This window comes from Pipra filicauda, unplaced genomic scaffold (genome assembly GCF_003945595.2).
Source record: "Pipra filicauda isolate LSUMZ 115617 unplaced genomic scaffold, ASM394559v2 scaffold181_size1560634_pilon, whole genome shotgun sequence".
NCBI classification, from domain to species: Eukaryota; Metazoa; Chordata; class Aves; order Passeriformes; family Pipridae; genus Pipra; species Pipra filicauda.
The window spans coordinates 1,409,530-1,552,206 of NW_024104289.1; the positions used below are offsets into that span (position 1 = coordinate 1,409,530).

Genomic DNA, 142,677 nt, shown 5'->3' on the forward strand with positions numbered 1-142,677 from the left:
GTACCCCTTTCCCATAAGTGATTATCTCTTGCTGGCTGCAGGGTGAGGGTTAAACCAAGATTATGCCACTGATGGAAGAGAGATGCCATGTCTTATTTTAAGATCGTGTCACAGAATAACTGGCAACTCCAAGCCCTCAGATCTCAGGTGCTGCGGTGAGACCTGGAGAAGCGGAAAGCCCCAAACCCAAATGATTCAGCCATGAAAATCTGCAGTACTCAGAGCCTCTAAAACTTCAGGTTCCTGCCTCTGATGGAGAAATCTAATGGTCACACTGCTGAAGGAGTAAGGGCCTAATCTGACCAGTAGAATAAAAACACATATAACCATTAAATATGAAAGAATATGCTGCTTTGGGGCATCTGTAACTGTGATCCTGAAGGGTGGTGGTTCTGGACCATGTCATTTACACTGCGCTGCATTAGTTCCTTAGTTACATGGTTAAATATTTTACTGGACGTTTTAGTGATATTTGTGGAGGTAGCCAGAAAACCCTGAAGTAAATTAAAGGAGAGTTAAGAAATGTCATGGGAATAGCTACGAGGAACTCTTATGGGCAGTCCTAGCTGACACTGTTCATTACTTACTTATACCTTTAATCCAAAAGTTGTATAACCATGTAATGTATTTGTGCATAAACCAGACTAATATACATACATGGGAATGAATGCACTGGGCAGTGAAAAGTGCAACGTGTGAGCTGAATGCTGCATTATTATATAGTTCTTCATAGGATGAAAATCCCCATGTTCCATGAAAATAAAAGAAGGCATCTTGCATGTGATGAATGAGAATTACACCAAAGAGAAACTAATTTAAAAAAAATAAAATATTTAAATGACTTCTTGTTTATAATCTCTTAAGAATGTGGTTTATTATATTAGAGAAATAAACAGCCCCTACCAGGAATGTCTGTTATGTTTGCATGGGGAGTGTGTAACAGCAGACAAATGCTGTTAATAATGAATAATTAATAGTAACTGTAGTAAGTAGATTTTCTAAAAATCTCTTTTCCCTTGAAGGATTACATTTGGAAGCTTCTCTGAACTCCACAGCTTCACACAAGCCAATATACTCAGCTGTCTTGCCAAGGCAACATCAGCAAGTTGCTAATTTGTTAGAGAGAACTTCTTCCTTCCAACAGTTATTTGATAATTTGAAAACCTGTTAATCTTTCCCCACAGTTCAGCACACAGGTCGATTCTAGTGGAGAGAAAACAAGGCAGTAAAAAACCAGTGTGGAAATTATTGGGATGTTTGCATGGCAACGAATAATTTGATTTACAGTTTTGTTTTCAGACTTTTCTTAGTGCTCTCTTAGTTTTGCCTCTGAAAGGATTTATTTCCAAAGAAACTAAAGAGCTCTTCACATGCCATCCTGGAATTTATATCAGAGAATTTACGTAACATATTTTGATTTTAAATAAAGCTTTCAAAAATGCTACTTGAGGATATGAGTATGCTGAGTTAATTTTTGCTTTTAAACACATTTAATGGGAGAATCATTACTCCAAAGAGATTTTTACAAGTAGCACTGTGGTTTCACTAGATGTTTTCAAACAGATTTCAATTGGCAGTATCACACTGGGTTATAGTGCTTCCAAGGGAAACATGCTCCAACTTTTGCCACCAGATAATGGAAACATGATAATGGAGAAATGGCCCCTGCCCACAGCTTTTTCTACAAAGGTGTCTGTTTGCCTCAAGTGCATTATATCTCCATTTGTGATAAAATATCTAAAAAAGCTTGTGTAAAATGTATGTGTTAGGTTTCCTTCAGCTTCTCATGACACATTAGCAAAGTGGTCTGTGAATGTATCGGCATCTTTTCACAACAAAGCATGGCAGCCCATTGCTTTAGGAAGCAAAAAGGACACAATTAATTAAATAAAACAATTTATTGTTTAAGAGGTTGGAACTTGACCACATTCAAAATTGTATCAGAATTTTAAGAAAACGTAATTCTACGTGATCACTTTTTGCATAGGTTTTACATATAATGGGATGCCAAATTCTTTGGGCCATATTCTTCCCTGTGAGGGTGGGGAGGCCCTGGCACAGGTTGCCCAGAGAAGCTGTGGCTGCCCCATCCCTGGAAGTGTTCATGGAGCTTGGAGCAACCTGGGCTAGTGAAAGGTGTCCCTGCCTATGGCAGGGGGTGGAATAAGATGAGATTTAAGGTCCCTCCCAACCCAAACCATTCAGTGATTCTATGACTCAGTGATCCTTCTACTCTGCTGCTTCTGTCACAGAAACAGTTAACAGAAAAAGAAATGAAGATGAGATGAGAAACATAATTAAGGTTTCTCACAGAGATGATTTTCCTCTGTCCATAGTTAAAGAAACGTGCACACAGTCAGCGTTTGCTTTCAAAGCTCCTTTGCAAGAGGAGGAAGTTCATAGTTCTAGTGCATAATATCTGGGTAATGAAAGCTGGCTTAGTTTAACGCTTAGAGGAACAAACCAACCTCAAAACATGACACTTGAGTGTTCCCCTGAAGGGGAGGGGTGTTATGGCAGAAAGCTAAAGACAGGGGGAAAGGAGAGGGAGTGCAGTGCTGTGTGAGTGGAGAAATGGGGCACAGGGTGTGAGGCTAAATCAGGAAGGAGTGGGAGGGCACAGGCAGAATAAGGAGCATTCAGGGATACAAGTGGGAGCCTCAAAGAGGGTGTGATATAGTGAGATGGTGAGGAAAAAAGGTGAGGATGCTGTGGAAGAGAATAAGGCTGATGTTTCCTTTACCTTGTCCATGCCACAGCCCAAGGAAACTGCTCCCAAATGGGACCCACTTCAGACTTTTACATGAAATCAAAAGAAATTTGTTTCCAGTTTTACTTCTACACCCTTCTTAGTAACAAAACAACTGTGATACAGTTGGCAACACCCTCCTCTGTTAGAGAAAAACACATTAAAAAGTTCACCCTAGCCCTTGGTGAGTTTATACCATCACGTGCACAGCAGCTATAACAGGGGGAGATCTCATATGTCTACAGCAGATGGATTATGTTTGTTAACTCTGTTTGGATTTGTCTATTTTGAATAGGATTAATTGCTTTAGAAATCAGACTGTGTTTTCTAAACCTGCTTACCAAACACTTTGACCATGGTTAACCTAACAGTAGGGCCAACATTCTTGCTCTCCTCCCTCAAAATGAAGGAATTAGGCTGGTAGGTTTTTCTCATCCCATAATAAGTTTTCTTTTCTATGTGTTTAAACAGCAGTATCAACTTCTACAGCTCTCGATGAGCAAGAAAGGTGCTTCTTACACCTGTAATGGCCCTGGGACAAATGTAAGAGAAAAGAGGTGCTAATTATTGGCCTCTCTTAAATATACCTCACACAACCCCAGGCAACTCTTTAAGGTAGTAGGTACTGGGATCTCACTGAACTAGTTGGCATTACTTGAAATAAATACTTAAAATAAATCAGGATTGCATCATCATCAAAGATACGCAGATAAACAAAGTTTTTTGTACTTCATACTGGCTGAGTCTGACAGCAAGGAATCCAGTTAGCTTTTCGCTGAAGACAATGAAATTAAATCAAGAATTGTTTTAGTCTTCTGGCTGTGAAATTTGGGTAACAATACGTGCTTCTGCTGCAAACATCTGCTTTTTTTTTTAGTTTATTTTATTTGTATGACAAAGGTCAACACAGAGAATTAATCCAGAAAAGAAGAAAAACTTTTCACAGCAGTAGACGGGGAAGTCACAGAAGTACTTCCCCTCATAAATTGTTCAAGACTGAGCTTCTTTGTTTAGTTGTGTCACACAGCTTTTATTTACAACAGTTCAGAGGGAAAAAAACCCTCCAAAAATCAATAAAAGAGATAAACCACTGTATAACTATTATTATGCTACCAGACTAAATGTAATCCCAGTTTTAAGCCCTAGAACTTTTCCAAAATTCGTTGCATTTCTTTGGGCCAAATACTGTGTCTTATGTTATTTTAATTGCACTAAAAATAGGCATAAGTTCAGCTCGTGGTCTTCCTAAATTTTGTAGCAATTGGTGAATAAGAATCACATTGAATGCTGTTACAGAGGCTGATGTCTCATCTGTGCCTTTGAAAATATGCGTGTGAAACTCCTTCTGGAGATTTACATGGAGTTGACATGGATCAGGATTTAACCATGTATATTAGTCAAGTGCAAGCAACCTTTCCAAACCTGCATGAGCTAAATATCTATTTAACTTCACCTAATTTTTCAAGATACAGTAATAATTTGAAAATCATACCTCCTTGTACTAGATCTGATGCAAAGATGTGCCAGAAACGGGTAAAGGAAAAGGTTATCCCAGGATAAAAAAAAAATAACATGAAGGATTAAAGACATACAAAACAATTAGTGGTTGGCTAATTAAGTAGAATATTTTAGTGGGCATGATTAAAAGATTGGCTAATACCAATTTTATAAATTCAGATGAATTTTAATACAAAATCTTGAGATACTGTACAAAATTCCTTTGTAAGCCTATCAAAGCATGCATATTTATAAGATGATTTGAATCTCTGGTTGATAAAAGCTGGCAGAATTAATATGGATTTAGGAAGAACTGACTGTAGGAATAAGCCATCATTGCACTGAAAATAGCGCTGTCACAACTAAAGCGTGCTAACTGGAGTGAAGGACAGGAAGGATTTCCTTGTTTCTGATGAAATTCCTTTCCCTCATTCACTGCTCCTACACTACAACTTGGAGAGCAAAGTTTATGCCTTTGGAATGCAGCATACTGCCCCAGGCCTTACGGGGTTGGATTTTTTTCCCAGTTTTTCCCCTCTGGGGACAGAATGCTTCTGGGGAACCTCTCGTTTCCTTGACAAAGTGCACGATTCAGTTGCCAGTTCCAGCCTAACATATGTACTTTATAAGATCAGTACATTCTTTTGCTCTCTATAAAAGACAATAAAGTCAATAAAAAGTCTAAGGAAAATGCCAAATTCCCAGGAAGCAAAAACTCCTCCCTCCGTGCGTGCATGTGTGTGTGCGTGTGAGTTTTAATAGCTTTGAATAAAGTGACATTTTTATTGCTTCAAGGCATACATGTATTGCAATAGGTTTTATTATTTTGGAAGATGGAAGTGTGAAGAAAGAAGCTCTAAAAAAAGGACAAAAAAGGTAAAAGTGATGTTACATTGAATAGAAAATATTCGCGTTTCATTTGTTTAAAAATAAGCTGTTAAATTGCATCATGTGGTTTCTTCACATGTCAGCCCGGACAAAGGAAGCAAAGATGCCATCTTCCTGGGAAAGTAGGTTCTCAGGTGTGTCATATTCCAAGATGTTCCCTCTCTTCATGACGATGACCAGGTCTGCAGTGAGGATGGTGTGAACCCGATGCTGCCCGAAAGGAAAGCAAACACAAGTTTTCATTTAGATAATTCCCACTGCAGGTCATTAATGGGCCTAATGCCAGGCACAGCAAGCTGGGGAAAGGCTATCCTTGTTTATCCTTTGTATTTGGAGTAGGTCCTTGTACTTTATCTTTAATCTGATGTCCAGATTACAGCCAGATTTCTTTACAGCCTGGGCCACCAAGCCTGAAAATACTAAGCATGCACTTTACCTTTGAGTGCTAATTGCCATTATAGACAGCACAGCTGTTGGAATAAATCCTATGGTATCCCTGAAATACATCTTCCCCTAAGGAAATATGGATGAGAAACATCCTGGATATGCCTGCACTGCCAGGTGGCTTAGCATCCTGCTCTGCTCCTTGGTCTCTGTACCCCACCAGTCTACTCTCCCTCTGGGCTATCCCCTTCTATAAATGAATTATCTGAGATTTAATTTGAGTGTGCTCCAGGCAATAGTTTAACCCCATGGGCAACAGGAATGAAACAGTTTGAGTTTAATTTCGTGTGAATACACCCACTCAGGTATAGATGGGATGAATTCTTAAAAGTGGGATGTTTCTCTTTACAGGCTGAAAGTCAGGGATCACATTATGGGTTGGGCTCCTTTGATGTGACAGTTTCAATGTCTGAGCTTTGTTACCCATGTTTAGCATAAACAGTCATGGAATTAAACAAACCCAGGAACCACACAATAAACACCTTCTTGCACTGTCGTCTCAGGGGCTGTGCAGCAGAAAGGCAGCAGAGTGAAAGGAAGCGAAAGAGGTAAAAATAACTACCAAAGAGCCAGAAGTCTCGTGGACAGTGTGGACTGAGAGAGTCTACTTGTGAGTCTTCACCAAAGTGGTGAACAGGCCGTCCTCTTTGAGGAGTAAGTTTGAGGCAGTGTCACATTCAACTAGAAAGCCCTCAGAAAGGACTAGGACAAGATTGGCATCCAAGATGTGAGATACGCGATGCTGGAAAACAGAAAAGAAAAACAGCTGGGTGAAGGAAGGATCAGCCGTGAGCGAAGAGAGGAAGGAAATGAAGCCAGTTCTGTCAGGAAAGCTAAATATTAATGTGTGCTGTTTTGCTTGATACACCAAATTTGGAAAGGCAAAGCAAAAGGAAAGTGAGAGCACCTGAAGGGAGACAGATGGAGAGAGACTATTTCCAAGGGCATGGAGTGACAGGACAAGGGGGAATGGCTTCAAAATGAAAGAGAGGAGGTTTAGGTTGGATATTAGGAGGAAATTCTTCCCTGTGAAGGTGATGAGGGACTGGACTGTTCTAGTCCAGGTTGCCCAGAGAAGCTGTGGCTGCCCCATCCCTGGAAGTGTCCAAGGCCAGGTTGGATGGGGCTCTGAGCAACCTGGGCTAGTGGAAGGTGTCCCTGCTCAGGGCAGGGGGTTGGAACAAGATGATCTTTAAAGTTCCTTCTAACCCAGGCCATTCTATTATTCTATAATCCCAGTCAGAAGGACAGTACTGAAAATTGGAATGATGTGTAAATGTAGAACACCCAAACCATTGGCATCTTGAGCATTTACACATCCAAGAACCTCACAGCACATTGTAAATGAGCTGGGTTAAGTGGTTTGCCCGACACAAACTAGTCACTGACAGACTTGAAACCAGAGTCCAGGAGGCCTGACTCTAATCTCTGACCACAGGACCAGATTCCAGACAAAGTAAATGAAACAGCTGTTGAAACATGCACTTATCCCGTGGAGAAAACATCTGTTTGTTGACTAAGCCTGCTGTCACAAGGTGGAAATATTCCTCATGGTTTCCACCATGTGTGTGCATGTATATGTCTGCACAGTCATGTGCATACCTGCACAGATTTATGGAATTTTTGGGCACGTGAAAAGGCAGGAAAACAGGAAAAAATACTATAAAGCCTTAGTTGAAGAGATCTTAAAGCTTGGGCGATTCCCATTGATTCAGGTTTTTTTAAACCCTTATCATAAACACAGGTTTTTATCCTGAAAGAAAGAAAAGATAACCCAACTTGAGAAACCACATCATGATTGTAGGCACTAAGCATACATAGACTTCAGAGGCAAAATTCAAACCTAGATTTTGACACAACTTTCAATAACAGTTTAACCCATGCATCTGGTTTCAATTTTTTTAGTGAGATTGACTTCACATTTTCTTGGAGACACTGAAGATAGTGAAGTTCTCTATAAAGTGTTTCTTGAGATCTAAATGTTTTAGTTTGATAGCAAGACAGCATTTGCTGAAAGATTTCATGTTGATCCAGTCTTGACTTGTTCTGGTATCTGGGAATACCCTGATCTTGTGGTTTCCTTCTATGTTGTGATGTTTTTAGTTTTATACAGTGATGTTTAATGGGTGGAAGGCAAGATGAACTGCCTGAGGAATGAGGAAAGAGCATTTTCTGGCACCAGTACTCACCGCTATCGTTACAACCGTGCGGTCTGCGAACGCAGTCATCACAACCTTCTGCAAGATGTTCTCCTGTCAAAGGAAAAGCTCATTTCAGTTACTTCATCCTTTTTGCATTTTAATTCATGTGTCTTCAAGTGCCTAAGAGAGACCATCATATTCCATACCATCTCTGATCTGCTCACCAGACCAGAGGTGGTAATGAAACGTGAAATCAGGGATTTTCTAAAACATTTCATTTTATCAATTTCCCCCCCTCACCACGGGCATCAATCCCCAAGCCACATCAACAGCAGTGGCTGAAATCAAGCACAAGAGAGAAGCAAAACCAGTCAGCTTTTTATGCTGATGAGATCTCATGGCTGACACTTGGGTGCCTCTTCTCCAAGCAGATCCAGGGTGCTAATTGCTTTACTCACTGTGGCCATGTCAATGGATGCTGTGGCTTCATCCATGATCAGAATGCTGCTCTTGCGGACAAAGGCTCGGGCCAGACAGAAGAGCTGCCTTTGCCCCACACTGAAGTTCTCTCCTCCTTCTGTGACCATGGCATCTGGAATAAAACCAGTTACTTTGAATGTCACAACCACTGAAATACTGTCTGTGGAAGCTCCGCTTGTGCACTATTTCCAGGGCCAAAATATAAAAGCTAATAATCATAATCTTGACTGAACAGTGGAATGGAGTGATACCAAGAAAAGTGAGCACAGCTTCTTGGGAAAGGAGCAATATATCATTAAATGAACAGTTGGCTCAAATTGTTGGCCCAAATTTGTTAGGAAATTTGGTAGGGTGCAGGGTAGTAGTATGAAATATGCTTAATATGGAAATAAATATGTGAGTTTCCTTCATGAATTGGATCTGAAATGGTAAGAAAAATACTCTGTCAGTGTTCTAGACAAGAACTGCAGCTCTGCTGGCAGAGCCAGATTCTGCTAAAGGAGCGGAGGTAAAATTGCTCTTTTTAGTCCTTACTGACTAATTATCCCACTATGATCATACAATTATAGAATCATAGAATTTTCTGAGTTGGAGAAGGTCCACAAGGATCATCAAAGTCCAGCTCCTGGCCCTGCACAGGTCAGCCCCAAGAATCACACCATCATGCTGAGGTGCTGCAGGATTTTCCCACAGTGTGTGGAAAAACAGATTCCTCTTCAGCTTTTTAGTAAGAATATTCTCTCTAGCATGGAGAGAGAATCTTCATTACATGCCTGTCAACTCCTACATGATGGTTCAGAGTGTCAGATCACATGTATTTGTTTATATGTGCATGTACGACTGTATTATTGTCCTGTGTTCCCAGAGACTTTTCAGACATACCAAGGCCTCCTGGCAATGACTTGACCATGTTCTTCAGCTGAGCAATCTCCAATGCTTCCCAGAGTCTGTCATCAGTGCACTTGCATTCCGGATCCAAGTTAAAGCTGCAAAGAAAACCGTAACAGGAGTCTCGTTACTGAGATTACATTCAACTCTTCTGCAAATTAACACCTTGGCATGGTATGTGCCACTTGACTTCCCCTGGGCAGACTGTGTGGATATGGTTGGACTGAACTAGGCAGGTTACTTCCCTATTCCTTATATTCCTGTTCCAAACAGGCCATGCAATGCTGCCTGTCCCCCCCGATGACAGACACCTACCGGATGGAGCCACTGAACAGGATTGGATCCTGGAGAATGATGGAGAGTCGGGAGCGGAGAGTGTGAAGGGGCAATTTGCTGATGTCTATTCCATCAATCATTATCCTCCCTGTTTGAAACAACATGCAGAAGACATGAGGGAAAACAGCTCTGCCTCTGTGACCTCTCAGCACTGCCATCCACCTGGGAAATGTGGATTTATGTAACAACACAAGCCAGAGGTATCCCAGCTTATTAGTGACGCTATCACCTTGCTCCCTGCCTTTTTTTTTTTTTTGTCCCCCACCCTCCTTAAACGAAAGACACGGTTTTCCTGCTTTGTGATTAATGATAGCACCAGAAAGATGATTTATTATGGGGCAACCTGAGCTTTACAGCCAAACAGAGCAAGAGCAAGAGCAACTTCTGTAGTTAGCCACATCCTGGGCCTTTCTTTGTTCCCCTGGAATTCAGCAGTTGCAGTAGATATTTACTTTGAGGTTGTGCACAATTGATTGTGCACAATATATGTATTTATTTATCTGCAACCCATACATCAGGAGACAAAGCTATCCTTCAAACTTTAGAAGGAATAGGGTGGTATCAACATTTTATCAAGAGGCTGATCAGAAAAACAAAAAGGATGTCCTGCTCCACTCATGCTCATTCCTACAGCTCTATTCCATTTGAGTATTTGATGCAAATTAGCCATGTACTGCTCTGTTGCCATAAGATTACTGGAAGCAGTCACATTAATCACTCCTTCACCCAGCAGTTCATTCCCTAACAAGAAGTTGCGGGAACAGCTGGGATAATGGGTAAAGAAAGAGGATTTTTTCCTTTTCTAGTCACTACTTCAGGTCAATGAACACATGGATCTCATCAGAAAATCTGATTTATGATGTTCTGGGTGTGGCAAAGGGTGATATTCAGTTGAGGGAGATGGGAAAAATGTACAAGAGAAACTGTTGGGCTGTTCTGTAAATGGATGATGGTGAGAAGGGCAGAAGGAATCTCCTTCTTCCCTTGAATCCTCAAAAAAAATCTAGGAGTGACTGACCCCACTGACTTCCCCTGGGCATGGAAACTTCCTCCATCCTCCAGGGATGGGCCAGGTAAAATTGCATGAGAACATGGTAAGGGGTATTTTCATCAGGCACTTCCGCAGTTTCCATGTGGAAAACCTGGCAGATACATGGATATTCAGAGCTGTGCACGTGTGTCTCTTCTGTCGTTCCCAATTGTCATGATACTGCATTTTGTAGGTTGATCTGTGCGTCCCTGTTCTAAGGAAATGCATATTTGGTAGAAGCCAAGGTGCTCAAGGAAAAGAAAAGAGGAGATGAGAAGGGAAAAAGTAAATTCGAGAGAAGTTGGGAAACTGGGAAAGTAATGATCTGTCAAGCAAGACAGTAGAGACATGAGAAGTAGTTGAAACAGAGGGCAAGAGAAGGGAAACACTAAAGCACAAAGAAAGAAGCAAGAGTAGTGAAATAAAATGGAACACATACAGATTTGAAGAGATAACAAAGACATAAGGAACAACATGAATGAAATCTTGGCTCTAGCAAAGTTACTTGAAATCTTGTTATGTAACTTTTATTAGAGTCAGGAACCCCACCCAGAAGTGGAGCAGCACAGAGGCCAAATATTGGTCTAGCTGAGAGAGGGACGCGCACAGAGGATAAACAGAGCTTGATTAGAAAAGACTTAGACATTCCCATTGGGAAAAATCAGGGATGCAGAAGAAGCAGAAAAATAAAATATACAGCAAGGATATTTAAGTAGAAGGAAACTTCACGTTGGCCATAAACATAGCTATTATTTGTTTGCAATGCTTGTATAACCAGGAACCCTGGCCATGAATCAGAAGCCTATTACCACAGATACATATAGGCAGAGAACCACAACAAAAGCAAGTATTATCTGCATCAGATTCACTTATCCCCTCACATCCTACTGGGGTTTCCTAGAAAACATTCCATGCACAATGGCTAAATTAGAAACAAGGAAACCTTTGAAACAAAAGGATGACTTTCCAGTGGGTTTCTATAATCCTACAACAGCACACATGTATCTATATTGTAAATGCCAGAGTGGGTATTGCTGCATACCAGTTCATGCCAATTAGCTGGGAGAGTGAAAACAGCCAAATATTTTCAAACTTTTAGTCAGTTTGTGCTACAGTTGTGGCAAACCACAATAAAATAAAAAATAAATATTTAGAGAATGACTTGTTGAGTTCTAGTTTCTACTCTGCTAATATTTTGACAGCTATAATAAGTTAATGAAGTTTTTCTTTAGGGAGAAATTTAAACACTCCAAAGAGTTACATATTTTTTCATCATGTCCCAAAAATGACACATTGTTTTGTCAGAGCATCCACAGAAAAGTTTTTAAAAACTTAGAGGTATGGTCTGTGTGCAACATTTGCTGCAAGAACCAAGCGTTGCTCACTGTAGGACACTTTGTATTTTGAAGGATCAGGTATAACAAACCCCATTCTAATCAAGTATCCAAGAGCCAGGATGGAAACCATCAAAAAGCCTCCTCGCTCATTCTGAAGAAATAAGGGGGGAGCAGGTTAGGAGTGACAACATCCCCCAGTGAAAACTAACCATCAAATATGTCCACCATCCTGAAGAATGCCAGAGACAGGGAGGACTTGCCACTGCCGGTCCGACCGCAGATCCCAACCTGCAAAAGACAGCAAGATGTCAGACAGCCAGGCAGAAAGGGACCTGGGGGTACTAATTGACAGGAAGCTCAACATGAGCCAACAGTGTGCCCAGGTGGCCAAGAAGGCCAATGGGATCTTGTCCTGTATCAAAAATAGCGTGGCCAGCAGGAGCAGGGAAGTGATCCTTCCCCTGTACTCTGCGTTGGTGAGGCCACACCTTGAGTATTGTGTTCAGTTCTGGGCCCCTCAGTTCAGAAAGGATATTGAGGTGCTGGAGCGGGTCCAGAGAAGAACAACGAGGCTGGTGAAGGGACTGGAGCATAAGTCCTATGGGGAGAGGCTGAGGGAGCTGGGGTTGTTTAGCCTGGAGAAGAGGAGGCTCAGAGGTGACCTCATCACCGTCTATAACTACCTGAAGGGAAGTTCTAGCCAGGTGGGGGTTGGTCTCTTCTCTCAGGCACTCAGCAATAGGACAAGGGGGCACGGGCTTAAGCTCCGCCAGGGGAAATTTAAGTTGGATATCAGGAGAAAATTCTTTACAGAGAGAGTAATCAGGCATTGGAATGGGCTGCCCAGAGAGGTGGTGGATTCACCATCCCTGGAGATTTTTAAACGCAGATTGGACGTGGCACTGAGTGCCATGATCTAGTAAATGGACTGGATTTGGACCAAGGGTTGGACTCGATGATCTCGGAGGTCTTTTCCAACCCAATCGATTCTATGATTCTATGATTCTATGTCACTTCCTTACAGAGGGAAGCTGTAAATCAGACCTGCAGTTATTTGGGGAAAGCTGGACTGGGTTGTGCTGCTGGTGACTAGAAAGGTCCTTCCCAACGGGCAGAGGCAGACACCAGTATGGCAAGACACACTTCCTTTTTCTGCCTCTCTACATCATAAGGACTTGTCCCAGGAACATTTACAAAACTTCTGTATTTTGATCTGGACTCCGATGACACTTTGCTGAAATATGAGATATTCTTGCATTTTCACTCAGTTCCAGTCTGGTGTTCCAGGTCTAATCTCATCTGCCACCCAGGCTCCCCCTATGAGACGGAGATGGACTTGGAAAGAAATGGGACTCTGATAAGGAAAGCTGATCCCAACCAAGAACCAGCTCTTATCAGTGTAAGTTTTTGACCCATGCCCAGGGACCTCAGGGAGGATTGTCAATGTATATATCTGCCACTGCAAGCTGTTGTTATTCTTGCTTTTCTGCTACCTTAGAAAAGCAAACACAGTAAGGAGGGATCTGCTCCAGGATGAGGAAGATGAGCAGTTGCTTTATACCTTTTGTCCTGGTTTGATGTACGCCTTAACGTGCTTGAGAACAGGCTTCAGGTTGTTTTCATACCGAACACACAAATTTTCAATCTTGATTTCCCCCTCCTGGGGCCAGTCTTTGGGGACTTGAGAGGCATCTGAAATAGTTACAGAAAAACAAACTGAAATGAGTGCTGCCAGGGGTCACCCTTTAGGACAGTCCCCTTTCCCCCTCTCTCCTGCCAGGGCACCTCCAGAAATGGAGCCCCAGTTCCCTGCCAAGGGGGGAGCTGGGCTGGGAACTGCCAGGCAGGCACATTAGCACTTGGCTTCCAGCTCTCAACACATAAGGAGAGAGGGCAGATGCTGAAGTGTGTCTTGGCAGTGAAACGGGGAGAAGGCAAAGGAGCAGAGAATGCCGAGTGCAGAGCAGGGTGAGCGCGTTCCGCGGTCAGTAACCGGCACAGGAAGGGCAGCGTGAGGGGGATGTTGTTACTGCTGTACAACACGAGCTGTTGACATTATCATAGCTCATATTTCATCCTGAGTTGCAAATAGGCAGCAGGTTTTGTCCCCACACTGAGGAGCTTGGCTTTCCAGGGAAGCTTGTCAGCCTGCCAACCTTCTCGGTCTCGCCCTTCAACCGCTTCTAAAATACCCCTCAGAGGCAATTTGAGGTGTGTGCAGCACAAACTCTGAGGTGCAGCTCAGGCCTCAGCTGACAAAGTCTGACAGTGTGACCCTGTCCTGTAGTCCCCATTTGCTGCAAAGGTCAGAGATTGTGAAGCGTGTGACTGATGGTGCATTATCCCTATGTTTGTTTCTTAAACAGCTACATGGATGTTTTATTCATCCCATATGAACAAAATGAAAATACTACATGAAATACCATTTTCCCATATGAAAATATCTATAACTGGTATTTCCTGATTGTACCACAGGGCCATTTTCTGTCTCCCCAGCATTAGATAGGGATTTCTTTTCATGTTGACTGGCATGGGCAACATATCTCATAGCTGCTTTTGGCTCTCCTTGTCACTCACATCAGTGGCAGTTCCTCCACATCAGTGAGAATAGATTTTGGCCAAAGTGGTGTGTACATTTTGCATGACCAAGTCTACCATTCTTTCCCATTACCGCACAAAAACCCCAAAAGATTAGAGTGCAATACCCAAGCAGCCTTCATAGTTCTCTGACTCCATGTTCAGGAAGCTGTGTACTTTCTTTACTGCGCCCATCTGCACCTCCAGATCAGCCAGATTCCTCACTACCCAGTTCAGGTAGTTGGTTATCTGCATCACAAAATGAAAACAAGGTCAGAGTTCAGCCTTCTGTCTGTTCATCTAGCTGTTTGCAAATAAAGGTTGGATACATCTGGGAAAGCCCTTGGCCTCACTCAGGAACATTCCACCACTTCAAAACCCAGTGCAGCAGCATCACATCCATAACAAGGCAGTCATACTCCATCACAAACAGCCCTGACATAGTAGCTTAATGCTTGGTATTCCCATCCTTGTTTGTTGAAGGAGAAATACAGAAAAGAATCAAAATTGGAACCTCTGTTAGGAAGTACAACATTTTCTAATCTTTCAAAGACTGCAACTAAGGATGAAGGAAGTTTGTCATTTGCAAATATATTGAAAAGATTTGATGATAATTTCATTTTTGTTTCTGCCTGCATATGTTTAGATAACCCACTTCTCTCAGGGAAAAATATAAGAAATTTTTAGCACAGAAATATAAGAGGAAAAAATGTGTTATCAGTTCAGTAGTAGTTCCTTCCTGTGTTTTATTCTCATTTGTAATTAAAAGGATTTGATCAATAGTAAAGGTATTACTTCCAGTAGATAATAGTTGACAATTAGTTGTCTAACAAAACCCAGTAGATTAAACAAACTGATTTCTAGTCAGGACTGACTATTTAAGGCTGAAAATTGTAAAGCTTTTTCCTAAACATTCCAAAGTCTGTATTTAGGCGCATAAATAAGGAAGAAAAATTGATCTTATTAGTAACAGTTGATTGCCAAGAACCTTTAAAAATTGAGTTATTTTATAGACCTGCTAAAGGTTTAGAAACTTAACACAGTGAAAACATCCTATGCACAAACATAATTCAGAGAAAGGTTTTGTAATTTTTTTTTGTGACAGATCATTGAATCTGACAAATAAGGACTTTATTATGAATAAATCCCCCAGCCCCATTTCTTTCCCACTAACCTAATAGTGATGCAATAGGCAAACAGAAAATAACATTTACTGAGATTCAGCAAAACCTGTTGTTAATTTAGAGGACTTAGTAAGTAAGTAAGACTTAGTGATCATTAAGATAGAGTTCTGGAGGGGGTATTCTTTGTTGTTCAGAAACTCCTCATTTGGTGCCCAGCTGTTGAGCCAGGCAGTTATAGAAATGGGTAAGTTTGCAGATAAGCAAAACACTGCAGAACTGACAGACCTGATAACAGAGCCTGGCATGCAGAAAGCTCTACCCACCACTTCAACCACCACCTCACAGCTGCACAGGGGGGTTGCCAGTGTTTACAGAAGAGGAAAGAACAAGCCATGGATGTCTGTTGTAAACACAGCCTTGGTACAGTTTGCTCTCATCCAGGTCCAAACATCAGTCCTCTCTTACCTCCAAAGGGAAATAATACAAAACTCTGTGCCAGGGGACACAGGTAATGATCAAACCGTCTTCAAAATGTCACCAGTGTTCTTGTGGGGAAGCAGAGGGACAGGTGAACACTTGGTGACTACAGCACTCCTTCCTCTGCTACACCAGACTTCAACACGTGCCTGTTTCACACCAAGGATCTGTTTGCAAACACAGGCTAAAACCAAGGAAGCCAAGGATGATGCAGACATCCCGGCACTCCCAGATCTCTGCTAATGAAGCAGGATTACCAGGCATGTTTTCTGAGGGAAGCTGAAGCCCTGGGACTGATTCTCAGTTGCTGGCAGGTCCTTACACTGCTGCAATGACAACACGAAGGGGATCTAAGACCATCCCAAGGCAGCTGCTGAGAACTCTGTTGTAACCACGGGCTTGACAGCATTTAGGTGCAAAGCCAGATCTCTGTGTTAGACCCATATCCCTCCATCATATCAGTGTTTTAAAGCAGCCAGATTTTTGCCATGGTTTCAAAAGTTGTTCCTGCCACTGTCATCATCCTGCTTTTGCCCTCACTCCTGTGGTTAATTCAGTAATATTTCTACTCTCTGTGGTGACTGTAATCCACTCTGTGCTCATGGTGCTCTCTCAGCCTCTCTCGTAGCCAGAGACACTAAAACACTGCTCCCTCTCCTCAGCTAAAATAGCTCACTGCTCATGACAGTGGCAAAATGAGTCAGCTACTGGACCACCAAAATCTCATCATTCCCAACTCCATCTCCTCTGCTTTCCTACTGCTGCCTGGCATGATGAACCATGCCTACAAAGGTCCCAGTCCCCAAATCCATTCAGAATTGCATGGACAACATCAGGCATCTGAGTAGTTTCCCTCCAAAGGCAAAACTGGTGTTTCTGTTTCTTCAGCAATTATTTGATTTGGTCTCTGGTTAAAGATTACTTGGATTATGACAATCTGTGGAATAGTATTTCCTGGCAGGTTTTGCCATGTAGAGGCAGAACCAACACTGTGTTATACAAACTAGAGTGCACGGCAGGTCCTCTTACGCATTTTTAATTTTCCTGCTCTGCTTGGGAGCACGCAGGGCCTGGGAATGGCTGTGTTTTTTTAATTGGCTCATAAAGCCTGAAGCAAGTCCAAGTTGCCCTGAACTCTCTCGACTTTGGCTCGAATCCATTATTTGCAGGATTAGGGGTTTTTTCAAGATTAAGACAGCTGGAAGATAACCATGTATATATAAAAACATTATAAAATTAATACTTGGTTGGTTTGAAAGTTCTTAAGCTTTGCCTTGGTACATACTGTCAGGGCATACAGGAGACCCAGCCCCACAAATCCTGAGTTGGGCCCTTCAGTGATGGAGGTGACAGCTGCAGTCAGGACAATACAGGCACCAAGGTAATCCTGGAATGAGAGAGACAGGGAGAGAAAGATTCTAGGCAACATTAAAAGGCAGCAGCAAGAACATTTCTTTAGTTGAGGGGCAGTTTAACTTTAATGAGAATTATTTATATAATGACACCTACTACTTAATTATTGGTTTGTTCTTCCTGGAGAAGGTCACAGGTTGTGGGGCTCAACCTGAAACACTCTAAATCAACTTGCTGAGCACAAGTGAAACAGGTCAGTAATTTCAGCAAATCCATTTGGTATCTCACTATGGGAGCCCCAGATAGAGCAGGTATCAAAAAAATCAAATAAGCACATAAAAAATCCTAAGAATGATATAACAGCGATACCCCTAATTCCTACCACTAAAACAAATCAATTCCACTTTCTGCACTCTCTTTCAGGTCTTCTTAAAACATGGGTTTGCCTCCTCAGAAAAGAGAAGTATCAGTGACTTCACAAAATCCAGGAAGGTTTTTGGTAGAATTTATACAGGTCATGCATATGTTTTATTGGCAGAAGCTTTGCAGGAGCTGGAACCTATTTTCTTGATGTGCACCTCAGTTTTGAAGTGAATGCCACATGTGATCTCATGGAATCAAGGTGCCTGATTAATGAGACCCTTGGTATTCCCTCTCTCCCACTGCTGCCTGCACTATATTTAGTTTGGATTACATTTTCCATCCATTTTTCTCCTCCTGTCTGATAATGCCTGTAATCTTTCCTTCTGAGATTGCAAATGAGGGTTGCCTGGTTCTTCTGTCCGTAAATTGTGCTGAAGAGCAGATGACAGACTCAAACTTTAGCGGGGGATGGATTTAAACTGAGAGAGAGGAGGTTTAGACTGGATATTAGGAAGAAATCCTTCCCTGTGAGGGTGGGGAGGCCCTGGCACAGGTTGCCCAGAGAAGCTGTGGCTGCCCCTGGATCCCTGGAAGTGTCCAAGGCCAGGTTGGACGGGGCTTGGAGCAACCTGGGCTAGTGGAAGGTGTCCCTGCCCATGGCAGGAGGGTTGGAAGTAGATGATTTTTAAGGTCCTCTTTAGCCCAAACCATGTGATTCTGAGATTTTATGATTGACATATGCAGGGAATTGGAACCACAGTGGTCTTGAGACTCCATCAGCAGCTGGGATAGGACTTGACAGCTGCTATAAAATCCTACAAGCTTTTGGGTGATCTTAGTACCAATGTGCTACTAAGGAGAGCTAAATGAACTATTCCCTGGCAAGGCCACATTATTCCTAATGCTATGATGAAGCGAGGTATATTTTTGGATCAGGTTCATTCCACATGTAAGCAAGCCTAAAACTGTGAGACGTTAACAGGCATCGCCACAGCTCATTCCAGGATTGGCTGTTGCTCTGTTATTTATCTGCCTTAGATTTGGAAGCAAGTTCAGCTTGATCTTGTATGCTCTAAAAAGCTGAGAGTTTCATGCACAAGGGAAAGCTTTGCCATCATAGGAAATGGAGAGTAACTTTGTTGCTCTGACAGCATACCAGGAAAATAAGGTGAGTATCCAGCCTTTGATGTGGGGATTAATAATGCCTGTTGCTATTTGTGTCTAGCAGAACCAGGTCACTGCTCTGTTTATTTACTGCTCTTTGGGTTTGAGATGAATAAGGAAATCACAGTTGCTTTGCTTGCCTCTTCTTGCCTTGCAGATCAGGAAAGTCTCTCACGTGCTGTTCCTGGAGAGCCCCCACAAAAACCAGGAGCCTATTTCACTGTCAGTGGCTGCTCTGTGCCCTACTGTCATTTTTTTTCCAGTTGGAGTCTAGTTCTGCCATCTTTCATGATATCAAACAGTAAAACCATAAAGAGTATGGCCTGACAGCTGCAGTAAGGGCACTGCAAGGAGGGGTTTAACTTACAGCTGTGGGGTCAAACCTGCTGCTGGAGAGATACTTCAGGACCTAAAAGGTGAGTGGTGCCTAAAACAGCCCTGGCAGAATGATGGCACAGTTCACAAAACTACCAAAAATCCATGTCCTTCTTTGAAAGTAGTTCCTGCTGGAGCAGGTCTGCAGATGCTGCACAGTAGCAGAGAAAGCCTTGTTTCAAGTTATGTAAATGTTTGTCCTTGCATTCTCTTCAGACACCACACAGCACAGCAGCAAAAGATGAGGGAGAACTTGCATTTTCCTACTCCTGGCCAAGAAAGCTGAAAAAACCCTGTGGGTTTAACATAACAATGCCGATCTATTTTAAGGAGCTGTGTGTGTAACCTCAGCGCGAGATTAATTCCCGTTATTATCTTCTCCGCGTCAGGAGAAGCCTCTGTTTGCTTCCAAGGTTTCAAAACCACGGCTGGGACGAAACCGAACGTACCGTCCTGACCTCCAGCCATCTGTTGGCAGCCGACAGAAATAAGTAGGCAATGTTGTTGGTGTCTGTCAGTTCCAGCATGCGCTGTTTGAACCTGGCTTCGTGCCTGCCGAGAGCAAAGTTGGTACATTTACAACGCGTCACACGCTCACACACAGAAGGGTGAAGCATTAACTCTCCTCTAAGGGTGAAGCATTAACTCTCCTCTGACTTCCCTCCCTCCCTTCCCCCCCCCAGTCAAAACGTTTTGCCCTTCTGATTTTGGGTTAAAAACTCTTCCCTGCTGCCACAACTCTCCACAACCAGAGCTACCCGTGTGATGGGGAGGGTTTGTTTTGGAGTAGATTTTGGATCAGAGCCTGTCCCCTGAAAGAGACTCCAGCGCTGGGATGCTGGGCTTTTGCTTATCAAAGTTGATCCATTTTTTATAACTGTGGCCACCCTTCAGTCCTCTAACAAGTGAGTGCTGCTGTGGCCCCTTGCTTCTTCCTCACAAGCCACCACCAAGACCTGTCATCTGAAAAGCTGACTTCAGATGTCTCTGTAGAAATTTTACTGCATAGCAGACAAGAATGGACATTTCATGTATTGCACATATTCTTTTCAGTATTTCTATAGTATAGAAAGACACTGGCATGGGAATATCATGTTCCTTCTTGCCACAGGAGCCTTGGAATCATTTCCCAGTCACCTCTTCCATCTACTTTTGGTCACAGATGAGCTTCTCTTTGTCCCCCAGTGATAATGACTTTACCATGTCTCTCCTGGGTAAAACTTGCTGTCCATTTTAGCCAGATCCTAATCACCTGTTATTCTCACACATTCTAATTTATTAATATAATGAATTTAAATTCATTGTATTAATCACAGCTGATTTTAAATTTTGTAGCATGTTATTGGTGACTCTTAGGTCAGGTATAAAACAAAGTTTGTGTGTCTGCTATTTTATTGCAACTGTACCAGTTGGTCTGACCAAAAAAAGGTGTCTGAAAAGGTGCCTGGCCAGCTGCAGGGCTCTTCAACAGGAGTGACACCTCTAAGTAACAAGAATGACACCTCTCAGCTAATGTAGATCAATCCACAGATCAATACCTTTCAGCCACATGGCTCAGCTGTTTTCTCAGCCAGTCACAGGGTGCCTAAACAACTGGGAAACTACAATGAGGGAGAGCCAGAGATTATCTCTGAATTGCAAAAATGAGGGGTGTTATCTCCACTGTCATCTGTTTCCCTCTCCCATTTGTAATGCCCATCACATTTAAAACCAAGTATGCCAGAGCCCCCAAGAGCTGAGGTACATTTTGGGAGGGGAGGGGGAAATCTCTGTTGGTGTAAGTGTATTAAATTCATGGTGCCTTGCACAGTCAGATGGAAACCATCTTCTTGTTTCATATTCTGCTCTCTGCTCCTTACCCTTACTTGAATAAACCAGCTGAACTTCAGTCAGCAGCTCATTGTTTTATCTTCCATTTTAGTCTCAAGGCCCTGCTGTGAAGCACCTGTAATGCCTGTTCTACCAGAAATTTCCTTCTTTTTTCCTCTGCTGTTTCCCACTTCCCTCTACACATCTTGCAAACATGGCAAGCAACCTCCCCAAAACAACTGGTAACAGGAGTGACGTGGGGAGGAGCAAAGATGCACTGACAGTCCTGCTCATCTGCCTTCCTGGCAGCAAAACTCCTGTTTTCCTAATGGAAAATCTGACATGCTCAATCCGTATGCTTTTGTCCACGTTCAGCTCATCTTCTGGGCTGCTTTAGTCTTTTATCCTGTCAGATGACAAACAACAAAGGTCACTGAGATTGCTCTCTGATCCAACTGTACTACTTTGTGGTAAGTTATGTGAGGAGCTGCTCTATTTTATCCTGGAACATACTGAACTCAAACTGCAGAGAATGACTAACAGTAAATACGAGCTTGCTGACAAAAAGTGCTGGAGACTTCAAGTTTGGTTGATACTGGAGCACAGACAGGGAGATGAAATGGCTTTGATTAGCACCAGAGTTCCTGGAGAACTCAAGTGATGGTTGTGATGCCCAGTCCTTCCCTCAGGTTGCCTTTTGCTCTCTACCATCCAAGCCCACAATGTCTGTTTTATAAGGTAGAGTTCAACTCCCAAGAGGTGCTAAGCTTCTTCATCTTTCTCAGGAGACAACACGGTAAAAGGCCACTCTGAACCTCTCAAGAAGCACTCAGCTACATCAGCATCAGGCCTTAATGATGATTTACTCTTTCAGTATGTCATTCTGGTTGATCAAGCTTGTTAAGACATTTCCTGTTGACCACTGGCTCACATCTCTTCAATACAGCAATACTTTTGCTTGCCCTTCCACATTCCTTAATGCAACACTCTGTACTAACAGCCCAGGTCCTAAAGCTTAGCCTGAAGTGGTGAAACAGTCTTAAGCTGATCAGAGAGGTGTGTAAATGGCATTGCAGTGAGGTCTGCTCTGCTTTGAGGTTCTACATGGCACAGGATGAGTGCAAGCTGTGCTTACTGGGGAGCAACATCAAGCTGGGACTTGCTCATTCATGTCAGATATAATGTAGTGAATATACAAGGAGAATTTGGCCTGTATTTCATGTAGTAAGTAGAGAAAAAATACATGCATGGGAAGCTGAAAAAATTACCTGAATCTTCTGGAATTTATTTTTCAATTTTGATTGGCAAGGGTAGGTTTCACAATATTAAGATCAAGCTCTGTTCTGCTGTAGTCTCCCAAGCTGCACACTTTCAGTTGGAGAGCACTATAAAGATGTTTCCTTGCTCAGGGGGTGGGTTAAATACAGCACTGATTCAGGGACACAGGTTGTAGGATGTAGCGGGGGGTCTGAAGGAGCAATGCCTGTGCCTGCTTGGCAAAAGGGAGCTTCCTGCTGCCCAGGTAAGGCATGGCTAAAACAGACTCCTTAAAAGTCTAAATATTATATCTGAAATACATAATCATCTTTAATTCAGTGGAAAACCAATACAGAAATAATTAGTGTGTTACTGAAAATATGCAAAAGATTTTAAAGACACGGAAAAGCTACAGGAAAACAAAATTTCTTTGTTTGGTTGTTTTTTTTGGGGGGGGTTTTGAGATAGTTTAAGAAAGCTCATCAAATCCAAGAGCTTGCCCTCAGATATGCTCCAAGGAGGCTGCACAGGCCAGACCAAAAGCCAAGCCTCACTCTAAAAATTTGTTTTACTGACCCAAATGCTCTGATGGTGGTAAGGCCTTCAGCTGTCTCCGAGAAGTGACACAGTAAAGGGAGCTGGGTGCTGTCATCGAGTTCCTGGAGGTCCCTGGGAGCACAAAAAACAACAGACACCCATTACAATGTAAACATCTCTGTCTGTAGAAATTTCACTTCATAGCAGGCAAGGATGGACCTTTCATGTCTTGCACATAATCTTTTCAGGAACACACAAAATTGTCTTTCTATAGTATAGAAAGACACTGGCATGGGAATATCATGTTCCTCTCTTGCCACAGGAGCCTTGGAATCATTTCCCAGTCACCTCTTCTATCTACTTTTGGTCACAGATGAGCTTCTCTTTGTCCCCCAGTGATAATGAATTTATTCACGCTAGCCAGATCCTAATCACCTAATGTGTTATTCTCACACATTCTAATTTATTAATATAATGAACTTAAATTCAGAACGGCTGATTTTAAATTTTGTAGTATGTTATTGGTGACTCTTAGGTCAGGTATAAAACAGGGTTTGTGTGTCTGTAAGCTTATTTATTTTATTGCAACTGTACCAGCCAGTCTAACAAAAAGAAAAGGTGCCTTTCCATATAAATCTTGCTCTGTTTTCCATATCTGTAAGTATCACAACATGCTGAATGTAAAATATAACAGATGATGATAGCAGACCTTCTATTTGCAGTTTTAAATTACCACACTGGTTGAAACAGAGACAGCACTGACAGAGAAATAATATTAATGATGAATTTCCTCAATTACTCAGCAATGGTACTTCCAAGACCTGCTTGGAGCAATGATATTTAAGTCCAAAGAGTTCCAGTCTCCTGAAACAGGAATGTTTTCCAAACCATGGAGAAAAATCCATCTTTCTGTAACACTCTGCCATTGGCACAGCAGCCAGTTGTATAAACAGAAGAGAGGCCAGATCATTAGAGATTTAAAGTCTTTATCAAAATCCTGCTATGTTTGCACACTGCATTAGATAGGCCAGGAGAAATAAGTGCTCCGTGATGCTGAATGTTGCAGTACACAGAGCTAATTTCACTGCTTATGTTTTGATGATAAATATCTTTCAAATTTATGATGGAAAATACACAGAAGTTTTTGAAAGATGTAATGGAAAATACAACAAAGTGCTGCAAGAAATACTGTAAATATTTGCATTTCTAAAAATTAGTGAAGCTTATATTCCTGCAGAGTACTGCGTGCAAGTAAGTTATAAATACTGGCTGAAGCTGTTCCTTCCTCCTACATTTCCCAAGACTGATTTTTATAGAAATAAATTGGATTTTTTTTGGTTTCTCTTTTGCATTGAAAGAACACAAGCCAACCTCGAATGCCTCACAAGTGATTTAAAAGAGTTTAATTTAAACAGATTAATTAAAAAAAAAACAACACTCCTCATACAGATTTTCCCAGAAAAGCAAGGGAATAAAATGGATGAAGTAGTTATGGACTTGCAGAGCCCATGGGTGCTTGTGTAGGTGTGTGCTGACTTAGAGGGGTGATCAATCTCTCTCTAGCTTGCATGGTTATTGCTGCATCAGGTTTGGTGGGGTAAGAGCAAGGTTTCTGGAAAAACCTCCGAGAAATTAAGCAGATTCTTTCAGATTTAAACATTTTCCTGGTTTATGAATTCTGATTATGTCATTTTCTTAAGAATAAATCTTGGAAATTCTGAGGAAAGACCATGAAAAGTAGGGTAAAGTGAAGCAAAATTATTAATATGTTGCTCAGTGCCCACCCTGCTCCATGGATTTAAGGGGAATAACTGACACAACTCTTTCTGGATAAGAAGCTACTAGTTTATCTATTTCTTATTTGCTGCAAAACAGCAGCTAATGCTGTAGCATGTGCCTACTGCAAAGATAAGGCCAGATAATAATAACCTGCTAATAATGACAGATTCTTTTGGCCTCTCTGCAAGTCAGCAGGTGCCTTGGTGAGTAATTTTAAGTATCAGAGAGTGGTGTAAATCCAGCAAAAAAAAAAAAAAAGGAAGAAGAATGGATCCAATTTAAGAAAAAACCTTCAAAAGGCTTGCTTAAGATGTTTTACAGAATGAATTTAGCATGAGTCTAAGAAATCCTGATGCTCTTTTTGCTGAAAAATTGTACTTTTTATACCCAGGTAAACCGTCAAAATGGTTTGAATATGGATATGAAATGCTGTAGAGTGGAAATGACTTTCTGTAGAGGATTTTTCCCCCAATATAAAGAAAAAGCAGCGACTGATGTTAATCCAGGGAGTTATTTTCCATTCTCTACTAACCCTCAGAAGGTCAAAGAGGAGCTTTGACCAGAGGCAAGCTGGCTCAGTTGATTAACAGACTTCATGCTCATCTGACTCAGTGTACACAACAGTGTACAAAAGTGATGCAACTGGTGTGACTTCCCTAAATATTCCATTTGTAGTCAGGTCACCTGGAAAAATCCTCCTGTGTATGTCCCAAACTCAAGCCTCAGGATCAGAAGCAGGATGCCATGGCCATTTTCCCCTTATTCCTGTAACCTCACATTCCATCACAATTCTTAGCACAATTTTTTTTTTTAGAAGAAGAAATTTTCAGGACAGGTTTTGTTGTTTGGCTTTTGTTTGGTTTTTTGGGTTTTTTTAATACGTACTTGGAAGCAACTCTGAAGTATTTCTGGATGAAATAAAATGCTATCCCGAGAGGCACGAGGGCGACAAGGAACCATGGGGTGGCATAGGAGATCATCCCAATGGCTGACAGGCAGAGCAAGGTGGACCTGGTAAGAGACTCCAGCGTAGGAGGGATGTGCTACAGTGAAATAAAAGACTTACATAAGGCAAAAAATCACTATAATAGCCCTTTTCCCATAGAGGACCACCGGGAAAGTGGAATGATACCACTGTGCAGTCATCAATATTCTCTTTACATCAGGAGACTTCATGTTTCTGTGAGTCTAATACCCAAATGTTAAAAGTAAATGAGCCAGTGGGTTTGTTTGGTTTTTTTTTTCTAAAAGTCAGACCTTCAAATCTCCTGGGGAAACAGGAGCCATTTCCACCTTGTCTAGATAGCAGGTAAGGAAGAAAAAATTGTTCTTCGTATCCCAAGTATTTAGAAAAATACAGTGAACTTTTTTAGAACCTCTTAATTTTTCTTCCACGTTCCCATCACCCTCACATTGAGGTTCACTGCTCATTCAAAAATTTTAATGCACAGCCATAGTGAAACATCCTTTCCTTCCCCTGAATGCTCTAAATCCACATGTGCTACAGCCAGGGTGGAACATTTATTTGTCATATCTACTCCTATACAGTTAAAGTTACTATATTCTACTCTCTTTCCTGTTTTGAGCTCAAAATATGATGTTTTGCTAATCCAGATCTTCCAGCAGAAGCAACTAATCTGCATATGAAGAAATTGAGAGTCTCCATCTCTCACTACATTTGATTTTATAGTTACTTGCCCATATTACTTTCTATTTTTATCACTCCCAGTGCCTGTTTTGCCATGCTTTTCTCTACTGAACATTTTAATACATTTAATAATACATACCTTTAATACATTTAATGCTCTTATTCAGTATCTAAGTGAAAATTTGCAAAGCCAAGGTGTAATAAAACAGAATATATTGATGCATCTACCTGGTCAATGATATTTGTGTCAGCAGAGAAACGATTCAGAATCAGCCCCAATGGAGTCATATCAAAGAACCTGTTGAACAAATTAAAACCAAAAAGTTACCTGTAAAGGAATTCTATTTTTGGGTAAAAAGTCCAGTCAGACAGAACACAGAGAGCTGTCTCCAGCCTTTCTCTAAAACCAAGCAGTAAATACAAGTAACACAACAGATATAAAATCTGCATCCTGACTGTCCAAATGCTTCTTTTGGCATTTCCCCCGCAGAAAAAAGCTTTATCTCCTCTTCCAAAAACCTGCTGTCTTATGTCCTGGACTTTCATTCTTGCTCCCTCAAGACTTAAGATCCCTTCCAAAGATCTCAGCCTGTCCCTGGCTCCCAATAAAGGTCACCAACACCAGAAGTTTCATGGAAGCACTGGGATAACTTGATTGTTATTCATGCATCCTTTTGGCCATCCTGCTGCCTCTGTTGTCATCCACAAAACCTGTCCCCGGCCATCAGAAGAAGCCTTGGTGTCGTTTGTCACCCTGTCACTGCTCAGAGCTGGAGTTTGGCTGTCCTGGAGCTTGAACACTTGACACTCCAGCCTTGAAGGGCTGCCAGTTATCCAACAGATCTCAGCCAGACAAAAAAGGGGGAAGAATTTCACATGTTCTGCAATGGAATTTTCCCCCCCTTAATTCACCACTGGTTATTTTCACTTTTTGAGGCCTTGGAGGAAACAGGGTGGCCACGAGAGCTTTTCGGAGGAGTGCCCTCCCAGGTACAAAGAGGGCAGGTTTTGATCACGGAGCTTTTTGGGGGGGATATAATTTCTGCTGTACCTGATGGGTCCAAGGATGATCTTGTTGAGGAGGTTGTGGTGTAGGTTCTTGGCTGCTGTGAGACCCATCCACTCCACAGTCAGTGATGTGATGAGGCAAAGGACAATCCCAGCTCCGGAGAGGATGCTGAAGACAGCTACATGGTAAGTCTGATAAAATGACAAACATATCAATCCTAGAAATAAACACCCATTTCTGCTTTCTGCTAGGAGGTTCCCAAGGTACCAATCAGCTACTACGTCACATCACTTATATTACATAATTGTAATTATAATCCTATATAATACCTGGGAAATAAAAAACTATGACTGAACTGCAATTCAGTAAGTTCACATAAGCAGAAGTTATGGTAGTTCTAAGAGCCCTCACCCCCCCACTGATGAACACCCTCCAAGGCCATGAAATGAAAGTTCTTAAAACTGTGAAGGTGGACTAAATGGATAAATAGAAAGGATCACACATTTTTGGCCAAGAAATTCAGTCAACCAAAGTAGAACCTCTCAAGAATTAAGGCATTTGAGAGATATTGGAATTGAGAGATAATGGATATTCCACTTTATTAAGTTCAAGCATCATAAAATTCCCAGAGTAGATCCTAGACTCATCTGCCAGGGTTGTAATGCATTCAAGCCTTCTGAAAGTTTACTAAGTGGATTCCAGTGCAATATTGTATATTAGTCAAATTTACAGCTATAAGCAGATGGTACTTAAGTAGCACAATTGAAGATTTTTTTTTAATTTTTTTTTTCTGGCAGGACATTACTCTACAGCCAGTACTTAGGAAAATGGGGTCATTGACTTAGGAGTTAAAAAATCCAGAAGGAAAAGTTTAGTATGAGGTCCCCTCCTTTGAAAGGTCAATTATTTTTCTACCCTCAAGCCTGTTTCAGTTTTGCATGTTCAAAAAGGTGGATAAAATTTGAATGGCCTTGTTTTAACACGAAGAATTTGTCCATCCTGTATAATAACCAAGGTTACTCCATCTATCATCTTTCCAATGTAACTAGATGAACAGCAAATGATTACTTTAGAATATTTTTTCTTTCTTTCTTTCTTTTTATCCTCCAAGATATGGCTAACCTTATCATCATCAGCATTCCTGGCTTCATTTGTGTTGTCCATGGATGTCCACGTAGCAAGCCAGTAATCTATGGCCACTATAACTGAGTGTTTCAGCAGCTTGGAGAAAATCATCAGAAAGAGCAAGAAAAATCCTCCAGAGGTGAGATATCTCCAACAGGTTTTCCACGGCATCTTTGTCCTCAGCCTCATGACAGTTGACATATTATCATCTTCATCTTCTTCCTCTTCTTCCTCTGTGACTCAGACATTAAATCAAGTTTAGCTGGGACTCAGTACTAGGAATTTTGCCTTGTTTTACTAGATTTGGGTGACTCTTTTCTTGTCTTGAATTTTAATTTTAAAGAAAACATTCGGTTTGTCATTTTAAAACAGCAGACACTTCAGACATATTCTCATAAGACTTTCCCAGTGCTCTTTAAGCAATTCTATCGTTTGTCAGTCTTTGACTTGTTGCAGCTTTGTTAATTTTAGTTAAACTGACTATTTATAGCAGAGACCAGGCCTTTCCCAACCTGTTCAGCTGCTTTTATTTTACAGTCAGCAGAGCAATTTAGGTCACATGGAAGATTCTAGAAAGCCCTCCAAACCTTTCCATCCAGAGGCTCCAACATCTGTTGCACAAAAAAGTTCAATTTTCCCTTCAATCAAGAGCACTAAAGCTTTGTCTGTGATAAACTGATAATTGATCACATTACACTGAAACACAATTAGTGGGAGATACATGTTTCATAGGTGTATAAACAAGACATTTAATTTTTTCTGCAGATAATAAGAATATATATCTCACAGTCTTGCAGGCTGCACTTGAGGAAGGGAAATGTTGCCCTGCTCTTGGCAACTACCCCGATTTGTTCTCTTTACAATTATTTCTGTTGTTTTACTTCTCTCTCATCCCTCAATAACTCCAGGCAGTGTGAGTTATCAAAGAAATTAACTTGTTCTGTGACACCCTTATCCCTGCATAAATACATGGAGAATTCCTCAAATAAATCATATCATAAACAGCTCAAAGTATTGGACTTCCCAGTTATTACCAAGTGTCACCATCATCTTCATATTTCATAGCTAAGAATTGTCAGCTATTGAAGTGGAAAGGCAATGAAACATAGGAACAGATTAAATAAAGTGAAATGATAAGACATACCCTCATCTTCATCTTCCAGCTGGGATTTGGATTCTCTGGGGTACATGGCCCTTCGGAGGGTTTTCCTTTCAAGAGTAGTTTGGTCAGCTTCCATATCCTGAAATGAGGAAGTGTATTTATTCATTTAGAGCTCAGCTGTTCTGCCACTGTGGCAGCACCAACAGTAACCTCAAAGAGAACTTTATTGGGGTCACTTCACTCACAGAACCGAAAAGCACAGTGTTTTAGGATTTAACTTTCAGAAAATCCTGCTTTGTCCACCTACTCCCCTCTCTCTTTCTTCCAGTCTTTCATTCCCTCTCTTCTGGAATGATAAAAACTTCAGAAAGAGCCTCTAGAGAATCCTAAATGTTCATGGCAATAACAGAATAAGAGATACCATGGCCCACCAAAGGATGAGCTGTGCACCACATTCCAAAAGATGGTTTGGGGAATATGTCCTTACAAACCACCCATGATGGATGTACCACACACTTCTTGGAAAACCTACTCCAGTCCTTAAAACTCCTTACAGGTCATGCAGTTCTGCCCTAATGCCCAGCTGAAAACTTCTTCTGGCATAGTTTGGGGTGGGTTCTTTTTAATTTAAATGGAGAATATTTCTTTTCAGAAAAGCCATCCTTGTCTAAATGTCTATTTACCTTTTCCAATTCTTGATCCTGGCGATTCATCAGAGTTTTCCAGTGTTCATAGAGCTCAATATCCTTGTTCTGGATATCCTTTAGTGTCCCTTCTCTAAGCACCATTCCATCCTTCATTGCTATGATCTAGGGGAGAAAGCACCTGATAGATTTACTCAACAACATAAATATCATAATCACTGACCTGGATCCTACAAGACATATCTCAGTATTGGTGGCATTGCCATTATGCAAATTTCTGTGCTCACTTTATTGAACATTTTATGAAAAACTTCTTAATTTTGTTGGCACAGCCCATAAACTGAAACGTTGAAACATCTTTAGCTGCACTTGTAAAAAGCATGGACAAGACATAATATATAATAGTCATATTTGCAATCAAAATCAAAATTAACTTTGATTCAATTTCAATTACAAAAGCTACATAAATAATGTGAAAATAAAATAGTTCTTCCACTACAAAATCTGTATTTGTTAAAGTGGCAGGTGGCCCCATGGCATGTGGAATTAAGGAGGGAATCTATTACAGAGAAAAGTAGTAATCCCATCAAGTGTTACAGCGTTAACTTCATGTGCACGTTCATCAGATTTGCACCCTGGTACTGCTTCTCTTACCCAGTCAGCATGTGGCAGATATTGCAATTTATGTGTCACGAGGACAAGAGTCCTCTTGTCTTCCTGCAGAAACTTCAAAATCCCTTCCTGCATTAAATGATCACTTAAGTGAATGTCCAGTGCAGAGAACGGGTCATCCTGCAATCAAATCAAATTAGAAAATATTACAACAGGGTACAAAAGTTAGGCTTATTTCTAAAATATTATTTTAAAATTAGAAAGTGTCCAGGATTGCTAATGTTTCATCTCTCTCTAATGACTAAGACCCAGCCAGAGGCCTGCACTACAAAACAGGGAACTGGAATCCATTGATCTTCAGTTCATAACAATAAACTCTGTTAATTTTTAATTAATTTAATTAATAACTTTGATGGGAAACTGGAACGGGAAAGTTAAAACAGAATTAACAACTCTTCTAATTTTCTCTAAACCAAACTGATCTTCACTTGGAGTTAGAGAACCTATTCTACTCTTCCAGTGTTAATCTGAGTAGGAAATTCCACCTCCATCAGTCTCCCAGTATGTTTGGATGCTGCCTCTGGTGGTTGCTTATTTCCTACCTGCTTAATTTGGATTTGGAGTCGAATGCAAGTCCCCGTAGCTCTCTTAAATCTAGCATAAATATATGGAATGACAATTTTGTTACTAACTTTCCCTGCTCCATGTGGAAAAGAAGACTCTTACCAAGAAGACAATGTTGGTGTTCTGATAGAGCGCTCGAGCAACACAGATTCTCTGTCGTTGGCCTCCACTTAAATTAATCCCCTAATGAGTATAATGGATGAAAAATAGGCATCTTTGAATAAACATTATGACAGGCCTCCGGAAATGTGATTTTTTACAATTATACAGAGCTCCAGTAAATATCAAAAACTTCATTAAAATGCTAATTCTGTTGATAAACAAGCATAATCTTCATGTAATACCAGAAGACAAATTATTATTCAGCAGCTACTCACGGGTAAGTGTAAATTAGGAAGAGCTGCTCTGAGCACAGTAGGCTTTTCAGATTGAAAAACGTAACAAATACAAGCATCAAATTGTGCATGTAAAATACAGGGGATTTGCTCCAAAAATACCATTTGAGAAACAGCTGAAGAAGGAAAAAAGTTTTCAACTCTTTTTGCTGTGAGCCTTGGTAAATTACAATTATTTACCAGTCTGGCAGCCCAACAGAGATCAGATTTGTCTGAGTGACACCAGAGAGTGTCTTCTTAATACAAAGGTCAAGCAGAGATTAAAGCATTTGTGTTATTTACCCTTTCTCCAATTTCTGTCTGATCACCAAATGGCAGTAAGTCGATGTCAGGCTGCAGAGAACACGCATCTGTAACAGCCTTGTACCTGTAAAAACAACACAGTCATTGCAATTATTTAACCAGCCACTTACTCTGCTAAAAAAAAAAATAAATTCACTGCTAAGTTATTAAGGCTCTGTGATGGATGGATAATTGCAGAAATCAGAAGGGCAAAATGATTACTCAGCAGCTAATCCTGGAGCATAGTAAACTAAGCATTGTAAAACATGTCATGTTTATTAGATATCTTTATTGACAACACTGCTTTTTAAAGATTTAATTACATAAAATATTGAGTATGTTTCTCCCTATCATGGAGCTGTTTTGTTGGACTCTGGAGGATTTAAGCCATTTTCCACTGAGTTATTATTCTCCCCCCCTTTTGGGCGCCTCTTCATTTTCTTCACAGTGATATTCCAGGACAAAGGATCCTTGCAATGATTCTGATCTCGCCAGAAACAGGAAACCACTTGCAAAGCCTTGAAATTTGCTGTGAGATTTGCTGTGGGGTATCACAGGTGACCTGCTAATCAGCAGCTGGGATCAGGCTATTTAAGTGGTATCATTGAGCCTTGCCTCTTTGAATCGAGTGAATTTAGGCTGATGGATGCAGTGGCCGAAGAATCCGGTCCCTGAAATTTTAGGTGCCTCTCTGGATTTTGAGGCATTTGGTCGTGGTCAAGTTTTATCAAGTCAGAATGGACTCATCCATCTTAACAAAGCATGGACTGAGAGGAACGGGGTGTATTTTTAATAACTTAAAAGAGAGAGGATGTTGCCTTTGAAAACATCAGCAATTTGTTTTCCTTTAAGTCCAGTCACTTTTTCCACGTTTCTTAACTGACCTTTTAGAAGGATACAAGCAGCTGGATAGGCACAATAGAAGCTGTGCACCTCAGCTGTCACACCCCCTTCTCCAGTGTTTCTAAAGGAAGAATTAAGGCTATTTCCTTGCAGGAGCCCATCTTCATATGTGCACTGTTTTTGTAAAAAAGTGCCCCAGTAACCGGATCACAGCAGGATAAGCACATAAACTCAGTGGAAACGTGCCTAGAATCCCTATTTCCAGAGTCTTCTGGCAACCTCAGGCTCCATTAAACAAAAAAGACTCCAAAGATGGGATTCATCTCACCTTGGAAATCAGAGGCATGGCTTTCTCTGTATCCCATGGGAAGCCTGCGTGATTTCTCACACACATCTTCTTGAAAGGCTCACTTAAACCAGAAACCTTCCTCTGAGATGGATAAAATCAGGTTTACTAAGCCCACCCCAGGGTTAACGGGCATCGATAGATATTTCTCCAAATCTACAAACTTACTCCAGAATATGCCAAAAAAAACCCAAAACAAACCCTCTCTAAAAGGAGCTGCCAGGTGTTTTTGCAAGGAGGTTGATATTTACCTCTGTTTGTTAAAAGGGCTCCCAAAGATGATGTTTTCCTCCACGGTTGCATTCAGCAGCCACGGCTTCTGAGCTGCATAAGCCACAGAGTATCTGTTTCTACTGCAGGCAGACACAGAGCATTAGCAAAAAGCAAAGCAGTGTCTGAGAATCAGGGTTTTTAACATTAATTTCATGAATGTGCATTCAGAGAAATACAGGGGACACACATAAGCAAAGCAACTGTTACAAAAATGAAGGGAAGAATTTTAAATTAGATGCTTTTGTTAGAACAGCACCGACTCTCTCCCCTCATGGCAAAATCTACACTCTAGGTTGTATTCTATTCTCCTATAAATGGCTGATACCTACCTCAATCTAGTAACTGCAATTTCAATCCAAAGGCAAATTAATAAATAATAAACATGGTTATATTCTCATAAGAATAGTTATTTGGTATTTTTTTCTCAAATATCAAAACAGATATGTGAAAAGACACTGTTCAAGTGGCAACAGTACACTTGACTTGCTGCTTTCTGAAGTTTTAGATTATTTTAGGTGACCACACACATAAAACAGTTTTTTCTCAGTGAATGATTTTTTTACTTTTGGTCTATTAGATCCTCAGTGGACTGACATGATACTGGAAAAGAGAGCAGTTTAATACAGATTAAGAAGGAATCACTGCACTCTCCCAAGTATTTTTTTAGACATCCTTTCAACATGTCTAAATACCTAATGACATGTTCTTTTCTTCTGGTTGTTTTGCCAATGTACAGCAGCAAAAGAGGTCGTGTAATGTCAGATATTTCTCTGAGATGCCCGAGGTGTGTGAGGCAGGAGTGGTGAACTGGTTCACCCCTCATGGATCTGAACACTTATCACAGAAACATGGAATCACAGAGTGGCCTGGGTTGGAAGGGACCTTAAAGATCATCTCGTTCCAACCCCCTGCCATGGGCAGGGACACCTTCCACTAGCCCAGGTTGCTCAGAGCCCCATCCAACCTGGCCTTGGACACTTCAGGGATGGGGCAGCCACAGCTTCTCTGGGCAACCTGTGCCAGGGCCTCTCCACCCTCCCAGGGAAGGATTTCTCCCTAATATCCAATCTAAACCTCCTCTCTGTCGGTGTGAAGCCATTCCCCCTTGTCCTGTCACTCCAGGCCCTTGGAAATAGTCTCTCTCCATCTTTCCTGTAGGCTCCCTTTATGTTCTGGAAGGCCACAACTGGATTCCTTCTCAGTCCCTTTGATGCTATTGCTTCCAAGAAAGCATTTGGTTAACTTTGTGTGTAAACATCTAGGATTTGCTGTCGACAGAGAGGGTTCAGGGGCATGAGAAATAGCTGGTTAGAAGTCATCAGTAGTATCCCAAAACTCTGAGGCGTTTAAGCAGTTCAGGATGCACTAGTACAAAATGTGTCCTCAGGATCATCGGGCAGCAAATCCTGGTGTGTCTCCCAACCACAGCTCCGTGTGCCACTACTTCTCTGTCAGTTATGACATGTTTTCAGTCTGGCTTGTCCTTCTTTTAAACCTGCAGGCCCCTTCCCTGGAGCCAGGGGTGGAGGTACTGCTTGACTTCAGCTCCCTCTGTGACCTGCTCTGTGACACAGCCTGGGTTAGGCACAGCACAAACCCCAGAACACACAAAACACACAGTAGGATCCACATGATGATGTCTCAAATCCATCTAGAGGCCCTGTCTTGCACAAGATGGAGCACACTAAACTCCCAGTGCTGTCAAATGGGACCTGGGATCACTGAACATCTTTTAGACAAGACTGAGGTGCAATCGCTGGAGAAGATTGGGATCCACTGGATTTAACACAGTCTGTCAGTTAATCCCACAGTAAACAATTATCATCAACATGGTAAGAAAACAGAGATGGCTGAAGAGTACAAAGATGAAGGTTTGGGGAAATTCTGAAGGAATTAATGCGTGTATTAAGATACACTAAAAAAAAGAAATAATACCTTCTGGATGCTTCAAAAGAAGGTTCAGTTTCATTTACACTGTAAGTTATGGTAAATGACATTTAGTAAGCAGGAAATATAAAGAATAACAATTTGTGCTAGTTTTACACACAGGAAAACTGGAGTTAAGTACATATTTTAAGAAATCAACATAAGTTGGGGTTTGTTTGTTCTTGAAGGGAAAATAAACAAGGTCTTAGTAAAAACATAAAACTTTTCTAATTACAACAGTTTCATATCTATAACACACAGTGGCTAAACAGGCAAATCATGTTGTTAGAAAATCTGTTAAAAATTGAAAGCGTATTGTAAAACCTATTAAAAATTAAAATATTTGATATTGCCTGGGCATGTAAAAGGCTGACAAGCAATAGCTTATCCACACAGTTCTGTCAATGACCTGCAAGAGCTGGTAACTAATGTCAAATTTCCCCTGGAGCAAAGATAAGCTTTGCAGACACACCTTTGAATCAGAAGAGATCTTGAACCCATTTATAGCACTAAGGCTGCATAAAGCACAGCACTACAAGGCTTTCCTTGGCAATCTCCACTTCTTAAGGGTCATATCCTTAAGAAACTCATTCTGAAGAGCATTCAGTGGCAGTAATGACATGAATGATTTTGCAGCTCCCTCTGTTTGTTAATTGAGTCAAAAACTGTGTTAAGGGGCTGAAATGGCAGCAAAAGCAGTTCTGGACCAGTGATGATGCTCAGATGTCCAGGCATGGTGATGCATCACTGCAAAGTGCAAAACCCAGAAGAGTAAGTTTATGCCAGGTAAATAGAAACAGGCATTGGAAGGGGCTAGAAAACTGATGCTCATGTGTTATTTTCCTGACTTAAAAAAAAAAAAAACAAAACCATGAACAAAATTATCCTCCACTCTCAGGCCTGTGAATCCTCCAGATGAAATATTTCACTGCTGAGGCAGAAATGACTGCTTGACTGCTGGGATACCAGTAAATGCAGCTGCACTCGTAAGGAGAATATCCAAGTCTAGAAAATTCTCATAGCAGAGTCCTTGTAATGCCAGACTCACGTATTAACATCTTCCCAAAATTCCAGACCTGAGACACAGCAGAACATCAGCTCTCTGAGGACTTTGACAATTCAGGCCTTGCAAAGGGCACAATCTGTGTTCCCTTTGGGCATCAATTGTCAGAGGAGATACTTCATTAGAGGTAAGTCCTGCTGATTTATCTCAGAAGTGTCAAGGAGACATAAATTCAGGCTCAAAAGAGACATCACTTCACTAGAACTGGTCTCTTACTCAGTAGAAGTTTCCAGTCTTCTCTACAATGGAATAAAGTTACAAGAAAGCAAAAGATGGAGTTTAAGGAGAGATTGAAAAAGGGTTGGAAATTAGGTCAAGCCAAACAAAAAAGAAAAAAAGAACAAACTAAATTTGCTCTATTCAAAACCCCCAAACTTTTATCAGCAGGGCATAGCAGTGGTAGAGAAAGAGATACTGCTTTCATGTACACATTTGGAAGTGCCCTCTGAACTACAGTTTAACAAAAACTGGGCACAGGTCTTGCAGGACCCCTTGCAATTCCCTACCAGATTTAATATGCTTGCCATTGGAGTCATATAGATTGTCTGAATGAGCAAGGACTAATTTTCAGATCTTATTTACCTAAACACTTCTTTGCTTAGAAATGCCATTCCATGCTTAGCTTGACAAATACACTTTAATTCTCCCAAATTATGAGTGAGATTTCTGTGAGAACCCATGTTCATCAATAATCCCATGAATAAACACATAGAAGACCTTTGCTGAGCTGGGGCCTTCACAAACAAGGGGATTAAGTATTTGGTCTTATACTTTTTTACCCTGCTGAAGCTGAGAGAGTGATGGGATTGCAGGGCATGGGAGTGCACTGGAATTGAAGCTCCTGAGGTTTCTAAAGAGTATTTTATTTGCCTGAGGGGATCAGCAATTTTTGCTCTAGTTTCTTTATTGAAATATGGCTGTTTATGCTAATTTTTCAGTTGTATTATAAAATATACATGTTGGCCAAAATGGGCCGTGAGAAGTTCAAGTCTGGAATTGTAGGAAAGACCAGACTGATTGGTCGTTTTGTAAGATTTTGAACACATAAGATGAAATAAAATAGAAATTAATTTAAATCAAGGTTTTAAGGAAAAGTAAAAAGGACACCTCGCTGAAGTTTGGATACTTTTACAGTAACTTTGAATGATTTAAAATAGATCGATGCATCTCTAACCAGGCTGTGATCCCCTCAGCCTACAAAGTAAAAAGGGAGGAGAATAAAGAGACACAAAATCTCTGGGATACCACTGTAACAACAGAATGAACTGTTTCCTCTGCTAATAAAGGCAAGAAGTTTGAGGCCAGATGAGGACTGAGCATCTACACAAATTTTACTCAGGAGTTTAGAGGAATTTAGTCCTGTCCCTGCAACCAGCCACAGCAGCACTAGGTGGTTATGCTGATTTTGGCCAAATGTTCATTTATCTGATCATTTATCCCTGCAGAGCCCATAGTGTGGTTTCTGTGAGCTGCTGTTAGTGTGGTTGCAAACTGAAGGGAGTATTTCCTTTTCCTAACTTTTCTTGTATCCTTAATACTTGAGGACAGAACAGGCCATTTGTGAGGATCCCTTTAATAGTTCTTGTGTTTCCTGAGCTTTTCACTTAATACACAACAACCTGTTTGCACAGAAACCAGTCCAATTTACAGAAAATGTACAGTGAGGGAAGGATTTCCACTTAGCCACTCTTTGCTTGGCAGCCTGACAATGTGGTTCTGGCTGTTTGGTTCGGTGTGGATGAGGGGAATGCATGTCTCTGCATAATCCCCACAACTGTCCTCATATAGACTTAATAATTAACAATTCAGATCTGAAACGAGCTTGGTTCAATCACTGCATCCAGACAGCCTCAGATATATTACAATCCTCAGACAAGGGGCTGGTTTTTTGTGTGTCTAAGGTTTGTAACGTATCTGAGACATGTCTCACGTAAGTGGGAAGAAGGGAGATCTGGCCCATAAGACTTGCCCTGGCCAAGATCTTTTACAGAAAGATGCACTAACGTGCTTTATTTCCCTAAGGTGCCAAACCAGTGACAACCCTGGCAGCAGGACATACAGCTCTTACTGCAGTCAACACCCACAGCAACAGGGTATTCAAATCCCAGTGATGCATTGCAGGATTGCCCCAATACAACTGGGGCTGAGATCTTATCCATTATTACTATTACTGTGTTGTTGTGCCTGAATTTGTGGGGGACTTCACTGCATTTCACCCCTGGATCAGTAGCTGCGTTAGTCATGCACGTAGAATCACATGGAAAGGGATTTGAGTAAATAGGACCTTTAGTATGGTTTTGCAAAATAGAGGATCCACTTGGTTAAATACCTGAAGTATCCTTCTGTATTCGTCTGTCTGCCAGGCAGTCTGAAATTACCAGCAAAACATAACCATGTTTGCATCAGCTACATCAGGGTACCAGTTAGAGTGTGCAATGAAAAAAAAAAGCCTGAGATGCTTCCAAGAACCTGAGTTGTTTGGTGATGTACAGACAATCAACTGACAGCATGATCCAACCCCTTGAACAACGTGAAATTTTCATTTGTTTTTCATCATTCATGATTATGAAACATTTCACAAACTGTCTCTAGTGTGTTTCTAGGATTTCTCACTTCTCTAATCTCCCTTAGATTTCATATCTTTTTCTAGGAAAAACCCGAGTCTTTCTCAACTGTATCTTTGAAAACAACTGTGAGAATCATTTCAAGGTACACTCTACTTACCCCTTGTATTTTTTCAAACTACTCAGAAAAACAATGCCTGGTTGGGGTGTAAAAACCTTTATTATGTGTCTCAAAGAAATTAACTGTGGTAAGTCACATATTCTTCCTTCAAAGCTTAAACTCAAAGTTAGTCTTGCCTTGGCTCCAACTGTACCTGCTACTCCAGTGAGATCATATGTTTAGAATAGCACAAAGTGAAATATAGCTGGAGAGCAAAAAATGCCATGGATACTAGCACAGGAAAAGCAAAAAACATCCAGCTTGCAACATTGCTGTAAGAAAAATACGACAAGGGAGGTTACTAGTCAAGGGATGGGGCAACAAAATATTGGCCTCTGTGATGAAATTCCCTCTTCCTCAGCAAAAAGCTAATTGAGAGGAGTTTGGCTTGGCAGTTTTAAGGAAGCAGAGCTGATCTTTAAAATCAAAGAACAAGTTTTGGGGTTACTGTAAAGAGTAACAGTGACTTCCACAGGTGAGGCTTGATCATGTACCGGGGAAGGAGAAGAGCAGTAACACATGTTATTGTATCACCTTTTTTTTCTGCCAGCAGCAGCATCTCTGAGTGAGAAATACATGCCTATTTGATAATCTGAATTTCTAGTCAGGTCATTTGCTAGGCTAATATATTAGATATTAATTGCCAGACTAGCCCTTTTCCCTTCCTAAGGCTGCTCTGCCTGCTCTGAACCGTGACAAAACAGCAGTGAAAACCCTTCATAAGTTTGCAGGTGATGCATTCCAGAGAGGATCTGGGTGATGAGAATCACTCAACATGCAGTTCTGAGGCACGAAGTTTACATTTCTCACAGCAAACCTCAACCTCCTGCTGCTTAAATACAGCAATTAAAAGCTATATAAACATACTTGCTCCAGTGAACTTTTCCCTCCAGCGTCTGCATCTCTCCCAATATAGCAAGGAGAAGGGAGGACTTGCCACAGCCAACTTGACCCACAATCATTGTCATCTGACCTGTGATAATAATAAAAACACCAAAAAACACATCTTGAAAAGAGGAAAATAAATATATCCACTCAATAAGGTGCAATCAGATCTAGGTCTAGAGCACGTTTGAACTAGTTGGTTAAATATGTTAGCACTTCCAGGGATGGGGCAGCCACAGCTTCTCTGGGCAACCTGTGCCAGGGCCTCACCACCCTCACAGGGAGGAATTTTTCCTTAAAATCCAATCTAAACCTACTGTCAGGTTGAAGCTATTCCCTGTTGTCCTGTCACTCCAAGCCCCTATAAATAGTCTTCTTCCACCTTTCTTGTAGGCTCCCTTCAGGTATTGGAAATTTTCCATGTCTCTCTTCAGCTCGGAATTTAACTGTCTTATTCCTTCCAAAGGAGATAAACTCTGGCTCACTCAGCTTGTGAACCCCTGGCCTTAGACTTTAAATTCCTTGTAGCAAAGGCATTCTAGTGGTGTTGGATGTGGCACTGGGCCAGCACAAAGGAGTGTTCATCCACGTGTAGGGCACTTAATGCTACATGGAAACAAACAATACAGACTTTGGGATTACTTAACAACCATGTGACATCAACCTAAAGCAATGGTCTATTTTAAAACTAAGGACTTGATAGGACGTAAAAATAAAATATAAGGCTACTTAATAGCATCAACTACCAACTGTGTTAGGTATTTCACAGCATTAACAACGAAAACAATAAAAAACTATTGTTATTATTATTACCAGCGTCATTACTATTATAATTAATAATAATAATAGAAAATAATAGTTGTTACTTTTCACACTTGCTATGTAAGTTTTCTGAAACAAACCAGTATTTTGTAAACCTGTGGAACCCCTAACCAATGCAAGGAATTACAGGAACTCAGCTTGACAAGGAGAAGTTCATTGAAAGAGGAAATAACTGAGGTTTTCTTGACAGAAAAAACTGCATTTTCTGAGATGAAAATAGTTGTGAACTGGGAGACTGTTATTTTAATGAATGGCAGGAAAAGTGCAAGACATGAGTGCTGTGTCCCTGGGCACCAACTGGTGGAAATAAGATACTGAATTAGATTCACCCTGGGTTTGAACAGGTCTGGAGTTCTCCCTTTTTCTTTTTTTTTAATTTCTCTATTAGAAATAATAATGAATTATTTGAAACCATCATTTTCCTATTTATTCTTACTCTTGACTTTGTGCTCTTATTGAAACTATCTAAACGTATGCAAAACCCACATAATTTATCTAATGATATTGCTATGTGACAAAAACAGGTCAAGGATTTTTATACATTTTTAACTTTCATTTTTTTCTTATAAAAATCTAAAAGTATACTTTTATGCTTTTCACAACATGAAGAAATGGAATTAGTAATAGCAATTTGACACTACATGTTTCATGTTTAAGTTGTGCTTTTATCCTACCTGTTGGGATTCTAATGTTTATGTTGGACAATGTAGCTAAGCCACTTCCCCATGAAAAGTATCCATTGGTCACCTACAAAATAATTACCACATGTCACTTATATATAAACACATGAGGGGAAAAAAATAGAATGCCTGGTTTGGATTTAAAGTATGTCACTTAAATAAGTTGCACACACACACACACAAAAAAAAAAAGTTAGGTTTTTAAAGATTGCCAAACCCAGAAAAGCTTCTGAATAAGAATAGATATATACACAAATATATATACTGTATGTAATGTAATAAAAGGATAATCTTGAGTTGAACTCTACCAAATACTTTCACTCTGTCAAATATAAGACTAAAGAAACATTCTTTGTACAGAGCACACTGAGGGGGGGACACATGGTAAACATAACTTAAAATAATAAATGACAGGCCATAGTATAGATCAAATAATCATAGAATGACTTGGGTTGGAAGGGACATTAAAGATCATCTTGTTCCAATCCCCTGCCAAGGGGAGGGACACCTTCCACTAGCCCAGGTTGCTCCAAGCCCCATCCAACCTGGCCTTGGACACTTCCAGGATCCAGGGGCAGCCACAGCTTCTCTGGGCAACCTGTGCCAGGGCCTCACCACCCTTACAGGGAACAATTTCTCCCTAATATCCAATCTGAACCTCCTATCTGTCAGTGTGAAGCCATTCCCCCTTGTCCTGTCACTCCAGGCCCTTGGAAATAGTCTCTCTCCATCTTCCTTTTGGACTCCCTTCAGGTCCTGGAAGGCCGCAATTAGGTCGCTCCAAAGCCTTCTCTTCTCCAGGTTGAACAATCCCAACTCTCTCAGCCTTTCCTCATATTTCCATCCCTTTCATCACCTTGGTAGCCTCCAACAGTTCGATGTCAACTCAAAACTTCTGATCTTATTTCTAAGAGTGAATGAGAACTGCCTGAAAGGACAGGTTAATCAACCTGTATTAATTCCTGCCCATCAGATATTCTAAGTTCTTTTCCTTTATATTCGTGATGGGAATCACTATAAAGACCTGGTCTGAAGCCAACTCTTCTCACTGCACTTTTGGCTAAAGTGCTGACTCATCTAAGGGCTTGCTCTTACAGTAGAAAATTTGGAATAGCAGCAGCAATTGGACACTATCGGGTGCTGTTTCAGGAGTTGCTCCTTGTAAAGAACAAGAGGATGTTTTCAAACCACCTTGATCGCGACGTCGTCGATCTCCACGGGCCGCGTCTGCTTCCTTGCTGGCTGCTCATAGCCTTCGAGCTGGTACCTCAGGGGCTGCCTCCTGTTGATGGCCTTGGTGTGCTGCACAGGGAAATGAACACACAGGAGAAAAGCTGGAATCCTCAGGAGAAGACAGCATTTGGTTCCCTATAAATCCATTCGCTTTCTTACCACCGTACCAGCTCAAAACAAGACGCCAATGTGTGATAATAAAGACACGCTGCTGACATACACACAGTGTAATGCTTTAAACACTTATAACTGAAGCACAGAAAATACCTGATTTTTTGTGTTTCCCACGCAAAACCATCCCAAATTTCACCTGTCACCCTCCTCTGCCCTACCTGAGGCAGCTCCAAGCAAAGCTGTGTCACTGTGTAATGATGTGCTGAGTTACCAGTTCTGCTTCTTGGAAGCAGAATAGCTGCAGGAGTGGGAAGCATGTCAGTTTAGCTTGTGCAGAGCACCTTCCTGAGGAATAATAGTGATTTTGGAGCCAGCTCATTCAGAGCTACCTGTGGTTATTTGTAAGCACCTCTGTATTGAGCTGAATCAATATAACCTTAGTGATTCCTTACAGCTGGACTATATTTGGTTATTGATTAACTTTTACAGACACTGCCTTTGTTTTTCCCTTTCCCCACCATCTATCTAGACTTTGTCTCTTTAAGGCTAGACAAAAGGTGGACAGAAGAAATAAAACAAATGCTGAAACAATTTTATGTTTGTTTAATTTATTATAATGGTTAACCCAGAAAAACAAGAAATGTTGTTCAAGTTGGCAAAATAATTTAATTCAGCTCAAAATCAAACTTATTTTGTGCTAATCCTTTCTTTCTGTTGCTGTCTTCAAGATTCAGTCACATTTCAACTTGTATATTTAGTTTGAAAGAGCTGAAATATCTGGCTTTTTAAAAAATGTCAAAATGAAAAAAAAAAAACAAACCTCCAACCTTTTCCCAAATCATCTCCATTGTGTTTTTTTCTGTCCTCAAATTTTACTCGAATTCACTGTATGTTTAGCACTCCAGAAACAGCATTTTGAAATTAATTCCTATTTCACAAAGTTTGGTGCAGTTTGTCCCACCTCCAACTCTGAATTTCCCAGAGCAGGGGTTGTTCCTACCTAAGGATGCCCAAGATACAACAGGATGTACTGGGAATACACAGCACAAAGCCCATAACCACAGGGAATCCACCTGGGGCTTCTATAAAAGCTGAGGAGGATTCATCTGAACCATGTGTAAATGTCTTGGTGTGTTGTGGGGTTTTCATTACTACTGGCCCTTCAGCAATGCTTGAATGTGTTTGTGGGCCCTTTATGTCATAGAAACACAGAGATTAAGACATAAAAGAGGCAAAATTGGTCAATACTAGTCAGGCTAGAAGCCAAAACTCCCGAGGTCTATCAGCTCGGCCACTGGTCTTGCATGGGGCTGTAGGGCTTTGAAATTCAGCATCATAAACCAGAACTTACAAGTCCTGTGTGCTTCTTACAGGATTCATAGGGTACAGAGCTGTCCCCCCCTCTCCAGCTGTCATCTCCAATCTCATCACTCAGGAGAAACTCATTCAGCTTCTGGACACTTGAAAGAAAACAGGACAGTGAGTTGCACAAACCCAAGTTTCCATTAGTGTATTCCCATTTTCGTGCAGCAGCATTTATCAGAAATGTTCCAAAAGAAGCTCATGGGATACTTTCAGTTTCCTCTCAGACTATCTGCCACCCTGATGGCAAATGAAAATTTATGCGTGTGGAAGAAGGACAGATGAAAATAATCAAACATTGTACTGGTGGCCAGGAACAAAGAGCAGGGCTGGTCATGTGGGTGCCATGGGAGCTCCATGGGAATGGTTTCCATCTCTTCTGGGCCTTTCTCATGCCTACACACAGTCAGGGTGCATAAATGAGTCATCCACCCACCTACACCCCACGGAAATGCCAGTGCAGTAGGTGCATCCTGACACAGCTTCTGCAGGGATGAACAAAGTCACTCACTGATCACGGTGAAGCTCTGTGACTTTGCAAAAACTAAAATCAAGGTGTGTTGGGTCAGAGACCGAGGAAGAAGGAGGACATATGCCTTCAGATCAGTGATTTGAACATTAATCTGAAAATGGGAAAGCAGTCCTGTCTCAAGGCCCACCTGCACATTTCATGTTAAATTATCAATGTGTGTTTGAGCCACAGAGATGCTGGTTAGCAAGAAAGCACTGCTAGTGTCATTATTTCCTCCTGACAGTATTCCTGTTTCTTCCTCCTCTTTTGAAAGGAAGATTCATGTGTCTAACCCCCGTGTCAGAATTCCAGTCTTACTTACATAAGGGCACCAAGCAAGAATTTATTTTCTTGTGGAAGATAAGAGACCTTGCTCTGATCCTGCGCCCAAGAAAGAAAACATCAACCCTTACTTCAAATTTGAATGAAGTACCCTCAAAAGTTTTCAAGGCACTAGAACTGCTCTTGAACATGAAATTCTGACCAAAGTATAAGCACTTAATCATAAAACAAATGAGCACATACTCCTCTGATTGAGGATAGTGCCATGGAGTGGTCAAGCACACATTTTTCATTCTTCGCTTGGGGGACATGATGTTCATGGGAGAAAGATGTTAGGAAACGAGTTTGCCAAAGGATACAGTTTGTTTTGGCAAATATGGTCTCTAAACAGTGTCCTGAGGAGTGGCCAGCAGTGTTAAGGAAAATGTACACACCATTTTGATATTAGGGCTCTGCTAAACATAGTACAGAGATGTAGAGGCTTGGATGATTTATAGAGGAGCCTTGAGATTTTCCACTACTCAGAAATCCTTTTCAACCTAGGGAAAATGTCTCATGTGGCCCTGCTGCTGCTCTGATAAAAATAAACTCTGTTTAATTATTTTTGTTTTTTGAAGTCAGTGTGGTGCTGGCAAAGGACAGCTGTGGAGCCTGAAGTCCCTTTGACTGCTATTTGTCATTATTGCTGCCCACCAAAAAGAGTCAGTGACAGCAGCAATGCAACACCTTGCCAATGTGCCTCAGCCTTGGCACGAGGGAATGATGTTTCTGGGTGGGAAGGTTAGTTCTGTCCTCACATCCTGCTAGTGCTTGGCATCTGACACATTGCTGCCAGTCAGGTGTCAGTTTGTGCCCCCTGGGACATCTTGGCTGTGTGTAGGTCTGCATAACTGCCCTGTGACCAAGACTCTGTCCATACAGGCCACTGGCACAGCAACCAAAACCCTGAAATTTGACTTCCTACCAACCAGCTCCCTCGAGATTAAGTGCTTTATAGCCCAGCATGAAGGAAGCTGTTCTTTTGGGCTATTTTACAGAAATAAATGCCTGGAACATATCAGGCAGGACATTGCCAAATTCTCACTGAAAGCCCAGTGCACCCTTTGTGGAGGTAGAGTTGCTCTTTCTTGCCTCAGCAGGGCCAGTCTGGCTAAAGAGCTTCACACCAGTCTCTCTCATCTCCCTCTGTACAGATAAGAGCCCAGAAAGTACTAGATGAGAGTGATGGTGAGTGGCCACACTGTGAGCAGAGGAGCATTTCCCAAGGAAGAACAGTGCAGCTCTAAATCTGAATTGCCAAAGGTAGTGAAATAATAAAAAGAATGGATCATTTACAATCATAGAATCATAGAATGGTTTGGGTTGGAAGGGACCTTAAAGATCATCCAGTCCCACCTCCTGCCATGGGCAGGGACACCTTCCACTAGCCCAGGTTGCTCCAAGCCCCATCCAACCTGGCCTTCAACACTTCCAGGGATCCAGGGGCAGCCACAGCTTCTCTGGGCAACCTGTGCCAGGGTCTCACCACCCTCACAGGGAACAATTTCTTCCCAATATCCAATCTAAACCTACACTCTGTCAGTTTGAAGCCATTCTCCCTTGTCCTGTCACTCCAGGCCCTTGGAAATAGTCTCTCTCCATCTTCCTTTTGGGCTCCCTTCAGGTCCTGGAAGGCCACAATTATGTTGCCCCAAAGTCTTCTCTTCTCCAGGCTGAACAATCCCAACTCTCGCAGCCTTTCCCCATATCAGAAGTGCCCCATCTGATCCCCTTGGTGGTCTCCTCTGGACTTGCTCCAACAGCTCAGTGCCTTTCCTTTGCTGTTTCTTCGCATCATCCAGTAAAATGAACTGTTTACTCTGATTTCTCTCACATCTTTGAACACCTGAGTCCTGCATCTTAACTCTCTTCCAACGCGAGCAGGCAGAGACAACCCTTTCCTCCAGCACCTTCCCTGATGTATTACCCAACTGGGTGTTCATGAGTTGGTGAGAACAGAAGGACCACTTACCTTACAATAGCTTTGACTGCAAAACGAACCACGGTGGAGAGCAGGAACAGGGGTGTGACCAGGATGTGGAACAGAGACAGGGATGCGAAGGCCTGGGCGGGCTGCAGGGGCTTGTCGTTGGTGTAGGCATAGGTCACAAAGGTCTGTCACACCAGGGAAAGAGCAGGTCAGGACAAGGGCTCTCCAAAAAGAGGGGCAAGGACAGCAAGCAAAATATTTTTCTCAATTAAGGCTAATAACTATATACCTCAGTTTACTGGGGATCACAGTAAACTGAAGAGAAAGGTGTCTTCTCCTAAAGTGAAATAGATTTTAAACCCTTGCCCATGGTTACAAGAGGTTTACATATTTAAGAATGAAAAAAAATTTCATTGTTCCATCTAGCATTGTAAGTGACTTCAGGCTTCAGAAGAAATACATAACTCGGAAAAATCAGTAAGAATCCAACAAATCTTATGGGTCCAGAACTCTGGGTATGTTTCTGGTACCCACTCTCACTGTACTCTAGGTAATGCCCTCAAAATGTGCTCTGTGAAAAACCCACACTTATTGGCATGTCGCAGTTCCTCTAGTGCTTGAGGCTGAGCTTTAAACCTGGCCAGAGCACAAGCAAAACTTATTTGTCCTTAAACTGCAGAGTACTCTTTCCTGCAAACTAAAATGGTGGCTTATAATGCACTTAATGCTCAAGAGACAAGCAAAGCCATTAAAAATCCCTTCAGAAAAAGAGCTTTTCAAAATGGGTCACCTTTCAAGTTGCAATGATTTTTTTTTCTTTCTTTCTGATGGTAAAAAATTATATTTCTTTTTGGTTTTAACAATCCACACTCTGGGAATGGACACTTCCAGTGTCATCCTCTCCTACAGTTAGCAGGGCACATTAACTCACCTGCTGGTTTTACGAGGAATAGGTACTACAATAACAATGGTGTCCATTCTTTTTTTCTACCCCCCTCTCCTTTTCTCCACCTTTTATAAGGAAAAGTAAAAAACAAACCATATCTTACTGCGAGAACAGCTGCTATTGGTATGGCTGCATTCATAAAAACTGGGAAGGAAAAACAAAATAGGCATTAGATTATACGAAATAAGAAAAAAAAAAACAATTTTACAGTAAGGGTATGACACCAGAAAAATCCATTTTCCTGGATTTCCAATTCAAGTAATTAAAACTCCCAAAGGAAAGTACTCTGCAGGAAGAAACTTCCTTCCATGGTAGTCAGAGATCTTAAACACACTAACAAATAAGCCAGGGAATTCTCTCATCTGTATATTTCAGTAAACTCAGAGAAAAAATATTATGTGCACAAATATTATGCAACACAACTAAAACATTACCCTCTCAGCTCTTTTCCATTACACAAAACACAATTTCTTTCAGACACTAATTTGTCTTTGCTGCAATCAGATCTGCAAATATACAATGTCATAATGAAGGTAGCAGAAAATTTACTACAAAAATAAATCAACAAGATATACTCTACCTTTTCAAGCTTCTGTCATATATATATATCATGCCTTTTTATTTTAATCACATCACACACAAAAACGTGTCACAGACACAGCTGGGTTTTGCTTTAGTTGAAGTCAGGAGGAATGCTGACATCCTGAAGATCCTGAAGAACAGGATCCATTTCCAAGCACCACAAATAAAGTTACTTACTAGAGAGAGACGTGTGAAGTGCAAAGGTTTTGAGACTGGTGAGTTCCTTCATCCTCGTTTCTTCCACGCTCGTACAGAATATGTGCTCCCAGGCATACAGCTTTAATAACTTAATGCCTTTTAGTATCTCGTTGGTTTTCTTTAATCTCTCAGTAGAATAGTCCTTCATTTCAAAAGAAAACCAGGATAAGAAATAGATCTGTAGTCTTAATGAGAATGCTCTTTCCCCTTCATTTCTCTTGGAAAATTCATCAAAAATGCTTAATTTTGTTTGTTCGTGATTTTCTACAGGTGCCATACTGAGAAAAACAATACAAAATTCCATGTTCTTTGGAGATATTAAAATGGTTACAGCCATGAGGGGAAATTAAGTGAGCCTGTTCTGAAAAGAAAAATAACCCAAAGGATCCCAACCCTTCAAACAGTGGGTGAGACTCAGGGAGGGAGATTACTGTGCCAACAGTGTCCTTAACAATAGATAGAAGAATATATGTGGGTACTTGCTACACAAGATTCATTCTGGGATCCAAACAGACCAGTCATGAAAACAGGTGAATTATTTATTGATATATTTAGCTAATTATCCCTCACCAGAAAACAGTAATCATAAGGTTGGTAAAATCATAAATTTTGGTAAAATCATAATCCAAAAGCTGTTACGAATCAGAGTAAGTCAGAAAACAGCAGTAAGAAAGATTCAGACTATTCCTGAAATTATGCAAAGATAAATCCTCTGTACAATTTGTACAGGTTGTACAAACTGGCACAACTTAACAGGATTGAAGCCTGCTGGAGATCAGATCCATGTATGTATAATTTGCTCACTGAATATTGAGACAAAAAGGATCTCTAAATATTTGGCATCTTAAACATCAAAGGCTGACTTAAAAAGTTCAAGGATCACGACTATAAAGTTAAAAATTAGACAAAGTACCAGAAAACATTTCCAACTGGTGAATTAAATCAGACAGCAAAACAAACTAGCAACACTGAAGAATGCAAAATAGATATTAATGCAGCAGTGCCAGCTGATTTGTAGAGAATACCAAAGCTTGGGGTGAGAGCAGAAAGTCTGTTGTACACATTCTTTAATATTTCCTGCCATAATTTATCAGTCATTTGTACTCTTTGCTAGCATCCCATGAAATACAATGTCTGAATGTGGGAATAATACCCTTCTATGGAGTTGAATTCAGACAAAATTGTGCTAGTTGTGTTAAAAATACTCTTTGCAGGGAAGGCAGGTCAAGGCCCACACACTTTATTTGAGAGTCTCTTCTGATAAATGTGAGGAAGGGAGAGACACTGAGCCACGGAGAAACAGAGGAACCATGGGACTAAGGGATGTTCACTAACCACAGGTTCTCATTCCTGGACCACAAATGTCACTGAAACAATTTACTTACAAGGGTGCTCTTCTGAGCCTCAGCCAACTTTGTAGCTATGAAATACTGTATTGGAGCTAAGAGCACGATGACTGCAGCACCAACCAAGGCACTCACTCCCAGCAAGTTGTAGAGTAGGATCACACCCATTATTATCTGTCAAGAAAAAAAAACAACATAGGAGGGGAAAAAGTAGATTTCAATATGCCAGAACAGTACCAAGAAGACAAATATTTGTTCTTCTAATAAACATTTAAATGGTTCGTAGGAATGGGCTGAGCACACCCTTCAGAAGGTCACGTTTGGAAAGTGTGGGAAATAAACCCAGAAGCCTTTATTTTTGACATTAACTAAATAGTTTGTGTTACTGCCTGGTAGTTCTAATCCAGGCTGGGTTTCCACAGAGCTGAAGGAGCACTAAAATGATGGTGCTTGCCCCAAGGCATTTCAGAGAGTTACTGGCCTCGAGTCTTATTTACAGTAGAGCTCCTTGCATCACTCTGGGAGCACTCAAAGATCCTAGGACTGTCTTGGATCACAGCTGCATTCTGTCACAGTGGTCCTCCACCTAAGACAGGCACTGAAGTGTGAAGCAGATGTGCTGGAAGTGACACAACCTGAGCTTGTGCATCATTACCATCTGTAGGAAAACACCAACACACTGCCTTAGTCCTGCAAAGAGTGTGGGAACACTTCCCAAAAAGGCTTACCTGGGAATGGCTGTGATGCAACTACTGGGATTCTGGCTCCTGAGTTAATACAAGCTCTACTACTTAAGTATTTTTACTAACTGCTCTGCTTTGTGGTACAGAGATATCCTCAGTGACAAGAGGGCATACAGAACTAGTTGCCTATCTCATATTTTTATCTCTTAAATGAGTCCATTCTGTCTTTCAATCTCCCTTCTTGTTATACAATCAGAAGTAAGAATCAGTACAGTTTAACATTTTCAAAGCAGTATTCAGCTTTTCAGGCTTCTGTACAGCAAAATATCATACCCAGATGCCATTTTCTTAGGGAAAGGTTACAAGCAGTAATTTGCACTTGGTGTAAACTGAAGTCCTTACTTGGGCCCTGATTCTGCAATGAATGTTTGCCCGGGGTATCAGGCCATAATTGGTGGATGAACAATATATTTTCTAGGATTCACCCTGATCTTCATCAGGGTATGGCTAAATCTGATCACACTAGATGGATATAAGTTCAGTATTTGCTATAAGCAGGACAGTCCTATCACCTTTTCTAGAGTGGAAAAGTGCCCATAGTTAAGACAGGTTAGTTTCTTCCAACTCTTTTTTTTTTTTCCTAAAAAATAGTCAATTGAGATATTAAAAGATTATAAAATACTTATAATAACAGTTGGTTCTATCTCTTTTTAAAATTTTTTAATGTCAGTGGGATCACCAACAGGTAAGGAGCGTGCCAAACTCACCCCAAGCTAAAATTACGAAATGCTACAGGAGTCCAAGCTTCATGGAAAACCAACATGTCTTAGTTTATTAAGGCATTTGGTATTTTTTAAGATTTCTTTCAGGCTAACAATTTTAACCTTTTCTTCCCACAGATCTGCCTGTATTTCTTTCCAAGCCTTGCTGAGGACCAGATGTGTGCAGTAACTAAGCTTGTTTAGAGGGGAGCTCCTCTGAGCACTGTCAGTGCTGCTGTCAGTCACAGAGCAGGATTCAATTACTTTTTGCTCCTGCCACAAAACCCACTTAAAACTGGACTCTGCGAAGAGAAATAATCAGTCCTGTCAGATGCCTGTGCTGCTGCCATGTGGCAGAAGTAAAAGCAATGGCTTGTGTCAGCAGTGGAAGAAATATGAACAGGGAAAGGACTGCAGGTCAATCTTTTTAAAGTCACAGATAACATCCATGACATGGAAATCCTGCTCAAAAAAAAAAAACCTCCCTCTCTCAAAAAAACCCTCTCTCTCTTCACTGGCCCTTAGAGAGACATCCTCCCAGCACTTGGAGTAGATGATGGGCCACATTCCTGCTTGTTAGTCTTCCTGGGAAATGAGCATGAAGACTAGGTTCCCCTCTGGATTTTGTAGTAGTCTCACAGACTCTTCCCAACCAGGTTGGAGGACCCCTGAAATCAGGTCCTTTCTTTGATGCTCTACCTGAACAGGCATTGCCCACAGATTGGGGCACAGGAACAAGAACCACATCAGTTGGTTTGTTTCTATGGCAACCAAGTTGTTGATTTGTCCCAGCGTCATCTCTCCCATGGACAAGTTGGATGTAGAAAGCCTCAGGATCTTATTATATATCATTGCCTGTAGGAAAGGAATAAAATGGAAGATATGAAAATGGTGTCATTATAAAACAACAGTGGCAGCAGGACGTTTCAAACTGCAGCACCAGCCTTTGCCTAAGGCAGCCCTTCTCCCAGTCTCTCACCTGGGACAGAGAGAGAGGGAGACAGAGGGAGAGAGAGAGAGAACTGACTTTTAAAAGCTCCAATTCCTCTCAAAAGATTTGTTGCTTAATGCAGACCTAAAATAGAACAAAATGACAACAAAACATTCAAAATTTAGGAGACTGGCCAAAGATATTTTTTTAATAAACATTTGGTGAGCCTGCTTTTCTGTGACACTGTCTCTCAAAGAGATACTTGTTTCTGATAAGATAGTTAAACTGTGAAGTTTTGATTAGGGTGGGTATGGATTCCTTTGGCTTTCTCCCCTTTACCTGGCCATTTCTTTCCATAAAATTTGTAGGAGTTTAACAGGGTTTTAAATTAATCAGGGTTTATATCTACAAGACTTTTAAAGTCAAATGTTGTTAGCCCCGTTCACAGTTACAACCAAGTATCAAATGCTGCAGCTCCAAGGAAGTTTTTTTAAAAATTTTTTCCTCTTTGACTTTGTCTTGAGCAATGTAGATCCTGTAAAAATAATCAGAGATGTCTACAGGCCACGGTGAATTACATCAGCTGCATATCACAGAATATTCTGAGTTAGAACGGACCCACAAGGATCATGAAGTCCAACTCTAAAGTGAATGACCTGTACAGGATAGATCCCACAGCCTTGGTGTTATGTGCACCAACTGAGCTAATATGCTCCTAAAAGTCTCCATTTTGGCAAGTGGGAGTCACAAAACCACGAGAAAACAACCGGGTACTCTTTCTTCTCCAAGTCTGTACCACCTTATCCTGGGAGAAGGCAGAAAACATTTGAAACAGCTCCATCGGTCCCAGTGGGCACAAAAGAAGCAGCTTCCAGGCTGGGCTGATATTCCCATGGTCAGTTACATCTGGCAAAACACCAGTTCCTGCTCCTGCTGCCTGTGGAGTCTGGTCTGGGAGAGCCCTGCTACAACCCACCCACGTGCTGAGCCGGAGCTGCTGGCTCCAGTCCATAAACACAACTGTCACAGGGGGTTAATGGATGCTGGGTTTACAGACACAGCTCTGCAGATGAATCACTCCCACCCCATCGCACAGGGCTCTGTGCAAAAGGGCATAAATATCCAGCCTCACCACTCAGGGCACATGGACAAGGTTCCCATAAAACGAAGATGCTTTGCAGATGACTGTTCACGGCCAGCAGAGGCTAACTCGTAAGGGAATGAGCAAAGCAGGGCCAAAATGACACTGCTTACATCTTTCCCCATCTGCAAAGATGTGTTCTTACACGCACACAGTGAGTGTTGAACTTCTACAGGTTAGTTTTTTAGCAGAAGGAATTGCTGCCAACAGTTTGGCTGCGTCGGTGATGTTGCTTTGCCCAGCTTTCTGTATAAAAACACAGCCTGTATCATCTCTCAAACCATCACTAACTCAGCCTTCAGATAAAGAACGAGACAAATGAAATAGAAGCACAGAGCTGGAGCTGTTGTTAGGGAATTTTTTGGCAGAACATCTTTGCTCACCAGCAAGGCACCTCGCAGGTTGATGCCAGTTTCTGTGGTCACATAGTAGGATGCCTGCAGGAATGTCCTCTGCAAGATAAGGGCCAGGAAGAGCAGGACTGCCAAAACATAGACATTCCTGAGGAATTCTTCTGAGGAAAGATAGGAGTTGGATGGATCCTTCACCTGAAAGAAAGGAAAAAATTATTCAAGTGCCCTAGGAGGGACTGTGTTTTCTTGAGAAACTGGGAACAAGGAAATTCAGTCATTGCACTAAAATAAAAAATATTGATGGTATTATGGGAAAGTTATAGAAATCAGATTTCTCACTGTCCTAGATGTCAAAATTAAATACTCCTCTCATGTTCCAAAGACTTAGGATCTCAACTTTTAGCAGTTCTAAAATGATCTGGTTTTAGCAGGAAAGTGACAGTAAGTTCACCACGTCTGCCTTGTCTTTAGTTTCTCCATCAAATTCTGGTGATTTGGAGCATAGGAATGCTACTCAGTACAAAATAAAGCTCATTCCACTTGTGCCACAAAGGAAATATTTTTTATTATATGGGATTAGTTATCTTGCATATTATAGAAACAGTTCCTTCCAGAATTAAAGTCTAGGATACCTGTGAATTCTGAATAAAACAATGCCAGTAATCCCCACAAAATGAGGTTCAGATGCCTCAAGAGGGGAGAGAGAAAATGTTGTTTAAATCACTTTATTTGTTTTCATTTTCTAGTTTTTGTGTTCACTGTTCTGCTCTGTTTAAGGCAGAAAAGGAAACAACTGTACCAAAATACTGCAAGAGGGACTGTCCCTTTGGTATTTCCGATCCAGCTGGAAGCAGGATGTACTGGAATTCTTAGGGAGATTTAAAAAAAAAATAAAATAAAAAAGAAGGAGGAGGAAAAAGCCTGTTTTACTGAAATACCCAGCCTGGTTTTGAGATGAAAATTTTGGGCAATATAGGAAAGCAAACCCCTTGCCCAAGACTCTTTGAAACAAGGGTTGTTTAAGTGCCTGATTGGTCAGATAAATATATTTGAAAACTCTTCACATTCTGCTGCATCAAACCTCCCCATGTTTTCATAGTGGAGTTATCAATAATAAAATAATATTTGTAAATATATTTTTTTTTCAATGTATGTAGAGTTCTCAGGAATTAAAGCAGAATAAGCATAAAACTAAACTTGTTCACACTAATTCAAACTAGAGAGAAATTAAAGCAGAAATGGGTAATAGGAAGAAAGACCACGAGAAAGTTTATCAAAATCCATAAATTAAAGGCAAATGTGTTCTGAAATGTAGCCAAGAGAAATAGTGACTGTCACCAAGCCAGACCTTTGGAGTGATTTCAAGATTTCCAATGATTCCAATCTTCCCTTTAGTCAATGCTGATTAAAACTTTAAGAAACCCACAACTGAAACCACTGCACTGAAGAGCAGAAAAGATAAATGAAGCAGACAAGATATAGATCCCTAACTCTGAGATCCAGAAGTTATTTTCAAGCTTAAATACCTTGTTTGTTCAACACAAAACAAAAAACATTTTTGAAGGCAAAACATGCACTTTGCCTTCTGACTTTGTGGTTCAAGTCCAGCATGTGCAGGTTCAAGGATGATAAAGAGCTTTATTTGATAAGCTGTACAATTAAACTCTCCTTCAGAGCAATGAAAGTCTAAAGCCAGACTGAGCCCATCAGTCAAGAAAATTAATGTCAGGAGGGAGCAGCCAAGAAAAAGATATTTGGATAGTGATGATGGTCAAATACTTTATCTGGAGGGGAAAATGTTGTTTCATTACATACCTATCTGCTCATTCAAATACAAATTACTGGCTTCATAAAGTGTATGGAGAAATTTCTGTTATCAGGAGACACATGTAGGAAAATTTCTTCCTCATGTCTTCTCTGCTGTCAGTCAGTAAAATAACTTTACCTGTATTTTTCTCTAATTAAATAAATTCTTTTTCTTATGATAGAAAATGTTCTGGATCAGAGGCTTGTTCAGTGCTTAGAAGTGATCTCTGAAAGTTCAGTCTCAGCGAAACTTGAAATGAGCTGTATTCCAGTGTCTTTAGTGAATTTTTACTGTCAAGAAAGTCATTGAATAAAGTGAATGCTTTTCAATTTCTCACATGTGCCAACTCATTTCATCACTGCAACCAGTGGTATAATCAGTCACAAACAGGGAAGCTGACTCCTCTCAGCTTCCCAGTGAAAAACAGATTTCAGAGAGCTCAAACCTGTCAGTGAACTACAAACTGAGAAATGGAGAGAAATTAAGGAAAATTCTCAGGTTGATCCTTGCTGGATGGATCACTGAGGCACCACCAGTGGCTGTCCTGCCTGGAACAAAGAGGGACAGTTGAAGAGGAGCAGAAAAATTGTTCCTTCTCCCCAGAACTGCTGGGATGACTCCATCAAGAGGCAGACAGCTCGGAAACCTGAGGGAACGGCCTGAAGTTGTGTCAGGGAGGCTTAGGCTGGATATTAGAGAAAGGTTCTTCCCCCAGAGGGTGGTTGGGCACTGACCAGGCTCCCCAGGGCAGTGGGCACAGCCCCAAGGCTGCCAGAGCTCCAGGAGGGTTTGGATGATCCTCTGGGGCACAGGGGGTGACTCTGGGGATGGTCCTGTGCAGGGCTGAGGGTTGGATTTGATGATCTTTGTGAGTCCCATTCCACTCAGCATATTCTGTGATTCTGTGAAACTGGGGAAGCCTCCACTACCTATGTTCCATTCCACTACTCTGGTTTGGAACTTGACTGTCTCTCACAAAAAAAAAAAAAAAAAAAAAAAAAGAAAAAACCTCAATTTGCTCAGAAGAAAACATGAAACAACACAGTGCCGATCATAAAAGCAGGGTGTATCAAACACCCGACGTGAATCCAGAACTAAACTACCCAAGCCTTTCAATCCGTGCTGTCAGGTTACCTTTTCTGTTGTGTTTGTGTTGTTGGTTGTGTTCTGGAAGCCCTGGACAATGCCAGAAATGCACAATGGCCCAGCAAAGCCCAGCAAATCGGCCAAGTACCGGAAGGTGCTGCTGAGCAGGATTGGTCGTCCAAAAGCACTGTACATGGCCAGCCATATGGAGGGGCTCCTGTTGGGCTGCTCTTCCACTTTTTTCTGGAAAACAAAGAAATAGGTATCAACACATTAAGAAGAAGCCTCCTTGGCTTTATATGGCAACATCCTGGATGCCCAAGTGGTTCCTGAAAGGTGAGGTAGCAAACATGTTGGAGATACCAACGGATTTCAGACATTCTTCACAGCAAATTCAAGCTCTGCCTCCCCTTTGTGACTGTGGTTTCTCATCTCTACATCCGACTCCTTTTCTGAACCTGTGGGCACGGGAATGCAAGCACAGATTAATAGTCCTGGCAGGCAGCCACTGCTCCTTGTCTCATGTGCACTCAGGGAAAAGTTTGACCTTCCAGTCCCTTGCCCATGCAGGTAATCCTCATTTCACAGTGGCTGTGGGACCACCTGCTCCAGTAAAGGCTTCTGGTGTGACAAAGGGATTGAAGGAAAAATACATGGACAGACGCCCGCAAGAATATAGTTTAATTAAATTTATCTGGATTTTTTTTCTCGTCCCTTGGATGCCCTCCAGGAAGACACACTTCAGCTGATCACTCATTACCATGCTCGACAAGATGAGAGTAACAGACCCAGGTGGGAGGCAAGACTGAATCAACTAAGGGTACCTTCTAGCCTTCAGTTCTGTGAATTTACACGGTATCCCAACTCCTGCCCTAAAACACCAGCCAGCAGATCTCTCTTTGCCTACTCAGAGGAGTTCTGATGCTTCTGAACTCCTTTCAATCTAACGTAGAAAGAATTCTACTGAACAGACCCGTGCTCTGCCGAGTGCTTTCCTTTCAATTCAGGCAGCAGCTTTTGACACTCTAAAAAGGCATCTGTCATTTTTCAAGTAGCACAGATGCCTGCAAGTTGTAAGCCAAGCCAAGCCCTTCTGAGCATTCACAGAGACATTTTAAGCACAGACCAGGAACAAGCACCCCCAGCCCAGCAAAGTCACCAAGTAAAGCAAGTGTGCCTGGAATTGCCTGGACGCCTCCTGGGTTTTTTCCTCTTTTCTTGGTTTTTCCTTCACTGCCACTTCAACAATGCCATGGAATACGTGTGTGGTGCCAAAAATGTCCAGGTGGACCAGATGGCTGCTAGGGATTGGGCCAAAAAGCTTAGTAAGGAGAAACAAGCAGCATGGGGACAAACCAGGGCCAACATTTCAGAAGGGGGTCAGAATGAAACTGCTGTTTCTGAGGAGGGAAAGAGCACAAGGGCCTCGTGCCCTTTGCCCAGACAAAAGGCTCTGGATTTGCTGCCTAGTGGGTTTTGAGCTTAAGTGCACTAAAGGGACTGCTGTCACCCTCCTCAGAGAAATGATTGTCATTTTAGTAGCTTGATAGGAGCTCAGATAAATTATTGGGAAAACACAGCTCCCATCTTTTGGGAAAAAAAATTGTCATACTATCCTGGTCATTCAGTTAACGGCAAATTTGGTAAATGGCAATAGTAATCCTTATTTCTGTAACAATTTAATAGCCATTTTCACTGCTACTACAACTCACACATTTGTCATCACCACATGAAATCTAGTTACTTTTAATTGGGAAAAATACTAAATCAAGTTATCTAATAATCTCTGCTGCTAAACACTCTTGTCTCTTCCTTTTTTAATCAGGACATCATATTAGCTGAAGTATCTAAAGGGGAGAGGGGACAAAAAGTGAATTTTTCTTCTAATCATAAGCTCTTTTCCAGAATGGTTCTTGAGAGTTATGGGTTTGCAGTACAGGATGTGTGTTGTATGTGCCAGCCCGACCCTTTATTTAGTTGCTGAAGGATGATCTGTCAATCACTGCTCATTACAGATCAACTGTGCATCTGTTTGTTTAAATTTGCAGGGATTATTTTTGTTAGAGTCGTCAGCAGCATTTGTTGTTGTGTTAATTACCCAGGATGGGTTGCTGTTCTCAGCTGTGGCACTTGATTAGATTTTCCTTGCCTTTGTCACCTTCCTTTCAAATCCCTGTGATGTTCTCTACCCCGGTGCTCAGCAGTTGAAATAGGGACAGTAAGACAGAGTCTGCTGGTAAATCAAGTCACCTGCAAGATGTGCCTCAGTAAACATGCAAATCTGACTGTTCCCACAGTTCTGGAGCTGACAGAGTAATCCTGGTGCTGTAGGGCAATGCTCTGCCCCTGTGATTTCTAGTTGACACACTTTTTTCTTCCTTTTTTTTTCCTTAACAGGCAACTTCCATCACAGCACATGAATAGCAGGCATAGGTAACTAATGGTCCTTGACTTTGCTTTTGCTGTTACACTTCCAAAAGAAAAACTTTCTATTGACCATCAGGACAAATTACACAGAAACCAAATGTAATATCAATGTGCTAAATCTATTTTCACATGTGTGATGTATGGTGCATTAGTATGTGTTTGAAACATCTACGCTGCTTGGATAGGAACCGAAACAGAAGCCAAGCAGCAACAGAAACAGGGTCACTTTTTTTTTGGTGGGGGTGTAATTATGTGAGAACTTATTAAATTATTTTTATTTTCATAGCACGCAGAAGAGATAGCAAGACAATGTCATGTGAGCTATCTCAAAGGCATTTTGCAATGTACAATACTCGAGGTCGTGTTCGCTGTCTTTCATCGAGGTGTGATAAGAAGGGTTTGGGGAGGAACAGAAGCTTTCCTTCTGCAGGGCCATGGAGCACAGCTGAGCTCAGCTGTCTCCAGGCACAGGCAGGGGTAACCCCACTTAATCCAGAGGATGGTGGGGGGCTGCCGTCCCTTCCAGTAGAAGATTAGTGTAAGATACACACTGGCAGCAGAGACAGTGACAGATCATCTCTTCCAGACTGCAGACCACGCTCTAACCTGAAGAATTTTCCTAATGATGTGGCTGTTTCTGGCCCATCCATGCACAAGCCAGCACATATCCACACAGGGATAAACTGCAGTGAGTTCCACTGCCTGGATCCTTGGATTTGCTTTAGCCACACGGTTTACTTTAACTTTATCTGCAAAGAACCAGTTTACTTTAGGGTTACAGCCTGTTTTCCAATATTAGCACAAGTGTGATAGCTGTGGTAATCTCAATATTTTGGACAACTCCAGAACCCAAAATATCTGATGTAAGGCAACATTAGAAACACGGGTGAGTGTAACTGCATGGGGCACATTTATGAAAGTCTTCCTGCGTGTATGACACACACCAAGGGAAGATAGACATCAAAAAATTGTGCTCTTGCACACAAGCAATAGCACATTTAACTTGAATTTTGGCCTCTGAACTGCATATTTGTGCAGGCACAGACAGTATCTGCAGATGTAAATGAGCCACAGGAATTGTCCTGTCATTAAGAATGGCCCAGAGACTCAGGTCCTCAGGGCATGGAGGTGCCTAAGACTCTTTGGCCTCTTTAAGTAGGATTTAGGCACCTTAAGGAGCTGGTCTAAGGAATGCACTTCTCCCTTGCTGAGAAAAGCTCAGTTCCAATGGCTCAGTAGCTTTCTGCTTAAAGCAGAAGGATCTTGATCTGTAGTCTCTACTCTCTGTAATGACTGTCTGCAAAAGGGAAGAGAAGCAACTTATATCCTTTAAAATATAAACAATTGTACTGATTATAGGGCACAGAAAGGAGCCTGCAGCTCCCTGCTGGGAGAAGAGAGCTGCCTACATACATCCAGAAGTTTCTCTGGGAAGTCCTTCTCTCCCCAGTGAGTTTTCCCAACCATGCTTTCTCTGCTGGGTCTGGCTGGGATGGAGTTAATTTTCTTCATGCAGTGCTCTGCTTGACATTGGTGACTAAAGCACTGTTAAGACACCAGTGTTTTGGCTATTCTTGATGTGTGGTTTTGGCTATTTCTCTTTCTGGAGGAAAAAAAGTGAAGATGAGTGTTTCCAGCTGATACTGTGGACAGAATGTCTTCCAATTTAAGATGCTGTTTGGAGTAGCTCAGATTTAAACAAAGCTTTCACTTTTAAAATCCAGCAAGCAATCATTCTGTTGTGGTTTTAGTTTCCAGTTGCACTCAATCTGGCAACTTCTTCCTGCTATAAATTTGCTTAAAACCAAACAGCAACTGTTGGATTGGAACTTCCCATGCCAAGTTTCACCTTGGAACAAACAGTCCTGAGTTAAAAATTCCTGAAACTAGGATTTCATAAAAGCTGAAAAAAAAAATTCAGAGTGACACCACGTTTCTAAGGCCAAACAGTGACATGAACATCTGTGGTTACCTTTTGTTCCTCGTATGCTTCTTTGAGACAGACGTAATTTGTCAGTGCTCTCATTGCAATTGGGAGCTTTCCAATGGCCTTCAGGTCCACAGGTTTCTTGTGAGCAGATATAATGAGAGTATTCATCCACCAGTAAGTGGCCTTTGAGAGCAAATTGACAAAAGGCTGCAGAAACCTCACCCCCAGATCCTGCAGATCCTCTGGGGGCTTCACTTTCTGAGGGTTCATGAAAAACACATACCTCTGGAGAGGAGAAAATAGACAACACCTGCTCAGAAATTATCTTATTAACAGTGATTTTTAGCAAAAATTTTGTACAGTACAGCTAAAATGTCAAAATTGCATTTAAGGGTACATTTACATTGAACTTAAATATGAATTTGCTTATAAATAGGAGCATTTCCATTTTGGCAAAACTGAGCAACATGGGATGTGGGCACAGCTCTGCAGCCTGCCAGTACCACCTATCACCAGCTGAGCAACAACAAAAAAGTACTCTTGGGATATAATTACTTTAAATTACTGAGGGTAAGAATGTGTGCTGACTTATACATTCACTACCTGAATAGTTGATCAGCATTAATGTAGCATGTGCTTCATATACACACACACACACATACACCCTCCTTACATCCACAAATATGCATCTATCTATATAAATATATTCACCTTGTCTCTAGATATACAGAGATATAGATATATAGAGATGGGTAGATAGATAGAAGGATAGATGGACAGATGGATAGACTGATAGATAGATAGATGGATAGATAGATGGATGGATAGATGGATGGATAGATAGATGGATGGATAGATAGATAGATAGATAGATAGATAGATAGATAGATAGATAGACAGATAGATAGACAGATAGATAGATAGATAGATAGATAGATAGATAGATAGATAGATAGATAGATAGATAGATAGATAGCTGAACACAGTAACCCATACACACCAAGCCCAGGGGACACACCAAGGACATACATTTTAAAGACATGCCCACTGATCCCTATAGAATTAACAAAATATTTATGGCCAAGCTAAACTTGGGCCCAGACTTGACACAAACCAGAGTTACTGGGACTAAAGACCCACCTTCATCCCCATGATACTGCTGATATTTTTGCAGACCCTGCTAAAGAAGCCACATACCCTGACTCGGATGACGTTGATCTCCACAGCCATGAGCAGCCCGTAGAGGATCACCATGATTCCAGTGATGCAGAAACGCAGCTGAGAAAAGGGAACACCATCCTGGCAGTATCTGACAAGCTTGATGGTTTTGGTGACAAAGGCCATTATCCAGTAAAGGAAGAGAGCTGTAAAACAGGTGCACACTCATAGTGAAAAAAATATAAATATATATATGAGAATTTAACCACATTGGTGCCTCAGAAGTCTCAGCTTCCAAGCCCCATCCCTGGAAGCGTTCAAGGACAGGTTGGATGGGGTTCTAAGCAACCTGGTCTAGTGGAAGGTGTCCCTGCCCATGGCAGGGGTGTTGGAAGAAGAAGCAGAAGTCTCATAATTATTTAACAAACATCACATTGCCTCCTTGAAAAAGAAGGGTGTATCCCAAGTGAGAATATGGAAATGTACCCATTTTAAAAAAGACTTCATGGAGTTTAGTGATATCCTGAATCCTGGCTTGTGCCTGTCAACAGCTTGTTCAGGTCACTGAGTTACAGGTAATTTGGACAGTATGAATCTCTATGAAACATTATCCTGCAATGTCTAGTCTGACCATCTCCTGACTGAGACAGCAGGCTGGATAATCTTGAAATCAACTGCAAAGGATGCTGAGAAACAACAGCATCTGCACAGGACAGTTCGTGGTCAGACTAGTGTTAAAAGTGGCCTTTTGAAATAGTCCTTTTGAGTGAAGACAAGTTCTTCCCCAAAATAATGAGCAGTGTTAAGAAATACCTAAAAGCTCGTGATAGAAATACAACAGTTATACAAGGCTTTCTCTTTTGTGATAATTTTAAAAGTAGTTCTCAGCATGTACTTCATGAAAGGTGCAGTAACTCCTATGATACTACTAGGTGGGAGAGCAGATATATTAATATTAATATTCTCATATGTTTCACCCTCCTCTTCAATCTACACAAGCTGACTTTGGCTAAACTACTGGGTCTTGTAAGAGTAAATAAATATTAGACTTGAGTACATAAATATATAAAATTTATATATTTTATATATATAAAAAAATCTTAGACTTAGACTTAGACTTAGACTTACCCAGCAGTAACTTTGGAAAGTTAGATGTCTCAATATTATGGTAATAGACTATGGATACAGTGGCAGCCACAAATCCCATTATAGCTGGTAAAAAGAGATGGAGGTGGCGAGATTTCATTTGTCTGAAAACAAATCAGGCAGAAATCAGTTAATTTGATGCCTTTTCTCACCATTGTGTGAAACCATAGGTGTTCTGCTTATCTATTCGAGAGGAAAAACATGACTTTCCTAGAGACAAAAAGGATTTTTTCCCCATGAATGCTTTAACTTTTGTCAGTATTTACTTGCCACTATAGCGTGAGAGGACAATAAGTACTAAGAACAATCATCTTCATCCCATCAAAATCTGGGCGGCTCATGAAATGATTCTATGATTTTTTTGGGGGGAAAACCTCCTCATGTTTTACTATCCATCTGCTCACACATTAAGACCATACATTAATGAATGCAATTAGCTTGATTGTACACCAAACTCTGCCACTTACGTGTCAGAAACTATTCCCTCTGCTATTTCACACACGTGCACGAACAGGAGGGTGAATGTCAGGATCCACCTCAGGTTGTGTCCAGGGAAGTGCAGCCAGGTATTGTGGTGGATCTGGACTTTGGAGCTTTGGCTTCCCCAGCCTGGGAAATGATGGTAGTGAAAGAGAAAGGTTATCACAGTGATAATCAGTGACTTTTCTATTCTAATCCATAGGTCACACTTAATATATATGTAACAACCAATAAAAACACCCTACAAGGCTATAGGGGCTGTTGTGACTGAAAAGATGAGGCAGGAGTGTCTCAGTGGCCATGTAACTTCAATCTAACCCCGAAGACAATGGGACAACAGCCTTCCCACAGTTTCAATTAAAGAGAAGAAGTCCCTGGCCAAGAAAAATGATGAGAAAACAAAACAAACAAACAAAAGAACATCTTAAGTGTCACCCTCAGACCAACAGATCTGAAGTGATGGCACAACATCACATCTTTCCCAGTCACAGACAAGAGCGGGCAAAGTTTTCCACTGATATAAAATTTGCCTCCTCAAATTAAGCCTCAAAGAGATACATTTACTTCAAACAAATAACATACAATTTAAGCTATTATGGGTTTTTTTCCCATAACATTGCCAGAAAATAGAGGGGATTTTCAGTGGCTGCAATGCTATTTCGAAATTAATTGGCTGATACCTGTAAAAAAACTAAAGCAGCCACTCAGTGCATAATCTAGAGTGTTGTAAAAGTTTCTCTCTGCCCTCAGAGCTTCCATCAAACACTTCTACAGAAAACCCTGCCATTCAAGGGTAACTTGCTCTGTTCTCAAAGAAAGAGCCAGCACTGACATAAAAATCCAGCACTGTTGGAAAGAGTTCTCCATTACCCTCATTTGGGTTTTTTCCCCCAGTCTTTAGTTATTATTTTGTTAAAACTTTTTTTCTTATTGCTTTGCCTTATTATTTAATTAGTTTTCAGTCACTGGATTATGTTATATTAGGTTATAATATATTGCCTACTACCAAGTGTTTTAGCTCACAGGTTCCTGTAGTCTATTATTCAGTCACTTTAGAGTCTTTTTGCATAAGAAAAACCCTTAAATCCCCAATTCAAGTATAGTCCCAAATTCAAATCTTCCTCGTGCAAGAAATGTATTCCTATGTACATATATGACACCAGGAAAGTGGCATGGAAGAACTGATGTGCCCTTTCTCATGCAGTTCTCAGGAGAGTATTTATTTTCATAAATACTTAGTGCCTTTTGATGGTTATTCAAGTCTCTTTATCTCCTATGATCAGTTTGACAGCTCTGAAAACGTCTTATATTGTATTTATTTCATGCCTGCAAATTAAATGGGATAAAGAGATAACTAGAGAAAAAAAAGTGTCATTAGAGTACTAGTTTAGACAGGGTTTTTATACAAGAAAGCATGAGTTAGAGCTGTTCCACTGTCCTAAATTCCTCAAGGGGGATTTATTATTTCTTTTTTTCATTCCTGTGGGGGAAAAAAAAAGAATTATCTCTATAGTTCTACTTTTGTTTACAAATGTTGGCAAAAAGAAGCAATTACTCTGTTCTAAAAATTTCCTACACTTGTCCTATCCTTAGTTCCAAGTTGCACATTTTAGATATTCTCTGAAATTCGCATAACTTGAAGGGAATTCAGACCCACTGCCCTGGGTCTTCTAATGTCTAATAATAGCAATTTCAGTTCTGAGGAAAACTTCTACAGAGAGAAGTTTGGCTCTGATGCCTCTGGTTCTCATCCATCTCTTCACGCTGATTAGTTCATATTCATATCCAAAATGCCTGCATTTGAAGCTAATTGGCATCACATCCTCTGGGTGAAGCCATTCTGCCTCTCGGGTTTTTTTTTAAATCAATAAATATAAGACATCCAACGGTTTCACCACAGGACGAATAAAACCAGACCGAACATAAACCCGTGCTCAAGTGTTTGCAGGATCGCTGATTAACTCACCGATGAACAGGATTGGGAAGGTGATAAACAGCAGGAAGACATGTGGAACCAGGTTGAGGGCATCCACGAAGCAGACATTCCTCAGGACCCCGGCGCTGATGTTGTAGGCCGAGGCGTTGTCGTTCCCACAGAAGGCGAGCCTCATCGCTCCCACAGGGTCTGGATACTACAAAAACAAAGAGAGATCTTTTGACTGCCAAGAGTGCCAGCATTGCCTGCACCTAAAGACCAAACAAACAGAATAAAGAGACACTGAACAACCCACGCAGCTGCATTTTGAAAGTTATTTTGGGCTACGTCGAGTATAGGCTCGTTAGAATGAAGGCTGTGCTCATGAGACATTTGTATTTTGCTGATGTTGTTTATATTTATTTGTATCTACTATTTATAATAAGTGCTATTTTTAAATGAATTGTGCCTTTTAGTGTTCATTGTGTGCCCAGATCTTCTCCCTGTGAGAATAAGGAAGTTTTGAATAAGAAGTATTTCCATTTCTCATAAGAAAACCCAAATGGACATAAGCTGACTCCTGTGTGTAAGTGCTTCTCTGGTGAGCCAACATTGCCTGCGCAACATCTCTAACCATTTGTTGCCCCACATTCTGCTCTGGACCTTTGATATTTGTGATTTGACAGCTTTGCATTCGGTGATAATTCGTATTTCTTTGTTGTTGCACAGAGCAACAGTCACACACACGAGTCATTGGAGATGACTGACAAACTCTTACCCAAAGTAGGCAGCACTGAAGGTTGCACAGGCAGTAAATCAGCATTAGTGCTTGATCCTGCAAATCCTTATGCACGTGCTTAGACTCATCTAAGCAGTCCCTGACTACCATGATTTCTTAGAGATTATCTTTGTACACCAAGATAAGCTCATGTGTTCGTGCTTGCAGACCACAGTGTGACCAGTTTCTGGCTTTCATCAACCTGTGCATCTTTTATTTTTTCATTCTTCTCTATCAGAAGATGAAACAAGATTGAGACCAAAAATGTGTCCTTGCTCATTTCTTTGCCTGAGACTTATAAGGAGCAACACAGTGGTTAGGATTGGGTTATATAAACTCATTTACTCACATCATTCTCTTTTCTCAAATTTCACATGCTAAAATAAAAAGGATATATTTAATTCAGCAAAGCATACTTCTCCAACAACATTGGCATTAATGACAAACGAGTTTTGCTGAATCAGAACCAAATAGAGATGCAAAAAAGGCATGAATGCAGTTTAAAAAAAAATGTTAGTTAATGGGGAGAAAAAGTTTTCCTTCTTTTCTCAAATAGTTTAGATTAATTCTGTGAGCCTAGTTGTTTAAACAAGGTAAGCATAAACTACTCAAGTAGTCCCTTAGAGGGAGCATAAACATGCAGATCTTCAAAAGATACAGAATTCAAAGGTGCATTTTGAACCTCTGCTAAACCCCCTTTTCACTTTTAACTAACTTCTTGCTGGTTCTGAAAAGCATAATCCACATTGAAACACATCAGTGACACTTGTAAAGGAGTTTCTTTGAAAAGAATGTGAGAAATGCAGTTCCTTTCCCAAATATATCAGCAATTTATGGCTGAGATTTGCCAGGAGTAAAACATAACTTGCATGCATGTACTTACTGTGATGCAAAAGCTGATGAACAACCCACTCAATCTTCAGTAAAAACCATCTGTTAATAGTCCAGAACAATTTGATGCAGAGTTTGGCCCATTCTCTATAATGAATAGAGTGATATGACCACTATCATTCTATCATTTTATTTTTATATAAAAATACATTAATCAATAAATGTGACTAGCAACACAAAAGAAATATTATGTTAATATGAATTCTGTCTCAATTGGGGACTTATTAGCAAAAAAAATATGGAACTTTTCAAAAAGCTGCACAGAGATTGTGTGGGTTTAACTTGTAAAACTTGACATGTCTCCTTTAAGAGAAACCTAATGGTAATGATAATCTCTTGAAAATCAGAAGCACTGTTTCCTCATTTTTATCGAAGGTCAGAAGTCCAAGGGAGTTCTGCTGGGAATTTTCCTCCCTTTCCCACAAAGAGGACTCTTTTCTGAGACAGAGTAAGATGCTGTTGTGGTCTGGTGGTTGGAGTGGTACCGAAAGGCAGGAGAATCCTGGGTTCAAATGAGCACTGAATCACTGACTTCCAGTGTAGCTTTTGGCTTCTGGTCAAAAATAAATCTGGGAGAAAGGATTAAAATCATGTCCCATGGAAGCTAAGGGAATTGTTGGGGGTTTTTTTTCCATTTTTCTGGAAGGGAAATGGAATATAGGCAATAGGTGTTCCTGTGGAAGAAAAGACTATTAATTTCATGGAGAGTGTTATCTCCTAGATAACAGTTTGTAGAGGTTTCCCATTACACCAACAGCACACTTTTAAAATCAGTTGTCCTTTGCTGAGAAAAGAATCTGGTCCTCTTAGTTAATACTGATGTGTAGAGACAGTGCCCATCATACTGGTGATAATTTTCAAGAGTAGGTATGAGCACTTTATTCACAGTACTTTTGTTACATCTTCACTTCAAAAAGGAAGTAGAATTTAATTGTCTTCTGTTAAAATGAGACAGAAAATCAAGCCCAGGTTGGTTAGTTTGTAAAAAATCCCCCAGAAAATAAAAAATTGTTGCTTTGTCAATGAAATGATAGAGGGTAATTGGCCATAAATTCCCAAGATTTTAAATCAGAAAACACTTCATCATTAATCAGCATACGCAGTGACCATATTCATTGGGCCTCTACAGGCTTAAAATCTGTCTAAACATTTTGGCCAGTGTTGTGATGCTGTGCTGACCCAATGCCTCATAAAATGCCAAATCATAAAGTGCACAACTTCCCTTTTTAGCAGCACCCACCTCAGGACACACATCTACTACAGCATGGCATTGATAGGGAATAGAGGAGATAAGAACTCTGGAAGCATTAACAGTCCAGTGATCCTTCCTTCCTCCCTGCCTTCCATCCTTTTGTGCATTCCCACTGTGCTGGGAATGAGCTGTGACTGGAAGTGGAGGACTCATGTTCTGCATCTGTTGGTGTACCCCAACTTCCATAACACCTTCTAGTGTCTACACAGACAGGCTGCTGGCAGCTCCCTGTATCTTCAGGAGTGGTGTATGGAAACACACTGCAGTACAGAAGAGCTCCAAGAGATCCATCATTCCCTTCCCATCCATTTCTGGTACAGAAGGCAGATCTGTTAAACCCTCCACAGTTTTGTGACTCAAACCACTGGACCACTCTGTGTTTTTGGAAAACTTACAGACACAGGAGGCTCTGGAGATGCAGAGCTGCACAGACACATCACCCCAGGAATAAAGCATGTCATGCACTTTGTACATCCTGGTTCAAGCTGCACAAATAGGTGAAATATATTGGATGAAATTTTACTGACATCTAAGGGATGAGGGAGAGTCCCATTTGGTTCAAAGCTGAAATTTGCCATTACTTTCTGCTGCATCAGGACATGTTTCCAGAAGCTCATTTTCATCACCCTCAAGGTTTAACGAGCTGTGTTCATCTCCAAAGAAGGACAGAAAGAAAAACCCCGAAGGCAGAAGAGCAAATCCTTGATTTCTCTAGACAGTGCAGGGCATTTTGCAACAACGCTTTTGCAGCTCCACTGAAAAAAACAGGGGCTGGACCATGACAGGGTTTCAGATGCCACCACTCATCCAAGAGTGCAGCCTTCAGTCTTCTTCAAAGAAAAATTTGATAACATAATGGCAAAATTTCTCGTACCCACACTCAGATCCCATGCTTGGAAAGTTTAGTGTGACTACACAAGGACACATTCTCAGGGCTGTAAACAGTGTGAGTAGCACGTTCAAAAGATTGAAAAGACTAATTTGAGAGTCTAAGTTGCATTTTCAAACAATATTTCAGTATTGAGTGTTCTTTAAAGAAAGAGATCTTTAATAATTCTAAGAATTATAAAGACTTTTAAAAGGCCTCAGCTATACTGCTTTTAATGAGGTTTTGAAAGTCTTCACTCAAAAAACTGAGCCTGGAAATTAAGACAGTTTGAAAGACCAGGATTGCAGATGCCAAATTAAAGGTAGAGCAAAAAGGCACTATTCCTTCCTCTTCTGTAAACCCATAAGATTTCATCTCATTAAATGAAATGAAAATGTGAAAAGGAAGAACAACAAATTTAGTAAAACTATGAAGAATTGCAGTCGTGCTTACTGTTGTAACTCATCAGAAACTGCAGCTGGAAAGGAAGATGGAACACTTTCATGATTAAGCACTGGCCAAATTTGGCTCTCTTAATAAAAATTAAACTATTCTTCCATCATTTTAACTCTTTTAGTGAGCCAGTGTTGGGCTTCAGTCAGAACTGGGTCTGTAGAGAGGTGAACTAGACCTTTAGAGAGGTGAATCTTGCCCACGTGCTGTTTGTCTCTCTCAGTGCTGAGCACTGTGCAAGTACATAACTAAACACATGGAAGACTTCTTATGTTTTTCCCAAGCACCAGTTGTTGATCACTGCCAAAGACAGAATGCTGACCACATGGAGCAGCAAAACCTGTAAAGAACAGCTGTGATGGAGGTCTCTGAATTAGCCCTCAGCAGGTCAGAACACAGAGCTGACTCAAGGTTTCCCACCGTGCAGCCAAAGGTGATTTTGTCCTCACCAGTGATGAGGAGACAGGCTTTTTAGGCCACAGTAAGGATGCAGGGAAATATCAGAGGAAAAACAGGGCTGCAGAGGAGCACAAGGAGAAATTTGAAGAGATTTCTGTTGTCAAGGGTTGGAAGAGAAAAAAGCAGTTACTGCTGCAACTCAGAGAGGGGATCACACTCCGTAGCAGCCCCTGCCCTCCCACACCTGCCAAGACCCTTTCCTTGGGAACACCAGCAGCAGCACAAAGCCAGCCTTCCTGGAACTCTGCTCAGGCGAATTAAGCAGCAAAGCCAGGTGGTTTTATCACCCTCAGCAGCCTGCTCCACAGCAGGCTCACAGTCCGGCAGAGACACGCAAATATTAGTTCAGCCTCAGAATTAACAGCCTTTATCCCCCTGGTGCAATTCCCAAAATAAGAAGCCCTGCTCACAGCAAGATTAACACCAGTGCTGAGCTGTTGAAGTTGCCATACTTCAGTTCCAAAGCTGGCTCATGCAGGACTGGCCCAAGGACCACAGGAACAAGGCATAACAGTGGAGAAATGTCCACTAGTTTCCTAGCAAGTCTTTATCTGTGGGTCCCAAAGGAAGGGAGAGTCACTGGAAAGCAAAGGCCTCTTCTTCTCATATGGATTTACAAAGATCTTTTCTCTAAGCTCATGCTCAGGTGGAAAACTCTGGAGCTGAAGATTTCTCCACAAGCTTTGACTGGCAAACAGCAGGGGCTGCAAAAAATGGGAGCAGTCCAACTGCCACATTAAAGCAATAAAATGTGTAACCCAAACATGAACATTCAGGAGAGAAAAGATGAAAGGGCAGCAAGTTATTCTGAAATCTGTTGGTCATCTGCAGTTATTGATCACCAGTACTTGTCAGGTAGTAACAGCCTATCAGAATGGCTGTTGAGTTCCTCATATACTCATTTAATAAGACAACATTATTCATAGCTGTTACCAAAAAACGGCCTTCCCAGAGACAAATTCCCTACTGTAGAATGCAGTAGGTCAACAAGTTATGCTGGGGTGATTACACTGAAGTGGGTACATCACAATATATTTGCTTCACTGCTACTTACAGCAGGAATGTAAAACTTTGCTGTACTTTATAATAATGTTGTCAAGTATACCAGGTTTAATCTGTCATTTCAGTCAGGGAAAATGCAGTAATGTGATAAAGATCATCTGATAACAAGTATGTGCTACCTGAGGGTACCAGCTACATTCCTCACTTGGGGTGCCAAGTACCAGGTAAGTTTTTGTTTTAACACTTGTAGGCTGGTGGAGCTTTGCCCTTTACAGTTATTGACAAATTACTCGCTTTAACTCCTGTCTTTATGAACTCTACAACTCATTCAGAAATTCTCAGAGGTGGTTTTTCTTCCTCCCTTTGAAAATGGCCTTTGCTGAAGAGTCACACATGAGCTAAAGCCACCAGCAAAACTTCACAGAGGGGAGGGAATGGAAAGAACAATCAGGAGAATGGGCTCATGTGGGTGCCAGTGGAAGGCAATTCTCAGCCCTCCTTTACATCATTTGGGACTCTGATTCCCTCTTGGTTTACTTTAATGAGGATGTGAACTATCTGAACAGCACTTCGCCCTGCAATGAAATGGCTAAAAAACCTTGTGTCCTTTAAGCATTTAAGTTTTTATGCTAAAATCCCCATCACTGTCAAGTTGAGACTTCCTGGTTTTGGGTGAAGGTGTACAGACATAAGATAACAAAGAGAAAACAGCAAAAAAAGTGATTCACTGTGAAGAAGACAGAGGTTTTGGGAAGAAAAAAATAGGTCAAAGTAGTAAACATGAAAATGACATAACACTGAACCTAAACACTCACAAATATCATATTAACAAGCACAAATGGGGACTAAGCCAGTCCATGAGATATATTTTCCACAAACAACTGTGAGGAAGACAGTGGAAAAACGGTAGATAATCTGAATTTCCATAAAAGTTATGAGAACATCCTCACATCCTCACCAAGTACAAAACTATAAGAATTCTAGTGAAAGACATTTTAACTACCTTAAGGGTCTTTTAAAGTGGACTTAAAAATCTTCAGATTCAAGAGTTTCATCTTACCTGGATTATACCTCTGTTCGTCATGCTCTGCAAGATACTTATGACTATAGAGAAAAGAGTATAAATACACTCCTCAGGTGGAGCTTCCTTGGGGGAATAAAAATATTTTGAAAAACATTTATTGCAGTAGTTCTGTTGCCCATATTTAAAAAAAATATACGGATTGATAGCTGCACTTGCTAATTAAAAGAGATCCGTTTACAGAGCATACTTGTGTCTCAGTTCAGATCAAATTTCATTTTGGTCTTACATCTGATATGCATTATATGCCTGTATATGCACATATATATAAATGTCTATATAGAGAGACAGACATGTGTATGCATATAGGTGCAGGATTGAGAAAATACTCCCAGTTATAGAAAAGTTCTTGTCTTCTGAATAAATCAGTCATTACAAAAGCAAGAATTTTTCTTTCCTTCTTGAATTTCACGGAGTGAATTTCAACTAAGGACGAATTATGAATTTATAAGTTCGAATAGACACAACGGAAGGCCTAACTCTGAGGTTTGCCACAGATTTTAGGTGAGTGCTCTGAATCCTTTTTCCTTCTGGGTTGAAACCTTCTAGTTTGTCCTTCTTACCCTCCTAAAAGCACTGGACCTAGCCCAGTCTATGTGATCTACAGTCCGTGCATCCTTTGCAAAGAGTTCTGCCGAGGCAGCGGCAAAAAGCGCCGCCCCTTTAAAACCTGTTTAATAAAAAATGATCCTATACAAAATCCCATTTCCTTTTTATTCCTGTTTAAGCTGTGACCACCCATTCTAGACAGACCCCTCTTCCTTGCTGAGCACTGTCCCAGTTACCCTGGGCCCTACAGTGATGAATTACCTCTGGTGCCTGTCAGCGTTCGCATCGCTCGCTGCCGTAACCAGCAGCCTGATCCAAACGTTGCTGAAGTCAATGCAAAGAATCTCATTGACTTCGGGAGGATTTTTGGATCAGGCTCCAAACACAGAGAAAATCACAGCAGCAGCGGTGCTAAACAGGCTGTTGGCACTGCAAAGCCTCTCACACAAACATCTGCAGTGGTCTCACAGGTCTAACACATCTCTTTTTTTTCTCTTTTTTGGTAAGTTTCTCCACACAATGCCATTCCCAACACCAGCGTGCTACTCTGCCCCGCTGCTCTAAAACCTTCCACTTCACATGCCAAGACAGGACAGCTTAAAAAAAAAAAAAAAAAAAACATAACCCTGTGAACAGCAGCAAAAAAAAAAACATCAGCAGGAGGAGACAGTAAAGGCTGAGAACGCCTGCGAATGAAAAAGGAAAAGGAAAAAGAGATTGGAGTTGTAATCCCAGGAAAGAACGAGGAGCAGCCCTGTCCCAGAGATATAAAGGGAAGGAGGAGGAGGTGGTTAGTGGGAGATAACGGGGGAGGGTCATCGCATGCCCCGGTTGGTTGCTGAATGTTAGAACAAACTCTGCAGCTTACCTTTGGCAACACAAACCCCAAATCCCAACCCAAACTGTCACTCGGCTGTGCTATGTGATCAATATCATCCCGATGGCAGGATTTTCCTCCACTTAGTGAAGCCGCTCCAAGCCCTGGAGCGGATTATTTTTAGGCTGGTGATGGGAAGATCAGCTGCTGCCTCCTATCGAGTTTCCAAAGTGCACAAACTCTTCTTGTCTTTCTCAGACGCTGAAGGGGGCAGGAAACTGGGAAGAGACAGGCAAGCAAAAAGCACCGATTTTTCGCCTCCTGAAGCTGCAGTCCCCCGGGATTTCTTCTGCTTGCTTTTATTTTCATTTTTGCCCTCTCTGGAGCAGTAAGATTCCAAGAGGCTGCGTTGCAGCACATGGACTATTAGCAGATGGCTACTCTGAAGTAACTGATTTAAACAAGGTAGTCTAACTTCTGGCAGTCTTGCAGAGACTCAGCTTTGGATTTCTTTTGAATTAAGCTTGGATAATTGGAATTTGACAACGTAATTTTGCATGTCTTCCACCATATTGAGCAAAAAAGCCTACTCAGATATTTTAGTTACTTTTTTTACTTACCTAAATCCCTCCAGCTGTTCTGCTTAAAAGACAGACCAAATCTCACTTTTTGATCACACGGATCTGCTTCTTTTGAAACAGCCTTTTTAAAACTTGAAATGAAATTCCAAACTAATTTGATTGCTCGTACCAAGAATACGGTTTTCAATACAATAGCCCTTTTTTACAGGGGATATTTTTTAGCTGAAAAACACATGGTGTATGTTCATTTAGTGAGAAAGAAGTCCTGAGAGGGTCTACACGCAGCCAGTTGGTTTGTTTGCTCGTTTTTATTTCAGTGCCATCAAAGGTGAACCAAGATTCATATTTTTTCCATCGTGGCTTGAGCCCTAAAACTCAAAACACAAATTGCAAAGGTCTGGGGCTTGTGGTGCCTCACAGGACACATGGCAGCTCTTGGAATCGTGGAACATCCTGAGTTGGAAGGGATCACAAGGATCATCAGGTCCAATTCCTTGGACTTGTCATTAGGTACTAGAGCTGGAGGCCCTTGGGACAGAATTTGCTTAAACCTTGCAGGATCCAGGGGTTGCATCCACATCACTAAAGAGCAAATGATTTGTAATGGACTGAGGGGAAAGACTTTTCCATGCCAGGAGAGGGGTTACAGTGAGCTCTGGGCTGAGGATGGGGTTGGATGGCTGAGGCCAAACGCTGCAGGACATCAAAATCTTGGCAAATCCAGATTGCTCCTTTTTCTCTGATGTTTCTTACCCGACTGTTGTAGGGATGAGAAATCAGAAACCTCAGAACTAGAGAAAATGAGCATCTTTTGTTATCTCCCTTTTATTTGAAGCATCAACACAGCATTACACTGAGACAGTCCTCAACAGTCCTCCACAGGGCTTGAAAACTTTTATTGCATTTACTCTCCCCACCATCTTTTATTTCTTTCCTTTTTCATGTATTAAAGTTCAGTGCTTCAGAAAAAAAAAAGATTGTTGATTGCAAGCTTCCAAGTTCTGCTATGTATCTATGTCTTGTTACACAAGATTTAATAAAAAAAAATCTTTAACCCACCTAATCATCATCTGAAATAGCATTGTCATGTGATATTTTTGAAAATACATATAATGAGTAATATTTATGATCACAATTTTCTTTATCGAAACATGGAAATTTAGTTAATTTCTGTCTATTAAACTTCATAATTTAATTCAGTTTTGCCATTTCCACAAAATTGTCTAAACAGGAAGGGGAAAAAAAAAAAAAAGAAGGCAAAGTGAATGTGGAATCAACCAGCACGTTTCATTTTGCTGTTTCTAAGTGAAGCACTTTCATTCCTCTACATGACAAGCTAAAATGTTTTTAAATGCTTTTTTTTAAAGGATTAAGAAAAATGAAAAGCTCTTGAATGTCAGAACACTCTCAGCTCTGATCTGAAAGGATATTTTGCATCAGGGCTTTTCGATTTGCCAGGGATGGGGGGAGGGAAGCTGGGGGGGAAGGAGAGTGAGGGGAAAAAAAAGGTAATTACGGGAATTCGAAATGTTTTAGGGTATGTTTGGACCTTTAAGCGAGCGGAAACAACCACAGGCCGATCCTCAGGTACAACACGCCGCCAGTTTTCCCACGTCAGACTCCAGCAGACGAGAATTCTGGTACCGACCGACATCTCCCCGAGAAGGAGAGGGGAGGGATGCGGGGAGGGACGTGCGGAAGGATGCGCCAAGGGATGGGAGCAGGGATGCGAGGAGGATCCGGGAGGGATACGGGGAGGAATGGCGGGTGGGATGCGGGGAAGGATGCGGGGAAGGACGCGAGGAAGGATGCGGGAAGGATGCGGGGAAGGATGCTCCACCCCTCCGCCGCCCCTGCCCGTCCCCGCGGGGCACTCACCGGCGGCCGGGGGGGTCCCTCCGTGGGCTGGTGACCCCGGAGAAAGGGGAATATGTGACCATGGCTGACGGGCAGCTTAAAGACAGAAGTTGCTTCACCTGATGGCCTCGTGGAGGGAGGGGGGATTCAAAGAATTCTAAGCAGATCTCAATGAAAACGCCGAATTTTGGCTCCAGGAAATCCACACAGATTTCCACGCTTCCATCAGCCTGGCCAGCCAATCCCAAAGGAACCAAAATGGTGAAGGAATAGTGTCAGTGGGAAAAGCTTTTCATGAATTAGGGTTTTCACAAATTCCTCACCGATGAGAGGAAAATCACCTAAGAGCTGCTGCAGTCTGGATTAATCTGTCACAGGTCCTGGCTGAGCACTCTCCAACTGGATTGTCCTGGTTTATTTAACTCACTAACCAGGAGGGGAAAGGTGGCTGCACTCTGGGCAGTGTTATCCCCACAGGCTGCTCTGGTTCCAGCTGACAACAGCTTGCTCTGCCATTTTCCATGCTGTGGACCAACCCATAGGTCTCCCTCTACGTGTTCTTTATGGCACTCCAAGGTGAGCAATGAAGGCACTGGATCATAAGGAGCTCCCACTTACTACCCAAACTCAGGTAGCTGCTTGCAGGCTCCCAGTCTTTCCCATTTCTTAGGGGAAGAGCTGAAATCACCATCATTTCACAGGTGATTTTGTTTGAACTGTGGATACTAAAGAAGCTGTTTCGGAGAAAACATGGATGTTGTGCTGAGAAAGTGGGGACAAATTCCTTGACTAATATAGTTATACCAGAGCTTTATGCTAATACAGCAATATAAACAAATATTCAGAGTAAATTATGTAAATTATGGACTGTCAAGTCTTTATTTTGCTTCTAAATTTGTCACCGTGACAGAATCCCCACAGAGCTGTGTCAGTTCTCGTGCCATCATATAAAAAGATCAGACTGACACAGCTTCAAGAGTCTTTTACTTACAATCCTACATATAAAAGGAAGGTTTGCTATATTTGTTTTAATTACACATTGCTCATTGTTTCCAAAAAAATAATAATGGATCTACCAAGAAAATTATAATGAAGTAGCAAAGACTTAATTTTCTATTTTCAATTTTTTTAATGTAATGGAAAATGCAGCCAGGTCTTTGAATAACTTCTCTGTCCCTTTTAAGTATTTATTGTGATTAGGCATGGAGGGGTGAAGCAATAGAATCTCAGTATTATTCTAAATATTTTCCACAGCTTCTTTAAAAGTTATTACTCCTGGTTTCTATGGGGAAAAGTGTTGTGGAAAATATATACAGCAAAATTTCAACAGAGCAACCTGAGCAGCTCTAAGGACTCTATATGGAGAACGACAAGAAAATCCCAGACCTCAGAGATCATCACTATAAAAGGTGAACACAGCCACAGGACTTGAGCAGGGATTTACAAACTCTCTGATCTTTGAGGGACAACTGCACACCAGAGGCACCACAGTTTGCCTTGGTAGCTCCTAATCTTGGCCAAGCCTACGTGCAAAGTTAGATCCTGCACAAAATAGAACTTTTCAGACCTCTAGTTTTATTTGGTCTGTTTGACAAAGGTTGTTTTATTAAAAAAAAAATTAAAAATCAACCCTATTGGCAAGCAAATACATATAGTTTGGATTGCATTCCTTTTTTTTGCTTCAAAAACCCTACAAAACCTGAGAGCTGTTCTTTTAGTACTGAAGGGCTTTTCAAGGCTGTCAAGAATAATGCAAGATCTCCACATCTCCAAGTGCAGAGGAGTTGCATCCTAAAAACCATTATGTAAACTTTTTGTATTATAATTTAAATTCTACCACACTCACAAATCCAGTCGTATTATAGATTACAATGATATTGTGGATTTTGTGTGTGTGTGTGTCTGTGTGTGAGAAACTGGGAAAAAAGGTTGTCTTTTTGTTGTGCTATATTGAATTTTTGTCCTCTAGGCTGTCACTGGACAATTCAGACTATTATTGTGTGTTGCCCAGAAAATCATCATTATTTCTAAGCCAGCAAACCCAGCAGTTAGATTTTAATTCTCTGCAAACAAGGCAGAACTAAAGAAGGATTAGGTTCATTTTCTCCCATTCAACTCAACCAGGTATCTACGTTTCTTAGTCTCAATTACAAATTTTGGCTTTTAGATACATAGTAGCCAAAAATAAAAAGTTTAGGTGTCTAATTTCAGTGTGAATGCCTGGAAGGGGAGTTAGATACTAAACAGAGAACTCACCTCACCCAGGATTAAATAGCAGATATTTGATTTCTTATGTCTCTGCTGGTTGGCCAGATTCCCTATATGGCCTTTGGAGAGAAAAATACATTTTCAGAGGATTATTCTTTTCATCCTAAAGTGGATATATAAGATAGTGGGAACTAATTCCCCCCTGGGTATGACCCTATCACCCCATGGAGAATGAGAGTGTCTACATAGTTGTCATAGTCTTAAGTAATTCACATATGTAGAATTATGGAAGTGAACTCCTGCTGCTCCACATGCTATGTTTGGAAACGAACCTAAATCACTGGAGCACTTCTGAAAATTTTAAGTGTATCTTTTTATTTTCTTTGAGGCATGAAAATAAATTTTCAGCCTGAGATATTTTTGCTTGTACCTATGTTATTGTGTACAGCAAGAGAATATACTAAAAGGACAATAATCATGACAAGTATCTTGTGGAAATCATCCCCACCATTTTTACTAGGCCTGGCAGAACCCACCCAGTCCTTCTCCCACATCCCTTGCCATCTCTGATTGTAATTCCAGAGGTTGTCATACTTGAGCCCTGCTGCATTCCATGCTGGGGAAAATGTACAGCATAAGGGAAAACAAATCATCGAAACTATAAGAAATCTCTTTTATATGAGACTATTAAATTAATTTGCCTACAGTAACCCTGAAATCTGACATCTGTGGTATACAAAGACAGCCTGCTAGTTTGTTTGTTTTTATTGTCCTAGTTACAGGGATAGTAGGGGAAGCTCAGAACTATGTGAATGTGACCAAACTGTGTATTCTACACACTCCATGTCATGTTTTGGTGGACTGTACCGGCAGCTGAGTGAGCCTGACTGGGAAAAAATGCCAAAACACCCCATTGTGACTGGCCCAGTGTATCCTTGGCAAGGATTACCTCAGGAGCAGGAATTTCAAAGACCCAGAAGGGAATTTTGGGAGAGCTGCTGTGGAGACAGGGGAACTTAGAGAGCTGAATACCTTCCCTGGTCTCTCAGAGGACCCTTCTGCTGTGGGGCTGCTGAGGGTTGAAGAACCCTTGGGAAGGAAATCACCCTGTCCCAGTGTTAGGGTTAGAGATGGTAGGGTGCACAGGGGAGGTAATGGCCAGCAGCAGCTTTCTCTCTTGGCTCCTTTTCTTCAGGATAAATCTCTGGACATATTCAACTTTGGAAACTGCATACAAATTGTGGAGCTGGGCTCCTGTAAATTATGGCAGCCCATTGATTTTGGCAAGGCAATAGCCTGTCCCACCTCCATCCCAGCCCAGCTCTGAAGCAGTGCTGGCTGTGCAGATGATGGTCAGCTGCCGGGAGGGAAAAGACAGCTAAAGTTTCCTATCCTGTGTGGGATCCCCTTGTGTGGAAGCAGTCAATTTTGTAGGCTGCATCCAAACTTTGGAGGTGGGCTCCTGAATGAGGAAAACGTCGCCTTTCCTTGGGAAGGAAAGCACCCAGAGCCGGTATTGGTGGTGCAGACGATAAAATACCGGGGGAAGGTAAAGGCTGCAGGGGCTGTGATGGCAATTCAAGGAGTGTGAGTTCAGTGTGGAGCTTTCTCGGCTGGCACTGAGATTTTTGCTGGATATTTTCAGTTTAGCTACAGGATGTCTATGAGCGTGAAAGAATGGGCTGGTACACATAGTTGGAAAGGAAAGCTCTGAGTGCATAATATAGCTGATAACCTTTGCTGTGAGTGTGAAACCCACTGAGTGTTTTCTCTCCCGTCACGTTTTGCGCAGGACGAAAAGCTTTCGTTGCCTTTTACCTTCCACTGCCGCATTTCAGCAGCTCCACCAGATGGCGTGGTGTACTTCCAAAAAAGAAATTAAATGTACCTACAAAACTTGACCACCGCCTCCAAAATTAAAGACTCCCAGGGATTTCTCCCACACCTCTCCTTTACCTCCACGGGACACCACCGGCACTAGGGGTGGGTTCTTTACTTCCACAGGAAAGGTACTGTTATCCTCTCTCTGGAGCCAACATCCAAGGTTGGAAAAGCACCTCCAAAATTGAATATGTCTGGGGATTGCTCCCTCAGAAGAGGTGCTGGGACAGAACGCTGTTGCTGGCCTTTGATGACGCTGGCTTTGAAGGAAAGGGAAAAGCTTCGTGTCACAGCAAGCAAGCTGTGCTCATTACCTCCTCTCCACAACAATTACAGAGCTGCAGTTCCCACTTTTAGGGAAAAAAAAGCACAGCCTGGAAACCTACATAACAGAAAGATACACACTGAACATATATGCTAAAAAATTACTTTCTAGGTGGTCACATCCGTGAAGACACAGACTCACCTGAGGAGACAGAACTGGGTAGAAACAGAGGACACACCTCATTTCCTTCCCGACATGTTGAAAGATAAGCTCTCATCAGAATTTGTTGATTTACCATTATTTCTATTGGCTTCTTTCCCCCTTCCAAGCACAGCTGATTTCCTAATTTCTTGCAGCATATTTGAGAAATTTGCATGCAGCTCGTTCTTCACCACTTTGAGGTCTCTTAAGTTGCATCCTGTTGTCCTTTGTGTGGAAAGAAAAAGAAGGAAGGGGTGTAGGGAAGAGGAAATTAGACTAATTTTGGATTAAGTCTAAACAATTCCTTGAAGTTTTTCAGCAACATGGGGCTGTGTTCCCTGGCTCTATTAAACAGTGATTAATATTCAGTAAATTCAGCCAGAAGTGCTGCTCGGTGTCTCAAGGGGCACGGGAGGATTGAAGGTAAAACGAAGTGAGAAACACACTGATCCCAGGCACAGTCACATGTGATAATCACTGCCTTTTAGCAAGAAGGGGAAGCACAGTATTAACAGCAATGCCACAGAAACTGAAAAAGAGTAATCAAAGTTTCAGTAAGAGCGAATTATGATATGCTTTTGGAGGGGTCACTGTTCCATGTCACACTGCTGCTTTTTCTTTAGAAATCTTTTTTATCACTTTATCTGGTGTTTCTCCTGTTGGATCCTGCTGGAATTTGAAATTATCAGTTAAAATTAAGTGATAATCTACTGATTATCACGCTGACAAGAATATTATCACACTGATAATAAAAAGCCCCAGAAAAAATTGGTAAATTGCACTTCTTTTCTACATTGAACCCCACCAGCTTCAAAAACCATACATAGAGGAAAGGCTATTTTACAATTCTGCTGGGTCTTTTCTTCTAAGACTTCTACAACACACAAAAGATTTTAGGGAAAAGAGACAAAAAGAATATTGACCAAATCCCGTAGAAACACAAAGCCAATAGGTCATGTTTCTTTCTTTCTTTCTTACTTCTCCATTGGGACCCAGAAACCTTCTTCCAGCAGACTAGGATGGATGGAGGGATGGATAGATAGATAAACTAATGCTAAGGCATGTTTATACTGCACCACTAACTTTTATAATTAGAGAATGGTAAATAGTTTTTAGCCTGCCTTGGGAGAATTCATTACGTTCATGAATCCATTGGTTCTGCTCTGCAACTCTAAAATCATCAACTCTAAAATGCAGGCTAATGATTCACCAGTTTAATGTGAATGGACTGTGGTTCCAACATGGGGCAACAAGTTTCCATAGTTGCTCTCCTGCCTTTAACCAACATTTATGCACCAGTCCCAGGTGGTTTCCAAGAAGAAATAGTAACACATTACTACAGAGCATTTTTTTTTCTGTCTCAGCTATTCAAAAGAGAAAGATTAGGTGAACACAATTATGTGCATGTAATAATAACCCTCTGAATGGCCATGAGCACTAACAGAGATTTTAAGCAGCTCTACCAGACAGAGAAAATTAATGGGTCATTGAATGGAACCTGCTGACATAATCAGCTGCAGGACAAACAGTATCTAGGATAGGAGGATCAACATGTATTCCCTGTGATGGAAGGTGTTTAGGAGGGCTTGGATGGCCATGCAGGAATTTGGGTGAGGGACCTGGGAGTGAAAACTCTCAGCTGCAGGACTGACACAGCAGGAGGCTACCAGGTAAGAGGGATGGTGGCAGAGCCTTAAAATGGGAGGCAGAAGAGGTGCTGAATATGTATATATATTTATATATATAAATATATATGTATGCATATATGTATACACACACATACAGATCTACACGTATACCTGTAACTTCATATATATATATATATATATATATATATATATATAATGCTATATATATTTATTATATTGCAAATTCTTTCACTTCAAAGTCAGTAGATTGGATCCACACAGGTAGGACAATGTGAGTGCCAGGACAGAAAAGGTACTGGAGGAGGGAGAGGAATCTGAACTCCAATTAAAAAGGTCAATAACACGACCTTCAACCCACTCCCCTGAGGGTAGGGGCGGGGAGAGAAATAATTGGGAATGAACAAACTCGGAGACCCTTTCTGCTCCTAGAAGGGAAGGGTCAGGTCTGCAGAGATCTCACGATGCCCTTCACTGAACTAGTTCAACATCTAAAGTCAGAACTTGTAGCTACTGCTCTTCTGATCTGACTGGAAGGCTTTAGAAATCCCTTCAAGACAGGGAGAGGAACAGGCCAACAAAAAAACACAGGCAGAAACGATCAGGAATTGCCAGTGACAAAGAGGGAAAGAGAAAAAGCAAAAACCTGAAGGGCAGAGGACAGAAAGGGGTAGAGTAGGAAGAAAAGACTGGATTCAACACACAACACGGAACCTGCTCCTTCTCCTGGTCGCTGGGCTGGTGAGGATGAACTGAAACTACGAAGGACAAGAAGACTTTGAGCAGCCTGAGACACCAAGAGGCCACAGAATCACCTCATGGGAATGCACAGCTCAGACATGATCTGCTTTGTTTTGGGATGTTCTTTATGGGTAAGTCACAGCTCACATTCCTCTTTGTGGGGTCTGGAGTTACCTTGGAAAGATGGAGGGCCAGTAGCACAAAAATTTTCCTTGATGTTTGAAAGGACTGCATATATAAAAGGCATGGAAGATAATATTTGCTGCTATTCCAGGGAGGGTAACACAGAGCTCAGGGCACCTGAAAGAACGAGAAAGGTAAGAATGCTGGAGGGACAGAGCAGAATTCATGTCAGTAAATTACATGAACCAGGGTATTTAAAGGTTCTTAATATTGGAGCACGGAGAAGGATCATGAGCTTGTGGTAGAGAAAGGGAAAGTTGTGGTGAGGATGAAGGTAAGAGAGGGTTTGTGCTGGGAACAGTACTAAACAGGATTTTACTGACTACAGGAAGTTCAGATATGAAACAACGCAGTTGGTACCACAGTAACTTCAGATCTGCAGCAGAATACAGGATGGAAACAATGGAAGAGGCATAGCAAGACATAGGAGATTCAGACTGGTAATGGTCCAGGTAACAGAGATAAAAGTTGCAAATGCCAAAGATTTAATTCACTTGGCTGTGTCTTTTTTTGTTTTATCCTTTGTAGTTCCCCCAAGTAAGAGGTGAGGAAGGCTGCCTCAATGCTGAATTGTAAGTATTTGTCAAAATTGCTGGGTTTTTTGAGAAAACAATGAAGGACAAAGGCAGTAGTGGACATCAGTGTTATGACTTGATGGTTGACATTTTCCAGAAAAGCTTATTTAATTGTGAGTATTAAATACTCATGTAAAATTTCCATTGCTTTGAATGTGGTGTATTAATCACTGGTTTTATTGATCAACATACTGATCATATGGTAACATTCCTGCTGCCTATTTGCACAACTGCAATAGTTAAGAGCTTTCTGGTGCAATTTCAATTGACTGAGATTATGAATTTGGAATTGAACTTTCCTTGAAAAAAAAATGGTTTGAAGTATACTGCTTTGGTGAATATCACTATCAGTGATGTTCTTTGTACGAATGACAGAATAATTATATACTGACAAAAAAGACAAAACAAACTTGAATGCAGGTCTCTAAGGTTTGCAAATGGAATTGGGCAGGCATAAATATCAGGAGAGCAATAAAGAGACAAAGCCAAACAGAAGGGAAACCCACCTACAGGGAGATTGATGAGGTTGAACAACTGTATCCTCCCCAAAGCACAGTGAGTTTCTCATCACTGTGCCACCTGGGAGTTGGACAATAAGGGAGGAGCATGAGGGGAGATGGAAGAAGGTGCCACAGGGATCTTCCCATTTATTTGGTATTCCGTGGATAACTATCTTTTGTACCTTCTTCTCTTCAGCTGTGCAGGCACAGAGTGGGACCGTTTGTGGTATATCTGGTAAGATAATGTACTTTTACTCTAAATATCTGCACCTCTAGACAGTTCCAGTAGCAAAGAGTGGGATTAAATATGACCTGCTCAAGTGTGATGCCACTCCCCACTTCCCCTTGGGATGCTCTAATGCTCTACAGTAACCAGGCAACCCCTTAGTTATCCCATCATCTTTAACAAATGTTGACTTACCATCCTCCTTTTTTATTCCACATATTAATTTAGGTGTATGAACACCATTAATAAAGCATTCATGGCAAAATATGCCTTTTAAAAGATCCATTATTTAAGTCATTTCAGTCTAATTCCTTAGTAATTCTCACCGGGATGAGATTAAAAAGGACAGTAGTTGTTGAACATCTAGAAGGCTGCATTAATATATATAATATATAATATGTATTTATCATTAATAATTAATAACAATCTATTGGTTTTTATATATATATATATAATATTTTTTAAAGAGAGAGAGAGAACATAGCCAGAAGATTGTGAGATCCAATTTTTCCTCCCTGCTTTTCACTCATGACCAGTCCAGTTTTTGTCCCCCAGTAAAAAAGAGATGCTGACAAACTGAAACAAGCCCACTGGAGAGCCAGTAATAAGGACCAGGTTTCTTCAGCCTGGAGGAGGCCAAAAGTGCAACCTAATTTTAGTTTTCCACTACCTAAGGGGGATCTTAAGACATAGAGACTTCTCAGAGGTGCTCACCAGAAGCACCTGTGGCGGCTGGCCAAGCTGCATACAGGAAAATTCTGATTAGACAGAAGGAAAAATGCTTCCCCTGAGGCTGGTGCAGCACTTGAACAGGTGCCTGGAGGGGATGAGGGATCTGCATCCCTGGGGAATGTCCAAACACTGCTGGACAAGGCTGCAGATGTTTAGCTTTGAGGTCCAGCCACGCTTCAAGCAGTGAGAGACATTACAAGGTGTCCTCCAAACAAAACCTTTCTGTCCTAATTCTGGGTGCCCTCCCTTTCCAGGGTGGTGGTGGTGATTGGTGGGCTCCTGCTCCTGTGTGGCGTGGTGTCTGTCTGTGTGAGGTGCTGTTTTCAGTGCCATCAGACAGGGGACGAGTCGGGGCCGCAGCCCTACGAGGTCACCGTCATCGCTTTCGACCACGACAGCACCCTCCAGAGCACCATCACCTGTGAGTTGGCTTTGAGGGGTGCTGGGGACTTCAACACACCACAAGGGAAGGGCTGCACTAAGAAAAGCCCAGGTTGTGACACCCCAAGGCTGACAGAGGGAAGTTCACAGCAGGATGGAGGGAAAGCAGCACCTGTACATCCCACAAATTGAGGTGCTCACTCCTCGTAGCAAATGCAGCCAGACGGAGAATCAGCCCTGAGACACGTTTGGGTGGAATTAGGGCAGCTTCAGGTCTCAGTGGCATTTCAAGAGAGAGTAATTGTGGGATGTTATTGATGGGGTTTCACGCACACTCCTTTTAGGGAAGGCTGAAGGGGCAGGAAAAGGAAAACACTCAGGCTGTAAGGGTAGAAAAGCCTGTGCCCTGCAGATGCACTCCCTAATCACATGATGCTTTCAGGATGAGGTAAACAGCTTTTGTCTCCTCCCTTCCAGCTCTCCACTCGGTGTTCGGGCCTGCTGCCAGGAGGATATTAGCAGTGGCACGCTCCCACAGTGCTGCCCAGGGAACACCACCCCTCTCGGGGTCGGACACTCCCCCGGTGTACGAAGAAGCCCTGCACATGAGCAGATTCACCGTGGCCAAGGCGGGCCAGAAAGTGCCAGACCTGGATCCCGTGCCAGAGGAAAAGCTGCAGATACCTGCTGAGGGCAAGGATGCCCGGCCAGCCCTCCCAGGACAATAGTGTCTGGTTTTAACTCATGGCAAATAATACGGAACAGTTACATGCAGAGACTAATTCATCTGGGCAGGGTTAGGAATCTCAGATTAACTTCCTTAGTCTAACAGGAAGGGGGGGGTGGCTAAAATTCAAAATATTTTCAGAGCTATGGTAGTTTGATGCCTCTTTCTGTCACCTCCGTGAGATGGTTGGCCACTGGCATTCTCCAAGTCCATTTATTAACACACAACACCAGTAGCAGAGCTGGCACAAATAAGCAGGCAGCAGGATCAAGGTGCTGAGCCATTTTGCAGGCCAGTGACCTGCAGGGTGATGGCAGAGGCGTCTCATTCCTCCTGCCTCCAGCCTGAGTTTCCTCAGGATGGCAGAGAGGATTTCAAAACAAACAAAACTCAAACCAAACCAAACAAACAAAAACCACACCAAAGCAAAAAGACATGTGAAAAGGTCTGTTAAGACCCAAAAATAACACCAAACTTCTGGAAAGTGCCAAACATTTATAGTCATTTTTAAAACAATCTGCATGTAAACAAAAGACAGCATATATACAGACAGTCTGTGCAGTATGTGCCCTAAATGTCCTCCAAGATACAGAGAATGAAGACAGTCTGGTTCTGAATAGGATATATAGCAATTCTGAAATAGTAGCCTGTTATATCTGAATTAAAAAATATTATATAGGTGCCAACAGATCAAAGAAGAGGAGGAGCAGGACCCCTGCCCCTGCAATAAAGCTCAATCATCTTTTAATTGCATTCATATTGTATCATTTATTAATTCCCACTGTTGCTGTCAAAACCAGACCAATTTAAGTAAGACCATTTGAAGCATTTAAGCCATTTCCCATATAGAATAATTTGTGAGTCTCTCCTGATCGATACAAATATGCTGAACCATCCAGAAATGTTGATCAAAGTGGATGAACATGGGTATGGACCACCTGTAAAATGTTTTCTTGGGTTAGGCAGTCAGGAGAAGGTGAGTGTTGAATTACATCAGCGTTGTCTCTACCCCAGGTTCTGCACTTGAAAACATTAAAGCAGAGGGAGATCAAATATCAAACGATAAGCAGCCATGAATTTATTGATGTACATGTTAATGTTGATATGAATGCCCAGGACACAGATATCACATCTTTCTGAAACACCTGCATGGCCCTTCTTACTGAAGTACCAAATTCTCACTGTCCCTAATATGCTGGTCTTCTTTCCTGTGAAATACAGAAAATATGGTTATTTTGCAGATAAGGAGAACAAGGACAATGTTGGACAAGGTCCAACAAGGACAGGGTCCCACATGTTTTTAGGGACTTAACTGCTGTTGAGATCAACCATAGAAAATTTTAGAGAAGGTTGCTAAGATCACTTCAGGGATAGAATAAAGCTGAACTGAACAACCCAAACATCTTTGATGATGTCCCAGACCTTGCCCAGTCACAGGAATTTTGTGTCTAAGGGTCTTGATCTCTGAGGTTATAAACTTCTTCCTGAATTGTCTGGTCATCCCCAATTGTATCATCAGTGAGTGATAAAGTGGAATGGAAAAAATAAAGAAGTGACATATAAGTTTATGTCCCTTCTGCTGTACAGCAGGCTTGAATCATAGAATCATAGAATGGTTTGGGTTAGAGGGGACCTTAAATATTGAGTTCCAACCCCCTGCCATGGGCAGGGACACCTTCCACTAGACCTGGTTGCTCAGAGCCCCGTCCAACCTGGCCTTGAAATAATAATAATAGCAACTGTTTGTGGAACATCTTGTCGAGTGACCCACTTTATCAGCTGCTCTCTGAAGTCCTGTTCAGCCATGACGTGTCCCCCAAGCTGCAGAACATTTCCTGGAAGGCTCTTGTTTACTCCCCGGGGAAATCCTGAAGCAAGCAGAGACATTTGAGTCTGCTGAACGTGCGTCAAGTACTACCAAGCCCAGAAGACTTCCTGGAAGTCTTCACAGTCGTTTCCAGGGGGAACGGACTGTTCCTACTCCACCTCCTGCCTGCGAAGCCCCAGCTGTGCAGGCATTTAACACACGGTGGCAGCCCCGCTCCACAGGGCAGCAATCCTGCCTGGCAACACAGAAATGCTCCATTTTCAACAATTTACCATAATAACTACACCGCAATTTTTTCCCTAATACGTGCAATGATAAGGGACGTTTTTAAATTATTAGTTTTCCTCTCCTCTACTATCTTAAATATCTTAACTTCTATGAGATTTTTTTCTTCTGTGAATTTTTCTAATTGTCTTTAAATCACAGAATATTCTGAGTTGGAAGGGACCCACATGGATCATTGAGTCCAGCTCTTAAGTGAATGGTCCATGTGGGGATCAAATCTGATTTTGGTGGTTTTAGCATTGTGTTCTAACAAACTGAGCTCCCTCCTTCTTCAGTTTCGGGGGAAAAGTTACAGGTCAGTTGTCCCCAGACCTGATTTCAGCTGTTTTACCTGCTGATTTCCATGTCTAACTCTCCAGTCCCTTCCCATCTGCTCATATCCTTCTTTGCTTGTCTCACTCGTGGTTTTCAGGTGCTATGCTGGTACCTTGAAGGGGTTTTTTACTGGCAAGACATCTGAAGTATTTGAAGTGACAATAATGATAGATATAACTTCACTTGCTCAGGGATTGTTTCCTACTAAACTGATTTCAGGCGAGCCCATAAGACCCAATAAAACACCAGATTACAACAAACAAAAAGCAGAAGCAGACTACTCTATTTAAACATAGAAGGTTGTGTAAGAAAGCAAAGACCAGGCACAAGTGACTGGAGACACTTCGCTCTTGCTGGCAGATCTGTTACAATTCAAAGTTCTCTCCTCTGAAGTAATCCAAAAATGAGGACAGAGTCAAAAAAGATCACATGTGTTCTGTGAAAAGGCAGGATTTTGCTGTCATTTGCTACTTTTCATCATGCCACAAGATATGTTCCTTAATCTCCTCGTGACACCATTTTTATGAGTTTAAGCCACTTGAGCTGAGGCTGGGCTATACAACAAATTTGGGAAGAACAAGTGGCTTTTTTTGTGAAAAATAAGAAACTGTAGAAAAATAGAGCAGTGAGGCAGCACAGACAACACAGAGTCCTTTTCTGGAGGAAAGGAAAACATACACACAATTAGACATTGTTTGGTGGCAGTGACTAATCCTGTGCCCTCATCCAAGACCAATGTGCCCCGACTGGCTCTGAAGTCACCAGACCAGTCGTGAGGGGTAAGGGAGAGATGCCAGGCAGGGATGGACATCAGGCAGAACAGATTCACAAGTGCTTCCAGGTACACCATGTGTAGTTTAATCCCCATTCAGAGTACAAAGTAGAAGTGTCCTGACAAAGAGAGGCTTTGATATGCTGAATCCACAACAAAGGCTTAAAAAAAGATAAAGCCAGCCTGTGGAGGCACAAATGGAGTAAGGTATCCCACGGGAGGTACTAATGAAAGAAATATCCAGGGGAGTCCAGACCTACAATTAGCTGAACAGCATTGTTGAGCAGGAGCGCTGTGTGGTACAGCACAGGCTGCAAACCCTGCCCCCAGGTTCTGTGCAAATATTTTTATCTCCTGCTTCTATGGCTACAGCACTGGCAGCACTGGGGAAATCCCTGTCAGAATGTCCCTCTACACTGCAGACACAGTAGTACAGTACGTGCTCAGAGCGGGTCTGACGCTCTGGGTTAAGAAAAACTACATTGTTTTGATAGCCTGTGGGTTGTGCCAACCCCATTTCTAGTTCCTCCCTCTAGCACATGGATCCATAACATGGGGTTTGTCACATGCCCAGGGGATGACACTCTAATACCTCTAAGTCAGATGTTTAGCTGTTTGTCACTGCTCCTGCGTGTCATCTTCCTGCCTGCTGTTTTTCCAGTGATGTTGTTGTTATTATTGAAGCTGGAGGATAGATCTGGGAACTCGGTGCCTGATGAAGTGGGGAAGCAGGAGGGGCGGGTCCGGTGGCTGCACATCCAGAGCTGCATCATCAGGACAGGAAGACAACAGCAAGATTTGTGAATCTCACCTCACGTGGGATTTGTTGGGAGAAGTCATTTAGCAAACCACTCACAGGCTGTGTCTTTCCATCAGGACAGGGAAGAACCCTGAAGCTTCTCCCTGGTTTGTCATCAGCAATTCAAACCTAACAAGGCTCAGCTGCCTTGTGTGCAGTCCTGGGGATGGAAACAACCATTTACAGCACAAAGGGAGTTTGAGGTCAGTCTGTTAAAATTGCCAGGACATGTTGGTGGCCTGGGTGAAACAGGCCAGAAAAGTTTCTCTCTTTTGCCCTTGAGGACAAACCTACCTCACCACAGACCTCCAATACACTTTGCTGTGCTGCCAGCAGTTAGGAAGCAAGGAGGTCAAACACAGGAATCATGGAAAGGTGCAATGCCACAGAACCAGAATTTTCCACTGGTCAGAACCCTGGAATTCCTTCCATCTTAGGCTATTCCCCATTGGACTGCACAAAAATAGCGCCTTCTGATGGATCCTCTGACACCACCTGGCAACTGTGGGGAAATGGCCACGTGTCCTGGGACAGACAGACACGGGCAGTGGGGACATCTCCCAGTGACGTCACAGCGGCAAAGGGGCACCTCCCAGTGACGTCACAGCGCTCAGCAGTGCAGCAGGGCACCTCGCCGTGATGTCACAGCGGCAAAGGGGGGCCTCCCCCTGATGTCACAGGCGCAGTGGGGCACCTCCCCATGACGTCACAGCGGCAAAGGAGACCTCCTTGAGACATCACAGAGGCAAAAGGGGCACCATCCCTGTGACGTCACACTGGCAGAGGGGAACCTCTGTGTGATGTCACAGCGGCAAAGGGGGACCTCCCTGCAGGCCACCTCCCCATGACGTCTCAGAGGCAAAGTGGGACCTCCTTGTGACATCACATCGGCAGAGGGACATCTACCCATGACGTCACGGCAGCAAAGAGGGACTTCTCTGTGACATCACAGCAGAAGAGGGGCATCTCCCCATGACGTCAGAGAAGCAAAGGGGGACCTCCCGTCACAGAGCTCTGTGGGGCACCTCCCTCGTGACGTCACAGCGCCCGACGGGGCACCTCCCCGTGACGTCACACCTCTCGGCGGCACAGCCCGGCCGCAGCGGGGGCTCCTCCCCGTGACGTCACGGGGGAGGGGCGGTGCCGCCGTGACGTCACCGTGAGGGCGGGGCAGGGCGGGCCGCGGGCAGGGACGGAGCCGCCGCAGCGCTCGGAGCGGAGGCAGAGCCCAGCCCGGCCCGGCACCATGAAGTTCCAGTACAAGGAGGACCACCCGTTCGAGTACCGGAAAAAGGAGGGCGAGAAGATCCGCAAGAAGTACCCGGACAGAGTGCCCGTGAGTGCGCGGGGGCTCCCGCGGGGCAGCGCCGGCCCCGCCTTTGTTCTCCCTGCCGGCGCCTCCCGGGATTGTTCTGTAATGCGGCGAGAGGCGCTCAGTGCCGATGGCCGGACCCGCATCCCCGGCTCCCCCTCCCTGCGGGGTGGCCACCTCCGCGCTGGGGGGGTGTAATGCACCTTTTTTGGGGGGGTCCGCAATGACTCGACGGGGAAGACGCTGCCCGTCTTTTTCTGCGTGGTGTTGATGAGCGGGGAAGGAGCTTATCCTGGTCTGTGAAAATGGAGGAGAACAATGAGTGGGTTAATCCATCGTAGGAAGCATCATCTGTGTCCGTGTCATCTCGTATTTCCCTGTATTTTTATTTTACTGCCTCCTGGCTTGTCTTTTCAATATATTCTTGCTTTGTTCTTTTCCTTTGCATTGAGCAAAAAAATTATACTTCTCAATCTTTTTGCGCCCCGGTGGACAAAATGTCCCTCAGAATGCAAGGTCATCCAGCTAAACTTTGCTTCCTCATTCCCCATTGCCGTACCTGTGGAAAACTTCTGCCTTTATAATTATTAACAATAATTGAGGGAGAAAGAAAAAAAGAAATGACAAATCTAATTAGTCGTGTTTGGGTTGGTTTGTTCTTTTTTTTTTCCTTTTTAATAAACCTATTGCAAATGTCTTTTCTTTTCCATCCCCACTGGAGAAGTCTGCCCTAGATTTACTGCGTGCCAAAAATACTTAGACACCCCTGTAAAACTAAGGACAGGGGGGAACAGCTACTAAACCCCATGTTTTCCCTACAGGCTAACAGCATATTTTTTATCTTGGAAGTGACCCTCAACTGGACTTGAAACAAGTTTTTGGAAGTCAGTGTTTGGGTGCATTTGGTTATGGGATGCCTGCCATGGCACAGCAGGTTGAGTAAATCAGTAATGAAGTGTGTGTGGTTTGGTGTCTCGTGGTGAGGACCTGCGAGGTCTGAAGTGAGACAGGCTGTAAATTGAGGATTAACATGGCAGGTTGTGCAGCAGGCCATGATAAGCGTCTCTGGAAGAGCCCAGGACCAGGCCTGGTCTGGCAAGAGGTAAAGGAGGTCAAGACAGGGGGGCATCATCAGACCTTTATTAAGAAAACCAGGACCAAAATAACAAGGTGTGCTGTAGTTAAGGTTAGATGGAAATGCTGCATGGCAAGGCCCAGGGGGGAATTATTAAGGGTAGCCTGTAGTCAGAGCTGCATAGGAAGCAAATGGATGCAGCAGCCTGTTCTGCCCTTCCTGACAGCAGGATCCTTGTGGATGTCACTGGTTTGGCTGCCCACACTGCAGCGCCCTGATACATCTCAGCACTGTGCTGAGATTTTACTGTTGGCACGGCCCTGCATTACCACAGTCAGCACTCAGCAGCAGAGGCACAGATAATCTATATCTGCCCTCTGGATTATCTTTGTAGGGGGTTTTGTGTGTGTATGTGGAGGGTTTAGTGCTTCAGAAGAGATAACCTGCGTTATCAGGCACGCCGACTACAGTTGCCAGTCAGATTAGCAGGGCACCTCCACTCCTTCCCTGCCTCTTTGCAGGAGGGAGATCTCTCTTAAGCTCGGTGGTGATCTGAGTTAAATCTTCCCTAAATCTTCCATAGGGGCTTAGAAACCCCAGCAACACTCTCACCTCTTCCTCATAGGCATGACTTGTTCTCCTTTATCATCTGGTGACCAAGCCACCCTGAGTCAGGGCAGTTCTGCTTGCCAGTCATTTTTTTAATTGGGGGCAAGTGCTAAAAGTTTCTCTCCACTGCAGTTTATTGTGTTAGATACTGCCTGGTTGGATGTGCTGGTAAAAAAAAAAATGTGCAAAGTGTTCCTGTTGAGTGAGATTGTGGAACTGTCATTCCTTCGAGGCATTTACCAACTGCATCTTGCACAGAAATGCACGTCCTGTACCACAAACTGCCTGAAAGAGCTTGAATACCTTGTTCTAATTTAGGTACTTGAAATCCTTGAAGTAGCAGAGACAACTGTGTTTCTATTTTAAAATCAGACTTGGAAATTTCAGGGGATTTGGCTGTGTTGGCCACACTCAAATGGAGCACAGGCAAGAGATGTCCAGGCTGGGATCTGTGGGAGCACGGAACCCTTAGGAATTAGTGCCACAGTGTCTCAGTTGGAGTATTTACAATTACAGGGTCTAACAGAATTAAAAAGTTGAGGAAGTTCATAAAATCCAGCTTTAAGATTTAGTTTGCATGGTCAAAATGGCCCCTGCAGAACAGCAAGCCACACAGATGGAATCATGAACTCTGACCAGTTTAAAAATACATATCACAACAACAACAAAAAAATGAGGCCTGCAATTTTTTTCTGCACAAGCCCAGTAGTTCCAGAGGTTCCAGTGGAAGGAGGTCAGGTCACTTTGGAATACTTCTTGCTTCTGAGGTAAATATTTGCCTAGCTCTGCTAACAAAAATTAACTTGTAGCAGAAGGTCTCTTGGTCTGTTTGACCTTAAGGCTGTCGAGCTTCATATTTTCCTATATTATAATGACATTAGAGTATAATGAAGATTAGTGGTTTGTGTCAAAGGTCTCTGTGGGTCCAGTTGCCCAGATGGTAGGCTGGGTTTAATTATTAGATATTTATATAAATAAGGAAATGTCCGTAGCTGTATGAGGTGTGGATAATATCCATATTATTATCCACTGTAATATCCCTTTACAGGATATGAATATCAGAGCAGAAGATACCTAATGAGGAACTGGAGATTTTTAAAATAAATTCCCCAATGAGCTGTAGTTTGTCTTTAATTCTTCATTCTAGAGCCCTTGGTATTGGTGAAAGTAGAAATTAGGATGTGGGACTACTGGGAGTAGGGCTGATTTTGTGCAAGGCAGTTTGGAACTGTAACCTGGAAAGTTTAAGTTACTTGTGATACTTCTTGTGTTCATGTATTGGCCTCCTGACAGCTGCTTCATACAAAATTAACCTGAATTGGGAACATCAAGGTGTCCTGATTTTTTTTTTTTTTTCCTCAGCCATTATGGTTTATTTTTATGTCTGTGCTGGACTCCTTTTTTCACTCACTGTGCTTACTGCTGCAGTCCTGGGCTCCCAGGACAGCTACTGTTAGTGATTTTAAGTCATCTTCTCACCTGTCTGTTCCTTAATGCTGTGTATTTGTTATGGATTCAATAAATAGCTAAAGGCCTGGTAGCACCATCAAAGGATAATATCCACTGATGCTTTTTGGACCATTTTGTTTCATGATATTCATGTTTGTTTTCTTGCTTTCTCTCACTCTCTCTTTCTCTTCCTCCAGGTAATTGTGGAAAAAGCACCAAAAGCCAGAGTACCTGACCTGGACAAAAGGAAGTATCTCGTGCCTTCTGACCTCACAGGTAACAATTTCACCTCCTTTCTTCCTGATTTTCAGCGAGAAAGCCTCAGAATTGCTTTTTACTCTATGATCAGCACAAAGAAAACATCCAGACAGGCTCAGCATCTTATCACTACCCCGTTTCACCTGCTGTCCTTGTTGGATTTATGTACCTTCCAGCTGGATTGCAACATGGAGAATTCCCTGAGGTGTCCCACTGCCTTGGCTGCCACGGCCGTGTCACAGCTGAGTTCTGACCATGACTGAAATGTGTATCATGGGCAGCAGCATAATCATCAGCCAGTGATGACCAGAGTTGCCAGAGGCTGTCTCTTCCTTGTTGCAGGAAGAGACAAGTTCTTGAAATAGTCCCATCCTTTTCCACCCCTGTGGTTAGAGTCATAGCTGCAAAGTTCCTGTTCTGAATGGTCACGGTGATTTTGTGTGTGATTACACTGGTTTTTATTGAAGAACCTGAATGAGTTAAAAGAACAGCATTTCTCCTTTTTGCAGTATGGAATGGACTGTGAAATACTTTCTTGTGCAACACAGTTCAAGCAAATAGCAAGGATAATTTTTTTTTTAGGAGTGGTATGACCATGTGCACCAAGGCTAAATTCCCTAAGGTGTCTTTGATCTGTGGGATTTAAAGGTTAAGCTAGTTAAGGGTCTTCCCACCAATCCCCTCAGTAGAGCATTTCATACCATAGCATGGAGTGTGGATTTACAGGGTACGTGGCATGAGGTGTGTACCTGAGAACCTGCCAGCTCCCAGTGGATTGGCTGCTGATGTGATGAAGTAACTGCTTGCTTTTACTGCTTTTTTGTGCCCTGCAAAGTTCATTTTCTCCTACTTTTTATATACAGCATGTGCCTTCCACCACCAAAAGAAAACAACCAGGGTTAGGGTTAAAAAACAAAAAAGAAACAGCAACAACAAAACAAAAAAAACCCAAACCAAAACAAAAACCCCACCAACCAAGCAAACAAAAAAACCCAACCAACATTGTTTCTGCATCTAAGGCCTTCTCTGTTCCTCTTCAGTTGGTCAATTCTACTTCTTAATCCGAAAGCGGATCCACCTGAGGCCAGAAGATGCCCTGTTCTTCTTTGTCAATAATACCATCCCTCCCACCAGTGCTACCATGGGCCAGCTCTACGAGGTAAGTCTGGCCCCTTCCTCTCACCTTTTGTTGGAGTTTCCAGAAGAATGCACTGCTCAGCTGGCAGTGGGTTCAGCTTGGTCACAGGTGCTTGAACATGGACCCTCTTGCCCTGAGCTGTATCCCATCATCTGTCCAGGGAAGTTCCATCCCACAATTAGGAGCCTGGGGAGCCTTATCAATTCAACTGATTGTTTGCTGTTTGAAAGGGTTGTGGGGAGTTGTTGCCCCAGCAACATGTTGGTCCTGCTGTTTTGACAGAGTATGGAAATAAACCAGTTTATATTTCACAGGAAGGATTGTGTCTGGGGCAGGGAGGGGGCAGAACATAGGCCCTGGCTTTCCTGTTTATACAAAGGAGATTTCCTTTCAGCCAGTAGAAGGACACAATATCACTGGGCAACCAACTGTCTATAAATAGCTTCTTAAGGAACACTTATTCTTTGCTTAGAATTAGTTTTTCATTGCTTATGCTGTATAAGTAAGGACTATGTGGGATGCTGTGAATGTTGCTGCCCGCTGTTTCTGCTGAGCACTGTTATTTGATCGACCTTAAAGGCATATTCAGTGCCCATCAGAGGAATGTCTCTTAGTTATACAGCCACTATGTCATGGGTGATTTGCAGCCTGCATTGATTTCTCCTTGATTTCTCCTTCTGCTGTGTTAGTGCGTTTTAATAAGAGAGCTGCAGCGTGGTGCTGTGAGCCTTGTCTGACCTGTCACCCTTTGACAATCACTGGACTCTTCCTCAGTGTGTGGAGTGATGAAGATAATAAAAGATAAGGCAGGGAGTTTTCCAAGTCTGAACACGTCAGAGGAAGCTGTCTGACTGTCCAGAACTGAGACTGACAGACTTTTTGTGTCAGTGTAATCACTGAACGTCTCAGCTCTACTGTCTGCCTGTAAAACAGGACGTAGAAATGCAGCCACATGTCAAAGTGTTCTGAAAAATTAAAAATACCATCTAGAGGTGACTTTTTGACTTGTTTAAAGCCTACCAAGTCTCTCCTCTCCATATGACTCTTCAAGTAAATTCACTGTGCCCAGATATGTGTCGTGCCTGCACTTGGAAGCAGAGCTGTGACCAGAGAGAGGGAGCTGGGAAGCGAAGCCTTCGATGTGAACGGGGAGAAACAGTGAAAGAGAGGTTATGCCCTTTAGTTACAGTGCCCTCTGGGTTGAGCTTTTTCACATGTGGTGAGTTCCAGGGCTCCGGTTTGTTACTTTGTCCCTTTGCCCCCTTGCAGGATAACCACGAGGAGGACTATTTTCTGTACGTGGCCTACAGTGACGAGAGCGTCTATGGCAAGTGAGCAGCAGCCCCCCAGGCCTGCAGGGTGGATGGACTGATGGAGTGGGTTGGCAGGGGAGGGGGTTGTTGGAGAGGCAGGAGGAGGATGCATGAGAAGAGGGAAAGAGAACTGGAAGTGAACCACCGTGCACACTGTCATCAACTTCCACGCATTAATTATAACCATTGTTTTTTAAATCAAGGGAGGGAGGGGAGGGGGACAGGGTGGACTGGAAGACTAACAAGGGGTTCCACGCTGAGGGATGGGGAGACTCCACTGTTCACAGTTCTTCCCTTGCCACAGCTGGAGGTAGTTAGCTAGTGCTGGAGGCTGCTGGACAAGGCAGTGTGGGGAAGCTCCAGGAGAGTGACTGGGCAGGATGGCCATTCCCACGTAACCCGTTTACTGGATGAAGAAGGCATGCCATGTATTGTACACTGACCCTGTCATGTCTTGCCCATGGCACGAGCCACGCTGCTGTGAGCGTTCAGTGAGCTGTGAAATACTTCACTCTGCTCTCACAAGGCTGCCCTGTGCTGACAGTCCTCACTCCAGCTGCTGCATGTGAATTGTTCCAAGGGTATTGTGTTTCCCATCACTTCCATCAGTATTAGAAGGGCTGACTCTGTCCACCAGTATTAGAAGGGCTAACTCTGAGGGCTGGGAACTCAGCTGTGAGACATGAATGTTGGGGAAAGGAAGGAAGGATTTTTTAAGGGTTTTTTTTTCCCTTTGTTGCTTTAATTGCAACTGCTGGACAGAAAAATCAGAGATGGCCGTTTTGTTCTTTTCAATGAAGTCAACTGATAAACTCATAAGCACAGGGCTAGGAAGGACCTCAAGAGAAGGACTAGCCCCCACCAGCTCTGAGACAGGACTGAGTACACCAAACATGTCCACCATGGCTGCTCATCACACTTGTTCTTACTGAACTTCCCTGAGGAAGACCCTGGAGGCTGCTGAGATTGACTGTTCAGTTCCTAGCTAGCCTACAAATGAGATTGCTTTTCCTGGTATCCTAACTTTAGACTCCCTTGCTGTGCATTAAGACAACTAACTACTAGTGGTCTTGTTATTGATGAACACAGAAAATTATCTCTCAGTGTTGTCCTTGTAGCAGTCTTCTGCAGATCTGAGGATGGCAGAAGTCCTGTGGGTTTAACCTTCCCTTCAGCCTCTCATCCCTGTACAGCCCTTGTACCACATGCACAAGTGGAAGAAATCAGTCACTGCCACGTGTGTTTTGCTGGCTTTTTGTGATTGGATAATGGTGCCACTCTTTGCCACAAGAGAGGTTCTTTTAGACTTGAAGGGGAATAGATTATCTGTAGATTTTTTTTTAATTATTTTATTTTAAACCAGTGTTGTTCTTAGAAAGGTGCCAGGTGGGTGATGTCCTGTGCAAGCCTTATGCTGTCATGCCAAAGCAGTTTTCTTCCCAGTGGCACAAACAGCAGATTTTCCCATAACTGCCATAACTGTGATGAAGGAATGGGTTTTGGAGAGTGAGCTGACTTTCAGGAAAATTCTGGGGTCTCATCTAAAAATCAGAGAACTAGACCTGAATTACTGTAAACATTCCTACATTTAAGAGAGGGACCAAGAGGGAGGAAAAAGCAAGAAGGATGAAGAACACAGGCAGACTCCACAATAAGTTGAAGGTGTTTGCTCTATTGTTTATAAAGTTAGATCCCAGTTCCCTGTGTTCCTCATGAATGAGAAATCAAGATGAGTGCTCCTCTGATTGTGGGAAACAGGAAATCAGGTTTCAGCCTTCTCTGAGTGTTGTTATGCAGAGGTGCATGAGGCAGAAGAGCTCAAGAGAGTGTCAAGGGGGAGTCACTGGCAGAACTGTGGGAAGGTCAGGGAAGGCAGTGCAGAGGGGCAGGAGGGTTGCTCCCGGTGGGCAATGGAAAGTAGCAGAAGAGTGGGAGAGAAGGGAGGAACCACAAAGGATGTAGAAAGACTGGTCGTAACAGGCAGACAGAAAATGAGGGAGCAGAAGATGAAATGGGGGGTGTCATATCCCCAGTGTTACAACCCTGAACTTCAGGTTTGCTGTTCCATCCATCTGGAATAAATGTGTTTGGATGAATTGTACCTACTGCCAACTTGGGTAACTTCAGTTTTCTGCTTCACTGCTCAGTCCTCTCTTTTAGACCCACTCCCCTTCAACTACCAGGCTCTCTTCACATCCTTTGGGTGCAAATCCGTATCATGTTTTAGGAAGTTCTGAATTTTCTGAAGCAGAGAACAGACCCAGGGAGCTTTCTAGGGTAAAAGACAGGAGACAGGCAGCTGGTGTGCATCTGTCTGCTACTGTCCCACTTGTCCATGTGTGGACTGCCAAGCACGCTCAGGGGAGAAGGAGTTGGCATCTGGGGTGCTTGGTTTTGTGTTCAGACCTCCCCTCCCGCTGCTGGGTTTATAAATGACATGTGGGACTAATCACAGCTGTTTGTTACATGTAGAGTTTACAGTTTAGTTCTTTTAACAGTTCTTTTAACTGGATTGTGGCATTTACTTCTGGTTTTGTGCTAGTCCGGTATTGTACGAGGTAATGATGGTAATTTTTTTGTGTTGGTTAGCTGCAGGTTCTTGTAAAATAAAGTTCAGACTAGAGCTTAATCAACCTATCAATAAAGATGCATTTGAAAATCACAGATTGGTCCAAAATGGGTGACTGACATTTCTTTCCGACATGGGCTTATATATAAAGGGACAGCTTTGCCAGAACTTTACTACTATTTTTTTTGCTACTTTTGCTACTACTTTTTCCCACTGCCCCAGATTTACTCAGTCCTGTCTACCAGGACAAGTCACTCATCTCCTTTTTTTGATGATACTATCACGTACACACCTAGCTCTGTCTTGCCATACCACCAGTAGGAACTTTAATTAGACCTGGATGATGTGAGAAGGTTTTAAGGTGCATAATGGATGCACTGAGGCTTTTTCTGACATTTTAAGGCCCTGAACAGTCCTTGCCAGCTGATGGGGCCTCAAGAGCATCACCAGTCCTGACTGTACATGCCAGGCCCCAGAGGGGGGTCACCATGGCCCAGGACTGTGGGCATCTGTCCTGGCATTGTCCATTTCAGCCCCCTCAGGACCGATTTTGGCCCCTGTCCTGGTGATGGGTCTCCAGCTCCCCACAGCCCTGCCCAGCTACGAGCCCCGCTAAGCCAGGCCTACAGGGCCATCCCCATGCCCACAGCCCTGCCATCGCTGGGCCTGAGCCTGAGCCTGGCCTGCCTCATACCACAATGAGCATTATGGATGGGGCTTGTGCCTGGGCCTGGCCGCCCTCCCTGGCCGTGTTGGGGGCAGTGGAGCGGGTCCCACGGTGCCCTGTCACACATCCCTGTGGAGCCGCTGGCCCTCGCTGGCCCATCCCGGCTCGGGCTCAGGTGGGACTCCCAGCGAGTGTGGGAGAGGCCCCAGGGCCCTCTAAAGATAGGAAAAGCAAAGCTAGGGAAATCTGGGACTCCTTGAAAAGGCAGCCTGCAGGGGTGATAAATCAGGCTGCTCTTCCTGGCGGATATTGGAGCGCGGAGAGGGAAGGAGTCCTGCCGGGAGCTGCCGTTTGCTCAGTGCCAGAACTCGAGTCGGGAGCTGGCAGTGCACGGGAGGAAAGGGATGTGTGCTGTCACCTGGGGAGGACAGGGATGTGTGCTGTCACCTGGGGAGGAAAGGGATGTGTGCTGTCACCTGGGGAGGACAGGGATGTGTGCTGTCACCTGGGGAGGCAGTGACAGACGTGCCGCCTCTGCCGGTCCCTGTGGCCCGTGGGGGTGCTGGCAGCAGGAGCAGCGGAGATGGGCCCTGAGGAGGAGTGACCGCCGGATCCAACCCTGCCGTGCTCTGAGCAGGAGAATTCCTTGGAGTGCTGAACTCAGGAATTGCAACACTGAAACCCACAGGAACAAAACCTGCTACGCTTAATAGGATCTTCTCCTCCCCGCTGCATACAGAGTGGAACCACTCTGTGAGCTTCTGTTGAGTGCCGAGGGCGAGGCAGGAATTCATCCTGCACTGGAGCCTGCCCAGTGCAGCAATTTCTGTGTTCATACCCACTACTGTGACTAAAACGTGCTCCCCTCACATGGCAGGAGGGTGCTGTGACTCCAGTCAGATGGGCATAGATCAGCTAAAAGCTTACACTATTAGCTGAAATAATTTGAATTTCAGATTCAAATACAGCGCAGGTTTTTCTGTGTGGGTTGTGGCATTGTCTGCTGGTTTGAGTAGGAAACCACTATGAAGTATGTCTAAGTAGCCCTCTCCCACTCCCCCTCTCCCCCATTTCCTAGGAACATGGTGCCACGGTGACATTTGTACCTGCCATGCTGTGTCTGTGTCAGTGCCATCACGGAGAGGCACAAACACAAAATGTGCAGGCAAGCATTTACATTTACCTATTTACTGCGTGTGATTTGCCTGGTCCAAAGGTGAAACATTATCCTGTGCTCAAAGGCTGTTTCATTTATATCTGTAGCCTTTGCTCTGTGGGTTATAGAAATGGTATTGAAGCAAGGCCTGGGGGAAATGATGGGCTCAGCCGGTTTAGGAAGGCTGAGTAATTAATTCTCTGCCTTGGTCACTGTCACTGCACATGGGATCCCTTCTCCAGTCATCCTGATGCTTGTTTTGGAAGGAAACATTCTCCTGGAGCAAAGACTACCTAAGGAAAGAGATGGCCTTAAGCATTAGGGCCTGACAACATCACTGTGAAGGATATATATGGGTAACATAAAAGATCCCAAATTATGCTAAACACTGGTGTTTTCACTCCATAAACCAGTCATGTGAAAGAAGTGCTGATTAAAACAGAAATAAGGCCATCAGAGGGACAAAGTGCAGCTCATTGTTGTCACTCAATCTCAGATAAATGCTCCCCCAGGATGAGCCATAGAAAGGGCCTAGGACTGACCCAAGCAGGACTGACCCAAGCAGAGCACACTGACCCCAAACAGCAGCTGACCCAGCTTGTGCTGCCAATGGTACAAGTCCCAAGGATTTGTGTTCCTGGAAGCTGGCAGGCATCCCAAAGCACAGCTCAGGCCTGGATATACAGGTGTTACAGGAAATATTCTCCTGAAAAAGCTGGATGTTGCAGCACCTTTCTGTAAAGCAAGGGTCTGATTCTCCCTGATTTTACTCCCTGGCCAATGTCATCTACATGTTGCATTGTTCTTTGGGAATGAAAGGATTGCTAATCAATGCTATAAATAGAAGAATAAACGCTCTATGTGGAAGCAGGAGGAGAATGCAGAGATCCTGATTTTCGAGTGATGACATTGCTGGAACTGCATTAAGGTTGAAGGGACTGGATTATGAGCTGAAGGAAAAACTGATCCAGTTCATCTCCTCCCCAGTCTTTATTCATCCCTACAGCTTAGAGGAGTACCCCAGGATTTCCATACCCACTGATGTCCAGCCACCTTCTCTCTCAGAGATGATAGAAGGCTGAAATCTGTTCTCATGCAGCAGCACCTCCAATCTCCATTACCTGGGGTACTCCTCTAAGCTATGGAGGGAAATAAAGACTGGACAGGAGATGAACTGGATCAGTTTTTCCTTCAGCTCATAATCCAGTCCCTTCAACCTTAATGCAGTTCCAGCAATGTCATCACTCGAAAATCAGGATCTCTGCATTTTCCTCCTGCTTCCACATAGAGCATTTATTCTTCTATTTATAGCATTGATTAGCAATCCTTTCATTCCCAAAGATACTTGGCAGCCAAACACTGAGCAGGGCTGAAAAATGCCTCACATCACATGTCATTCCCACAACAAATACACACTTCTTAAACACACCACCTTGACAAGTACGGTGTGTACAGGCAATCAGAAAAGAAAAACAGCAGGATGTGCACCCAGCCTTTAGGATGATGGACAAACATGCATTATGCATTAACAATACACTCAGAGCAGCTGGAGCCAAAAGCCATGTGCCAAAAATAGCCACTGGAGAGTGGAAATCAATAGGGAAACACTGGATTAGGAAAAACACAGAGGGTAATACGGAGTCATGGGCTTCAAGTGATTGCAGAAAAGCTTGCAAGTGTAAACTCTGCAGATATGAAGGGCAATAGAATAAAGTTTTTAGGAGAGAAAAACTAGGAGACAATGGGCAAAAGGACAAAACAAGCCTTTTAGAATGGGAGCCAAAAAAGGCAGGAGTCAAGCTGCAATGCACTATGTAAGAATGTACATAAAAATGATTGAGGGGATGGTAATATAGGTTAGAATCTGAAATAAGTATTGTTCCATTTTCCAGTGGTTGTTCAGAGGTAACGTTGGAATATTTCAGCTCTCACTCACAGTTCATTTGTTCCTGGGGGCATATAACAGAAAATGAGCAGTGACAGGTCTGATCACAGTCTGCATTTTATTACTTCACACTTACATAATAAGTTCTATATGCCAGTCTCTGTTCTTTCAAAAATACTGATCTATTCAGACTTCCAGTGGCCCAGTGGGGTAGTTCTTGTTTTCTCCAGTCTGCTGCTGGGGAAATGGAGGTGCAGAGATGTGGACTGACTTGCCCCAAGGCCATACAATGAAACAGAGTCAGGACAAAAAAAAATAGCCTTGTCCTCCTGATCCTCAGCACTTTTAATAACAAGCTTGTACTCTTTACAAAGTAAAATTTGAGTTGTGGATCCTGTATATTCATATTATCTTTAATTAATGAAAGAACCCCCTGATCATCTCTGGGAAGAGACTGTTGTAACATTTTGATATTCGCCACTCGTAGCCTGGAAAAGCTCTGATTTCTTTGCCAAAACCAGCAACAATAAGGTGGTCCCTGCTCCTGACATACTGACAAGAAAACACTGCTGAATTGTCTTTGAGCAGTAGTTCCCTCCAAAGCTCATTGTTTCATTTATCAGTGCCTTCTTTCTCTGGAACAAAAAAAAAAAAAAATCACAGTGCAAGCCTGGAAAAAGTGCTTTTTCTTCTTGTCATTTGCCTTTTTTTTTTGGTTTTTCTGGCAACTTAAAAGTACTTAGCATCTGCTCTCCTGTTTTATTATGAACAGGTTTCATAAAATTTGCAAACTTTTGGCTGTTCCAGAAGGCAGAATCAGGTGGATGTTTGGACTGATTTCCGAGCTCCTGAAAAATCACAGAGCTGCTAAGGCAGGTTCCTATTTTGACATATTGTTTTATTGTAATATTCTCATACTTTCCCAGAAAGCAGAAAACACACACAAACATGGTTTCCCATGTGGAATAAACTGCAATTCGATGGAGTGCCCTGACACTTCTCTTTGACTCAGGGGTTGCAGGTCCGTTGCTCCCACAGCTTGGACATTTTCTCTGCTTCCTGCAGCTGCTATTGGGGTTGTCCAGACTACAAAGCTACAAAAATCTCCTCTCTAGCAGCATATTTCTCAAACCAAATAATGAAGAAACAATTATAAAAGGAAAGTAAGCTGTTGCTCCAACAGATTTAAGAAAGAGCCCCAGCCACGAAAGGGAGGAGACGTGAGGGGACACATGAAAGAAGTCATTGCTGGGGATATCCACTGAACCTGAGCTGGGGGAAGAGGAAAAAACCTGTTTACCTAAACATTTGTTAAATTGTTTTGGGTTTTATTCCCTCAGTGTCCGAGTCATTAACCAAAAGTTTGCACTAGTTGGCAATAAATTGAATAAAACTCCCCAAGTCAAGACTGCTTGGCCATGACAAGGCCCTTAATCCACCTGGGAAAAGTGTCCAAGGCCTGCCTGCTGGCACAGCTTGTTCATGCAGCAGTTCCAGCTCAACGTCAGCCTTCTGTGTGCTGGGGTCCCCTCCCTCAGGAGGGGACTTACTGCTGTCTGAGAGGGCCAGGAAGTCACAAATTACTTCATCTTCAGGTCAGCCAAGGCTGCTTTAAATTTAGATTTAGATTTAATATGTTAATTAATGGTCTCTTCTGGCTACAATTTGGGGATAGTGTGTTTTCTGTGGAGTTTTGTACTGCCTCTTAAAAAGTACAGAAAAAGAGATGGGGTGAACTAGAGTGAGACAGAAAACCCCCAGTTATCCTGGTTTTCCACTTTTAGATAATTTTATTATAAGCATTTTCTATTAAAAACTCATGTTTCAGTCAAAGAACCCAAATAGCCACTGCTAATGTAATATATTTATTTGTCTGCCTGATGTGGGGTGTAGGAGTTGTGAATCTCAATAATAATAATATTATTATTTATTATTAACAAGTTATTATGTCTTAATAAATTGTTGTTTATTAATAAATTATCATTTGTTAATACATTAATGTTTATTGATAAATTATTATATAGATTTATTAGTAGTAGTCTGTATAAAGATGACTCTTCCACACTTTGGAGATTCACAACTCCTACACCCCATAAATATATATATAATCATATATATATATTAATCATATATATATATATATAATATATATATAATATATATATTATATATATATAAATCATATATATATATAATCATATATATTATATATATATAATCCATATATAATCATAATTATTATATTAAATTATTAGGTATTAGTATTTTATTTATTAACATATAATATATATTATTATCATTTTATTATTATATATTATTGTATTTTGTTATTTGTATATTTGTTGTATTACTGTTAAATTTATTTATTACTAATATATTTTAACTATAAATAATGATAATAGTAATAGCAAAATAATTATAAAGGACCCAAGACATTAAGTAGGACCCTTGGGATTCACTGCTATGAAATTTAGAGTCTGTAATCCTCAAAATACTTGGGAATCTCTTCTGCCAAGCTTGTGCTTTATTAGTAAATATGATTCAATTCAACTTTTTGTACAAAAATATATTAATAGATTTCATAATTATCTCATTTCATTGTCATTTGAAAAGAAAAAACAGAACAACAGAATTAATCAGCAGGTCTGACTCACTTCTGTACTTTATTTGATGACAACTGACAAGATTCTAATAAAGAAGTAATGAAAAAAAATTAAAAGGGAATTTAAATGAATTAAAAATATAAAAATACCAGTCTGCAGAAATAGCATATTTAATTGGGACTTTATTTCAAACATATTACTTAATTAGTAGTTGATTACTGTTGCAAAGCATATTTTAAAGGTTCAAAGTGCTCAGAACTGCCAGGTCTGACAGAGCAGTGCTCATCCACATCTGCTCCTGTGGGAGGTTGGTAATCCAGGGCTATTTTACACACATGATGTCTCCTTCTGCTTTCCAAACTAGCTGGATAAAATAACACCTATTCTCAGCAGTCCTCAGCTGAAAGTTCCACCCCAAACCAGAATATTGCAATTAATGGATATTTCACCCTTCTCATACCCAAAATGCTGGCAATACTGAAGTTTTTTATTTCCCAGCAGAAAATCTTCAAAGTTCAGTGACAAAATTCCTTTCTTGACTTGGGGGGAGTCGAAATGAACCCAGGAAAGCTTTGTGTTGGTTGTCCCTCCTCCACTTCCCATTTCAGGCATCATCAGTCTGGCACACGATGCTGAAAGGTGATTTTAGGCTGGGCAGACTGAAAGAATATTAAGTAAGGCTGCTACTTCTTTCTTTTTTTTTTTTTTTTTTTGCTGCCTGTGGACCCAGCTGGGAAATAATGCAAGATTTGGAAATGAAGCTGGAAACTAGACGGAAAAAAACCCCCATGTTCTAATATTTCCTAACATGTCCTACGGGCCAGCAAGGCAGCAGATGGGAGACACTTGTCTGGGTCTGACATATGTCACTATGTCAGGGTGTTCACAACCTTGTCCACTGAAAACTGCTGAAAAATAAATCAGATTATTATGACAGATGGCTGTTAATAGCTCCTGAGAACATCCTCCCCCACATTTCCAAGCAAGTGCCCTCCACTGGACGTGTCCACACAGCATTAAGCGTCCCAGACCACAGGGAAAAGTTCCCCACTGCCTTTGTGATTAATATTATTAAAGAGACTAAAAATAACTGGATTGTTTAACCTTTTTTTTCCCCTCAGGTTTGTTTTTTTTCTTTCCTGGCACTGTGTATGCAGTGCTTTCAAATTGTATAAAATACCATCAGAAAAAAAAATCATGCTTTTAATCCTTTATCACACTGAAGGCAGAGTGGAACAGAAAGTTAACAGGGTTATCACCAAGACAAAAAGCTCAATAATCAGGGGAGGCTGTCAGGTGGCAAAATGCTTGAATGGGCATTGTAAAAATATATGAGGGTTTAGATGTCAGTCTTGCAAAATTACAAACAACAGGCAAGGCATTTTAAACAGGAGAGTGCTCCTCAGAGGCTGAAACAACACCCCAGATGAAAAGAATTTAAAAGCCAAGGATCCTGCCTGGTTTACTTCACATTCTGCCAGGAAGAAACACAGAAAATAACAGTATTTATTGAAGTATTTGGAGCACCTCTGCTGTTTGTCTCACATGCTGCGTTAGTTTTTTTGTAACTCAGAGCTATTAAAGAAAACTAATGAACAAAAACAAGTAGCTTTGCAAAGTGTTTCTTAACACTTTGAGTCCTGCAATGGAGTACTGGAAGAAAAAGAGGAATGAAAATGAACTTTCAAGGGCAAAATTTTCAAGTGAGATGGACCCAAATCCATAAAGGTAAATACAGCACCCTGCACAGAAATAATTACCACAGAAGATGGAATTTGTGATAAAATTATTATAATCCAAAGCAATTTGCAACAAGAAAACCAAACCAGCCTTTATTAACATTTGGAAAGCAAAATTACTGGATATCAAACTGTAAACCACAGAAGACTTTAAAATTAGTTTTCATGACATCACCAAATGAGCCATTTAAAGTTTTGCGTACTTTCTTCTTAAATCCACGTTTTTTGGAAACACAAATGCAAGGAATTCACTGCCTTAGCTAGAATTGGGGCTGGAATTGCACAAGTCATCCTTGGTTTTTGTATTTTTTGTGTGTTTTCCCTCAGAGCTGATGGAAAAATGTCCCATAAACAGCTGTAAAAACCCCCCAAAATAAGCCAAAGAGTGGGAACCCTAGAGCTGCCACATCTTCAGCCTTCTGTTTTAAACGAGCCTCCTGGACAAATCCTCCAGGGTTTGTTCCACTGGGGGGGGGAGGTTTTGAGTATAAATTATTGATTATAAATTTTTTTGATCTCAGTGTGTTTTTCAGGGTCAGTTCTGCCTTATGATGGGGAAAGGGGATGTGACAGCCCCCAGCTCCCCACGTGAGCCGAGATTCCCACTCTGGGACAGCAAAATTCCTGTTACTAAAATGTGACAAATCCCTCCACAGTTTTATTTTGATTTTTTTTTTTTTACTGATACGTACATTTTTTCCTCTACTGATCATGTAAAATATCTGAGCAAATTAAGAATTTTGCACAACCCTTGGCCACTTTTGTACGTCTCCTTATGTAAAGGTAGGACACAGAGTCTTTTGATGTGATTTGGGCCTTAGATATCAGGTTTACACTGGTATTTTATGCCTTAAATTACACTGGTCTTTTTACACTGGTAGAAACTTATCAAAGGCCCAAAGGATTGGTTAGAAAAGGCTTCACCAAACCAAGATACATGTGGGATAACCCAGAAAGAGAAACAGGAATATCTCAATTCTTACAGCAGCCCAAATGCAGCAGATTCCACCTGAGAGCTCAAAGCACATTAGAGGACAGTGCAGCTGCTCCTGTCACCCGAAATGTGTGAAACTCCACCTGGAGTTGTTTTAATTTGTGTTCAGATTCACAGCTGCCTCTCTACAAAATCAGATTCCATGGCCCAGTCCTGTTCCTGCATCACAGGAGGGCAGCTGTGGCGAGACCGGTCAGTGCTGCCACACAACGTGAACTGCAGGGAAATGAGGGCAAACACTGCAGGCTGTGGGATTTTGTCACACTTTTTTTATATCAGAAACCCTACTGGCATCCTTTATGAACCCGCGTGAAGCAAAGACAGCCCCAACCCTGGAAGAAGGGGGGTTTTTTGACACCCATTTGGTCTGACGTGTGAGAAACTCCCCCTGCTGAGGTGAGAGGCTGCTGCAGTCAGGCAGGACTGATCCTGTCTGAGGTTAGGAGGCCACCTCGGAGCAGCTCTGACAACAGGGGCTGCTCTAGCCAAGGGCAAAATATGCAGTGGTGGCAGCAGGGGAAAGCAAAACCGGGTCTAAAGCACTGGTGGGAAGCTGGAAATGAGCTTGCAAGGGGAACGAGCTTGTAACTTCTGATGGCTAAAACATGTTTGTGTGGAGCTGTGGACATGGGAACAGGAGAGCAACAGCTCTAAAGTGAAACACAAAGCTACAGAAGTAGAGACCAGTCACTAGTGGGGCTCCACAGGGCTCCAGGAATGGCCTGGAGCTGTGTCAGGCAGGTTTAGGTTGAATATTAGGAAAAGGTTCTTCCCCCAGAGGGTGGTTGGCACTGACCAGGCTCCCCAGGGCAGTGGGCACAGCCCCAAGGCTGCCAGAGCTCCAGGAGGGTTTGGATGATCCTCTGGGGCACAGGGGGTGACTCCTGGGGTTGTCTTGGGCAGGTCCAGGAGTTGGACTCGATTTCTGTGGGCCAATTCCAACTCAGGGCATTTTGTGACTCTGTGATTCTATGAAGCAAAATGCCTCTTGCAGAAGTGGGTAACAGTGGGGGCTGTTTAAAAACAAGGCAAGAGGAATACCTCAGGCCACCTCCTCCTTTTAGCATAGAAAGACCTGTTAAGGAATTCTATAAATATGAACCTAATTAATGTGAAAAAAATAGCATTTTTTGTGTCTTGGAGAGTTGGGGGGGATGTTTGTGAATTATTGATATTGCTTGGTGGTGCAACACCTGCTATAAATAAAACCACAAGCTGTAGGAGGTAGCATAAACAAATACACTCTCACATCCTCATGCCTAAACCACAGCCCTCACCAAAAAGCCATTCATTCTGTGAGTGCAGAAGAGGGAGAACTGCAGTACCTCTCTTCTGGGTGTTTAAATGGGAATCCTTTGCTACTTGCAGCAGGAAAAAGATTTCAGAGTTCAAAAGGACTCTTAAAAAGCTCATTTGTGGTTTCAGGAAATTCCAACATGGTGAAGCCAAATCACACCATGAATATTCAGTATCTGTGCATCCTGTCTGTTGTCACTTTTTGGACCATAACCTTTATTCCCCTCTCTGCCTGTTTTGGACAGGACTTTCCTCACCTTCAGGAGATCTACTGGTGCTCATTCAGCCTCTCACTGATGATCAGATGGCTGAAGAAAGGTGGCAGAGATAAACCTTGATCTGTAATGAAAGGCACACCACATTTGAGAAAAACAGTGAAACAATCCACTGTTTTCCAGTCTCCAAGCCTGTATAAGCAGGTACATTGAATACTGGTCTAATAAAGACTCAAATGCATGTCACTTATATGCTGTGGTGCTAAACTGCTCCTAATATAATAGATATATCATTTCAATATAATAATTAAAAGTTTGTATTTTTCATGGGAACAAAATATTCTAATTAAACAAATAAAACAAGGGCTGCCATTGAAAAGCCATGATTCTCCACACAACATCTGTGGAAAAAAATGTCACCAGGCCCTCAGCAGACTCACTAAGGAGGAATTCACGAGTCTACACTGATGCTAAAAATGTAGCTGCACGAATGGAGACTGCTCTGTGGAAAAAAACTTCTATATAGACTACTTTAATTAGCATGAAGTGTGGTTAAACTAGGGCAACTCCACATGTATAATTCCTTTCATGCCACTGTAAAACTTAATCTGGTTTAGATTCACTCACTTCCAAACCAACCTTGGGAAAAGACGGTCAGCTCAAAATAAGAATGAGATTGAGAATGAGGCCACTTTATTGAAGGGAAATTAAATTAGACCTTTTCATAGAGCAGGAAAATGTCTTTCTGTGGACAAATTCATGAGCAGGCTCTTGACACAGATTTGCTTTCAGGGGAAACCAAAGCAGATCTTTTGTTGGAGGCTGTGAGGTGCTCAGCATCCTGAATTCCCATGGATTCCCTTGATCAGAGCTTTGACAAGAGAAACAAAATAGGAGCATTTGTGTAAAGCAGGACTTTGCTTTCTGTCCTCTGAGAACAGGCTGTGTTTGTTACCTTTAGCTCTCTGTTTGACAGGGTTTATTCACCAGCTCTGCAGCAGCAATTCTGGGATTGTGTTACCTGTCTGAAACACCTTTCACAGCAGAGACCTTTGAGAATATCCCATTCTTGGGGTCTGAACCAATTAAATGCTTTTTTTTAATGAATAGTTTATTCACCTAAATGACAGGTAACTGTGAATTTGACCTAAATTTACCAGGCAGCTTTGAACCTGTTTTCAAGTGAGGGGGAGAGAAGAAGATGTTTAATTTTAGCATTTGGAAAAGAAGATGTTTCCATTCTTTATATCTGATTTACACCACCAGTGGTTTATGGACATCAAGGTGGCAACACCATAAGAGAAGTAACTGAGCCCTCTTTGGTGGACTTTGCAATGTATAGTGGTGATATACGTGGACTTTGCAATGTCCCAGTGTTTAGTGGTCATATAGATGCTGTAGGAACTCACATGACATTTATTTCTGGATGGAAACACAGTTTCTTACAAAGCCTAAGTGATACAGAAAAAACAACCATGTCATTCATGTTACTTTGCATTCAAAATAGAAAACTTCTTAACATTGTTTTTAGAAGAAGACCAATAAATTTTGATGGAAACCAGGTTTCTTTTTACAGCTATATAGGTTTAATATCTAAAGTGGTGGTTGGAGATTTCCTTCAGGATAAACATTCCCATTTTGGAGAGCAATCATTTAGCTTTTTCACACCTTAAATCCTACATGGCTCACAGACCTAATTTTGGTCTCATGGGATGCTGCAGGCCTGCAACTGGTTCTGGAATTACCAGGGATTCAACTACATGAAATACTGAAAACCAACCAATATAACCAACTGCAAGCAGCCTTTTGTAGGTCTCTGTGCCCTTCAAACAAGAGCCATTGGAGGGATACTGAGTGAACAGTGAATCCACTCCACACAGAATGCTAAAATGATTCCTTTAAAGTGCATTTACTCTTTTTTCACAAGAACCTGTAATGCTGAAAGCACCAAAACAATGAGAGAAGAAAACCTTAAGGCACTGTCAACTTAGAAACCACAAACAGCAGAGGGGAGAAGAGGAAATTTGTTTCACAGACTGATTCTGCTTCTTTTGGAATGAAGGCAAAATGCTCACAACTTCAAGTACCTCCAATTTTTTACCAAGTCTGCATGCCCATTAAAATCAATGATCAAATATTTTCAGATATGAAGGGCTTTGCTCGGTTTTGTTGTGGTTGTTGGTTTTGTTTGGGGTTTTTTTGTTTGTTTGGGTTTTTTTTGTTTGTTTGGGGATTTGCTTGTTTGTTTTAACACAGTACCCACTCTCCCATGGGAGTATAAAGCACTGGAGAAATCCCAGACATTTACTGAACACTTCTCCAGCACATTCCCCAACACATCTACTTCTCTGAATGCCCAACTGACGCATTTCCTGGGACAGAAAGGAAAGGGAAAGACTTCCAGAAACCTCATAGTGGGTTGAGTCTGGCTGAATTCCAGGTGCCCCTCCAGTCACTCCCCGACTCCCTCTTCTCAACTGGACAGGGGAGGGAAAATCCAACAAAGAAAGGCTCATAGGTCAAGCTAAGGGAGAGATCACTCACCGATTACCACTATGGGCAAAGCAGACTCGACTTGGGGGAAATTAATCTATTGCTAATCAAATTCGGGTAGGATAATGAGAAATAAAACCAAATCATAAGACGCTTTCCCTCACCTCTCCCTCCTTCCCAGGCTCAGCTTCACTCCCGGTTTCTCTGCCTCCTCCTGTCCAGCAGGGGGACCGGGAACGGGGGTTGTGGTCAGTCCATCACACTGCTCTGCTGCTCCTTCCTCTTCACGGGGAGGACTCCTCAAACTCTTTCCCTGCTCCAGTGTGGGGTCCTCCAGGAACTTCTCCAGCCTGAGCCCTTCCCTCGGGCAGCAGTTCTTCACGAACTGCTCCAGCACGGGTCCTTTTCCACAGGGTGCAGTCCTTCTCCAGAGTGGGCTCCTCTCTCCACAGCTCCCTCCCAGGTCTCTGCTCCAGCCCAGGCTTCCCACGGGGTCACAGCCTCCCTCAGGCATCCAGTGTGGGCTCCTCCAAGGGCTGCAGGTGGAATCTCTTCTCACAGAAGTCACCCCTGTAGTCCACCCCATAACCAAATCCTTGCCACACAAACCTAATACACTCCTTTAACTCCAGCTTCTCATTACATTTTCTACAGCTCCCTAAACACAGTTATCTCCCAAATGACCACTGGCAGAATGATATCAACAGGTTGATTTAATAACAATGGTAATAGCTTGTTGTGTCTGGCCTGGAGGAGAGATGTGAGATATATAAACACGGGGATGTGTTTATATATAAAACAAAGGGATCCCTTCCAACACACACACACCTCATGCTGAGCTTGCAAAATATTTAGGAAGGGAAAACTCAAGTGACTTCTCCTTCACCAGCACGTGGAAGGGCCCTTCATAGGATGGTGTATTCCCTCACTACACTGTGCACATCAACACCAGCAACATCAGCATAGAGTTCAGGCACCACTGGCTCAGGCACCTGCAGAACTGTGTGGCCATTGCTGCTCTTCAGAGCTGCTTTCAGGGACCAGAGGAGCTGTGCTGGAGAAGGCCTGTTAGCTGCATCCCACTGCCAGCAGGACTTCATGATGCTGTACCTGTAAGATGGAGAAGCAGGGAAAACATTGGTAATGAGAAGCAACCAACACCAAGTTTTACCACAGTCAAGTCATCTCATATTTAAAACGTCCAGAGAACTCCCCTTTTTCCTCCTCCATGTGAAGTTCTTTCAGTGACCCTTCTCCTCCTGCCAAATCCTTAGTTTGAATGGGTTCTTTATTCATCAGTATCAGTGATACACCAAATTCAGCTTCTCACACCATAGAGAGTCACATCTGTACTAAGATTTTCATAGGCAGCCACATAATAACGCATGGGCGTGCAGTTGTTTGCCAGGATGTCTACTGGGATTGTGGGAAATGGGAAGAATATCGTCTGGCATCCCCTTTTGAAACAGCATGATGGATGAAAAAAACTCTGAATATTAAAAGAAATTGTGTCTTCATACAAGGAAATGTGCCTTAGATCTTTCCTGTGATGCTGTGCTCATTTCAGGGAATATCCCACCACTCAGAGGAGAAAGATCACTCCAGAGTAGTCCTGCACCTTGCAAGGAAGCAGTGGAGCAACAAAATGCAAAGAACAAGTATAATTTCTACAAGAAGAAAGCAGAAACAAGTGGGATTTTCAAAAGAAGGAAACAAAAACAAGTGTCATTTTCAAAAGAAGAAAAGAAAGGTTTTGGTCATCAAGGGTTTCATGCAGCAGAACCCAGTGAGGAGATGTGGCAGACATTAGAACAAGTCTCAGCTTAGTCCAGACTTAGAGATTTGGGGTAAGATCTGTTTTTCCATGTCTCACTTCCATTTAGCTCTGCAGATCTCCTGTTCAATCACCCACAAAGCAAGGGGCTTACATGGCTTGCTGGCAGAGTGAGGGCTGCTTCATGATGTTCTGTCTCTGCAGGTGTGATAAGATGTCAGGAGGTGGCACCTCAGGATACGGTGGAGCACCTGGAAGGACAAAAGGAGTAACAGTAGAACAACTCAGTGGCAATGGCTGCAGGTAACAGCTGCTGTGCAAGCTCCTGTGCAACAGAAGGATCATGTCATCTGGATAATATGACCTCAGAAGAAAGGCTGAAAGAAACTGCAGCTATTTAAGCTTAACAAGCCAAGATGAGAGACGGAGATATTTGATTTCAAGTATAGGGAGAATATTCCACAAGGAGGATGGGAAAACAACAGTCTTCCATGTTCATGATGGGTGAAACACATAACAAGTTAAACTTCACCAGAAAAAAAAAATTCTAGTTCATACAATAGAAAAAATTTCTTGTCAGGGGGATGAAGTACTAGAATAGAATATTTCACCTGTTCTGAAAGACTTCTAAGAGAAAACAGAAGGTAAAGTGACACAGTATAGCTGATCCCATTAAGGGGCAGATGGCTGGATGAACTCAGTGTGTTCTGGCCTCTCACAGCCTGTTTTCCTCTGATAAGAAAACATTTTCCTCTTATAAATAACATGTAGAGAAACTTCCTTTGTTGAAAGTGAAATGTTTTGGAGGAATGTACTGCCTTGGGTAGCACATGTGCTGCCTTGGGTAAGTCTGTTGGGATTTTGACTTACATGATTTTGAACTGACTTTTTCAGTTGTTGTTCTGAAACAACAAATTCAATATGGAAAATGAAAATCCAGACAATGAAAATCCCTTCCCTACCAAGATCTAGTTTTTTTTCCCTACCACAATTCACACTGACAGAAAGCCTTAAAGGAATTGTCAAGACTTTGCAAGTTGGAAAAAAAAACAGGGTGCTTATTTAAGTGGCCCAACCTTACATGTTGAAATTTGAGATTTTGGGTTCTTGTTAATTTGCTGCTTCTGTAAAAAAAATTTTTTTTAATTATCACAAAATCTCCTTACCTAATGTAATCATTTCATACAGTAGAATTCCAAAAGACCACCTGCAAGGGAAGAAAACAAAGCAATGTGGAGCATTGTGCTGTGACTGGATACGCCTTTGGGACATGAAAATGATACATAAAGGAGTGAAAGAGACAGGTCTGACAGACTTCTAGTCCAAAAATTAATCCCTACACGTCTGCCTTGATGCTGGGGGGCTTCCTCAGGAGCCTCTCTGGGGCCTGCCACTTGACTGGCACACCCCGTGTGACCGAGGTGGCACCACGAGCGTGGGTTTCATAGGCCAGACCCAAACCACAGAGCTTGGCAGAGAAGTTGGGATGGAGGAGGACATTCCTGGCAGCAATATCACCATGGAACAGCTTCTTCTCTTCAAGGTAAGCCTGGGAAGTTGGAAAAGAAAGAAAACCATGATCATTTTAAAAGGAAATTTAGTTGATATAAATTTTCACTCAGTTCAAGCTTGTCTTCCACGCTGTGGAGCAAGAGGGACATACTCACCAACATCATGCAAGCACAGTGGGCTCTGTTTTAACAAAGCACACATTCTCAGTGCTTAGGCCAAGAAGACTTAGGCACTGTGAAGATTTGTGTTGCAATCAAGCAAGAAGGAAAAAAAATGCAGTAAATGGGAGCAGACTTACCAGGGCTGCTGCAACCTGCTGTCCAACTTCATAAACTTGCCTCTCAGTGAGGTCATAGGGGATCCCATCCATTGCCATTACATCCTAGAGACAAATTTGTTTGGTTCCAACAAGTGACAGGATAGTGGGGAATGCTTCCTTCTCATCTCATAAAACGAGTACTATCTAATCTTATGCTCCCACATGTAATTTCACAGTTGGTCATAAATTGACTGAAATGCAGAATCCCAGAATGTGCTGAGTTGGAAGGGATCCCTCAGGATCACCAAGTCCAATCCTGGCCCTGCACAGGACACCCCAGCAATGCCTGAGAGCATTGTCCAAACATCTCTTGAACTTAGACAGCCTTGGTGCTGTGCCCACTGCCCTGGGGAGCCTGTTCAGTGCCCAACCACCCTCTGTGTGAAAAACTTTTCCTGATATCCAATCTAAACCTCCCCTGATATCTGGGTTGTTTTTTTTCAGCTTGAGTTAACATTTCCAAAGGGCTGCATATTTTCATACTATCAGATCTCATACTTTCAGATTTTCATTCCTCATCAGCAATGGGCAGATATGGAGCCATCATTTACATATGTGAAACTAAGATTGCTTTTCCACCTGTGCATCATTTCATTTTTAGCCATGCTGAATTTCATTTGTTCTTTTTATTGGCCAGTCTCTCAATCTGGGAATATCCTTCTGCAATTCCTCTGGGTCAGCCTTTACTGGTTGGAATCATCAGCAACCATCATCACCTCACTGTCATCCCATTTTCTAGGTTATCAATACATGCAACATCAGCACCAGGTCCTAGACAGTTGAGCTCCCTCCAGTGAAAGTACCAGCCTTTCACTCTTATATTCTACTTCTTGCCTTTTAACCAATTAGTTATTATTTAATGACCTTCTCCCTGGTGTTGTAACTGCTCTGTTTCCTTAAAAGCATTTGGAGTGGGACATTATTTCAAACTTCGCAAATTCAGGCACCTGTATCAATTCTCACTCTAATTCCAGTGCTCTATGTTTCAAGGAGGTCCAATGGTCTGCAAAGCTGGACTTGGCTTTACAGAACTGTGTCAGCTTCTCCAAACTACAGAATATCAATGGAGGAACCCTCAAATTCTATTCTAGTTTAGACCTGTGTGGAACTTCTCTGGGGGATGGAAATAGTTTGGACTGATAGAGAGGGATGCATGGACAGATGAAAAGAATCATCTCTGACTTATGGACTATGACTTATGGATAAATATGCACCCAAGGAATTTAAGAAGCTGTTCTGTCATCACTTCTTTTGACTCACCTTCCGACATGTCCACAGAAACGTCAGCAGGTCACCAAGAGACACATCTTCCATGATCATATAAAGTGGGAGTTTGTCTACACAACATCCAACCAGCTCAACCAGGTTCTCGTGATGGCCAAGATCTTGATGGAATTTAATCCTCCCCAGGAAATCCTTTACTTCCTGGGGACTGCCCAGGCCTGAAAGAACGGAAACAAACAAACAGAACAAATGAAAAGTACAACAAACAAACCAAACCCACACAGAAAAACCAAACAACAACGAAAACAAACAGCAGCAGCAAAGAACAGGGTGAGTAGCTTAAAATCAAGATGGTCAGGAATCTTTAATCCTACCAAGGCATTCCAACAAAAACACCATTCTGACTGGCTGACATGATACTGGACACAGCTTGTTCTTGCCCAGTAGTGATGGCAAAGTTCTGCCCAGCATCAGAGATCTGTCCCACGGGGGATCCTGACCACGTGCCTCACCTTGTAAGGCTTTCAGCACCACAGTCCTAGTCTTCCCAGAGCTCCCAGTTTCCAGCTGTGCTCTGTAGATGCTCCCACGGCCACCGTGTTTTATCAGCTGGAAGGTGCCTGGCAGGAGTTTCTCTCGTGGTATCTGCAGTTCCTTCAGAGTCAGGGATGCAGATTTTAGCAGGCTCTCCACGGATGTCTCACTTAGCTGCATGCAGCCATTCTCTGCTGAGCAGAATTCCTGCTGGTTCTTTGTCTTCACTGACAAAAGCAAATACAGATGATGCACAAAAACAGGAAGATGAACTCTTGCAAAAGGTGGCAATGCTCACCCTTCTATCCTCTTTAATTTTTGCTCCATAGAGTTTTGGAAATCAGGACAAAGTAAGGAACTGTTATTGTACCTTACTTACCCTGGTGCCTGAAAAGGAGAAAGAATTTATCTCCCACTCTATTTGATGGAAGGCAGAATTAGTCTGGAAATTTCTTCTATATTTAACTACATAAACTTTCTAGATCAGACACATTTGTACTTCATTCCTCTGTGCTCAAGCAATGACCCTTTTCTTTTATTACCAGCTCTGAAAGGGACATGCATGGGGTGTTCCCACAAAGGCCTTATCTTTATTCTCAATTACTTCCCTTAATATGGGCTTAAGAGGCCTCTACATACCCAAAATCAGTTCAAAACTGTATATTCATTTCCACACAGCAACACTTTGTACCAACAAAGCTTTCCTTACCCCCTCAAGAGTTCATATTGTCTCCATAAGAAGTGGGAGAAAGCAGCTTGAAATTGCATTTCTTAAATGACAGCACGGAAAATGGATTAACTAGGCGTGATCTACATCAAAATTACTGCCATTCGTAATTAATTATGTAAAACCCTCCTTGCAGTAGCCTCTAGAAGGCTGTTAATAAATACACCTCCCAGCTCTCACGTGTGTGTTAAACAACCTATATGACATGGTGCTTTAGATTTTCTCAGATCCATCTATACTGCTGCTGTCCATACTCTGGTTCAACCAACCTCTGGTTGAAAGCCCTGGTTTTTACCTTGGGTTCCAGATGGTGGGGGGGGTTGCTCCTGCTTTGCTCTCAAGCCTCGACAGTGGAGCCAAAGGATCACAGTGAGCACGATGACAAAAGACCCCACGAGGAGAACTGGGACAACGATCACTTCAGGTTGATATTCACGCACAACTGCCAGCAGGGAAAGCAAATGGAAAGCCAAGGAATAAGTGGTGACAATCATCTCAGTAACTTTCAACCCCAAGAGCACGTGTTCCAACCTCTGCTCCTTGGAAGAGCAGCTGGACACTGCTAGTGCTGCCACCCCCTTGTTCAAAACTGCCTGGAGTCCCTTATTTAGATGCCTGAATGGAATTGTAGCCATTTGTAAGCACCATCCACCACTGAAACAGAACCAGCACTGGCAGAGGGATAGCAGGGAGTGGGAAGGGCTGGACATTGCTAAGTCATCACAAATACACATGCAACTCCAGCTCCAGCTCCTTCCATTAAAATTACATGGAGCATTTTAAAGGAAACAGGGTGTGGGCACCTGCTTTGAGGTTTGACTGGAAGGCATTGCAGTTAACAAGGCTTGTGAAGGGAACTATCTTAGGTCCCCAGATTTTGAGGTGGTGCTATTTTTGCACAGGCCAAGACCATACTTCAGTTCCCAAAGATGCCAGAAAGTCATGAAATCAAAATCTCCCAAAACTGGCCCTTTGGGAAACTGCAGGGAACCTTTAGTGACTATTGCATGTCTAATTCAAATTAGAAATTTTCTAAAATGGCCAAAATTATATGAGATGAATCCTGCCACAAAGGCTGCACCCCCATAAAAGTTTCTCCCCTGAGACACAACGAAAGCTCAATCCCAGCTTTCTGTGTGGGCTGGGATGCAGGTGGAGGAGGGGAAAGGGCTTGGTCCACTTTTCAGCAAAGGTGGACTCCCTGCTCAGCATGTGAAAGCTTTGCTATTATAAAGGTTAATAAGCTTTATTATTAAACTATTAATAAGCTTTATTATTACAAAGGAATCTGGGAATCTTACCACACAGCTTGTCATTGCTGCTGCATTCCAGGAGCACTCGTGTGAACCTCTTCACATCCCCTGGCATGTTCAGCTACGAGCAAGGAGGTCTCCAACCTCTGCCTTCTGCACAGAGACAAGGAATAATAACAAAATTTATTAGGAGAAAGGATGATTATGAAGCAACAAATGAACTGAATATGCAGCTTTCTACCCCTTAAAATAATTTTCACTGAGCACTGAAGCTGTGGTAGGGACAATCTCTGTGGTGCTGCACTGACCATCAGAGGACCTGGACTGCTAATTCTAAATTGCAAAAATGAGTGTAGTGAATAGTTTGATGACTGACAGAAAGGTAAGGCATGTACATATAGTCACTGCTGCTTATAAACACTGCCAAAAATTTAAGACATAACAGCTTCACACACAGTATCCTCCAGAACATTTCACAGGCATTGTGACTTATCCTGCAAGCAATTATTTTGGGCTCTGAGTTTAAGGCAATTAACCTCAATGGCAAATGTTAATGACAATATATGGCATTGGTTTTATGGAATTCGGTGATGGAACATTAAACAGAGTTTGTTCTCATGCTTAAAATTAACGAGTGAAATTATGCTGTATCAGTTGCAGAACAGAGGCAGTGGACAGAGGAAAATGGAATATATCTGTGCTTTAAGGTATCACAAAAAGTCTCTTTCCTTTTTTTATTTAATTGGATTGGACTGATATGCCAGCAAATTCACCTGGTTCCAACCTATAACATATACACACACTCACACACAAATTCTTTCACTCTCACATATACAGAGACAAAAAAGACACATCTGAACAGACACAGAGAAATAGACTTTAGGACCATTAGCCAGTAATCAATGTATAATTTGAGTCATAAACAGTCCAAGCTCCAAGTTTGATTAGAGAAGCCCATTTCCACTCCATGTGTCCCATCATTTTGTAAAGCTCAGGAAGCAGGAACAGAACTTGTTCTCAATAAGATAATTCTGAGGTGCCTTTCAGTGCTGCTTTTCAGGCTGAGACTAAACGAATTCTCACACTTGGGCTTTTTCTGCAGCTTACTGGTCTAACAGTAACATTACTGCAGTTCTTACATTCCTATCCTCACAACAAGAATTGTAACTCAGAAATCCAATTGTAGCTCAGAAATCCACAGAACTCCCATTATACATTTAATACCTTTTGCAGTGTACCAGTAGGGGACACATGAAAGTTACGTGGAACTAACACATGGCAGGAAACACATCGACAGTGCTCAGTTACTTACTTTATTATAAGAAGACAGTTTGTCAGCGCCAAGCCAGGATAAAGGGGACAAAAACACCTCAAAAGGTTCAAATTCAGACTTTGCATTAGAGAATTGGTGCAATGGCAAGTAAGAGCCAGCTGGTTCCACTGGGGTTTTTAGTACTCTTTTACCTACACTGAATTCCACTCCCTGGACTTCACAGCATCACAGAATCATTAAGGTTGGAAATGACCTCTCGGATCAGCAGGTCCAGCAGCCAAGCCAGCACCACCACCATGTTCACCATTAAACCACGTCCTCAAGTGCCACAGCACATGTGGGTTTGAACATTTCCAGTGGTGGGGGCTGCTTAAACCAGTTCAGGAAGCCCAAACATTGAAGGTGAATGCAGCTGAGCTGAATTAAGTGCTCAGTGATGCCAAAAGAAGGGATTATCTCTTCCCTTTGCTTTCTGCTCACTCCTTGTTTTGCTCCCAGCTGTGCAACTGATAACATGGTAGACTGATCCAAACCACTAACCCAGCAAGAAAAATTCACTGTTTCTTTTGCCATGGTGGTTTCCTGCCCTTTTAGTAGTGGTGAATGGCTAATTCATCTGAAGCTGCACTGTGAGACCATTCCCACACAGATCCACAGGCACTGTGTGCCAGCATAACCCTGACTATGATTTATAGAGCCCCCTGCTATTCATTCCCACATGTAAACTGTCCCCTTAGCACTGGCAGAAGCATTCACTGGATCAGGAAGGTGATCTGCCCTAAAATAATCTATTTTCTCTCACATTTTATGGCCTTAAAGTTCTCATCAGGCTCAGTTTATGCTATTTAAAGTGCCAGGACTAAGATTTAAGAAGCCTGAGTGACAAATACTGTGGTGAAGACTGAAAAGAAATAGAAATATCAAGTGTTCCATGTCCATGGAATATGTGGGAACAGACAGCTGGAATGCTGCACACGCAGAAACTGCCTCCTGCTTTCTCCTGCCATGCTCAGGAAAATAAGCTGTACATAATCACAGTTAGTAAGACAGCTTTGCCACTGAACATCTGACCTGAGAACTAACAGCAGTTCCCACCATCAGTGCAAATGTGTAAATCCTTGTGCAATGATTAGCTACTCTAATAGCTAATCTTCTGTCCAAAGAAACAGCTGGCTAATCTAATATGACAAAAATAAAGGCCAACACTCATTTGGATCTTCATTTAAAATGTGCTATGAGCTGACATAGAATTAATGCAGTTATTTCTCCAGACTTCCTATCCCACATTAACTGCACACCACTTTATTATAAAAGTATTCTTACGCTTGTTCTCCATGCACTAATTGTGAGGACCAACTGGAATATAACTAAGGAACAGCTGAGCAGTTCCCCACTTCAGTCCAGCATATTGCCTGACAGATAAAAGACAAAATAAATCCTTTAACCACGATGCTTTCCACTTAATTTCTTGCAGTGGCAGAACCTTACTCCCAAGCTTTTTTCCAGTCACCATTTATTATTTTATTTTATTATTTTCCTCCTCTTTTACATGACCTTTGAACATGGGCACCAGTCAAGGCTCAGGCAACTGCTCTGCACGAGTGCAGTGTCCTCCTGGCTGAAAGGGAATTCCAGGAGCCACCAGGTGTGGGCTCAGGACAGCCCAGCAGCTGTGGACACTGAAAGGCAGAGAAGAGGGAGAAGAAAAGCGCCATGGAGAAGCAAACAGAGTGAAACAGAAGTTTCTCCCCTTGCCATGTCCCTCTTTTACTAAAAGCAGCATCCAAAGCAAATAAAAAACAAGTCTGACAGGTTTCAAGACCAACAGCTTGATACAAAAAGCTGTGCATTTGTTAGACCACATATTTTGTCTCTTCGGCCTTCAGAAGACCTGAGGGACTGTTTCCAACAGCCTGGCAGATCCTGAGACCTTTGCAAGGTTTCCCTGGCCCATGGAGCCATCTCATCTCTCACTGCGAGGCACCTGGGGGTTACCAAGCAGCACCTTCAACCGTGTTGGGGAAATGGGGAAAAAAACGGGAAATTCTGACCAGTCAGCCCAGATTATAACACACCAGAGTCACCTCTGTCCTTGTGACCAAGGATTACAAAAATGTGGCTTGCTGTACTGGTTGTACCACTCAGCTACAAAGGTTTAGTTGTATAACTCCCTTTTGAAACAGCTGGGAGCTGTAACACCCTGTAAGAAAACAAAGTGTTTCAAAAATCACCTACAGTGACAAAAGGTTTTCTCTTGGTCCAAAATTAGAGGCAGTACTTGAACACCAAACTCAGGCCAGCTGCTACTGAAGAAGCCCAGCAAGGGAGTGAAAGAAAATTAGGCTGACCACTTCTGAAGAGCCAGAACATGGAGAAAACAGCAAATAATGAGGTCCATGCTGCTATTGGAGCAGGTGGATTACTTAGGGCCAACTTGGCTCCTTTTCAATACAGCAGAAAAACTCAGATCACCTCACAAAAATTAATTTATTTGTGCCTTGTAAGGAATTCTAAGTACAGAAATGGTACAGAACCTGAATGGTGATTAAGACAAAAATATTTTTTCCTAATGCAGACACGGCCTGTTATGGTTTCTGAAAAATTAACATGTATCTTAATTACACTGCCCCTGAATTAAGACCACAAAAAGTAATTGCTAAAAGGTAATCTGCAAAATACGTTAAAATAATAATAATAAAAAGAAAAGTTGAGGAATACATTAACCTGAAGCCCTTAGAGTCTGGGATTGAAAAGCCTAGAGGCTAAACTCCCAACAGCACAGTTTTACCTATGACTTCCTTTCGTGAAGCCAAAATCATACATTACTTTTGAAAATGTCTCCTTACAGACTGAACTCTGATTTTGCTGGGAGCTGCTGGTACTAAGCCTGTACCAAACCCTAACACAAACTCAATACAGATATTCTGAATAACTGTGACAGCAAAAGCTGTGACAGAATGTAATAATAAAGGAGTTTTTTCTGAAGGATCATGCATACACGTAGCTCTTGTTGTAAAAAACCTGCTGTGTGATAAAAATATTACATAATATCACATTGCTGCTTAATGGCTTAAGAAATGGAAGATTAATCTGTTTTCATAAATTCACAGCCATCTGAAGCTGTGTACACAACTTTAGCTTCACAGTTTCCCAAGTTTTGGATGTTTCTGGGTGGATTTAACATGGATTTTGTTTATAATTTAATTTTTGCTCATGCAAACAGGTAAACATAGGAAAATGTATAGATATCTGCACCACTTTGGATTAGAGTTCACTGCCTCACAATCAAGCACCAGTGATGGAAGTAAAATGCTAATTAGTTCTGAATTCAGCCCTAGGCATGTATTACTCAACCAAACACTGAACATATTTATCCACACATGCATAGCATCACCCTGCACCGTTTCAGTGAACTGAGACTAATTTTATATGAAACTTAATTACTTTGTTAATTTCTTCCCGTTTAAAAAGTGCCCATAAGCTATTTTGTTCAAATCAACCTGCGTGTAGAGGACACACCTCTCTTATTTTTTTCCTCAAACCCCAATACCATCATGATCACAGAAATGTATAAGTAACTTCAATACAAGGAGTAAGCACATATATATACAGATATACACACATATATATAGTATACACATATATCCACAGACATCTAGACTTCATGGTACAGCTATATTCTAATTCAGGTCACATTCACGTTACTAAAAGCCTTTTTAAAAAATAAATAGTCATTAACTGCTCCTCCAGAAGTGTTTTCTCCCACTCACCTGGACTGCACCACTTCTCCTGCCCCGCAGTAGTCTTTTCCTGCTGCTGGTTCCCAGTTCGTTTGAGGCCACTCCTAACGAAGCTGATGATTACCTTGGTGTGGTTGTAATTCTTATGACTAAGTTCCTCCTTCACTGATTTTTCTGCCCCAGACCCGCCCAGCTTCAGTTCTTTTCTTCCCAAGGTCTTCTCAGCTGTCTCCCCAGGGATGTCCAACACACAGCTGACAGGCAGGGTCACACTCGCCAAACGGGTCTGCCTGCTCCTGCAGCGGGTACAGAGACAGGCAGAGTCCTCAGGCACCGACTTGGAGTGTGACTGGAAAGGCAGACAAACACAGGTGAAGAGGGAGAGGTTTATTACATTATTATTTAAGGTAATAAAAAGAAATTGGGCGCTTCCAGTCACAGGTTCACGTTCAGAAAAACTGGGTTCTTGGAACAGAAAATCCACATAAAACCCCTAAGACTCTACGTGCTGAAAAAGCATCAGGGACACAATCTGCAAGTGAAGAAAGAATAAAAAGGTTAATAATATCAAAACGTGCTACACGAGGCAGCAGGAACGCTGGCTTTTCTCACATTCTGCCTTGTCCCTTGGTACCCCTCCTGCTCAGGCTGGCCAGGGATTCTGCCAGCATTTTCCAGCCCTGCCCTCAGCTCTGCCCTGCCCTTTCCTCACACCATCCTGAGCTCCCAGACCAGATCAGACAATATTCCTGAACTTGCCCTCTGACTTTTTCCTGCCATGATGCCCTCGGGGTCTGTTGTGCTGTGCTGGTGCCCTCAGCAGCCGTGGGGTGTGATCTTCCCAGCATTTTAGTGCTGGGGACTTTCTTCTGCAAGTCCCAGCTCTTGGCCTGCCCTCCCCTGTCACTGCTGAATCCTGTGTGAGGAGTTCCAGATCCCTGAGTCCTGGTTATACAAGTCTACACAAGATTATTTGCTTGCCTACTCCAGGTAGTTGTATTAAAAGAGTAAACAACTGTTGAGAGACAAAGTTCATGTCACAGCAACAGCAGGATGCAGGTGGCTTTGGGAAGAGGCAGAAGTTGATATGATCTCTGCCAACTGCTTCAGCAAAACTCACCTACTCCTGTCTGGGGATGCATATAAGTATGTTGTTGTGGGAAAATCTGAGTTGTGGCAGAGTCAATAGCTTTAGATACCAAAAGACAATAGCTAGTTTATCCATAAGAGAGACTGCAGATGAATATACCTGTACACCAGTACACCCTAAACTTCCCTCTGGCATTATTCCTCCAGCTGGCATTCACTACCCACGTGTGCAAAATGGTGAAAACCAGGAGTAGTTTCTTCATTGCTTGATCTGTCTACAGAAGTGGGCAAAATAGTATCAGTGAAACAGTCCTGTGATGTGAACTTCCATCCCCTGAGAAACCAGGAAGGACACCTTCTAGACTGAAAATCTTCTTGAGTTCAAAACATCACTGCAGCTGCACAGTGTAGGCTCAGACTCTGGTTTCAGCATTCCACTCATTCTGGCACTAAGTTGCATTGACTCTCTGCAGTATTTTCTCCATGAGGGAGCAGGGGATCTGTCTTATTCTCCATCAAAAAGTGGCTAAAACGCAAAGGGCAGTTCCTCATTTAAATGAGTTCTTTACTGAAATACGTTCCACAGGCATCTTCCCCGGGGGCACCTGGAAAAACTTATCCAGATCCCTGTTTAAAAACATGATAAATGAAAATCTTCCTCCTTCTTTCAGTTTCTACCCCTCCCCACTGTGGAAGACAGTGTGGGAAGGCAAAGGGTTAATATTCAGGTAAGCATGTGCAAAGCAGCAATCGCTGCTGCTTTTAATTCCCCCCATCGATCTCTCTGTTGTGCTCCCAGTCTGACTGGGTGGATAAGAGATTTTAATGAGTTTAAGATTATACAGTTCAGAGTTCAGGCCTCGGAATTATATAATCTTCCTCGCTCATCCACAAGCCCCTCCCCCTGTTCAGTGAAGTGACAGAAGTCATTTACTGTGCTGTGAAAAACAAACTTTTCCTGCTGTGGCTTGTATTGCCTGTGCATCCACAAAGAACACACTGCCTGTTTGACTGCCTCTGTCCTGCTCTCTGCTTTTTCCTTGGACAATTATGATTAAATGCACTGAAAGGCAGTAGACTGACAGCTCTATTAACATACCCATCCTCTTTATCTCCAAGACAGCTATAGCACACCTAGAAACCATCCACACACAGATGGGGTTCCGGGACCAAGCAACAATTCAACCACAAACCATCCAGTCTTTGTCCTGTGTGGGGGACAGTTAATTAAAATTAGCACAGGGGTACTAATTTTGCAGTTCAGCTTCCAGAACTAAGCATGCTCCAAGTAACTGCTGCTGGACCAGAAAAAAAACAAACTTCAGGTGAAAGGATCCCCTTGTTAAATGTCATCGTGGTGTTTGTTCACTTTTACTTCAGTAATTTAGAGGCTGTGAGGTCTCTGACTTACTTTCACGCTCTAATGTAAGACTTAAAACCGTGGCTTAAACCTGATGGACTGGGACTGATCTTTTGGTCAACCTAAGCCCACAGAGGGGTAGAATCCCAGAAGATAAGGAGCTTTCTTTCTTTCTTTCTTCTTTCTTTCTTTTCTTTCTCTCTTTTCTTTCTTTTTTCTTTCTTTCTTTTTTCTTTTTCTCTTTCTTGCTTTTTCTTTCTTTTCTTTCCTTCCTTTCTCTCTCTCTCTCTCTCTCTCTCTCTCTTCCTCTTTAATTCATCTCTTTCTTTCTCTCTTCCTTTTTATCTTACTCCTTCATCCAAACCACACTGCCACATGCTTATATAGTATGTCAGGGACTCACATACCAATTTCCAAGCCAAGTGTGTAATTTAGTGAGTTTTTTTGTGGACCCTCCGACTTTTGTCGTTCCTTTTGACCACAGGCATTTACAAACCTTGGGTGCTCCCTTCCCCTTAAGGGTGGGACATCACAAGAGGTTGAAAGGTTCTGCAAGCCAGCTATTGATCCCTGACTGGGGTAAGAATCAGAATGAATGATCTAAAAGTGAAAACAAAAAACCTTCCCATCATCATCCCAAGTCTTTGTTCTGCCTCATGAGCTTTGCCTCTCAAGACAGCAGGTCTTAATTGAGAAAAATTAATTAGCCTATTTAATGTCTAAATTTTTTTTATCTTGAAAATGGCAATTCTAGTGTGATTTTCAGTTCATCCCTGCAGTTGTTATTTAACATTTCCAAAGGAGCAAAGCCTAGGAAGGGGTAGGAATTATATGAAAACAAATAAAGAAAAAAATAGCTTCTCCATATAAAACTGAAATGACTGAATGATTATGCATCAATTTTCATCAGCCAGGTGAAGGCTCAGTAGTTTGCCAGCTCTTCCTCTCTATTCAGGGGTTTGGCACTTTTTTTCTTTCTGTTAAATATATAAATTTTCCTCTTGAGTTGCTTCTCTTCACCACCACATTTTCACACTGTTCATGTTTTTCAGTGATAACCCAACAGCTCCTCCTGGCAAAACCTGACCTCTAATGACCTAAACACCCAGTACCTGTGCCTCAGACAGCTGGCAGTGAGAGTGTCTGGGGAAATAAAAGACTGTAACAACATAACAAGGATTTTACTCAACTGATTTTGAACCCCAGCAAAACTTTAGCAACAAAATGCTCATCAATTATACAGCATTCATGTAACTTGGGGGAATAAATACTTCATTTTGTTTATTTTGAAGGTGGGTTGTCACCAGTTGGCAGCGAACTGAGTGTTGATTGCAAGAGATGAGCAAGTTTGCTGCATGATGAGAATACTAATATATCAAATAATTTAAAAACAGGACAGAGTTTGCGTTGGTGGATGAAAAAGGAGAACAAGAGACAGCCCAAACCATTTAAGGTTTGGGTATTGATCTGGAATGGGACGTGATTTGGGGCATGGACAATTCAGGGAAGGTAATTCCTAATATCAGCAAACTCTTCTCAAACTTTGAGTCTTGTTGCTCATTCTTCAGCAAATTTCTAACTTGATTTTGCCTAGTCCTGCAAACACCTTCTCCAATATTTTTTTTTTTTAATAAAGGCAAAGATAACAGAATCATAGAACAGTTTGGGAGGGGGTCTTCAAAGACCATCCAGCTCCAACCCCTCTGCCGTGGGAGGGACAACTTCCACTATCCCAGGTTGCTCAGAGCTCCATCCGGCCTGACCCTGAACCCTTCCAGGGATGGGGCAGCCACAGCTTCCCTGGGCAACCTGTGCCAGGGCCTCACCATGCCCATTGTAAAGTACTTCTTCCTTACATCTCACCTAAACTAACTCTCTTCTGCTGTAAAGCTCTCTCCTTGTCCTGTCACTGCAGGCCCCGAAGCCTCTCTCCATCATGCTGGTAGGGAGATAATGTTACCAAAAATCCTCGGGAAGAAACGAAACTCTCCAACACTACCTTTTAAGTGTTAGTGAGCCAGGCATTACTTGATTCTGGCCAGAGACATGCAGCGAATCATTCCAGCCACGTGTGTCCCTTTGAAGACTTTTCACGTGTTTATACACTTTAGCAAACAAAGAAATTGACGTTTATTGTTTCTAAGTTACACAGCTCTCTTCATTTGATTAGTATTCTATCCTTTCTTGGCTACTTTGGTCTGCATTCTTTGGTCCTTTATCTTCCTCAGACAAGTCTCCAACTCGTGGGCTGTAATGTCTTTGTTAATCAATCCCCTCTGCATCTTCTGGTTGCTCCAACATGGACCATAAATTTAAGATCCCAGATGTCCAACCCTCAACTCCCTCAAGCTTTATTTACTGAAGCTCATCAGGGCCAGTCCAGAGAAACTCAAAAGGTTCGGTTGTTTTAAAGATCACACCAACAGGAGCCCGTGGAAAAGAAACCCAGCCACCCGCTACCATTAGCTAAAAATTTAAGAAAATATTTAGGAAAGTTATGTCATTTCCAACAGGGCATCCACAGCTCCTCGCGGCAATCTGTTCCAGTGCCTCACCACCCTCACTGTGAAGTATTTATTATTATCTAACCTAAACAGACCCTAAAACTGCTGCTCCCTGTGCTGCCACTGCAGCCCCCGCTCTGAAGCCTCTCCCCATCACGTAGGCGGGGAGGTAAAGACTCCCTGAGAGAAGAAGCAGGAGAACAGCTTGCAAACTTTAAAGGGACAAGACGCAACTTCTCGGTTGCTTTCAGGAAAAACCCCTGAAACCGCAACCAAGCGTCGCCGCGGCTTCGCTGCCCGGCCGTGCCGCGGGGCTGGCGGCGTGTGGGGCGGCTGAGGGGCCGTGACGCGGCTCGGAGCCGGCTGCGCTGCAAGGGGGCTGGCGGGGCATCGAGCTGGCACACGGAGCCGCGACACGGAGCCGGGACACGGTCCGGGCATGGAGCCGGGACACAGCCCGGGCACCGAGCCGGGACACAGCCCGGGCACCGAGCCGGGACACAGCCCGGGCACCGAGCCGCGGAACGCCGCACCGCCCTCCCTTCCCCTCCGCGGGCCGCCCGCCTCCTCACCCTGTGTGAAACACAGAATCCAGCGCGCGCGGCGGCAGCGCCGGACGGGCCGGGCTGATGGGCGGGTGGTTGGTGTCCCGTCACCGCCCGCTCCGGTCCCCGCCCCGGGTGAGGCGGGGCGGCCGCGGCTCCGCCCGGGCCCGTGAGGGAGGCGGTGACCGGGGTGGGCCGGGCTCGGCCCCGGGCTCGGCCCCGGCCTTGCCGGGCGGTCAAAGCGTGCCCGGAGCGTGTGGTAAAGGTAGGGGGTTGTGGTTTGTACGGTCTCTGGCGTACAGGGCTCGCCGGCGCGCAGTTACGCCATGGGAGTGGTTGTGTGAAGCGGCGCCCGAGCGCCCCAGCGTCTGCGAGGTTTGGCACCGCTTGAAAACGCTGTGGGGCCATTGCAAACAGTCCATTGCGTCCCTTCCACCTTTAGCGGCAATAAAAAAGCAGAAAACACACCCCACACACTGAGTTTCTGACAAAAACGTTGCCCGCTATGTGATGTATGTAGTTACTGCAGTGAACCTCTTCCATCTCCTCCGTCACGGTTCCATCCCATCCGTCGGTGGTTCTCAGAGAATTAAATTAAAGCCAATGCTTTGTGTCGCGTTGTCGGCTCTAAAACTACGTTTGTTTTTGCCCCGAGCGTTTTTACGTCCTGAAATTTCACTCCCTACAAACTTAAAGGTCAGGAAATCGTAAGCACTTAAACGCGGTGACAGAACTGAAGTGTATTTACTTACCTGGCTGGAGCCTGCAAGGGTGAAATACTGGTTATAAATGGGGATTTTACAACTCACTGAAAATTAGGAATTGCCCCTGGCCAGAGTATCTGGGAGAGAAGCTTGAAGACAACTGTAACGGGGTGACAGAGGAAGTTTTCTAATGAAGTGTTTGACACAGCGATCCTTGTCATTACTGACACCAAAAATCTTTATTTGGCACAAACAACAGCATATTTGAGTATAATTCTTTCTACTTAAATTAATTTCAAAATGGATGGAAATAATATGCAGCATACAGGTGATGGTCAGTAACTTCAAGGTCAGATTCCTGCTGAATTCACATGTAAATTCAAAATGTATATGCCTTTTTTTTTTTTAATTTAGTGCAATGTTACTTTCAGCTGTGAAAATAACTCACTTTAGAGTAAAATAAAGTACAAAATTCCTGTTTTCCTTGTAGATGGCTGAAGCAGAACCTCAGGAAGAAAACTGTGAAAACTCAATAGAGACGATGGAGAAGTGCAACAAAGACTTAGAAACACTTCTGGAGGAAATGGAAAGAATAACAGGTACAGATCTTTATTAAGAATTATACAGATTTGTCTACTAGAGTGAAGACACTGAAGGTTTATTATTTATATTTATTCTGTAAACTTCCTTGTGGTAGAAATGTAAGTGGAAACAATCACCATCAACGAATGCCCTAATGTTCTTAATTGTGAAAAAGCATGTAAATAAGTTTCAGGTGGCTCAGAATTAAAAATCAACAGGTAATGGATGCTTAGTTAAAAACAGAAATACTACTAAGGTGTTTAATGTACAAGTATTAAAACTTAGTATGTAAAATGAGACTTAATTCTGAAAAACATTGGGATAGGTACATAGCACCTCTCAGGTTTAATTCCTCAGCTACAATAAAGACTCCTCTGCAAATTTAACCTTAGTCCTGTTTGTACAGAGAGGACTGCATATTGCTCCCCGTGCTCTGCAACATTTCCATCAGAAACTGTGTGCTGCTAACAAGAACTGTTAATTAAACTTTTTGTAAGTAAACAATTCACGAGTGCCATTGCAAACTACAGTCACTTCTGGGTAAAACAAAAAGGCAAGTATGGCTTAAGTGCTAAAACTATTTGCTCTCCTTTATCAGATATACTCATTATTCAAAATCAATTTCGCTATTTAAGTTACTCATTATTTGAAGACCAAGATTTCATTGTTTAAGTTGTTATTAAAACCTTTTCTCTCGCTGTTGCAGTCTCTTTGATCTTAGTCTTCCTCACCTAACAGGAGCCTCCTGGCTGTAACTGGTCTGGAGAGAGGACTCCTTATATAATAGTCATGTATTTTAAACCAGTCTGTCGAACCTTTCTATTTGATTGCCTGTTTTGTTGTAATTTTTAGGTGAAGTGTGTATTAGTGAAATTACTTCATCATTTACATCACTGTAATTCCGTCATGAAGCGTTTTGAGACGTTTATAAAGAAGTAATACTGACCAGCCTCCTTAACCTTGAGTATTACTACAGGCAGTTTCCACTTTATTTTGCAGCAAAGCCTTCCCTGACTGATAAATAATTCACATCCTTTTTTCATTTATTGAATCAGCCACTGCTTTTTTTTAAGCGAAAATTCCTGGCTTAGTGGTGTCTGTTGGGTTTGCAGTTCGTGCAGCCTGGATGACCTACGGCATCGTAACCATCCACACCAACCCAGACCTGGCCAGCTCCATGAAGCACCTGGAAGATGCCTTCCTGAGGTGCAAAGAACAGGTGGGGAGGAAGTGGCAAGAGGTGCTAAAGGAATCCAAAGGTGAAGAGGAATAAACTGAATTCTCTCGTGCTGGCAGAGCCTTGGGAAATCGCTCCATTGATTTGCCGGCCGCGGAGGTTTCACAGCCACTGTGGAAAAGGGATTGGCTTTCACCGTGCTAAGAACTTATAAGTAAACATCTAAGGAAGTATTTAATGAGATGACACAGATATATTTATATTATTGAAGGTAAAAGGTAACAGTGTGCTTATTTCTGTGAGGCCCATCAGTAACCCCTGCAGTGTTTGCACACACCATTCACGCCTTCTGTGCTTTTCCTCCTGGAAGTTCACACTCGCTTCATCCTCAGTATAACTGGAATTCTCTGAGACCTGAGCACACTGTGGGTGGGGAGCAGGGCTGGTGTAGTGGACCATCCCAATGCCTGTCAAGGAAAACTGAGGAATTACTTCCTTTTCCAAATGAAAAACAGGTGACACTCTAGACTGAGTTAGTCGGATGTACGATTGCCATCCAGGTGTTCAGTTCCAGAGTTTCATTATTCAGGTAGCTCATCTGTAGGTGTTCCATTTTGTTTCACTGGATTTTTAACCATTTCTTTGAACTGGTTTTCCCAGAAAGATTGTTCTTCTCAAACCCTCTGAAGGGCAGCATGACTTAAATATTTAAGTAAATTTTTTTTACCATTATAGACTGCAGTCTGTGTAGTGGGATTGCTGCAGAAACCAAACCAAGTTATAAAACATGCTTTCTTCTATATATTCCTACTGTGCAAATATAAAAAAGGACCAAAAAAAATTATTTTTTAGGTGGATTGAGAGCACCACCTCGTGGCTTGCAGCTGTACATAAATATTTTACCTGAGATGGAAGTCAGTGCAACAAGTTTTAAGGAGGATCTTCCCTTGCATTCAAATCTGTCTCTTTTAACTAGAAAGTAAGCACCATGTAGCAAGTATCTCCACCTCCCTTGAAGAGGTAATGATTGAAATCCCATCTAAATGATCTATCAAAAGTTTGCTTGATTTGTAGACTATGTATATTTTGAGATGGGTTGATCCCATTTCACACAGAATGTTTATCCACTGAAGTGAAAAATAAGTAAATTTTTTTTTTTATTGCTACCAAATATTTCTAGAGGTACAAATGGTAAGGAACAAACTTTGAACTCTGCTCTTGACTTTCCACATAGGTTTTCACTGCAACCAAAGGAAGGCAAACTGGCAGAGCAGCACAAGGAAACTCACACTTTGATTCATCTCTGGAGGGTTTTTAATGGCATGTTGTCACTTTGGTACCTTTCACTACATTGCTTTCACTCCATAATTCCGTATCAGAAAATTATCTCAGAAAGGCTCAAGAAGAATAGCTGTTTTAGCTTTTTGCATAAATTCAAAATTTCAGTGCAGCCATTTTTCCTGTGATTTTACCCATGGATTGAGTTCTGCTGGTAACTAGGAAAATTCTCCTCAGGGACTTAAATAGTGGCTAAAGAGGACACATGGCATCTCCCCAGCTATAGAAATAGGGAGAATTTCTATATTCCAGGACAAATACAGGCACGTTGACATACATACTAGTTAGAGCAGGTTGGTTTAGTGACTGTTTAAGCTCACATGCCAAATTTGGGATACATCCTATGGTTGTGAAATTGCTGGGATTTTACACACAGTTTGTTGTATACACCAACTCTACACAGAATATTTTAAAGGGAGAAGGGCAAGACTCAGAAGACAACTGTTAACAGCACTTCCAAATCATGGACAAAAATGTGAGTATTGTATAATGTAAGTGAAAAGAATTGGCTACACCAACACAGTGAGCAGAAAGCACAGAACAGGGACCTTGGAAACCAACTGGCTGTTACAGACACACTGTACAAAGCGTATTTTGACTCACCACCAAACTGCTGTTACTTAACATATTAAAACAGCACAAGTTTGACTGTAACTTGAGGTGCAGCTCAAGCTGAGTTAGGCTGACACCACTCATTCAAGACTACGTGGGGCTCCACACATTTAACCAAATTTTTTGAGAGCAGGTCGCTTTCTCTACTACAGACATGTACTTTATAGCCAATTTTCCTTAAAATTCCTGATTAATTATAAGACTTTCATGGTCTTAGTAAAGTCACAATTTACAAATCAAAACCGATAGCCAAGCACTGAAGAATGATGATGCATTTTGACATTAGTCAGGAAATAAATGAAGTTCCAAACTTGGTGACAACTTTGGGTAGGTCTTTTCTATCACATCTTGAAACCTTAAGGTGTTAAAGGTAATTATTCATCTCATCAGCTGGTGGTATTAAGTCATCAAGATCGATTTTCTGCTCAGTGCATCACTGTCAAGCTCTAGGACTTCAAATCAAATCACAGGAGCATTGCTCCACTACTGTAAACAGCACAAAAGAGAAAGTTTAAAGTGTAGAATGATTACAATATAGAAGTGGCTCCAAGTAGGTATAAAAGCATGTTAACTACTCTGCAAATTCAGAATCCACATAGCCAAATGTCTTTTTAAGAAACCAAACACAAACTAAGCACTCATCTGAAATTCTGCTCATAGTCTTGCTTAAGGTACAAAGACACCACGGTTGCCAAGAGAACCAAACCTCATTACTGAGCACCAGCTTCATATTTTTTTCTGCCAAATTCAAGTAACAAGAGCTCAAGTGGCCCAGTAAAGGAACACAATTTATGCCCAGCCCAAGACATCTAAACTGTCATCTTAGTAAGTGCTTGAGTTAAGCCTGTATTGTCATAAGCAGGAATTCAGGGATGAAGTGGGTTATGTCAGTCACTTGCTCCTGGTTTATGCAAAGATTCTTCTTATCACAGAGGCAGGACAGAAATAACAGATAGAACTAGATTCCAGGACACTCCTTGCCTTTTCCCTCCTTTCTCCTTTCATAAAACAACAATGACTAGAGTTAGGTACTTTTGTTAAACTAATTCAATCTGACCTACATTTTTGCAGAGATGAAGAAAATTCTCTTTGGCCTGTCAAATCTCACTTCAGATATAAAACACCTACTTTTGAACAACTGAAGGCAGTTCAAGTAGTTTTTATGACAAATTCTTCAGTCACGGCTCAGCATTTACAAATACCTTGCACCTGTTTATTATGATGAAATTTCCAACCTCTCCCCAGTCTGCCTGAAACAGATTTCGTTCTGAACAAAACTTTAAACAGGGAGCAAGAACAGAGAAACTAGAAGAGACAAGGACAAAGAGCCAGCCATTTCTCCACTCTCATTTAGTCTTGTATCTGCACAGTTACAGCCTTGCTCAGACCAAGTGTTGTTCAGTAAAGCCTGGACAAAGATTGCCCAGCTAAGAACAGAAAGGGGTGTTTTAGGGAAACAAATACATTATCTAAGGTTTGGCCAACAGCAGCTGCAAGGCAGGAACGTGAGAAGTGGTGGAGTGGGGAGCGAAGGACACGAGATATCTGAAGACATTCTGCAGCTGGAAGTGGACTGATAACACTTGCAAGGCAGCAGAGTTTTAGGGAGGAACCTTAGAAAAGCACAGACATTATTAGTAAGACAGTAAATTACTTATTAACACAAGATGCCACAGGTAGAGAGATTTTATTGGTTTCAAGTAAGGAAGAGTGCAGAGGCCAATAAAACACACTGCCATTGTTCAGGGCAGAAGCCTGGCAGTTACTGGGTGTGTGTCTTTCCTCAGCAGAGGAGTCTCAAACTTTGGATCCTACTGTTTACACAACACAAAAGCCCAGCAAAACAGATGAGGAAAAATATTCCAGGAACTCACTTCACATCCCATAAACTCCTGCCACAAGATGGTGACAGGAAGATCCAAGCTTTAATGTCATCTGAGCCAGAAGAGCAGAGGGGACAGTGCAGGTTATAGCTCTTGTTGTGCAAGTTCTTTGCAGAAGTTGTTTTGGATCGAAGTTTATCCACCTACCCATGCTCATGTATCACCCAGCATGGTTTTAGACATCAAGACATACCAAAGAGGCAAGTCCCTTTCACACAGAAAGGCTGAAGCAACAAAATAATGGATTGTTTTAGAAGTAAAATTAAAAACAATACTCAAACAGGTTCTTTGAGTAACTGAAATCACTTTTATTTGTGAGGAACGTCACCCAATGCTGCACAGTTTCAAATAGATCTTAACAAGGAAAGCGGAAGTTTCTCCTCCCCACGTCCTGCAGTGATCAGGACTGGCACAGAAAAAAACAACTCATCACACTTGGGAGGTTTAGCACCAGCATCCAATAAAAAAAAAGCATTTTTTGTTTCAATTTTTAGTTCTTTGGTTGCTTTTTTTTCCCTTTTCAGTTTGATACCAAAAGAAAAATCGAAAAATTGAAAAATTCCTTACTAGCAAAACAGTGAAATTCTAGGAAAAAAAAAAAAACAAAACCCAAAAACCAAAAGCTCCACAGTTGCTGTTGAAAACTAGGGAGGTTGTTCTTTCTGAACCTCGCTCTCTTTTCTCTCTCATGCATCTCTCTCCTAGGCGTTCCCTGGATCTCAGCTGCTGGTAAGTTTTGTTTTCTTTTGCATTTCCGTAGGTCAAATCTTCGCTCTGGTCATCACTGTTGACAATTTATTGCTTGTGTGTTTCTTTGGTGTTACTTTTGAGCTGTATTTTAGGACACCTGTTGAAGAGCCACATCAAAAAAACTAAATAAAAATGCAGTTTAAGATTCATTTTCTTGTTGAATTAGGCAAGATAGCAGACAGGATAAGGACAACTGGCTTATCCTGTCCATATGCAGGGTCTTCCTAAAATGAAACATTATTAATTAGCAGCAGATGCTGTAACTATATAGACCAGATAGAGCTTTCTGAAAAAAAATCAGTTATAAAGCAAAACTTACTCTGTGACAAATACAGACACAGAGGAGAGGAGAGAAAGAAGAGAAAAGCAGCTCTGGTTTGGCTACAGAGCACTCCCAGAACTTATCACAAATATCAGGCCATAAGGGCACGTGGCCAGAGGCCAAGTCCTGGAAATACACACAACTCTGCTTCAGCTGGCAAACAGCAATTATCCATGTTCCTTACCTGAGGGATGGTAAAGGTGCCTGGAGAGCCGGGCATTACTCAGCACCACCCTGCTCTGTCACTGGAGCAGGAGTTTCAGCAGGTGGTTCAGTTACCTTTGTCTGAGACACAATAAACCCCGATTAGAGGCAAAGACCAACCTCCAGACCCTTCCTCTATTCAGTGGCACAGCCAGCATAACCCAGGTTTTAAAGTAATCAAGAAAAATGAATCCCCAGAAAATTAATATTAGTGTATTTCTTGTCCTTTTTGTAATTTTTATTTTTGTAATCTTGTAAAGTTAAGTGTATTTCCTGTAATTATTTCACAGCAGATTCTGTCAAGGGAACACCTCAAGTAGACACAGAATGAGAAAATCTTTCCTTGTTTAGGTAAAATCTGGTTTGCAAACAGTTTCCTGAAATGATCTGGTCTGAGCAGTTCAGGAAATGGATCTAGAGCTTTCAAATCCATCTCTTATACTACAGACAGACTGAGGGTTTGAGGAAGCTGGAAAATACAACTGGTTTCTCTGCACTTCAAAAACAGTTGTTACAGCCTGACCTTACAGTCTGACACCAATTAAGGACTCTCCAGAAGCAATCCCTATCCCACTGCCAGTTCCATTTAAGATAAGCTGCTCATTCTCCAAGAGGATCAGAAGCAGGCAGGGAAATCAGCACTTCAGAGCTGGTCACACAGCACACCAACAAAACACTTATCAAAAACTCATATAGGACAGAGGGTCTTGAGCATTCACCCCCATCAGAACCTCAGTCTCTGCCACACAGACTTATAGAATCACAGAATGGTTTGGGTTGGAAGGGCACCTTGAAGATCATCTCGTTCCAATCCATGGCAGTGGCACCGTCCACTGTCCCAGGTTGCTCCAAGCCCCATCCAACTTGGCCTGGGAGACTTCCAGGGATGGGGCAGCCACAGCTTCTCTGGGCAACCTGTGCCAGGGCCTCACCTCCCCCACAGGGAAGAATTTTTTCCTAATATCCAACCTAAACCTACTCCCTGGCAGTTTGAACCCATTCCCCCATATCCTGTCACTCCAGGCCCTTGGAAATAGTCTTGCCCCATCTTTCCTGCAAGTTCCCTTCAGGTGGCCACAATCAGGTCACCCTGGAGCCTTCTCTTCTCCAGGCTGACCAACCCCAATTCCCCCAGCCCTTCCTCACAGCAGAGCTGCCCCATCCCTCTGGCAGCCTGCTGGCCTTACCTCTTTGCCCTCCTGAGCTGGAGCGCTGGCAGGACGGGGCCGGCGCCGGTAGTTGTAGGGGCGGCGGTAGCCGCGGCGAAGGGGCTGCTGGCCCATGGCGTTGGCCTCGTGGTGGTTCTCCTTGTTCTCGGCCTCCCCGGTGGCTGGGGCAGGGCGTGGGCGAGGGGGCCCTCTGAGGAGGGGCAGAACCAGGTGTTAGGCATGAAAGATACCCAAGAAGGTTAAACTACAGTAATTTTATCCCAGCAAAGCCTTCCATAACCAATTCCACCCTTAAACGATCTCCTGTGTGAGCAAACCATCCCTCTGGAGTTTGACTGGCACAGGGTTGAAGAGGAAAGACAAGCAAGGTGGGTGTCTCTTCACTGCTGAAGATACATCAGCATATCCTACAACAAAGCTGTAGTTATCCATTTGAATTGCTGGCTAGGAGAAGAAACAAGCCAGCAGTGGCCACACAGGCTGATTTGCTATGTTAGCCTTGGTGTGGCTGTATTCCAGCCCAGGCCTAATAATTAATGGTACAACCCTTGGGAATCTCACTTCACCTGTCAGCCACTCCTGGGTCTTTGCCTGCCAGCCTCCCATTGGCTTCCTCACTGGGGATTTCCTGAGCCAGACACAGTTTGCCTTTCCAGAGAGATCACAATGCTGTTTTCTTTAGTTATTTCACCAGTCTCCCCCAAGCTCATGGAAGCTTTTAACATCATCAACATCCTGTGGCATGAAAAAGCTCCAGCAATCTGCTGCTTGCCCAACAACCTGAGCCAGCAACCTGAGCATGAGTCAGCAGAGCCCCCGTGCAGCAAAGGCAAAATGGGCCCTGGGCTGCACCCCCAGAGCCAAGAGCAGCAGAGAGATGTGAACAAACCAGATGGAATCTTGAGGTCCCTTCTAACCTTGCCTGTCCTATAGTTCAATGAACCTCACTTTGGTTTTCAGCAGGTCTCCCACTTCCTTCACTTGAAGGCTCCTCATAGCACACTCTTTTATCAGAAGAACAAGAACAATTGTGCCATCCTTTCCATGCTACTCATTACTCCGAGGACCTCTGTAATCCACCTTCATTTGCCTCTTCTCCCAGCCTCTGAGTCCTCAGTCACTTCACTCTTCACACATTTGTTCCCCTTCAATCATTTTATGAGTTTTCTTATTATTATGGAAGTTCTCCAGGCTCTTTAGCACCCCTTTTCTCCAAAGGCTCCAGCAAGACTTAACTCCAATAATCCTGTTTTGTTACCTTCTCCTTTAGGAGTTTCTCCAGGAACGTAAAATTTACATCTTAACTGACAGCAATACCCTCCCCTAACAAAAGGATGTACTACTATATTAGATTACATGCTCCCATGTCAGAGGTAGGACACAACTTCTGCTTTTACTGAATACTGAGGTTTCCTTTGTACCTACAAGTAGCACCAGGGCATAAAACCAAGCTTGTGTGACATGTAGGACTGAGTTCAATGTGCATAAACTACTGTCTGCAGTCCACAAGAAATGTTACAGAGCACACCCTGCCCCAGCAAATGACATGGACCCTGCACCTCATTTCAACTGTGAGAAGCAATGGGATACAATGAATTCTTTGCCCTCCTTTGGCCAATATGTCTCCAAACAACATATAACAAATAACAACATTTAACAAATTCTCCAGTTGTTTCCTTATTTCTGTGGCTCACCTTTCTCCCAGTAATTAAAGTGCTTCTCACTGTCCCTACCATTTGCACAAGTGTCCCTGCACTTAGAGGGCTGTGTAGGACAATCAAGCACCTGAATTCCAAACACAGGAAATGGCACCAACCTGCGGTAGCGGGGCCGGTAGGTAGTAGGATTCCTGTGCACTTGCTGAAGTTGTCCTCCTTCTGTGACCCCATCCTTGATTTCTCCCTCAGCACCCTGCTACCAAAGGAAAAGAGACAGTCAAAGATGAATTGTTACCTTATTTGACAGGCAGTGTATTAACTATAGAGCCAAATGATCTGGGTGCCAGTCCAAACCTAGTGTATCAGTAGAGAAACACCTGCACTGGTAAAAAAGAAGCAGCAGATTCTCAAAAGGCTTTAATTTGGGCAAAGAGGAGGGCAACACAAGAGCCAACACTGCTACCCCTGTTCCTCACAGGAACAGAATAAAAAACTACCCAATGATGCCTCCTCCCTGCCTGGGGAAAAAGGCAGAGATCTTGACAGTTCTCCCTGGTGCACATTCCAGTGTGTTTTGAGACATGGCATTGCACTGTAAGGGGTGAATGTGTTATGGAGTGGCAGCTACCGATCCGGACACTTCCCAATTTGGAAAGTTAACAGAAAGAAACGTTCTAGAGACCCCTTCTAGCTCCATTCTACACAAAGCCCCGTTCCACAGAGAACTCCCACAAAAACACCGAGAAATCTGAAGGCAGAAAAACTGTATTACATCACATCAAATACTCTTCTACACACTCAGTCTTGTCAGCCTTTCAGAGATGCAGTGGT

General features: G+C 42.3%; 6 protein-coding genes and 2 long non-coding RNA genes across 13 annotated transcripts in view; 4 read left to right on the forward strand and 4 right to left on the reverse strand.

Moving 5' to 3' along the window:
• Positions 1-5,048: 5,048 nt before the first annotated feature.
• On the reverse strand, positions 5,049-74,421 carry ABCC9 (ATP binding cassette subfamily C member 9). 4 transcript variants are annotated; one of them, XM_027711735.2, is made up of 41 exons: positions 74,171-74,421; positions 67,631-67,725; positions 66,021-66,186; positions 64,042-64,183; positions 63,557-63,678; positions 62,468-62,634; positions 61,313-61,555; positions 56,962-57,156; positions 54,051-54,215; positions 52,295-52,450; positions 50,191-50,325; positions 48,785-48,947; positions 48,129-48,169; positions 47,122-47,264; positions 44,307-44,415; positions 42,800-42,910; positions 41,603-41,675; positions 40,089-40,194; positions 38,827-38,865; positions 35,444-35,482; positions 33,487-33,588; positions 32,047-32,131; positions 31,472-31,552; positions 30,788-30,925; positions 30,173-30,298; positions 29,532-29,628; positions 28,385-28,620; positions 27,305-27,453; positions 26,482-26,551; positions 25,491-25,648; positions 22,866-22,958; positions 19,673-19,775; positions 17,254-17,355; positions 14,496-14,616; positions 13,352-13,482; positions 12,000-12,078; positions 9,403-9,511; positions 9,082-9,185; positions 8,178-8,311; positions 7,768-7,830; positions 5,049-5,344 (listed from the first exon to the last, which is right to left on the reverse strand). In XM_027711735.2, exons 3-41 carry the CDS (start codon positions 66,163-66,165, stop codon positions 5,207-5,209), a joined length of 4,713 nt encoding a protein of 1,570 aa, XP_027567536.1. In that variant the 5' UTR covers positions 66,166-66,186; positions 67,631-67,725; positions 74,171-74,421; the 3' UTR covers positions 5,049-5,206. The 4 variants fall into 4 exon arrangements, with proteins under 4 accessions (XP_027567536.1, XP_039235907.1, XP_039235906.1 ...); XM_027711742.2 differs by lacking the exons at positions 35,444-35,482; positions 38,827-38,865 and adding an exon at positions 6,141-6,320 and having other exon boundaries at positions 5,260-5,344; positions 74,171-74,420; XM_039379973.1 differs by lacking the exons at positions 35,444-35,482; positions 38,827-38,865 and having other exon boundaries at positions 33,487-33,585; positions 74,171-74,420.
• Positions 74,422-82,935: 8,514 nt separating this feature from the next.
• TMEM52B (transmembrane protein 52B) lies at positions 82,936-87,883 on the forward strand. Its single transcript, XM_027711696.2, has 5 exons — positions 82,936-83,630; positions 84,211-84,254; positions 84,954-84,992; positions 85,970-86,136; positions 86,574-87,883. The coding sequence occupies exons 1-5, from the start codon at positions 83,577-83,579 to the stop codon at positions 86,822-86,824; spliced, it is 555 nt and encodes a 184-aa protein (XP_027567497.1). The 5' UTR covers positions 82,936-83,576; the 3' UTR covers positions 86,825-87,883.
• LOC113982996 lies at positions 87,879-89,456 on the reverse strand. Its single transcript, XR_003538953.2, has 3 exons — positions 89,268-89,456; positions 88,595-88,691; positions 87,879-88,031 (listed from the first exon to the last, which is right to left on the reverse strand). It is a non-coding gene; the product is annotated as an uncharacterized LOC113982996 (long non-coding RNA).
• A 2,536-nt stretch (positions 89,457-91,992) lies between these two features.
• LOC113982994 (gamma-aminobutyric acid receptor-associated protein-like 1) lies at positions 91,993-100,640 on the forward strand. The gene is made up of 4 exons (XM_027711698.2): positions 91,993-92,158; positions 95,465-95,543; positions 96,566-96,684; positions 97,933-100,640. The coding sequence occupies exons 1-4, from the start codon at positions 92,069-92,071 to the stop codon at positions 97,996-97,998; spliced, it is 354 nt and encodes a 117-aa protein (XP_027567499.1). The 5' UTR covers positions 91,993-92,068; the 3' UTR covers positions 97,999-100,640.
• A 13,648-nt stretch (positions 100,641-114,288) lies between these two features.
• STYK1 (serine/threonine/tyrosine kinase 1) lies at positions 114,289-131,706 on the reverse strand. Of its 3 annotated transcripts, none has more exons than XM_027711694.2 (11): positions 131,475-131,706; positions 125,980-126,245; positions 120,985-121,089; positions 119,979-120,125; positions 118,935-119,183; positions 118,459-118,640; positions 117,178-117,261; positions 116,708-116,916; positions 116,534-116,574; positions 115,522-115,618; positions 114,289-114,703 (listed from the first exon to the last, which is right to left on the reverse strand). In XM_027711694.2, the coding sequence occupies exons 3-11, from the start codon at positions 121,049-121,051 to the stop codon at positions 114,499-114,501; spliced, it is 1,281 nt and encodes a 426-aa protein (XP_027567495.1). In that variant the 5' UTR covers positions 121,052-121,089; positions 125,980-126,245; positions 131,475-131,706; the 3' UTR covers positions 114,289-114,498. The 3 variants fall into 3 exon arrangements, with proteins under 3 accessions (XP_027567495.1, XP_027567494.1, XP_039235908.1); XM_027711693.2 differs by having other exon boundaries at positions 125,980-126,298; XM_039379974.1 differs by lacking the exon at positions 131,475-131,706 and adding an exon at positions 130,398-130,412 and having other exon boundaries at positions 125,980-126,481.
• On the forward strand, positions 131,593-138,230 carry SYCE3 (synaptonemal complex central element protein 3). Its single transcript, XM_027711701.2, has 3 exons — positions 131,593-131,712; positions 132,642-132,750; positions 133,846-138,230. The coding sequence occupies exons 2-3, from the start codon at positions 132,642-132,644 to the stop codon at positions 134,004-134,006; spliced, it is 270 nt and encodes an 89-aa protein (XP_027567502.1). The 5' UTR covers positions 131,593-131,712; the 3' UTR covers positions 134,007-138,230.
• Positions 138,028-142,677, reverse strand: part of YBX3 (Y-box binding protein 3) — a gene marked incomplete at its 5' end in the record, with an annotated part of 12,650 nt that continues 8,000 nt past the window's right edge. Inside the window, 4 exons of the mRNA XM_039379981.1 lie at positions 138,028-138,590; positions 139,000-139,100; positions 140,207-140,378; positions 142,005-142,102. Of these exons, the coding sequence (XP_039235915.1) occupies positions 139,035-139,100; positions 140,207-140,378; positions 142,005-142,102 (336 nt within the window). The remainder of the gene's footprint in view (positions 138,591-138,999; positions 139,101-140,206; positions 140,379-142,004; positions 142,103-142,677) is intronic.
• On the forward strand, positions 141,162-141,852 carry LOC120322994. The gene is made up of 2 exons (XR_005563031.1): positions 141,162-141,561; positions 141,656-141,852. It is a non-coding gene; the product is annotated as an uncharacterized LOC120322994 (long non-coding RNA).

Bases quoted from the DNA above. Each gene is read 5' to 3' on its own strand.
- ABCC9 (XM_027711735.2), bottom strand. From the start codon at position 66,165: ATGAGGCTCGCCTTCTGTGGGAACGACAACGCCTCGGCCTACAACATC. The intron at 41,676-42,799 runs GTGGTTTGAAAA...ATTATTTTGTAG, and splicing joins TCGACGACGTCGCGATCAAG to GTGACCAATGGATACTTTTC. The intron at 22,959-25,490 runs GTACGTATTAAA...TTGTGCTCCCAG, and splicing joins TACTTCAGAGTTGCTTCCAA to GGACCTCCAGGAACTCGATG.
- TMEM52B (XM_027711696.2), top strand. From the start codon at position 83,577: ATGGGAATGCACAGCTCAGACATGATCTGCTTTGTTTTGGGATGTTCT. The intron at 84,993-85,969 runs GTAAGATAATGT...CTCCCTTTCCAG, and splicing joins GACCGTTTGTGGTATATCTG to GGTGGTGGTGGTGATTGGTG. The intron at 86,137-86,573 runs GTGAGTTGGCTT...CCTCCCTTCCAG, and splicing joins CCTCCAGAGCACCATCACCT to CTCTCCACTCGGTGTTCGGG.
- LOC113982994 (XM_027711698.2), top strand. From the start codon at position 92,069: ATGAAGTTCCAGTACAAGGAGGACCACCCGTTCGAGTACCGGAAAAAG. The intron at 95,544-96,565 runs GTAACAATTTCA...GTTCCTCTTCAG, and splicing joins CGTGCCTTCTGACCTCACAG to TTGGTCAATTCTACTTCTTA. The intron at 96,685-97,932 runs GTAAGTCTGGCC...GCCCCCTTGCAG, and splicing joins CCATGGGCCAGCTCTACGAG to GATAACCACGAGGAGGACTA.
- STYK1 (XM_027711694.2), bottom strand. From the start codon at position 121,051: ATGCCAGGGGATGTGAAGAGGTTCACACGAGTGCTCCTGGAATGCAGC. The intron at 119,184-119,978 runs GTAAAAACCAGG...TGCTTTTGTCAG, and splicing joins CCCACCATCTGGAACCCAAG to TGAAGACAAAGAACCAGCAG. The intron at 117,262-118,458 runs GTGAGTCAAAAG...ATTTGTCTCTAG, and splicing joins TTCTGTGGACATGTCGGAAG to GATGTAATGGCAATGGATGG.
- SYCE3 (XM_027711701.2), top strand. From the start codon at position 132,642: ATGGCTGAAGCAGAACCTCAGGAAGAAAACTGTGAAAACTCAATAGAG. The intron at 132,751-133,845 runs GTACAGATCTTT...TTGGGTTTGCAG, and splicing joins GGAAATGGAAAGAATAACAG to TTCGTGCAGCCTGGATGACC.